This window comes from Podarcis pityusensis (assembly GCF_964106645.2).
Source record: "Podarcis pityusensis genome assembly, chromosome: 6".
In the NCBI taxonomy this organism is placed as follows: Eukaryota; Metazoa; Chordata; class Lepidosauria; order Squamata; family Lacertidae; genus Podarcis; species Podarcis pityusensis.
The window spans coordinates 828,492-930,232 of NC_138030.1; the positions used below are offsets into that span (position 1 = coordinate 828,492).

The 101,741-nt window shown below is 48.6% G+C and overlaps 5 protein-coding genes across 7 annotated transcripts in view; 2 read left to right on the top strand and 3 right to left on the bottom strand.

The window, feature by feature from the left end:
• The window catches only part of LOC308480204 (BPTI/Kunitz domain-containing protein-like), a 9,088-nt gene extending 8,878 nt beyond the window's left edge, over positions 1–210 (bottom strand). Inside the window, exon 1 of the mRNA XM_081011651.1 lies at positions 59–210. Coding sequence (XP_080867777.1) covers positions 59–143 — 85 coding nt within the window. The 5' untranslated portion in view covers positions 144–210. The remainder of the gene's footprint in view (positions 1–58) is intronic.
• Positions 211–23,322: 23,112 nt separating this feature from the next.
• On the top strand, positions 23,323–52,539 carry LOC308480213 (uncharacterized protein). Its single transcript, XM_081011662.1, has 5 exons — positions 23,323–23,632; positions 47,637–47,771; positions 49,740–49,874; positions 51,327–51,461; positions 52,380–52,539. The coding sequence occupies exons 1-5, from the start codon at positions 23,548–23,550 to the stop codon at positions 52,382–52,384; spliced, it is 495 nt and encodes a 164-aa protein (XP_080867788.1). The 5' UTR covers positions 23,323–23,547; the 3' UTR covers positions 52,385–52,539.
• Positions 52,540–54,756: 2,217 nt separating this feature from the next.
• Positions 54,757–67,213, bottom strand: LOC308480196 (whey acidic protein-like). Its single transcript, XM_081011640.1, has 5 exons — positions 67,086–67,213; positions 61,763–61,906; positions 59,999–60,151; positions 57,365–57,544; positions 54,757–55,868 (listed from the first exon to the last, which is right to left on the bottom strand). The coding sequence occupies exons 1-5, from the start codon at positions 67,186–67,188 to the stop codon at positions 55,843–55,845; spliced, it is 606 nt and encodes a 201-aa protein (XP_080867766.1). The 5' UTR covers positions 67,189–67,213; the 3' UTR covers positions 54,757–55,842.
• Positions 67,214–77,090: 9,877 nt separating this feature from the next.
• LOC308480187 (uncharacterized protein) lies at positions 77,091–85,651 on the top strand. Of its 2 annotated transcripts, none has more exons than XM_081011623.1 (5): positions 77,091–77,137; positions 79,779–80,011; positions 82,526–82,678; positions 83,212–83,379; positions 85,461–85,651. In XM_081011623.1, exons 1-5 carry the CDS (start codon positions 77,106–77,108, stop codon positions 85,469–85,471), a joined length of 597 nt encoding a protein of 198 aa, XP_080867749.1. In that variant the 5' UTR covers positions 77,091–77,105; the 3' UTR covers positions 85,472–85,651. The 2 variants fall into 2 exon arrangements, with proteins under 2 accessions (XP_080867749.1, XP_080867748.1); XM_081011622.1 differs by lacking the exon at positions 77,091–77,137 and adding an exon at positions 79,331–79,416.
• Positions 85,652–88,243: 2,592 nt separating this feature from the next.
• On the bottom strand, positions 88,244–93,019 carry LOC308480232 (kunitz-type serine protease inhibitor vestiginin-5-like). 2 transcript variants are annotated; one of them, XM_081011690.1, is made up of 4 exons: positions 92,269–93,019; positions 91,963–92,134; positions 90,424–90,591; positions 88,244–88,404 (listed from the first exon to the last, which is right to left on the bottom strand). In XM_081011690.1, the coding sequence occupies exons 2-4, from the start codon at positions 92,042–92,044 to the stop codon at positions 88,400–88,402; spliced, it is 255 nt and encodes an 84-aa protein (XP_080867816.1). In that variant the 5' UTR covers positions 92,045–92,134; positions 92,269–93,019; the 3' UTR covers positions 88,244–88,399. The 2 variants fall into 2 exon arrangements, with proteins under 2 accessions (XP_080867816.1, XP_080867817.1); XM_081011691.1 differs by having other exon boundaries at positions 91,963–93,019.
• Positions 93,020–101,741: the final 8,722 nt, after the last annotated feature.

Below are 101,741 nucleotides of genomic sequence, written 5' to 3' on the forward strand. Positions count from 1 at the left end.
CTCCCCAACTCCCCAACCTCCCCAATTCTTCACCCCTCCAAGTAATACCCAAACTCACATGGGGCGGGCACCGACGGCAGCTGAGCCCAGAGGATGAGGACGGGACCCATCACAGAGAAGAAGGAGAACCTGGTGGACGTCATGGTGCTCCTGCTGGGAGGCAGCTCTGAATGGTGCTCAGGGCTATGATCAGCAGCCAGATATAGTCTTCCCTCCCTCCTCCCTCCCCCCTCCCTCCCCTGGGTTGGGCTGGGACAGAAGCTGGGTGGATCACAGCCAGTCACTGCTGCTGGCTCCTGGTCCAGATGGTTTTTTTCCCAGTGACACTTACGGTAATTTCCAGGAACCAGTAAGCAAAATTTTGTTTGTTTGTGTGCTTCTATTTCGTAGGAAGCTGACGTGGGGCTCCGACATGGAGCAAGTTCCAGATGGATATTTTCTCTCTCTTCAAAATAAACATTGCAAGTCAAAGCATGCTTTCAAAGACGTGTGCTTCTAAAAAAAGTATAATTTCTCTCTGAAGTGGAACGATGGAATCCTGCCTGCTTGAAAAAGGCTTGAGCAGGAGCCCCCCCCTTGGATTCTCTGGAGGTTGGGTGGGGTGGGGCAGCTACTGTCCTGCCAGCAAGGTGTCCTCCTTGCCTTCTCTCCCTGACCCCCACCCCAAACACTCCCCATGGCCACTGTCTGTCTGGGGGAAGATCAGCCCCCAGCAGGGCACAAGGAGCAGGCTCCATCCTTCCTCGCTCACTTCTTCAGGCAGCACAGAGTTAAAGTATGGAACTCACTGCTACAGGGAACAGGGACCATCCCCAGACGGCTTTGAAAGACAAATTCATGGAAAAGATTACAGGTTCCTGGGTCACACACAGCCTCTCTTTCTTTTAGCTCATCAGCGCTCATAGAATCTTAGAGTTGTGGAGTTGGAGGAGACCCCAGGGGACATCTAGTCCACCCCCCAAAGGGCAGGAATCGCAGCTAAAGCATCCCTGGCAGATGGCCATCCAACCTGTCCTTGGAAACCTTCCGAGAAGGAGAGTTCGCCAGGGAGCCGTGTTCCACTCCTCTTGCCAGGAACTGTTTGGAAAATCACCTCTGGTGTCAAATGTTTCCTTCACCTGACAGAATCCCAACCACCTTTCCGCTTGCAGCAAACTTCCTCTTGCGCCAGAGTTGCTACCAGCCAGCTCTTTCCCCTGGGGGCCTCACAGGCCAAGAGTGGGTCATCCACAAGCGCTTGGGAGCTATTTCTCAGCAGCAACAACAGCATTTGGACCCAGGGTCCTGGGGCTGTAACCATGACGCAAGTTGTGTGGCATTCGCTGGAGTCAACGGGAAGGTCAGCCTTCAGGGCTGGGGGATGCACCCAGCACGGCTCTTCTGAACAGCACCCTTTGTCCCAGAGAGCAGGGACCCGCACTGAAGACACCACTTGTTTGCTAAAAGCACTTGAGTAACTTCAAGATCCCTGGAATAGCTCAGCCGGTAGAGCGTGAGGCTCTTAATCTCAGGGTTGTGGGTTTGAACCCCACGTTGGGCAAAAGATTCCTGCATTGGAAGAGGTTGGACTAGATGATCCTTGTGGTCCCTTCCAACAGTACATGATTCCATGACCCATCAGGGAGACACCAGTTTACCCAGTGAGGTTTTTTCTACCCACCCAACTATTTTGTCTGTTTCCAGAGGCTAGGCATCTGGCTTTTGACCGCAACCATTCCTGCCATAGTAACTATTGTCGTCTTTAGGGCGGCACAGGACTCTCCAGCTTTCCCTTCACAAAGGTCCTTGTGTAATCTGGAGAAATGTCTGCCTGGCTCTGAAATGAATAAATTAAGGTCTTACATATATAATAAAGGTTCATAAATGTACCAAGCAAACACGTACATAGATGTATAGGCCACATGTCTGAGGCTGCACAGGAGAGCAGCCATGGAGCCATTTTGACTCCCAGGCTGACCAGGTGTTTTCTCTGCAAGGTCAAATGGAGGAGCCTCCCCATTGTCTTTTCCTTCATAAGGGTATTCTTAAGGGTATGTCTGTGTATGAATAGGTGAGCCTGTGACTTGGCTCAGGAACAAAGTATTTATCATTACAAAAGACTGGCCAGGCTCCCCAGGGTATCCAATCAAGTAAGCATTAAGAGGTAACCTGCCAGACAGGAGGTAAACAACACACTCAGATTTCTGTTGTAGACCGACCTTTTTGTGATGTAGGTATGATGTGTCTGCGGGTGGTCTTTGACTCCAAGGTGGGCAATTTAAAATGTCTATATAAGGATGGGCACACCTTGGTTCTGGGTCCTCCTCCTTCTGCGTGTGAGGGGAGGACCCTGTTGCAACAGTTCAATAAAGATCAGGCTTACGAGCTGCTTTGCTTCTCAATATTCTCTGGTTGGCCTCTGTTTTTCCTCCGACCGATGGAGAACCTACAAAGGACTCTATAAGGGCTCTTGTGTCCCCCCAGAAAGGAATAAGGGCAGATTTTTCGTTTATTACAGCTATGTGGCTTTCCCCGAGCTGAGCGTTGGAGATGTGGCAAGGACAATGCCTCTCTTAAGCATATGTTTGTACAGCGCCCCATGCCTTGACCCCCAACCTTGCCCCCCCTCTACAGACCAGAAGTGGGCTTATCTGGGAGAGAAGCTGCAAAGGGGAGGTGTTTCAAAGGCCCCTCTAGATTCCTCCATTGCTCCTCCATCCCTTGTGGGACACAAGCCCTACAACCTCCACCCGTTGAAGGAGGACGCAGCCACCGTGGCCTGGCCTGGGCAAAGTCCCAGGGTCCAGCAACAGAGGCCTGTGGGGACTGCCTTCCCTGCTGCCTTCTTTCCTCACGGCCCAGAGCTCCTGCCTAGCGGCATAACGGAGGTGAAAGAGGGTCATAGAATAACAGAAGTGTAGAGTTGGAAGGGACCCTGGGGGTCATCAAGTCCAACCCCCCTTGCAATGCCGGAATATGCAACTGGCGACCCCCTCCCCCTTGAGCTCAGGACCAACAGCATCTGAATCCCTCCGCTGCTGACTTTGGGGAAGAAGCCTCCGCCTGCTTGCTCTGAGGTGGCTCTGGGGAAATCCCCCTTCCAGCTCCTCCACCGTCTGACGGAATCCCTTTCCTCCTAAGGAGCACCTTTGGGGCCAAGAAGGACTAGTGGGGTGTCTGTGGCTTCTGTGTCATCATCACTCTTGACAAAGGCCCTGATTCACTGAGCAAAGCCCCGCAGAGCGGAGGGCGGAGCCCTTGGCCCCTCGGGGCTCTGGAGGAGTGAGTTTCCCTTCTGCCCCGCTTTGCAGTGATCTGGGCTGTGGTTTAGAGGAGGCCCCTTGAACCCTGCAGGGCCCACTTTTCCAGAACTGGGTTTGGCAGCGCAAGGTCTCTCAGCTCTCTGGGAGAGCTATCATTTCTCAACTCATTTCTATGCTCTTTGGAGAGATTTCCTTTCTTACGTACCAAATTCAGATATGCAAAACTCCCAGCAAATCACGAAACTGGGTTTCCATTATGCGTTTTGCTGCTTTTATTTTTCTGCAATTTGTGCCTTCTATTTACTTTTAAAAGAAAATAACCTTCACAGATTTGGGGTTGATGATTATCCACAAAACTCAAGGCGAGGCGAGGCAAAGGTTGGCAGCGGGAGCAGAGGCAGGAGATGGGGGGTTTGGTTGCTGGCAGTGCCCCCCAGCTTAGCAGGAATTTCTTGGGTCCCTCTACAACTAACCATCAATTAACACCTTGAACTCTGTAGGGGAAGATGGAAGAAGGGTCAGTCTGTAAGCAGGATTGGGCCAGGGAGCCCTGACACCCCACGGTTCCCCTTTTCTTCTTGCCCCCTGTTTTCATTTAAAGTAAACAACTTCTTTTCCCAGGGAGGAAATTTCAGTTTGAAATGTTAGTTTTGCTTTCTAGAGAGCACTTTCATCAAAAAGAGATGAAAATTAACCCACTAATTCCTAACACATAGAACTCCCTTGTCCGTTTAAATCTTTCTTATCACAAACCATAAACCAAGCTTTTTGTTCCAAATCCAGCCCTTTAAACATCAACTTTCCTTCTTTTCTCCTTAAAACCAGAAAGCAGCTGACTATCCAAATGTGGATTTTTGCTGACAGGTGCAGAAACCCTTTTGGATTGTAAACTATTCTTCCCACAGACTAGAGGCTAGCTGTCATCAAATGCCACTTGCTATTTCATTTGGCAGACAGCCGACGAAAGAGGACCAGCCTGCCATCTTCCCTTGCCATCTTCAGGAGGCTGCAAGTCTCGTGGTCCCTGCTGAGTGGCACAGGGAGCCTGTGGGGCTAGAGGGGCTTGAGGGGCTGGCAGAAGGGGCACAGAGCTGTCCTGACATCCCCCCTCCAGCTCCCAAGAAGGTCAGGCGGGGCTGAGCCGCTCACCATCAAAGTCAATCAAACCATCAAGGTCTAGGTCACCATCCGCCATGAGCTCTGCAATCTCTTCTTCAGTGATAGTCCCAGAGAATGCTTGGATGAATGTGACCTGCTCCTCAGCATCCAGGACACCATCAAGATTCCTGCCATTGTTTGGGGGGAGGAAAGTGATGAGCTGGGAACCCCTGAGATCTTCCAGACCTAAAGCTTTCACTGCAGCCTGATCAGAGCTAGGTCACCCACTGGGAGCAGCTGTGCAGACGTGGTTTCCGTGACTAGGCGCTGGCTCCCCCTGCATGGGGAGTGACTGTGGCTTCCCTGATCTCCGAAGCCCCCCCCCTTGCCTACACCTGCTCCTCCTAGGATTGCGCCTTCCCAGAATTGGGAATGGTTTTTAAAAAGGTCTCTTTGGCTCTGTCTGAACAAGCAGACTCTGCATGGGGAACAAGGAGAAATGCTCTTGGGTTCTCTGAAGAGGAACTACTAGGGTCACCATATTTGTTGATTTCTTTTCTCTCTCTTTTGCCCGAAGTTGTTGAGTTTTTTTATTTTTTTTGGACCAAATGGTGTTTTTTGGGAAGAGCTCCAAAGAAAGAAAAGAGTTCTAAAGCGTTTTTGACATTTTTGGCACAACACGCCCCCCCCCCCCGCCATTGCCATACGTCCAGGTTTTCCCAGACATTTTGCCGATTGCTGAACATGACCCCTGGATGCCATTTTCCAGGGCTGAATCCCAGATATGTCTCTGAGTGGGACATGGGCTCTGAGTGGGAGTGCTGGCACTGAGAAGAGATGAAGGTCAAATGGGCGGGGGTGTGTGTCTTTGCTTTAGGGTGCCTATCAAGGCTTTTGGCAGAGAATGTGTGTGTGTGTGTGTGTGAGAGAGAGAGAGAGAGAGAGGGAGAGAGAGAGAGAGATTTAAACTTTCTTTCAGCTGTTCAGATGGCTAATAATAATAATAATAATAATACCTTTATTGTCAATGTACAACCTGTGTACAATGAAATTAACCAAGCCTCCCCCCCCAACACTCAATCTCATTGCACTGTGTGTGCTTGTCGCACAACACACCAATCCCAAAAGTCAGTTGCACTATACAGTGGTGCCTCGCAAGACGAAATTAATCCGTTCTGCGAGTCTCTTCGTCTTGCGGTCTTTTCGTCTTGCGAAGCACGGCTATTAGCGGCTTAGCGGCTTTAAGAAAAAGGAAACAAACTCGCAAGAACTCGCAAGATGTTTCGTCTTGCGAAGCAAGCCCATAGGGAAATTCGTCTTGTGGAACGACTCAAAAAACGGAAAACTCTTTCGTCTTGCGCGTTTTTCGTCTTGCGAGGCATTCGTCTTGCGAGGCACCACTGTATTACTTTCCATTCAGCAGCCTAACAGCCCACGGATAGAAACTGTTTTTTAGCCTGTTGGTACGACTGATTCTACTTCTATATCTCCTGCCCAAGGGTAGAAGATTAAAGAGGTGATAGCCAGGGTGTGAATCATCCCTGAGAATTTCCCTTGCTCTCCTAAGGCCACAATCCCTTGCGATGTCATCTGTTGGGCTCAGGGGACAGCCCATGATATCATGTGCTGTGTTCACCACCCTCTGTAGAGACTTTTTGTCTGTGGCTGTCAAGCCAACGTACCACACTGTGATACAATATGAAAGGACTGGTAAAAGGAGTTCATCAATTGTTGTTTAACATTGTTCTTTTGCAAGAGCCTGAGGAAAAGGAGTCTCTACCACCTGCGTTATATTGTTTTTCCAAGTGAGGTCTTCACTAAGGTAAACTCCCAGGAATTTAAAGGAAGAGACTCTCCCCACACAGCCCCCCTTGATATACAACGGGACTAGTTCCCCTCTCTTCCTCTGAAAGTCCAACACCATCTCCAAATTAATTCCACTCCGGATGGGAAGGGGTGCTGCCGCCCCCCCCCCCTTCTAGCTTCACCTGTCATATAGGCGAAATACTGTCTCCAAGTCCTCAGGTAGCTCCACTCCCAGACTGAAGGAGTAATCCTCAACCTGGAGTTTTTCCGGCTGCAAGGACTCTATAGGCAAGACATCAGACCAAGAGTTAGGGTTTTCCTCTCTAGCCTTGTAACTAGTCTTGGCCTCCCGCTCCTTCTCCCCTGCAGATTGTGGGGATTGTTCCCTTTGGGTGTGCATTTTTGGATGTTTCATTGATTGTTTATGGCTAATTTTGCTATGTTGCTGCCATGTAGTTTTTTCCATGTTGTAAGCTGCCTTGAGCATAGTTTGAACTGTGGAAAGGTGTCATAGAAATAAAATTATGTATGCATGCCTGTGAGAGGGAAGCTGGGATTCCTAGGATGTTGAACATAAGGAAAGCCTGCTGGATCAAGCTCATAGCTGTCAACGTTTCCCTTTTTTAAGGGAAATTCCCTTACTCTGAATAGGATTCCTCGCAAGAAAAGGGAAAAGCTGACAGCTATGTGCCTAAGCCTCCTCCCCACTGGGTCCTTCCCAAGCAATCTGAGACTCCATCAACGCATCTGTTTCTGCTTCGCCCTCTTTATAACGCTTCTGGTCAGGGAAGGGGATCGGGTCACAGTAGGAGGGAGAGACCCCTGGATGCTTCAGCAGCCTGCCTCATCTCTGCCTCTAGGCTCCCCACCTGTCAACCCTCCACTTCTGCCTCTAATTTTGGACTTCTCTCTGCCGTAAACTCTCCCCGCTCACTAAGACCTGTTGCTGCTTCAGCTTCTGTCACCTCCTCTAACTTGGCTTCTTGCAGGGAACCCCCAGAAGGCCCTCGGGAACTGCCAGAAGGCCCTCGGAGCTGGACCTCAGTGTCTGGGCAGAACGATGGGGGTGGAGACGCTCCTTCAGGTATACTGGACCGAGGCCGCTTAGGGCTTTCAAGGTCAGCACCAACGCTTTGAACTGTGCTCGGAAACGTACTGGGAGCCAATGAGGGTCTTTCAGGACCAGTGTTATGTGGTCTTGGTGGCCGCTCCCAGTCACCAGTCCAGCTGCCGCATTCTGGATTAGTTGCAGTTTCCGGGTCACCTTCAAAGGCAGTCCCACATAGAGCGCATTGCAGTAGTCCAAGCGGGAGATAACCAGAGCATGCACCACTCTGGCCAGACAGTCTGCGGGCAGGGAGGGTCTCAGCCTGCATATCGGATGGAGCTGATAAACAGCTGCCCTGGACACAGAATTGACCTGCACCTCCATGGACAGCTGTGTGCTCTGGTCCAGGGGGTCAGGAAGAGGCGGACACGACTAAACGACTAAACAACAACAACAAATTACTTCCCTTGATCTGGACACTCTACTTCTGTTGATGTAGCCTAGAATAGCATTGGCTTTTTTTGCTGCTGCTTCACACTGTGGACTCATGCTAAGCTTGTGGTCCACCAAGACCACTGCATCCTTTTCACATGTACTGCTTGCAAGCCAGGTATCCCCCATCTTATATTCGTGCACCTGTTTCTTCTTGCCTAAGTGCAGAACCTGGCATTGGTCCCTGTTGAGATTCATTTGGGCCCAGTTCTCTAATCTGATTGAATCATCTTGCAGCAGGGAGAAAGGGAATGCTACTCTAAGCTGCACCAACAGACATCTAGTGTCCTGATAACCGGAAGTCATTACAAAAGAGTGGCCAGGCTCCCCAGAGTATCCAATCAAGTGACCTTTAACAGGTAACCTGCCAGACAGGAGGTAAACAACGCACTCAGATTTCTGTTGTAGACCGACCTTTCTGTGATGTAGGTATGATGTATCTGGGGGTGGTCTTTGACTCCAAGGTGGGCAATTTAAAATGTCTATATAAGGATGGGCACACCTTGGTTCTGGGTCCTCCTCCTCCTGCGTGTGAGGGGAGGACCCTGTTGCAACAGTTCAATAAAGATCAGGCTTACGAGCTGCTTTGCTTCTCAATATTCTCTGGTTGGCCTCTGTTTTTCCTCCGACCGATGGAGAACCTACAAAGGACTCTATAAGGGCTCTTGTGTCCCCCCAGAAAGGAATAAGGGCAGATTTTTCGTTTATTACAGCTATGTGGCTTTCCCCGAGCTGAGCGTTGGAGATGTGGCAAGGACAATGCCTCTCTTAAGCATATGTTTGTACAGCGCCCCATGCCTTGACCCCCAACCTTGCCCCCCTTCTACAGACCAGAAGTGGGCTTATCTGGGAGAGAAGCTGCAAGGGGGAGGTGTTTCAAAGGCCCCCCTAGATTCCTCCATTGCTCCTCCATCCCTTGTGGGACACAAGCCCTACAACCTCCGCCCGTTGAAGGAGGACGCAGCCACCGTGGCCTGGCCTGGACAAAGTCCCAGGGTCCAGCAACAGAGGCCTGTGGGGGCTGCCTTCCCTGCTGCCTTAGAATCATAGAATCATAGAGTTGGAAGAGACCACAAGGGCCATCGAGTCCAACCCCCTGCCAAGCAGGAAACACCATCAGAGCACTCCTGACATATGGTTGTCAAGTCTCTGCTTAAAGACCTCCAAAGTAGGAGACTCCACCACACTCCTTGGCAGCAAATTCCACTGTCGAACAGCTCTTACTGTCAGGAAGTTCTTCCTAATGTTTAGGTGGAATCTCCTTTCTTGTAGTTTGGATCCATTGCTCCGTGTCCGCTTCTCTGGAGCAGCAGAAAACAACCTTTCTCCCTCCTCTATGTGACATCCTTTTATATATTTGAACATGGCTATCATATCACCCCTTAACCTCCTCTTCTCCAGGCTAAACATGCCCAGCTCCCTTAGCCGTTCCTCATAAGGCATCGTTTCCAGGCCTTTGGCCATTTTGGTTGCCCTCCTCTGGACACGTTCCAGTTTGTCAATGTCCTTCTTGAACTGTGGTGCCCAGAACTGGACACAGTACTCCAGGTGAGGTCTGACCAGAGCAGAATACAGTGGCACTATTACTTCCCTTGATCTAGATGCTATACTCCTATTGATGCAGCCCAGAATTGCATTGGCTTTTTTAGCTGCTGCGTCACACTGTTGGCTCATGTCCAGTTTGTGGTCAACCAAGACTCCTAGATCCTTTTCACATGTACTGCTCTCAAGCCAGGTGTCCCCCATCTTGTATTTGTGCCTCTCATTTTTTTTGCCCAAGTGCAATACTTTACATTTCTCCCTGTTAAAATTCATCTTGTTTGTTTTGGCCCAGTTCTCTAATCTGTCAAGGTCGTTTTGAAGTGTGATCCTGTCCTCTGGGGTGTTAGCCACCCCTTCCAGTTTGGTGTCATCTGCAAATTTGATCAGGATGCACTTGAGTCCATCATCCAAGTCGTTGAGAAAGATGTTGAATAAGACCGGGCCCAAGACAGAACCCTGTGGCACCCCACTAGTCACTCTTCTCCAGGATGAAGAGGAACCATTGATGAGCACCCTTTGGGTTCGGTCAGTCAGCCAGTTACAAATCCACTGAGTGGTAGCATTGTCAAGACCGCATTTTACCAGCTTCTTTACAAGAATATCATGGCGTACCTTGTCAAATGCCTTGCTGAAATCAAGGTAGGCTACATCCACTGCGTTCCCTTCATCTACCAGGCTTGTAATTCTGTCAAAAAACGAGATCAGGTTAGTCTGACATGACTTATTTTTCAGAAATCCATGCTGACTATTGGTGATCACAGCATTCCTTTCTAGGTGCTCACAGACTGTTTGCTTAATGATCTGCTCCAGAATCTTCCCTGGTATTGATGTCAGACTGACTGGGCGGTAATTATTTGGGTCCTCTCTTTTCCCCTTTTTGAAAATAGGGACAACATTTGCCCTCCTCCAGTCTGCCGGGACTTCGCCTGTTCTCCAGGAATTCTCAAAGATGACTGCCAGTGCTTCTGAGATCACATCTGCCAGTTCTTTTAATACTCTTGGATGCAGTTCATCTGGCCCTGGAGACTTGAATACATCTAAACTAGCCAAGTATTCTTGTACTATCTCCTTAGTTATTCTGGGCTGTGTTTCCTTTGCTGAATCATTTGCTCCAAATTCTTCAGGTCGGGCATTGTTTTCTTTATCGGAGAAGACTGAGGCAAAGAAGGCATTGAGGAGTTCAGCCCTTTCTGTGTCCCCTGTTTGCATTTCACCATCTTCTCCTCTGAGTGACCCCACTGTTTCTTTGTTCTTCCTTTTGCTATGAACATACCCATAAAAGCCTTTTTTGTTGCTTTTAACCTCTCTAGCAAGCCTGAGTTCATTCTGTGCTTTAGCTTTTCTGACTTTGTGTCTACACATGCTGGCTTTTAGTATTCCTTTTAGTATTACTGTCCATGGGATCTCACCCAGCACTTCCCTAAGTTTTAGGAAGTCGGCTTTCTTAAAGTCAAGAAATTGAGTCCTAGTATGCTTGGCTGCTCCTTTCCGCTGTATAGTAAACTTCAGAAGAGCATGATCACTCGCGCCTAATGATCCTTCCACTTCTACCCCACTAACCAGGTCATCAACATTGGTTAGGACCAGATCTAAAATGGTTGTTCCTCTTGTTGCTTCTCCCACTTTCTGGACAATGAAGTTGTTTGCAAGGCCAGTGAGGAATCTGTTTGACCTTATGCTCTTGGCTGAGTTTGACATCCAACAAATATCCAGGTAATTGAAGTCCCCCATTACTACTATCTCCCTTCCTTTTGCATGCTTGGCCATCTGTTGCAGGAAGACATCATCTATGTCCTCTGTTTGGCTTGGGGATCTATAGTAAACTCCCACAATGAGGTCACTGTTATTCTTCTCTCCCTTAATTTTGACCCAAATGCTCTCACTTTGGCTTTGAGGTTCTAAATCTTGGATCTCTTCACAGGTATACACATCCCTGACATATAACGCCACTCCTCCTCCTTTCTTGTCTGGTCTGTTTCTCTGAAATAGATTGTATCCCTCCATTATTACATTCCAATCGTGGGACTTACCCCACCAGGTTTCAGTGATGCCTATTATGTCATATTTAGTTTGCTGTACCAAGAGCTCAAGCTCATCTTGTTTATTTCCCATGCTTTGCGCATTAGTGTACAGACATTGAAGTCCATTAATCATTCCCCCGTGTCTCTTATTTAAGGATTTTTTCCTCCCACCACTAGGTCTGCGTGCTGTTTGCTCCATTTGGTCTATGACATTTGGATGATCATCTTCATCAATTGATAGACTCCTACCTTCAGGAGCACTGTCTCCCTCCCCCACATTAGTCAGTTTAAAGCCCTCCTGATGAGGTTTCTGAGATTCTTGGCAAAAACATTTCTCCCAACCGTTGTGAGGTGCAGCCCATCGCTTGCCAGAAGTCCATCTTCAAGAAACTGCAGTCCGTGATCTAAGAATCCAAACCGTTCCTGTTTACACCATTTGCGAAGCCAGCTGTTCACTTCCACTATTTTTCCCTCTCTCCCTGGGCCACGTCGTTCAACTGGGAGGACAGATGAGATGACAATTTGTGCATTTAATTGCTTCAATTTCCTGCCCAGAGCCTCGTAGTCTCTTTTGATCTTCTGGAGGCTATTGCTTGCAGTGTCATTGGTTCCCACATGAACCAAGAGGAAGGGGTATTTGTCAGTGGGTTTTATGATTCCTTGCAGTCATTCAGTTACATCTTGGATCTTAGCCCCGGGGAGACAGCACACTTCCCGAGACATCTTGTCAGGCCCACAGATCACTGCTTCTGTTCCCCTCAGTAGGGAATCCCCTATCACCACTACATGCCTCCTCTTAGGTTTGGTCGGGGTTCTTCCGTGAGCTGTCCGTTCCAAGGTCGCCTGCACATTCCCTGAGGACTGACTTTGCTGCTCGTCTTCATATATCTGATCGACTGTAATGAGGGAGAGATCCTCAAATGGAGTCTGCTCTTCGTCTTCCATGCTAGGGGAGAGGACCTCAAAGCGATTGTGTATTTCCTCACGGCCCAGAGCTCCTGCCTAGCGGCATAACGGAGGTGAAAGAGGGTCATAGAATAACAGAAGTGTAGAGTTGGAAGGGACCCTGGGGGTCATCAAGTCCAACCCCCCTTGCAATGCCGGAATATGCAACTGGCGACCCCCTCTCTCTTGAGCTCAGGACCAACAGCATCTGAATCCCTCCGCTGTTGACTGTTGGGAAAAAGCACCAAGGCAAAAGCCAGCTCCAGATGGCTGGAATGCAAAACAGTGCAGATGTACTGCTGGAGAAAAGGTGGAGCCTATTCTCTGTACTGAGCACCGGATGTTAGCTCAGTGTGTCATATGACCTGTGCTGGAAGTACAGGGGAGGAGTGTTGTGACTCTTCTGATGGAGACTGAAGGGTGCAGTCACATTTCTATGTACTGTTGAGTGACAGGAATAAAACATGTAGAAAGGACTCCTGTCTGTCTCATTTCTCCTCCCTGGGAGAATGCAGGGAGGGAGAGAGAAGCAGAGGGTGTGTTCTTCTCACGTTTGAGGAGGATCGCCGGGTTTGTTTACCTAGCCTGCCGGGGTCGCAGACGGACGGTAAACACACAGTATCTCGCTCAATTGCCTCGGGGGAGGCCAGGTACCTCTGCCTGTGGGCTGATGATACTGACATATGGTAGCAGAGGATGGTTTCGATCCATCGACCTCTGCATGAGAGGCTGGTGGATTGTCCTCCTCTGCTCCAAGGAAGAAGGCAAGCATCTGAAAGAAGCCAGAGGCTCAACAGACAGCTGGTGGAAAGAAGAAGTGTTTTCCAAGCAACGGAGTTCAAGGTATGCTGCATTTCGGGCTAAAAGTGTGAACGCAGTCCGATTAATTCACTGGTTCACACGGAGCTGCGTTTCAAAGAAAACAAAAGCTCCGGGAGAAGAGGCCTGCAGCTTCGAAGCTCAGCCTGCATTCCACAAATTCTTGTGGTTAAGATAAGAAGTCCTATTGAAATGCATTGTTGCTAAGTAACGGAAAGTTGGAAAGTTACTGGCAAAGGGGCTGGACTGTGATAGTGAGCCTGGGAAAGCGAAACAAAACCAGAGAATGTTTTGGCTACGAAGTTTACAATGCTCTTGGAGGGACTTTTCATCGCAGCCAGAGTTTAGCTGCCAGGTGCAAAAGGGCGTAAACAACTTGCAGTTTGCGTGAGAAAGAAAAAAACAACTGTTGGATTTTACAGTTTGTTTGACAAAGTGAGAGAGGCTTGGCTTCAAGATGGATGCCAAGAAAGGGGGAGACTTGCCTAACTCATCTCCCCTGACCAGAGACAGTTATTCATCAGGGTCTGGATGGATAACTACCCCAGAAGGGGTGAGCCAAGATGATGCTGGCCAAGTTCCTAAGAGCTCAACGAAAGCTGAGGAGAGCTTTGACCCCAGAGGGGAGAGTGCAGGAACTGTGGCTGTTGGAACTGTTGGTGTTCCTGAATAAGGTGCAATGGGTGTTGCTGACAGGGGGAGGGAAGAACAGAGTTCTAATTCCCCCACTGATGATGCTACTGGGAAGCATGGAGTAGCATTGAGTGCTGTCCGATGCTACAATTGTGGACAGACTGGGCATCTACAGCGAAACTGTAAGAAGCCGCGCCAGTCAAGAGGAGCAAAGAGCAGCTCTACGAAGCCTGAGGCGTCAGGCAAAAGCCGTACCAAGTGCCAGGTGAAACCTGCAAAGGCTATGATGGCGAAAGGAACCACGCCAGATGTTGGGAACTCGTTCATAATCGACACGGGCTGTACAAAACATATATGCCCGCACAGAGGGCTGTTTTCGACGTTGAAGAAGCAAAGCTTCACTGTGAAACAGGCCAACGGTCAAGAGTTGGAAGCAACAGGAATTGGAACTGTGTATCTTGAGAGTCTGAACTTGACTATAAGTGATGTTTACCTGGTTCCAGAACTGAGATTTAATCTGCTGAGCGTGTCGCAGATTGCAAAGAAAGGACTGAAACTGTCCTATGATGCTAAAAGCTGCAAGATCTACAAAGATGGAGAACTGTTTCTTACTGCCAAAGAGAAAGATGGACTGTATTTGTTGACTTTTGATCAAAGTGATTACATGAAATGTAATTCTTCTGATTCTAACGAAATCTCTCTCGCAGGTGTGACCAGTATGAGCACCAGGAAGGTGACGAAGGTCGACAGAGCATTTCAGCGGGTGTATGCTGATGTGATTGGTCCTCTAGAACCATCTAGAGGCAGTGCAAAGTATTACCTTTTGTGTGTGGATTGTTTCACTAATTATTCTTGGGTTTATATGATGGAGAAACCGCAAGAAACTTTAGAAAAGTTTCAGGAGTTTTGTGACAAGGTTAAAAATATGCATGATGCTAACATTGATTGTCTTTTCACAGATGACAAACAAGTTTTTCTGTTACAGAAGTTTCAGAAGTTCCTGGATGGAAAAGGGATAGACCACAAAGTTGCAGTTTCGCAAGAAGCGTGGAACAGGGGGGTCTGTGTAAGAGTGAACAAAGAATTGCAAAAGGGGATGAATGCGCAATTGCTGAGTTCAAATTTGCCACATGAATACTGGGCCGAATCGCTAGCGTCCTATCTTCATGTGTGGTTGAGAAAGGTCTCAACAGAGTTGGGATGTTCTCCTTTTGAGAAGCTGTTCAATAGAAAACCTTCTGTTGCCTATTTTAAGGTTTTCGGGTCTCATGTGAGAACAGAAGCTCCAGGTGGAGTAAAGAATGCCAGAGGCATTTTTGTGGGTTATGAAAAGGGTCTCTACAGAGTAATTTTGTCTGAATCTGGTCAGGTGATTCTCACAAAGTTCCTAGAGAGTGCTCCAAAGCAAGAGCGGATAGTACAGACATTTCCCACAGGAAACGATTCAGATGATGATGATGATTTTTCTGATGTCACAGATTACAGTGGTACTGACGATGACAGTGATAGCTCAGAGAGTTCAGTTGTAACAGTCATTGAGAGAAAATCTCACACAATGGATAGACCTTCACAGATGAAGGAAGAACCACTGTTTACTATTGCTACTGGTTCTCAACAGAGTCCAAAGGTTGAACCAGTGAGCACAGAGGATCAGAACCTCATACGCAGGTCTGAGAGAGTTACAAAGGGTGTACCACCAAAGAGGTACTCAAAAGAGTTTGCTAACTTAGCTGTTGCATGTGTTGCTATTGTTAACAACTCAAAGCAGGTTGAAGCAGTGTCTAAGTCAGAGACAAAGACACAACAGAGGGTAGCTAGCCAAGGGAATGCAGAAGCACTCATTCCTTGGAAGCCAGACAACCAGAGAGGTACACTGGTGAAACCAGTGGTGGGGAGTTCCAAGGGTGGAACTGGAACAACAGGGGACTGTTATATGTATAACAACTGTTTGTTCTCTTCTCTGGATAATGTTTTGCCAATTGATGCTTTTGGGGGAGGATGTCAGGAAAAAGCACCAAGGCAAAAGCCAGCTCCAGATGGCTGGAATGCAAAACAGTGCAGATGTACTGTTGGAGAAAAGGTGGAGCCTATTCTCTGTACTGAGCACCGGATGTTAGCTCAGTGTGTCATATGACCTGTGCTGGAAGTACAGGGGAGGAGTGTTGTGACTCTTCTGATGGAGACTGAAGGGTGCAGTCACATTTCTATGTACTGTTGAGTGACAGGAATAAAACATGTAGAAAGGACTCCTGTCTGTCTCATTTCTCCTCCCTGGGAGAATGCAGGGAGGGAGAGAGAAGCAGAGGGTGTGTTCTTCTCACGTTTGAGGAGGATCGCCGGGTTTGTTTACCTAGCCTGCCGGGGTCGCAGACGGACGGTAAACACACAGTATCTCGCTCAATTGCCTCGGGGGAGGCCAGGTACCTCTGCCTGTGGGCTGATGATACTTTGGGGAAGAAGCCTCCGCCTGCTTGCTCTGAGGTGGCTCTGGGGAAATCCCCCTTCCAGCTCCTCCCTTTCCTCCTAAGGAGCACCTTTGGGGCCAAGAAGGACTAGTGAGGTGTCTGTGGCTTCTGTGTCATCATCACTCTTGACAAAGGCCCTGATTCACTGAGCAAAGCCCCGCAGAGCGGAGGGCGGAGCCCTTGGCCCCTCGGGGCTCTGGAGGAGTGAGTTTCCCTTCTGCCCCGCTTTGCAGTGATCTGGGCTGTGGTTTAGAGGAGGCACCTTGAACCCTGCAGGGCCCACTTTTCCAGAACTGGGTTTGGCAGCGCAAGGTCTCTCAGCTCTCTAGGAGAGCTATCATTTCTCAACTCATTTCTATGCTCTTTGGAGAGATTTCCTTTCTTACGTACCAAATTCAGATATGCAAAACTCCCAGCAAATCACAGAACTGGGCTTCCATTATGCGTTTTGCTGCTTTTATTTTTCTGCAATTTGTGCCTTCTATTTACTTTTAAAAGAAAATAAAGCTTCACAGATTTGGGGTCGCTGATTATCCACAAAACTCAAGGCGAGGCGAGGCAAAGGTTGGCAGCGGGAGCAGAGGCAGGAGATGGGGGGGTTGGTTGCTGGCAATGGCCGCCCGAAGCTACTGTTCCGGATCGAATTCCTTAGAGGAGTCCTCATTGAAGGAGTCATCATCAACCTGGCGAGACAAGGTGAGGAGAAGGCAGGCAACGGTTGGCAGCGGGCGCACAGGCAGGAAACGGCTGATTTGGTTGCTAGGAAAGGCCCACAGCAACTGTTCCGGATCGAATTCCTTAGAGTAGTCCTCATCGAAGGAGTCATCCTCAACCTGGCGTTTTTCCGGCTGCAAGGACTCTATAGGCAAGACATCAGACCAAGAGTTAGGGTTTTCCTCTCTAGCCTCGTAACCAGTCTTGACCTCCCGCTCCTTCTCCCCTGCAGAATTGTGGGGATTGCTCCCTTTGGGTGTGCATTTTTGGATGTTTCATTGATTGTTTGTGAGTAATTTTGCTATGTTGCTGCCATGTAGTTTTTTCCATGTTGTAAGCTGCCTTGAGCATAGTTTGAACTGTGGAAAGGTGTCATAGAAATAAAATTATGCATGCATGCCTGTGAGAGGGAAGCTGGGATTCCTAGGATGTTGAACATCAGGAGAGCCTGCTGGATCAAGCTCATAGCTGTCAACGTTTCCCTTTTTTAAGGGAAATTCCCTTATTCCGAATAGGATTCCTCGCAAGAAAAGGGAAAAGCTGACAGCTATGATCAAGCTATCAACCTCTCTGCTCCAACTTCTTGCTCCCACGGTGGCCAACCAGCTGCTCCAAAGGGAAACCTGCAAGGCCCTGATCCGAGCATGAAAACAACTCTCCCCACCTCCTTTGGTTCATAGCAAATGGTATTGAGAAGCAGGGCTGCCTCCATTAGAACAGGCGGAGAACAGCCATTGCAGCTGCCTGCTGTTGATAGCCTTCTTTTCCTCCCTGATTTTATCATGTTCAAGCTGTCTTGGTTGGTGGCCACCTCTGCCTCTTGCTGGAGTGAGTTCCATAGTTTAACAGGGTTCAAGTTGCCAGGGAGCAGGGCTGGGAGGCAAAACTGCGCTCAGGGGCCAACTGAGAGTGAGGAGGCGACAAGTCTCGGGCTCCCCATTCAGTGCGCAGGGAGCCTGCTGGGCTTTGAGGGGCTGGTGGTGGGAGGGACACAGAGCTGCCTTCGCGTGCCCCCCTCCAGCTCCCAAGAAGGCGAGGCAGGGCTGAGCCACTCACCGTCAAAGTCCAAATGGCCAAAGTCGTTTTCGTCAGCACTTGGAGAATTAAGTACTCGTAAGAGGTCTGAAGCACACCAAGGCTGAATCCAGAAGCGCACGTAGGCATCATCATTCCTGTTTCGGAGTGGGGAGAGATTAAATCCTCGTAAGATCTCTAAAATATGCTCAGGCACATCCAGGTAGACATAGTCGAAATAAAAAAATTCCTTCCTGTAGCACCTTAAAGACCAACTAAGTTAGTTCTTGGTATAAGCTTTCGTGTGCATGCACACTTCTTCAGATACACTGAAACAGAAGTTACCAGATCCTTCTATATATTGAGAAGGTGGGGAGGGGTATTACTTAGAAGGGTGGTGGGAATCGGAGATTGGCAGATAGCTGAGATGAGCCTGTTGACGACTCTTAACGACTGTAATAGGTCTTACAGGAAAAGGCAAGGGGTGAGAAGGTGAGAAATGGCTTAGTCATGTATAATGAGATAAGAATCCGATGTCTCTGTTCAGACCAGGTTTCTCCATTGTTTTAAGTTTGGTAATGAGTTGTAATTCAGCAGCTTCTCTTTCCAGTCTATTTCTGAAATTTCTGAAACCTTCTCAGAACTAAAATACCCAGCAGATGAAGTTAGACAACAGATCAACAGAGCCAGACTGATACCCAGAGAGAACTTGCTGCAAGACAGACCCAAAAAAGAAAATAACAGAACACCACTAGTCATCACATACAGCTCCCAAGTTAAAACAGTTCAACGCATCATCAGAGATCTACAACCTCTCCTGGACAATGACAGTTCTCTTTCTCAAGCTCTGGGAGGAAGACCTTTCATTGCCTACAGACAGCCACCCAATCTTAAACAACTCCTAACCCACAATAATACTACAACCAGACTTAACACGGACACTGGCACCAGAGCCTGCAATAAACCCAGATGCCAACTTTGCTGCCACATACACCCGGACAACACCATTACTGGCCCCAACAACATCACACATACCATCTCGGGACTATTTAATTGCTCATCGTCTAACATTGTGTATGCCATCAAATGCCAACAGTGTCCTTCAGCTCTCTATATTGGACAAACAGGCCAAACCTTACGCCAAAGAATAAACGGACATAAATCTGACATCAAGAATCACAAAACAGAGAAACCAGTAGGAGAACACTTCAATCTCCCAGGACATTCTATACAAGATCTCAAAGTAGCTGTTTTACTACAAAGGAATTTCAGAAATAGACTGGAAAGAGAAGCTGCTGAATTACAACTCATTACCAAACTTAAAACAATGGAGAAACCTGGTCTGAACAGAGACATCGGATTCTTATCTCATTATACATGACTAAGCCATTTCTCACCTTCTCACCCCTTGCCTTTTCCTGTAAGACCTATTACAGTCGTTAAGAGTCGTCAACAGGCTCATCTCAGCTATCTGCCAATCTCCGATTCCCACCACCCTTCTAAGTAATACCCCTCCCCACCTTCTCAATATATAGAAGGATCTGGTAACTTCTGTTTCAGTGTATCTGAAGAAGTGTGCATGCACACGAAAGCTTATACCAAGAACTAACTTAGTTGGTCTTTAAGGTGCTACAGGAAGGAATTTTTTTATTTCGACTATGGCAGACCAACACGGCTACCCATCTGTAACTGGAACCATGGAAGGCACCACATTGAGCCGCATGAAATGGAAGTCCATCAGCCTCACCAAGAAACTTGCACAGGTACAGACTGATATCTTCTTTCTTACTAAATGCAAGAACCTGGACATTATACCCAAGGGTCTTAGAATTAAGAACCCTCTACAATCCACGTATCCCACTGAATATGCAAGAAAACTATGCAACACTTTCTCTAAGAAGCTGCTCAAACATCTGATCAGCGTTCTCTACTCTAAACAGAAGCTAATAAAGGAGGAACTCCTTGTATTAGACAACTCTATCAGGAACCACCAAGCTTGGCAAGAGTTCCAAAAGGAAAAACAAAACATTTACCACTCTCAACTGGAGCTACTGAAGAAACAGAAAAACAAGAAACTCTCTAACCTTTCCAACCTACAGGCTACTAATCAAAACAAGATCAAGAATATTGTCAATCTCTCACAGCAAGCACTCAGCCCAGCCGAGGAATCAGTCCTTTCACGTGGACTGTCATTCTGCCCTGCCAAATCCCCACACATGATCCAGTTCTACGGGGACTTGGAAGCATTTTTCCGCCGTTTACGCCTGAAGGAGTATTTTCAACACACACAACAACAAGACAAATCAGAACAAACAACAACTTCACAACACAACACCTCTCAACCCACTGGAGAACAACAACCACCCTCCCAACAGAACACTGACCACCAACTACCACTGAAAAAGTGTTACACAAAAAGGGACTCCACATGGACCCCTCCTGATGGACGCAATACCACACTGGACTTGTACATTGACTGCTTCCGCCACAGAATCCAAACAGATGTAACCAGAAAACACCATCGCTTACAACAAAATCTAAAACATGCTGAAAGGAGAGCCATAGATAATCTCAGAAACAACCCAAACATTATAATTAAAGAAGCAGACAAAGGGGGAGCTGTCGTCATCATGAACAAAACTGACTACATTCAGGAGGCTCACAGACAACTTTCCAATACCGCCTTTTACACAAAATTGGACTCAGACCCCACACAAGAATACAAGAAAGAACTGAACAAGATTGTTAAGGAGCTACCCCCACACATCCAAGAACAGATCCTCACCAACACACCAACAGAACCTCGACCAGGAACTTTCTATCTTCTACCTAAAATACACAAACCAGGAAATCCAGGACGCCCCATCATTTCAGGTATTGGCACTATTACAGTGGGTGTCTCCGGTTATATGGACTCTGTTCTGAAACCATATGCCATCAGTGCTCCCAGCTATGTACGTGACACCACAGATTTTCTGAGGAAAATACAATCTTTAAATAATCTTCCCAACAATACTATACTAGCTACTATGGACGTGGAATCTCTGTATACCAACATCCCACACAACGATGGTTTACAAGCTATAAGGAACACCATTTCAGATAAAACCACAGCGGACCTTGCCACCAAACTCTGCCAATTTGTCCTTACCCACAACAACTTCAAATTCGGTGATGACCTGTTCCTTCACATCAGCGGCACAGCAATGGGCACCCGCATGGCCCCACAGTATGCCAACATCTTCATGGCAGATTTAGAACAACGTTTCCTAAACTCCTACCCACTCAAACCTCTCTTGTACCTACGATACATTGACGATATTTTTATCATCTGGACACATGGTCAACAGACCCTGGACACCTTTCACCAGAAATTCAATGATTTTCACCCCACAATCAACCTTACAATGAATCAATCTATGCAAGAAATACATTTTTTGGACACTACTATAAAAATACAGGATGGACGCATAGACACCACCTTATACCGTAAACGAACTGACCGACAAACATATCTACATGCCTCTAGCTACCATCCCAAACATACCAAACAGCCCATTGTATATAGCCAGGCACTACGTTACAGCCGCATCTGTTCCAATTCTACAGACAGAGACTCTCACCTAAGAGATCTACAGCAAACCTTCTCAGAACTAAAATACCCAGCAGATGAAGTTAGACAACAGATCAACAGAGCCAGACTGATACCCAGAGAGAACTTGCTGCAAGACAGACCCAAAAAAGAAAATAACAGAACACCACTAGTCATCACATACAGCTCCCAAGTTAAAACAGTTCAACGCATCATCAGAGATCTACAACCTCTCCTGGACAATGACAGTTCTCTTTCTCAAGCTCTGGGAGGAAGACCTTTCATTGCCTACAGACAGCCACCCAATCTTAAACAACTCCTAACCCACAATAATACTACAACCAGACTTAACACGGACACTGGCACCAGAGCCTGCAATAAACCCAGATGCCAACTTTGCTGCCACATACACCCGGACAACACCATTACTGGCCCCAACAACATCACACATACCATCTCGGGATGGTATTTAATTGCTCATCGTCTAACATTGTGTATGCCATCAAATGCCAACAGTGTCCTTCAGCTCTCTATATTGGACAAACAGGCCAAACCTTACGCCAAAGAATAAACGGACATAAATCTGACATCAAGAATCACAAAACAGAGAAACCAGTAGGAGAACACTTCAATCTCCCAGGACATTCTATACAAGATCTCAAAGTAGCTGTTTTACCACAAAGGAATTTCAGAAATAGACTGGAAAGAGAAGCTGCTGAATTACAACTCATTACCAAACTTAAAACAATGGAGAAACCTGGTCTGAACAGAGACATCGGATTCTTATCTCATTATACATGACTAAGCCATTTCTCACCTTCTCACCCCTTGCCTTTTCCTGTAAGACCTATTACAGTCGTTAAGAGTCGTCAACAGGCTCATCTCAGCTATCTGCCAATCTCCGATTCCCACCACCCTTCTAAGTAATACCCCTCCCCACCTTCTCAATATATAGAAGGATCTGGTAACTTCTGTTTCAGTGTATCTGAAGAAGTGTGCATGCACACGAAAGCTTATACCAAGAACTAACTTAGTTGGTCTTTAAGGTGCTACAGGAAGGAATTTTTTTATTTCGACTATGGCAGACCAACACGGCTACCCATCTGTAACTGGAACCAGGTAGACATAATGAGCCCTGTTTCGGAGTGGGGGGAGGAAAGTGTTGAGGTGGGCAGCACTCAGCTCCTCCCAACTTAAACACATCACTGTCGCCTGATCAAAGCCAGGTCACCCCACTGGGAGCAGCTGTGGTTTTTTCCAAGAAAAATTAGGTGCCCGTAGGCACCATGTCCACCCCAGCTGCTTGCCCACCTTCCCACCCTCTCCGTCCCTCCCACCCCTCCCACTTTGCCACTGCCCCCACTGCTGCCGCTTCCCACGGCTGCAGGCACAGCCTCTTGAGAGTTGCATGGACTGCAAGAAGATCAAACCTCTCCATTCTGAAGGAAATCTGCCCTGAGTGCTCACTGGAAGGAGAGATCCTGAAGCTGAGGCTCCAAGACTTCATGAGAAGAGAAGATTCCATGGAAAAGACCCTGATGTTGGGAAAGATGGAGGGCACAAGGAGAAGGGGACGGCAGAGGACGAGATGGTGGGACAGTGTTCTCGAAGCTACTAGCATGAGTTGGACCAAACTGCGGGAGGCAGCGGAAGACAGGAGGGCCTGGCGTGCTCTGGTCCAGGGGGTCACGAAGAGCTGGACACGACTAAACGATAAACAACAGCAACAAAGTGCCTTCCTGGAAGTTGCCCGGTGACAGGCAGCCAAAGCGGTGCCTTCAGCGCGGCAGCGAAGGAAGCGGCAAAGGGGCGGGGATGCGGGGGGAGGGAGCGGGGGTCAGGCAAGAGAGGTGGCGATACGGCACACCGGCACGCACCGTCTCAGAGAAAGCACTGGCTGTGGGGACGTGGTTTCTGTGACAAGGCGCTGGCTTCCCCAACAAGGCGCGCTGTGCGTTTTCTGATCTCCACATTCAAGCTTGGGGATTTTCAACCCTCCCCCTTGCACTGTTCCTCCTGGGCCAGTTCCTCCCCATAATTGCCTGTTTGCTTATTGGAAGTGTTCCTGGTCTGCTCCTCAGGCAACAGCCTGAAAGGTAAAGAATAAAACGCAAGCATGGAGACAAACGCAGCTCCAAAGGAAACCTCCAGCAGCAGCAACAACAGAAAGCCAGGTGGAAGAGGGGATGGAGCGGAACCAGGTAAGTGCAGGAGAGGCGGCTTGCGGGGCAACAACAGATCATTCTCTGTTTGGGACTCTGGGTAGGAGGGCCGCCTCTGAGATGGGCTGATGTGTGGGGAGCGGATGGGAGGGGGAATCTCGGCTCTAAGGAAGGGGTCAGCAACCTGTGGTCCACGGGGGTCGTTTAACCGGCCCCCGAGCCACCCCCGAACTGAGCTGCTTGTTCGGCGAGTCCCCGCGCACTGCAATAAACCAGCGCAGCACGGTGTGGGGACTCGCTGCTGCGGTGCCGAAAATCGCGCCTATGCATGCGCAGACACAGGAAATCATGCATGCGTGCGCTCACACTCGCTGACAATCTGGCCCACAGAGAGATCTCCGCTGGAGTGAACCAGCCCAGGCGAGGCAAACCTTGCCGACCCCTTCTCTAAGGTGCCCCAGCCTGGATGCTTGGGGGAAGCCAAAGTTCTGCTTTGTATCATTGCAGGAAGGGACTGCAAAAGACGACCCCCGCTTTCTGGTTTGTGAACTCTCTAGGTCTAACGCACGCTCCTCGAGAGCGCCAGACAGAGCCCAGCTGTCCTAAGAAGCTTGCAAAGAGGGTCCTATCAAGGCTATCGGCATAGAACGTGGGTCGGCAAGCTAAGGCCCAGGGGCTGGATCTGGCCCAATTGCCTTCTGGATCCAGCCCGCGGACGGTCCGGGAATCGCTGTGGTGATCGGCGTGGGGATTCTGATCATTCAGGCTTTGTCATTTTCCCCCATCCACACTGCCACGGCGACGGCTCCTCCCTCCCTCCTCCTGGCTTCTCCCTGACCTGCCTAGAGGAGGAAGGGGGCTGGGCTTTGTTGAGCCGCGGATGGCTGAGTGCCATTTTACGCAGCCCTTCTCCGGAGCCAGCCCCTTTGCGCCACTCATCATCCCTCCACCGCCACTGCCGCCAGCCCCTGCCGCTCGCAAGGCACAGGTAAGCAGCCACCAGGCTCGTTCGATGCTGTGGAGAAGGGAGGGGAGAGTCGGTGGGGTGGTGGTGGTTTTTTCCAAAAGATAGTTCAGCCCCACAAGATAAAAATTGTTGGAAGTGTAAGGAGAAGGAGGGGAATTTCCTCCATATGTGGTGGACATGTCCTAGCCTCACCTGTCCTTTACAGAGCCAGCTTCCTCCACCTTCGCCTCCTCATTGGCTTGTCGAATCTGCCGTCGTATCCCCTGCTGCAAGCGTCCTGCAAAGCCGTTGGCTCCATTGCCTGCAAGGAGGAATCCAGTCCAGGGTGAGGGTCGCGCTCTCCAGCCCCCTGCCCACGCCTCCCTTCCTCCTCCACCAGGGCGTAGCCACAAATCAAGTAAATAAATAAAAATACTCAGCAAACTGACCAAACAAGTTGCAGGTAGCTCGGTTCTGCCCCCCTAACAAAAGTCCTGCCCCCCTGAAATCCTGGCCATGCCCATATGCTCCACCACCTGCCCCCCCAGTGATGCAGTTCCTCCTCACTCCTCTATGATGGCATCCCGCTCCTCTTTGATGGGCACCTAGCCCAGCACCCTCATGATGGTGTCCAACTGCTTGGTGCTGATGTCTTCACTACCATCAGCATCAAATCATAATCATTTATTACTTATACCCTGCCTATCTGGCTGGGCTTCCCCAGCCACTCTGGGTGCCTTCCAACAGGAGATTAAAAATACATTAAAACACCAGTCATTAAAAGCTTCCTTCAGAGGTCCTTCCACCACCAACTGCAGCACCCTCCACCTTCCTCTGCTCAGAGATGGGTTGAGATTTGCAGGGGCTAGTTTGGTTTTTGCCGGAGCCCTGAGGTCCACCAGCTGGAGCCAGCTGCACAGCAGCAGCTCAGGGCAGGGGTGTCTACTTAGAATCCCGTCCGTGAAGAAGGCAGGGCATAAATACCCTGACTCCCCGACTCCATGCCTTCCTGAGTCTTTGCCCCTCCAAGCAATCCCCAAACTTACATAGTATGGATGGCAGCAGAGCCCAGAGGATGAGCGAGGGACCCATTGCGAAGAAGAAGGAGAACCTGATGGACTTCATGCTGGGAGGCAGCTCTGAATGGTGCTCAGGGCTCAGATCGGCAGCCATATATCCTCCCCCCTCCTCCCTCCCCCTCCTCTCCTGGGTTGGGCTGGGACAGAAGCCAAGCGGATTTGAGTGTGTGGGTGCAGCTGGCTCCTGGTCCAGATAATTTCCCCGTGATAATCAATCAAAAATAACACAAGAGGCACCTGCTGGATCTAGCCAATGGTCCAGCATCCTCTTCTCAAAGTGGCCAACCAGGATATGGGCAGAAGAGCAATACCCTCCCCTGCTGTGCTTTCCAGCCCCTGGTTTCTGAAACATTGCTGCCTCTAACTGTGGAGACAAAGCATAAATGTTGTGCGTGGTAGCCATTGGTCCAGCAACAGGAACCAGTAAGCAGCCCTTATAGAATCACAGAACCATGGAATGGTAGAGTTGGATGTGGTCCAAGGGTCATCTAATCCATGCAAGAACCTCAGTTTAGGCATCCATGACAGATGACCATTTGGCCTCCACTTAAAAATTGCCAACAAAGGAGAGTCCACCACAGAGGGAGTCTGTTCCACTGTCAAACAGCCCTTACTGTCAGAAAGTTCTTCTGGAGAAAGTTTTATCCTGGAGCAGGAGAAAACAAGCTTCCTCCATCTTCCATGTGAACAGCCTTTAAGATATTTGAAGATGGTCATCATATTTCCTCTCCGTCTCCTCTTTTTCAAACTAAACATACCCAGCTCCTTCAACCGTTCCTCATCAGGCTTGGTTTCCAGACCAGTGATTGTCTTGGTTGGCCTCCTCTGTACCCATTCCAGCTTGTCAACATCCTTCTTAAATTGTGGTGCCCAGAATTAGGCACAGTATTCCAGGTGTGGTCTGACCAAGGCAGAAGAGAGCGGGACTATGACTTCTTCCCATGATCTGGACTCTAGACTTCTGTTGGTGCAGCCTAGAATAGCATTAGCTTTTTCTCCTGCTGCATCACACTGTGGACTCATGTTCAGCTTGTAGTCCACCGAGACCCCTGGATCCTTTTCACATGTACTGCTAGTAAGTCAGGGGTCCCCCATCCTATCTTTGTGCATCTGGTTCTTCCTGCCTAAGTGCAGAACCTGACATTTCTGCCTGTTGAAAAGCATTCTGTTAGCTTGCACCCAGTTCTCCAATCTGTTAAGGCAATATTGAATTCTGATTCTGTCTTCTGCAGCATTAGCTACCCCTCTCAGTTTGGTGTCATCTGCAAATTGGATGAGCATCTCCTCAATTCCTTCATCCAAGTCATTTATAAAGACGTTTAAACAACAACGGGCCCAGGACAGAACCCTGCAGCTTCTCACTTTTTCCAGGATGACGAGAAACCATTAATGAGTACTCTTTGGGTTCGGACACTTAAAAAATAAAATGTATTATGTACCTTGATGGGCCACCCTGGACTGGATGGATAGATTTAAGACTTCAGGACTTTACAAAGAAGCCCAATCCACGTTTTAGTTCTTGAATGGCCTTTCTGAACAAACTTCAATGTACTCAGGGAAAAGCTTTCTCCAGTTTCAAAGCAAGACAAACGGCTGGATTGTTGAATTGGTTTGTTTTTACTCATTTCTAGGCAATCTGCTGTTTTCGTTTTTATTTTAAAAAAGATCTGTTTGAAGTCGATGGATTTTTATTTTTTATAGCACCAGTTTGGTCTTGGTGTATGAATATTGGAATGCTTGTATCTTACCTTTTAGCAAGAACAGATGTAAAACTCTTCTGATTGATTTCTTAAATTCGTAAGAATGCATTATAGATGGATTGTTATTTGGGTTTAGAATGACTGTTAGGCTGACGTCTGACCATGTAGCCAGAAGGCATTTCAGTTGCAGTGAGTGCTTTATCCCTGTGGCATAATTGTGGTGTTGTGGTTGCAGAGTTTAAAACATGGAGCCATAAATCCATCCTTTTTCAAATTTGGTGATGGTATCTTTTGCTTGCTCTTCTTATATAGGTGCCTGAAGGAGTTGTAAATTCTCTTTGTGGCCAGCATGACTAAGACGCTTCTGGCGAACCAGAGCAGCGCACGGAAACGCCGTTTACCTTCCCGCTGGAGAAGTAACTTTTTATCTACTTGCACTATGACGTGCTTTCGAACTGCAAGGTGGGCAGGGAAGGCGGACTTCCTGTTTTGAACCTCCCCGTTACGATACCAAATTAAACTTTTAGAAATCCAATTCTTCCATTTCAGCTCTACTCACGGGTAATTACTTTAAAGTCAAATTGTCCACAGGAAAAGGTCAGTGCTCTCCGGCAACAGCTATGTGGCTTCGCTCCATGGAAGAAGCAGACGATTTGATGCACCGTGCCGCTCACCCCACGTCGCTCCGGAGCCCCAAAACCCGGGGTTCGCCGCGAGTGGGGGAGGCGCAAAAGGTGCCCGCCGAATCCCACGTTCACAGGCTTCTCCCGCCTGTGATTTTAACGGGTCTCCACCTTCGCCGTGGTGGCCAGACCCAGATTCCCACGGAGCAGATTCCTCCCGATCAGAGGAATTCTGCCATTACCGGAGGCGCCTCCCCCGGAAGTCTCTAATTCGTGAGAGTTTAAATACTAATAAGAAAGTTAGGAAAAGAGAAGTTTTGGGAAGACCCACCCAGTGCCCGTCTTCCCCTGGGGTGACACCGTTGGCGTGGCTCCCAGTTGGGCCTCTGCCCGCCTCCCTTGTGCCCATCGCCAGATGCGACAGTTAGATGTTGTGACGAGCAGAGATCTTGATAGCCAAGTGGAATTTGCCTTGCAGTTTCAGATGCGGATGTTGCTGTTTTATCTGATGAATCTGATGAATACCTTTCAACTAAGTTGGCAGCACTCTGGGTGCTTTGTTGCCAGAATCAGGCCATCATTGTCTAACTGAATTAGTGCATCGTTCCAACTTTTCTAGCTGAAGGCATTGGTGCGTGTGAGATGCAAGTCAAGGCCCGAATGCGGAGAGGGGGAAATGTCATGCGGGTGTCATGTTGTGGCCGAGGGTGGGGTGTGGCACCTCGGACATTCAAACCATGCCACCTACGTTGCGCCTGCAATCTTGGCTACATGCGGCAGGAGTGCAGGGAGTGGGAAAGGTGATGTGCTGGTCCAGGGGGGAGGTTACCGTGGGGCGAGGTCCAGGACCTGAGTCAAGGGTCGGCAGACAGTCCTCCACGGGCGAAGCGGGGTCCACAGCGAGGAGCTTGGCAAGGACAGGAACTCTGGGGGAACAGGACTGGGTGCTGGCCGAAACAGCTCTTCAACGACGTTGGTCCCGCAACCTGGGACCGGGCTGACTGGCCTTTATCTTCTCTGAGGCCAGGGGCGGCCCCGGCCCCCAGGTGACCTGCCTCTCCTGGCCTTAAGGTGAGCACTCCTCCTGGGAGAAACCAGTTCCCTCCGCCTCTCTGCCCTGAGCCTCTGCAGCTCAGGAAAGGCCGGTGGGTTACTGGACCCAGGGGGAGACTCACTTCCCCCTGACAGGGCTGGGAGAGGTGCACCTGTAGGCAATGTGTCCTCAATCGCCTCCGGAGCCAGAGTGGATTCACCTGGTGCCTGCTCCTGAGGATCCAGCACAGGTGCAGGTGCTTCAGAATCAAGGCCCTGCCCCAGCTCAGTTGGCCCTGGAGGTGGGGACTCCTGTGCAGGCTGGGATTCCTCCGGTTCAGCCTCTGAATTGGATTCCCAGGCCATCACACCATCCCCCCTCCCAGGCCCCCCCTCAACCAAGGGTCTGGACCGGCTTGCTGGGGTACACCGCATGGAAATCTCGGAGGCAGGCAGGTGCGTGGACGTTGGCTGCTGGTTCCCAGGAACGGTCCTCAGGTCCATTCCAGTCTATGAGATGCTGCAGCTTTCCCCTGCGGTATCGGGAGTCCAGAATGCGTTCCACCTCGTACTCAGGCTCCCCCTGATCCAAAACTGGCTACGGTCGGGGACGGTTTGGGTGGAACTCATCGGGCGGGGCCACCGGACTCAGAAGGGACCTGTGGAATACCGGGTGAACCTTCAGGGTTGTGGGCAACCGGAGACGGAATGCCACAGGTGAGACCTGGTCCACGATGGGAAACGGGCCGGTGAAACTGACGTCCAGCTTCCATGAAGGTCGAGAGGGGTGGAGGTGGCGAGTGGAGAGCCAGACCAGGTCACCGATGTGGAGTACCGGCCCCACCTGGTGGTGGCGGTCAGCCTGGGCCTTGTATGCCTCCTTGGCCTGGTGCAGCTGCTCCATCAATAGCTGTTGCTGCGACTGGAGCTCCTGAAGCCACTCCGTCACAGCAGGGACCGCGGATGCTGGCAGCACATCTGGGAACAGCCGTGGATGATAACCGTAACTGGCCTGGAACGGGGTCTGCTGGGTGGACGCGTTCACCGTGTTGTTGTAGGCAAGCTCCACCAATGCGAGGTGGTTGACCCAGTCATCCTGTTGGTAGCTGCAGTAACACTGGAGGTACTGCTCCAGCACCGCGTTCGCCCGTTCCGTCTGGCCATCGGTCTGTGGGTGGTAGCCTGATGATAGACAGACCTCTGTCCCGAGGGTCTGGTGCAATGCTAGCCAGAACCGGGATGTGAACGGAACACCCCGGTCGGACACCACACGGTCAGGTAGGCCATGCAGGCGGAAGACATGCTGAAGGTACAGCTGAGTGGTTTCCTTAGCTGTGGGTATGGATGGGCGGGGGGCACAGTGCACCATCTTAGTGAAATGGACGGAGAAAACTAGGAGGCAGGTACAGCCACGAGACGGGGGTGAGTCCACTACAAAGTCCAGCGAAACCGTGTGCCAAGGACGTGGTGGGACTGGCAACAGCTGAAGTAGGCCGGGGGGGTCACCCGGTAGGGCCCTTGGCCCACCAGCAGACGTCACAACCAGCGATGTAGCGAGCCACGTCAGCCTTCAGGCGGGGCCACCAAAACTCGCGGCTTACCAGATGGGTGGTCCGATACCGCCCAAAGTGTCCCGCTGCTGGGGCATCATGGGTCATCCGGAGAACCTCAGCCCGCAGTGGCCCTGGCGGGATGTACAGACGACCGTGGTACAGCAGAAGGCCCTGATGCAAGACCAGCCCCGGATACTGGGGGCATGACCCTTTGGCCAGTTCCTGAAGTCGTTCCTGGGCCCAAGCGTTGACCTGCTGCTGTTCCCGCACCCAGGCCTGCAGTGGCTCAGCCTCCTGAGTGGCCAGGAACGCAGCCGGTGGTAGGATCATGGTTGGTACTGCTTGCTGTACTGTGTCTGCGATGTCTTCAGGTTTCCGGGACAGGGCATCCGCCTTCTGGTTTTGGGAGCTAGGGATGTAGCGGATCCGGAACTGGAACCGGGAAAAGAACAACGCCCACTGGATCTGCCTTTGGTTCAGCTTGCGGGTGGTCTGGAGGTACTCCAGGTTCCGGTGGTCGGTTCTCACCTCCACTGGGTGTCATACCCCCTCAAGATGGTGGCGCCAGACCTCAAAGGCCACTTTGATGGCCAGTAGTTCCCACTCCCACACGGTATAGTTACGCTCCGCCGGAAGGAGCTGGCGGGAATAGAAGGCGCAGGGTAACAGTGGCGCATCAGGTCCACGCTGCTGGGACAAGACGGCACCGAGAGCTGTGCTGGAGGCGTCAGTCTCTACCACAAAAGGTCGAGAGGGATCAGGACGTTGCAAGATCGGTGCTCTCTGGAAACAGGCTTTCAACCCCTGAAATGCCTCCTCCGCCTCCTTGTCCCAGGAAAATGGCATCTTGGGGCGCAGTAGCCGGGTCAACGGGGTGGTACGATGAGCATAATCTGCAATGAAGGTCCGGTAATAGTTGGCGAACCCCAGGAATCGCTGTAGGTCCTTGAGGTTCCGAGGTGCCACCCACTCCTGAACCGCTGCCACCTTCCCAGGATCCATCTGCACCCCATCTGGAGAGAGTCGGTGACCCAGGAAGTCCACTGACTGCTGATGGAACTCACACTTGCTGAGCTTCACATACAGGCGGTGCTCCCGCAAACGCTGCAGCATGGTCCAGATATGACCCTTGTGGCGAGCCGGGTCACGGGAGAAAACCAGAATGTCATCCAAGTACACCACCACGTACTTGTCTAGCAAGTCCTGGAACACATGGTTGATGTACCGTTGGAACACCGCAGGCACGTTGCACAATCCAAAGGGCATAACCAGGTATTCGAACTGCCCATACCGGGTCCCAAATGCAGTCTTCCACTCATCCCCGGCTTGGATCCAAATTAAATTGTAGGCGCCCCCCCGGAGGTCTAGCTTGGTGAACACCTGCGCCCCTTGCACCCGCTCCAGCAACTCCGAAATAAGGGGCAAGGGGTACCGGTCTGGGATGGTAATTTTGTTCAGGGCCCGGTAATCATGGCAAAGGCGAAGCTCCCCACATTTCTTCTTAACGAAGAGCACTGGCGCAGCGGTAGGCAAGGTAGAAGTGAAACCACGCTCCAGGTTCTTGCGCAGGAAGTCCTGCAACGCTTCGCGCTCTGGCTCCGTAAGAGAGTATAAGCGACTCACCGGCAGGGGTGCTCTGGGCTGGAGGTCTATTCCGCAGTCAAAAGACCGATGCGGTGGCAGCTGGTCTGCCCCCGTTCCAAGTCTTGGTAGTCCCGGTACTCAGTGGGGAGCGTTGATGCTAGCATCTCGGACCGAGCATGGGAACATGGGTCTGGGAAATGCACAGTCCGATTGACCCAGTCAATCTGAACATTGTAAACCTCCAGCCAGTCCATCCCGAGCACCAGGGGGAACCGGGGCATGGAGGCAATGTCCAAAGTTCGCATCTCCCGGTGCTGCTGGAGACACAAGACCAAGGGCTGGGTCTCCCGAGTGACGCCACCCGAACGCAAGAGCCGTTCATCACTTGCCTCCACCTGTACCGGTTCTAGCTTGTTCTGAAGTGGCACCTGATGATGAGCAGCAAAGGCAGTGTCCATATAGGAGCGGGTTGCCCCCGAATCTACCAGAGCGTGGGTAAGAATCCAGAGCCCACCTGGAGGGTAAAGACACACTGGAACCATGAGATGTCGCAATTCCACTGGTGTGGGCCCCTCTTGCATGGTTTGGGACCCCAGGTTGCCAGGCCCTTTGGCTACCGAGGTTGGCGGTTTCCCTGCGGCTGGCATCTTCTCGGGACAGGACCGGGCGTAATGTCCACTCCCACCGCAGTACAGACACAGGTTCCCCTCCCGATGCTGCGTCTTCTCTGAGGGGGAGAGGCGAGGTCGCACAGCCCCAAGCTGAGTTAGCTCGTCCAGCAACTCAGCTGTGGCCGTGGACCTGCTGGGAACGACTGGAGCCAGGAGCCAGGAGTGCTGGCGGTCCCGGGCCTGGCGATGGTCCTCCAACCGCTCGTCTATCTGCAGGCTCCGCTGAATGAGGGCCTCCAGTGTGGTGGGATGATCCATTGTGGCCAACTGATCCAGTATCTCATCCGACAGTCCCTCAAGATACTGGTCCCGAAGTGCAGCGTCATTCCAAGACAAGTCCTGCGCCAACAGCCGGAATTCTGTGGTGTAGGCGGTGGCTGTGGACTTGTCCTGTCTCAACCGGCGAATCGCCCGATTGGCTTGGCTCTCCTTCAGAGGGTTGCCAAACGCAGTCTCTAAGTGGTTACAAAACCCCGCATAGTCTGTTAGCAAAGGAGAGTCTTGCTGAAGCAGTGGCAAAGCCCACTTGGCCGCCTGGTCCTTTAACAAACTGATCAAGAAGTGCACCTTGGTGCGGTCGTCAGGGAAGTTCCGGGCTCGCCCCTGAATATACAACTTGGCCTGGGCGAGGAACATCCAGGTCCCCATCAAATTTCTCTGGCAAGGCCACTGGATACTTGCCTGGAGCTGGGGCGTCGGCCCCAGGAGCTGGTAGGGTGTCCAACCGCTGCTGAAGCGCTGTAACCACATCGCTTAGCTGCTGAAGGGTGTGGGTCAAGGCCTGGTTCTCCTGGGCCAATGCCACCAGCGCAGCTGCCTGGTCAGCCATGGCCTCTGGCTCTTCCCAAATGCACCCCAACGAAGGGGGAGTGCGGGTGTGGCGGGAGCAAACTGTGCTGGTCCAGGGGGGAGGTTACCATGGGGCGAGGTCCAGGACCTGAGTCAAGGGTCGGCAGACAGTCCTCCACGGGCGAAGCGGGGTCCACAGCGAGGAGCTGGGCAAGGACAGGAACTCTGGGGGAACAGGACTGGGTGCTGGCTGAAACAGCTCTTCAACGACGTTGCTCCTGCAACCTGGGACCGGGCTGACTGGCCTTTATCTTCTCTGAGGCCAGGGGCGGTCCCGGCCCCCAGGTGACCCACCTCTCCTGGCCTTAAGGCGAGCACTCCTCCTGGGAGAAACCAGTTCCCTCCGCCTCTCTGCCCTGAGCCTCTGCAGCTCAGGAGAGGCTGGTGGGTTACTGGACCCAGGGGGAGACTCACTTTCCCCTGACAGGGCTGGGAGAGGCGCACCTGTAGGCAATGTGTCCTCAATTGCCTCCGGAGCCAGAGTGGATTCACCTGGTGCCTGCTCCTGAGGATCCGGCACAGGTGCAGGCGCTTCAGAATCAAGGCCCTGCCCCTGCTCAGCCGGCCCTGGAGGCAGGGACTCCTGTGCAGGCTGGGATTCCTCCGGTTCAGCCTCTGAATCGGATTCCCAGGCCATCACAGGTGATGTCGGGGTGGGTGCCTGGAGCAGGTCAGGAATAAGTCACAGTGTCCGTGAATTTAACTCTTTATTCAAAGAAGCAAACGACTCAGAAGGCCAGGCCTAGGGAGCACATCTTCCCAATACAGTCATACCTCGGGTTACAGCCGCTTCAGGTTGCGCTTTTTCAGGTTACGGACCGCCGAAACCCAGAAGTACTGGAATGGGTTAATTCTGGGTTTTGGCGGTCGCGCATGTGCAGAAGTCCTAAATTGTGCTTTGCGCATGCGCAGAAGAGCTGAATCGCAACCCGCGCATGCACAGACATGCAGACGAGGGTTGTGAACGCTGCGGGTTGTGAAGGTGCATCCCGTACGGATCACGTTCTCAACCTGAGCATCCACAGTAGGTCTTGCCCCAATGAGGAGGTTCTGAGGACTGAAGGTCCTCAACTTCCTATAGTTGCCTAAGCATAGCTGTCAACGTATTGTGGCCAAAGTATTGGAGCCTCAGCTTCAGGATCTGTCCTTCCAGTGAGCACTCAGGGCTGATTTCCTTCAGAATGGAGAGGTTTGATCTTCTTGCAGTCCATGGGACTCTCAAGAGTCTCCTCCAGCACCAGAATTCAAAAGCATCCATTCTTCGGCGATCAGTCTTCTTTATGGTCCAGCTCTCACTTCCATACATGACAGTCCTTCTGGATGCCTGCATTTCATGCTTTCTGTAAGGCTTCACATCAACTTGGTAGAATAGAGTGGTACTTTTACTTCCCTTGATCTGGACACTATACTTCTACTGATGTAGCCTAGAATAGCATTGGCTTTTTTTGCTGCTGCGTCACACTGTGGACTCATGCTAAGCTTGTGGTCCACCAAGACCACTGCATCCTTTTCACATGTACTGCTTGCAAGCCAGGTGTCCCCCTTCTTATATTCGTGCACCTGTTTCTTCTTGCCTAAGTGCAGAACCTGGCATTGGTCCCTGTTGAGATTCATTTGGGCCCAGTTCTCTAATCTGATTGAATCATCTTGCAGCAGGGAGAAAGGGAATGCTACTCTAAGCTGCACCAACAGACATCTAGTGTCCTGATAACGGGATGTCATAGTCTTGCTCTGTTCTGCCTTGGGGATTCCTTTCCCTTGCTCTCTACTTTTTAACCAAAAAGCACTTCTAACGTCTTTCAACCCCTATCAAGTTTAGAAGAGTCTCCCACTGCTTGTGGGCAGGGTTTTCAGTGAACTTTGCCTTATGAGTTTCGGATTCATGTCTCATCTTGAAAGTCAAATTGGGGGAATAGCTAAGCAAATTTCCACTATGATCAGCACAACAGCTCACCTTCTGATGATTTAGCTGGGTGATACTTTCTTTTCTTTTCAAAATCATGACATATCAGCAGAGAGATGGGGATAGCTCAGTCGGTAGAGCATGTGACCCATGTTAGGCAAAATATTCTTGGGCTGCAAGGGGTTGGACTCCATGATCCTTGTGGCCCCTTCCAACTCTACAGTTCTAGAATTTATCTCGGCTCCTTCTTCTGAGATTCATGGCCCAGCCCAAGCCGAGGAGCATCAAGGCTTTGCTGAACTGCTTAGCTGGTGGGTGGAAGAGACCTCCTGCCCCCCAGCTGAACAGCTCTGATGCCTCAGAAGGCATCCTGGCCCCCAGCAGAGGGAGCCTCGATGCTTATCTGGCTTGTACATGAGCAGGAAGAGCATCAGAGCACCATATAGCTGGGGGGCGGGGGCACTGTAACTGAGTCCGGGTTCAGTAAAACTGCTTAGCTGGGGCACAGGCAGCCGTGTGCTCCTCAGTGTGCCGGTGTCTGTTGGCATTGGTTGCTGTGATGTTCTGGCTGAAGAAAGCTAACGAAGCTCCTGAATGAAGGAGCAGGAGGGAGAGAACATGCCAATTGGGCATGTGTCTCTACCAGGGTCCTATTTGAGTGTAGGATGAGCTCCTGACAGTCCTAACTGTCCCAGTATCAATTGCATTTAACCTTTGGAGAGAATGCATCCATGAATGATTCCCTGCATTTTGTGACTCTCCTGCCTCCCTCCTAGGCTGTATTGCACATCTCCTGTCTGAGCTTGAAAGTGGTGCAAATGGTCAGCCAGAATGTTTTGCTATGTCTGCTTTGAGTTAGCACCGGGGTGTTAATCCAGCGCCTCTCCTGGAAGCTCTTGGACATGTTTTGCGAACAGGGAAGAAAAAATGGGATTGGAATGTCAATAGTTGAGACCAAATCAACCCCAACGGAGCTATGTATGTTGACATCCCATGACCTGCAACCTTTCTCGATGGATATAGAAGGATGTTTTCATGTTTCATGACTACTTGTGTGCTGTGTAGAAGTACGCTATATAAGCTTTGTTCTGATGTGCCTCATGGTAGACATTTCCTTGACTTGGCAGGGCGGGGCCTCGGCGCCTCATCTTCCTCCCCATGTTTGGTGCTGGAGGGGGAAATAAGGAACATTCCAGGATCAAATCCGAAGCTGGATGATTTTTGTAATTCTGGGCCTGTCCCCGGAAAAACAGGACACTTGGGTGGGGCTGGATCCGGGACAGGACCGGAAGGCAGGAGAAGACTTGAAGGTGGGGCATCACGTGACCAGGTGTCTGATTAGGTATGTTGTCAACAAAATCTGCCCTTTTCCCTTATGGGGTATCCAAGAGCCTGCATAGAGTCCTTTGTAGGTTCTCTATCGGTAGGAGAAAATAACAGAGGCCAACCAGAGAATATTGAGAAGCAAAGCAGCTCATAAGCCTGATCTTTATTGATCTGTTGCAACAGGGTGCTCACTCACCACACGCAGGAGGGAGGAGGAACCCAGAACAAAGGTGTGCCTGCCCTTATATAGACATTTTAAATTGCCCTCCTTGGAGTCCAAGACGACCCCCAGAAACATCATACATGCGTCACAGAAGGGGTGTAACCCAAGACCATCCCCCACAAACATCATACCTACATCACAGAAAAGGTGGTCTACAACAGAAATTTGAATGTTGTTGCTTTTCCTGTCTGTCAGGTTATCTGATAATGCCTTATCTGATTGCCTTTCCTGGTAGTCTGGCCATTTCTTTGAGATGGTGATTTTCCAATTCCTGAGACAACAGGAAGGCTCCCTGACCCCCTCCCTCCTTGCAGGGAAAACATTTGGTCAGTTTGGGAGTCAAAATGGTTTCAAGTCGGTCTTCCTCTGCTGATCTATGTCAGTGCTTAGTTGGTACATTTATGAACATTTTATATATATATATATGACCTTAAATTTTATTATCACAGGTAGAGAGAGAGCAGCTGATTTTTTTGAGCCCAGAGGAAGGGAAAGAGGGGAGACGGGCAAAGGCGAGAACAAAGAGAGGAGGAGGAATGAAAGGAAGAAAGATGCAGTTGTGAAGCAAAGGATAGGTGTGGTAAACCGATTACCCATTCCCACCCCCCTTCAGAGTAAGACCCCTCCCCACCCTCCCACTATATATAAGGGTCTGGTGACTTCTGTCTCAGTGTGTCTGAAGAAGTGGGCATGCAGACGAAAGCTCATACCAAGAACAAACTTAGTTGGTCTCTAAGGCGCTACTGGGAGGATTTTTTTTTATTTCGCTAAGAAAACATGCTGTTTAAAAATGGGTGTACCGTGCTATATTAGAAGCAAAAAAAAAAAGGTGTTTTGATGAATTGGAAGAGCTGCAAAAAGATTCCATGGAGCACATGGATTGATAATATGGACAGATTAGCTACATACGAACAAATTGCATGTCAACACAAATTAAGAATGGATAAATATGAGGAAATCTGGAAGGAATATTTAAGCGATAAGGCGGATAGTGGTGGGAAGTAGGGGGAAGAGAGAGAGAGGTGGGGAAATATTGTTAAAAAGCTATAGTCATAGGTATATCAGTGTATTCAAATCTGAATTGTCAAATTGCGTTATTAGTGTTATTATGGTTTTTGTTGTATGTGTCTTTTGCGGTTGTTGTTTTTATTGAAAAAATGATTAAATAAATTGACAAAGAAAGAAAAGAAAAGATGCTGTTTTACGAAAACAAAAGTAGCCCCCTCTTTTCTGCGCCCTCCCCCTTAGAGCTGATGAGGGGGCTGGGTGCCCTAGTACGGAAGCCCTCCCCCAACCTCTGGCCCAAATGTTTTCTAGGCACCATTGTGCTGCTGAAAGGACAGGCTCTGGGCATCAGTGAGCCATTGGTGTTTTTCTCTGAAGGGTCTGACATCAGCTGCTACGTCTTGCTTTCTCCTGATTTGGAAGATGCGATCTCACATTCTAACTACTCCCAAACCCAAACAATGCCACATTTAGCGTATCAATGGCTGTGTGATCCATTGCTTGGCATCCTGAACCTCCACTTCCCTCCACAAGACGTGACAAGGAAACACATAGAGGCAGACTTCTTTGGGAGCCAGAGGGTGCTGCAGTCAGCTTCTCCCTCTCAGCAGGCTGAACCACCTTAGGCACTTTCACCTTCCTCTGTGTTGCAAAAATCAGAAGTATTAATCATTTATGCCTATTAGAATTAATTCACCGCACTTAATTTGCTTTTGTACTCATTGCTTGTCCATTTCTCAAGGGCAGTCAGAGAGGGTCTGCAATCCAGGCTCCATGTAAGCCCCCAAAATCGAGGATGGAGCTCGCAGGACCGGCTAGCAGAACAGGGTTTGGCAGGCAGAGATGGCATTGCAGAAACGATAACGTGGCAAATTCTCCTTTGTTCAACACTGTATCTCTGGAATGAATGCACTCTGAGGTATAAAATACTGTGATTTTCTTCTGTACCTTCACAGACTACCGACTTGGAAGTCAGGAGTCTGTTTCTCTCTCTTTTATTCAGCTGAATAAACCTGAGTTCTCCCTCTCAGAAGTTCTGACTCCTTTTCCTTTGGTTGGGGGGTGGGATCTGGAAAACGTACCTAGGGGAAGAACAGCATAGATTTATGCAATATGTGCTCCGACATGGCCTAGATCTAGCATAAACAAACCTCAGGAAGGTGGCTGACTCCCCTTGCTTGGAGGTCTTTAAACAGGGGTGGGGGGCATATCTTGGAGATTCCTGCATTGCAGGGGGTGGGACTAGACCCTTGGGGGTGCCTCCAAGCCCTACAATTCTATGCTTCTAAGGTACTACTTAGTGAATACACATTCAGCTCAAGATTCTGCCCTCAACCCTCCTACACAAATACCTATTCCTGCTTCCCAACCCCTTTCCCCAAATTTCTCTTAGGGTGCACCCACACTTTGCCCCACACTTTATAGGCACAGGTCTGTATTATAAGAGTCAGTGTCTGAATGCTTCGCCCCTCTTGAGCTGCTTTCCTTGCTTAAAACCCGCTCTTTAATGCTGAATTGTAACAAACAGCAATTTGGGTTTCCCGTGGATTGCTGTTTGCTCTGATACAGTGGTAAAGAGCGGGTTTTTGAAAGAAAAGTTCCAGGGTAAGGTGGGTGGGTGGGGAAAGAAGGGCTTGGACCCAGCACTTTAAAACATGGTCCTGTGCCCAGAAACACAGCACAAAAGGTAGTCTGGATGAGCCCTTAGTTTAAGGAACCTTAGCAGAGGGGCTGGAAGCTTCTCTGATGTCCCCATCTGTGTTTTTTTTTTTTAAGGGGGTCCTCAGAAACCGTTGCCGTTGCCAGTCCAGTGAGCCAGATATCTTCCAGCAGGGCTTCCTCTCTCCCTGGACACCTTTCTCAATATCACCCACCCTAAACAGACTCCCCAATGCCAGGCATTCCCAGTTCTTAAAATTGTCGAATGGGAAGGGACCCCAAGGGTCACTCTAGCCCTTCACCCCTCCAAGCAACCCCCAAACATACATAGCAGACCTGCCCGCTCACACTGGGCAGGCACAATTGGCAGCAGAGCCCAGAGGATGAGCGAGGGACCCATCGCAAAGAAGAAGCAGAACCTGATGGATCTCACGCTGGGAGACAGCTCTGAATGGTGCTCAGGGCTCAGATCGGCAGCCATATATCCTCCTCCTTCCACCCTCTCCCCCTCCTCTCCTGGGTTGGGCTGGGACAGAAGCCAAGCGGATTTGAGTGTGTGGCTCCAGCTGGCTCCTGGTTCAGATAATTTCCCCATGACAGCCAATCAAAAAGAATTTAAGAAGCACCTGCTGGATCTAGCCAATGGCCGTCCAGTCCAGCGTCCTCTTCTCAAAATGGCCAAACGGGATCTGGGCAGAAGAGCAATACTCTCCATTCTGAAGGAAATCAGCCCTGAGTGCTCACTGGAAGGACAGATCCTGAAGCTGAGACTCCAAGACTTTGGCCACCTCATGAGAAGAGAAGACTCCCTGGAAAAGACCCTGATGTTGGGAAAGATGGAGGGCACAAGGAGAAGGGGACGACAGAGGACGAGATGGTGGGACAGTGTTCTCGAAGCTACCAGCATGAGTTTGACCAAACTGCGGGAGGCAGTGGAAGACAGGAGTGCCTGGCGTGCTCTGGTCCATGGGGTCACGAAGAGTCGGACACGACTAAACAACAACAACAAGTAGTAGAAACTTTTCTAATCGTAGGGTGCTGTAACTTGCAATTGGGTCAGTCTATGAATATGTAGTGCCTTAAGGGTAAAGGTATCCCTGACTGTTAGGTCCAGTTGCAGACAACTCTGGCGTTGTGGCATTCATCTCGCTCTATAGGCTGAGGGAGCTGGCATTTGACAGCTTCTGGGTCATGTGGCCAGCATGACTAAGCCGCTTCTGGCAAACCAGAGCAGCGCACGGAAACGCTGTTTACCTTCCCGCTGGTACCTATTTATCTACTTGCACTGATGTGCTTCTGAACTGCTAGGTGGGCAGGAGCTGGGACCGAGCAACAGGAGCTTCGAACCGCCGACCTTCCTATCAGCAAGCCCTAGGCTCTGTGGTGTAGACCACATCGCCACTCACGTTCTCCAATGTGGTGCCTTAAGAGATAACAATTATGTATATTCCTCTGTGCCTGTTTGGGTGGCTTGCAAAATAAAACCCTTTGTTTTCCTCATTTGCTGCATGAGTTTTCATTCAGCCCCAAATGTTGATTTTTGCAACACTACGCTCTGGAGCAGGAGAAAACAAGCTTGCTCCATTCTCTATCTGACAGCCCTTGAGATATTTGAAGATGGGTGTCATATCTCCTCTCAGTCTCCTCTTCTCCATACCCAACTGTCCAGAACTTGACACTGGACTCCAGGTGGTCTGACCAAAGCAGAGTAGAGTAGCACAATTACTTCTCTTCATCTGTTGATGCAGCCCAGAATATCATTGGTTTGTTTTGCTGCTGCATCACACTGTTGACCCAGGTTAGAACGTTATGTACTTTTCAAATGTCAAGCCGGATTATTAATATTATTTTTAGAAAAACCTGTTTAGTCTTAAAGTAAGCATCTTGGAATTGTTTTAACTTTTAGCATCCTGTTTGCATCTTGATTTAGTTATGCAATTCATCAGTCAGATTGTGTTTTATGTGGGTTATTATTTGGGCCTATAATTAGCGATACACTTGCCTCTAATTATGTATCCAGAAGGCGTTTCAGTTGCAGTGAATGGTTTATCATTGCGGTGTATTGTGATGTCATTGTTGCAGAGTAGAGTTTTAAAAAACGAACCATAAATCCATCCATATTGTTTTTCAGGTTAGTGATGGTATCTTTTGCTTCCTCTTTGTATCTTCCCTTTTATACGGGTGCCTTAAGGAGTTGCAAATTCACTTCAGTTAACCTTTGGCATGGATGTATTTGCAAATATTTGCTCTGTCTCAGTGACACCTGGATGTTGCAATTGTCTTGCAGTTTCAGATTCAGACGTTGCTGTTTTATCAGTATATTTGATGACTGTCTTTTAGCTAAGTTGGCAATAATCTGGGTGCTTCCTTGCCAGACTCAGGCCATCACTGTCTCTCCGCATTGCTGTATTTTTCCAGCTAGAGCCATTGGCACGTGTGAGATGTAAGTCGAGGTACGAGTTTGGAGAGGGGGCGGGAATGAAGAAGGGGCGACATATTGAGGTGTGTCGTATGCTGATTGGCTGAGGGTGACGTGTGGCACGTAGAACATCCACACCTCTTCACATACATATGTGAAGTTTTCAAGTCTTGGTTTACATATTTCAGTAGAGTCTATAAACTATTAGTGAGATATAAGGTAAGGTAAGGTTCATAACATAGCTCTTATGTTAGTTGTATTTTTCCTTAACTGTGTCAGGTTTCATAGGTAGTGTTTTGTGTGGGGCTACAGTTAGTTTAAGAAAGTTGAAGTTGTATTTTTCCTAGGAGTCAGAATGTTTTTCTGCTAGTGACAGAAGCATCTGGTAAGGACTGTGTTTCTTCTGCTGGTGAATTGCAGGTCTAGCGAGAAAAGGTTAGGATTTATTCTTGTAGAAGGAAGGTGTACATGCAATGTATTTACAGGTTTTTTACATATCAATACTTCCTGCACCTAATAAATGGGGGGGGGGGGAGTGTCAGTTGGCATTTCTTAGTACAGAAAGTATTGATCTGATGTGTAGAGTTCTTTCCTATTCAACTTGGTTCAAGAGTGTTCTGGAAAGTTTTCTTTCCACGTGAGAGAAACAAGCAGAAGGTTCTTGTTTGGGTTATGTCTTGGGAAGCTGAGGACAGCTGGTTTAAACCATTTCTGTTTAAACCGTCATGCTGACGATTATAGTCCAGAAGGAGCCTGGGCTTCACTTGCTTTCTCTTTCTGTCTCGCTGTTCTGGTGTGCTATAGTGTTCAGGTTTAGTCTTATTATAAATCATTGTAAGTTTTATTGTAAGTACTGCAACTGGATTTTTTTTATGGACTGTGCCAATCCTGAATGTATTGGATTTGTGACAATGAAGCTCATTTACCTTCAGTAGCAGTAAAGTAGTAGTAGTAGTAGTAGTAATAATAATAATAATAATAATAATAATAATAATAATTCATTTATACCCCGCCCATCTGGCTGGGTTTCCCCAGCAACTCTGGGCGGCTTCCAACAGATTATTAAAATACAATAGTACAATTGCCTCTGGTCTATTTCCTGGGAACTCTGCATCGTGTTTGAGTTTTCTCATCCTCCACGCATGTGCTTCAATATGTAGGTTGTTATTTGGGCTTAGAATTACCGATACGCTTGCCCCCAACTATGTATCCAGAAGACGTTTCAGTTGCAGTGAATGGTTTATCATTGCGAGGTTTTGACAATGTATTTGGATGGCATGCATATTTGTGGTATGATAAGGTCAAAGCACATAAAGCATTTAAAAATCATATTGTCAGGAAAGCATTGTTTAATGTCTGGATAAGATATAAAGACCTACTGGAAAATAAAACCCCAAGGTGGCTGTCACCGATGGAAGCGAAAGCTCTGAAAAAGCTCAATATGGAGGCCAAATGGCTGAAATATTGGGAAATTCTGGAACAAGACGGAGATAGACTGAAATTGCAGAGCTTTGAGAAACTAAAAAACAAAGTGCGAGACTGGCTTCATTATTATCAGATAATGGAGGCATACAATTTGGATAAGAAAATTGGCTTCCAGGTGGAAAAATCAAAACTAGAAACAGAACTGTTAGAACCCAAAACAAAGATTTTGTCAAAGATGTATAACTTGCTGTTGAAATGGAATACTCAGGATGAAACGGTGAAATCTGCTATGATTAAATGAGCACAAGATATTGGACATAACATAATGATGGCTGACTGGGAACAGTTATGGACCACAGGTATGAAGTTTACGGCATGCAATGCCTTAAGAGAGAATATTATGAAAATGATATACAGGTGGTACATGACACCAGTCAAGCTTGCAAAAATCTATCACTTGCCCGATAATAAATGTTGGAAATGTAAAGAGACTGAAGGTACATTTTTTCACCTTTGGTGGACTTGCCCAAGGATTAAGGCTTTCTGGGAGATGATCTATAATGAAATGAAAAAGGTATTTAAATATACCTTCCTGAAGAAACCAGAGGCTTTTCTCCTGGGCGTGGTCGGCCAATTGGTGCCAAAGAAGGACAGAATTTTCTTTATGTATGCCACAACAGCAGCAAGAATACTTATTGCAAAGTATTGGAAGACACTAGATTTACCCACTCTGGAAGAATGGCAGATGAAGGTGATGGACTATATGGAACTGGCGGAAATGACTGGCAGAATCCGAGACCAGGGAAGATTGGAAGAAATTTAAAGACTATTTACAGAAATATTGCAAAATTAATGAATGTTAGAATGATGTCAGAATGAAATTAAGTGGTCTTAGCAGCAATGTTATAAAGGTGTATGTACAAATGGATTGTTAACAGATGAGAATCTAAAGTTATAATATGTTAAATTAAAGGATTAAGACAAAAACAAAGAGGGAAAGGAATTGCTGAATTAACTAATAGAACTGGAATACAAAAAAGGGAGGTGTGAGGAAGTCAGGGAAGTAAGGAAATGAAATGTAAGTTATGGATAGATCGATGTGTTTTTCTTTTAAGTGTTTTCTATCTTTTTTCTGTATTTTGTATTTTGTATTTTTTTCTTTTTTATTTCTTTTTCTTTTTCTTTTCTTTTTACCTATGTAATTTTTTCTTTGAAACTTTAATAAATATCATTTAAAAAAATATATATCATTGCGGTGTATTGTGCTGTCATTGTTGCAGAGCAGAGTTTTAAAAAACGAACCATAAATCCATCCATATTGTTTTTCAGGTTGGTGATGGTATCTTTCGCTTCCTCTTCTTATCTTCCTCTTCTTATACGGGTGCCTTAAGGAGTTGCAAATTCTCTTCAGTTAACCTTTGGCATGGATGTATTTGCCAATTTTTGCTCTGTCTCAGTGACACCTGGATGTTGTGATGAACGTAGAAATTGTCTTGCTGTTTCAGATTCAGATGTTGCTGTTTTATCAATATATTTGACAAATGTCTTTTAGCTAAATTGGCAATAATCTGGATGGTTTGTTGGCAGAGTCAGACCATCATTGTCTAGCTGAATTAGTGCATCGTTCCAGCTTTTCCAGCTGCAGCCATTGGTATTTTCTTTTTGTATAAGAACTAGTATGAAAGAGGCCTCCCAGCATTCTCACAGGCCCATATTAGATCAGCATAAACAGTTGGGCCTGATGAACATTTACTGTTCCCAAGCCTAATCCTGCGGAAAGCCATCTAATTAGATTTTAATTTGACCCTGACCTGTTTTTAGGAGGTCATTTAATTATTGTTTGATTTTATACCAATGTTATATATTTGATGTTAGCCACCCTGAGCCCAGCTTTGGCCGGGGAGGACGAGATACAAATAAAAGATGATGATGAAATTATTGTTATTATTATTAATATTATTTAAGGCATGACTGCAGGGAGGGAGGGGTGACATCATGGGTTGTGTCGTGTGCTGATTGGCTGAGGGTGGGGTGTGGCACCCACAACATCCAATCCTCTTCACATACATTGTGCCTGTAATCTTGGCCATAGGGGTGGGACACCTGCAGCCCACCCAATGCTGCCCCTCCCTCGTGTTGACTGGGTCCTGCATGGCAGTTTTTCTAAGATAGAACCAGAGAGGAAGAGAGCAGCTGAAGAAATTTGCTCTTCTAACACAATACGCTGTGTGGGCTACTTATTTAGACATTCATCAAAGTGCCCTTACCGAAAAGTCTGTGTGTGTCAACTTTGCATTTAAAAATCTTGCTCAAGCATTCTCTTGTGTGCTAAGCTCAACTTCTGCTTATGTCGCTTTCGCCACGATTATGTATTCATCTTGCGGTTCTGTGTCCTCATAGTCTTGCGTTCCTCCTTGATATCCCCTGTATTTAATCAGAAAATGCTTTATTTTCTATGTGAATACGTGCATATTATTCTGGTCCTACAACAGGTGCCGCACATTGGGTCAATATCTTCATCAAAACAAGGTCTAGTTCCTGAAACACCACCACCAGTCCAGACCCCATGAATTCCTGTATGACTTCTGGACCTCTGAAGGTCAGGGAGAGGGGATTGGGGGCAGCATCTGCATGGGTGACAAGGCCCATCTAAGGGGCTGGGCTTGTTTTGCAGGCTCCCCTCTTTTCCCTACCCCAGTTAGGCATTTAAAAGGAACATGTTGATAACAACAACAACAACAACAACAATTTCTTTATACCCCACCCATCTGGCTGGGTTTCCCCAGCCACTCTGGGTGGCTTCCAACAAAATATTAAAATACAGTGGTCTGTTAAATATTAAAAACTTCCCTAAACAGGGCTGCCTTCAGATATCTTCTAAAAGTCTGGTAGTTGTTCTTCTCTTTAACATCTGTTGGGAGGGTGTTCCACAGGGCGGGTGCCACCACCGAGAAGGCCCTCTGCCTGGTTCCCTGTTACTTGGCTTCTCGCGGGGAGGGAACCTCCAGAAGGCCCTCGGAGCTGGACCTCAGTGTTTGGGCAGAACAATGGGGGTGGAGACGCTCCTTCAGGTATACTGGGTCTTTGAGGCTGTTTAGGGCTTTAAAGGTCAGCACCAACACTTTGAATTGTGCTCGGAAACATACTGGGAGCCAATGAAGGTCTTTCAGGACCAGTGTTATGTGCTCTTGGTGGCTGCTCCCAGTCACCAGTCTAGCTGCAGCATTCTGGATTAGTTGTAGTTTCCGGGTCACCTTCAAAGGTAGCCCCACGTAGAGCGCATTGCAGTAGTCCAAGCAGGAGATAACTAGAGCATGCACCACTCTGGCCAGATAGTCCACCGGCAGGTAGGGTCTCAGCCTGAGTACCAGATGGAGCTGGTGGACAGCTGCCCTGGACACAGAATTGACCTGCGCCTCCATGGACAGCTGTGAGTCCAAAATGACTCCCAGGCTGCGTACCTGATCCTTCAGGGGCACAGTTACCCCATTCAGGGCCAGGGAGTCCTCCACACCTGCCCGCCTCCTGTCCCCCCAAAACAGTACTTCTGTCTTGTCAGGATTCAACCTCAATCTGTTAGCTGCCATCCATCCTCCAACCACCTCCAGACACTCACAGGACCTTCGCCGCCTTCACTGGTTCTGATTTAAAAGAGAGGTAGAGCTGTTGCAACCTACTTTGGAGGCCACTCACCTACAAAGGGACAGAGTCCCTGCTCAGCAAGGAGCCTTTGGGTGCAATGAAGGAGAGGTTTATCCTTGCAGGTTTATTACCTTAACATCAGGTTTTAGGAAAAACTCTTTATCCTTGCAAGAGGAGATGCTCACTTGCTCCTACTCTGAGAATTGCATCCTCCACATCTCTGGGCAAATTTGGGGAGGGTGTGGGTTGCACACATAGGGGGAAGCAGTTCTGTTGCACAAGTGTAACTCTGATGCCATCCCGGTGATGAAAACCAACTATCACCGTTGTTGCTGAAGTTTCCTCTTGCCCAACCAAGGGCTGTGCTCACCTCTCTCTAACCGAGGGTTTAAATCTTGGCCCAGATCAGCCACAGCATCCAGACTCTTCTGCCAGTTGCATCAGGAACAGCACCATGAAAGCCAGGCTCTTCCTCGTCTTCTTCCTCATGGGCCTCCTCACCATCTGTGTTGAGCTGCCGTCTGCAGCTGGACAACAAGGTAAGGGCAGAATCCCAGGCCAGCCAGGCTTCCTCCTCCTCGGGCGGTGTTGACCATCTGCACAGCCTTCCTCTGAACCTGCTCCAACCTGACTCCACCCTTCTTAAAGTCCACCACTTTCTGGGGAAGTCTGTTCCATTGTTGAATACCTCTTACCATCAGAAAGCTCTTAATAATAATAATAATAATAATAATAATAATAATAATAATAGTTACAGATGGGTAGCCGTGTTGGTCTGCCATAGTCGAAGTAAAAAATTCTTTCCTGTAGCACCTTAAAGACCAACTAAGTTAGTTCTTGGTATAAGCTTTCGTGTGCATGCACACTTCTTCTTCTGAAGAAGTGTGCATGCACACGAAAGCTTATACCAAGAACTAACTTAGTTGGTCTTTAAGGTGCTACAGGAAAGAATTTTTTACTTCAATAATAATAATAATAATAATAAATTACCCGTATTTTTCGCACCATAGGGTGCACCGGACCATAGGGCGCACCTAGTTTTTAGACGGGGAAATCAATAAAAAAAAATCTCCCCCCCCAGCCCCAAAGAGCAGCGTACAGGCTGCGCACAACCTCTCCCTGCCGGAGGGGTTGCGCGCGGCTATGGAACAAGCCAAGGCAGCGAGCGGGATCCATCCCACTCACTGCCTTGGCTTCCTCTTTAGCCCCACGCAATCTCTCCCTCCCGGGAGAGGCTGCATGAAGCTAAAGAAGCCATAGCCCCGTATAGCCTCTCCCTGCCGGAGGGGTTGTGCGCGGCTATGGAACAAGCCTGCATTCGCTCCATGGGACGCACACACATTTCCCCTCAATTTTTGGAGGGGAAAAGCTGCGTCCAATGGAGCGAAAAATACGGTACTATTATTATTTATTATTTATATCCCACCCTGCCCAGCCGAAGCCGAAGCTGGGCTCTTGTCATTTGAACCTGGAGCAGCAGCAGCAAACCAGCTTCCTTCAACTTCCATGTGATGGCCCTCCAGATATTTGAGAATGGTCCACATGTCACCCCTCAGTCTTCTCTTCTCCAGGCGAAACCTACCCAGCTCCCTCAACTGTTTCTCACAAGGCTTGGTTTCCAGCCCCTGGGTATGTTTAGCCTGGGGAAGAGAAGCCCCACAGTTGACCTGATAGCCATCTTCTGATATCCAAAGGGCTGTCTCATAGAAGATGGAGCAAGTTTGTTTGATGCTGCTCCAGAGGTGGGGACCTGAAGCAATGGTTTTCAAATGGCCAGAAAGGAGATTCCGACTCAACATTAGGGGGAACTTTTTGGTGGTCAGAGCTCTTTGACATTTTAGGGGTGCCAGCACATCTCTTAGGCTGGCCACTGAGGACTGTGTTGGTGTCTTTGTGATAGATGGTTTCATCTTCCCATAGGAGCTGGTTGAGCAGAAGGTGGAAGGGCTCACAGCATTAGCCTTCCAGTAGATACTGAACCGGGGAATGCGGGTGGCTCTGTGGTCTAAACCACAGAGCCTAGGGCTTGCTTATCGAAAGGTCAGCGGTTTGAATCCCCGCGACGGGGTGAGCTCCCGTTGCTTGGTCCCTGCTCCTGCCAACCTAGCAGTTCGAAAGCACGTCAAAGTGCAAGTAGATAAATAGGTACCACTCCGGCGGGAAGGTAAACGGCGTTTCCAAGTGCTGCTCTGGTTTCGCCAGAAGCGGCTTAGTCATGCTGGCCGCATGACCTGGAAGCTGTATGCCGTCTCCCTTGGCCTATAGAGCGAGATAACTGCGACTGGACATCACTGTCCGGGGTCCTCTCTCTCTAGATACTGAACCCCCATGAGATCTTGGGATGGGGGGCTGAGTGGGGCTGTCCTGGATTCTCACATAGGCTTGTGCTTGTTCTGGCCTGAGATCTGTATTCCGGGGGATGGACGCTCAGCTCACGGGCAACAATGCTTGTGGAAAAGAAAACTTCCACAGCATTGTGGTGTGGGAGACATCTTTCTCTCCTGCAGTGCATCCTGGACAGTGTCCTCCGATTAAAGGCCCTGGCACATGTGCAATCTCCTGTCAGAGTGATGAGTCTTGTGGCCCTAGGAGCAAGTGTTGTAGTACTGGCTGTGGATTTGCATGCAAAAGAGTCGTTGAAGGTGAGAGAAGCCAGCAGGTGCCAAGCCCATCGCTCTCTCCAGGAGAGCAGTAGCAGGAAGACACTCAGACCCAGCAGCTTGGCGTGTTGGAAGGGAGCAGTGAGTCCTCTCATTGGCCATGGGTGATGGAAGGCGGGAGGTTTGTTTCTCACCAAATGATTGGCTGGTATAGCAGCGGCGTATTTGGCCTCCTATCACAGGTTCTCCATGGTCTAGAAAGTTCCTTTTCAAAAAAAGGTCAGAGAACCTTTTGGCCGCATGGGCCAGGTATTTCTCTCTCCATGATCCCAAGGGCCAACGGTGACTTGTGGGTGGAAGAAACCGCCTGCTCAATCATCCCACTGTCATAGTGACATCAGGCAGATTGGGGCCTCGTGTCAATCATGCAGCACGTCCACGGCAACCGGCTGGGAAAGGTCTGCTTCCACCTGCCCTGCACCTCCCATTAGATTTGGCATCAAGGGCAGGGCAGGTGGGCAGGAAAAATGGGGAGGCCGAGGTACCTGGAGGCCCCCCACTCCTGTTTTAAATGAGAGCCAGGGTTACAGGAGAACATAGGCCCCAGTGGGCATTGTTAGAATCAGGATAGAATCCAGCCCACCGGGGAACAGAGCCCCCTGAGCAAAATGCAGGCCAGGCTTCTATTTCTGTCCACAACCACTTGCGTCGAGGCCCCCACCCCCATACCACTCAATCTTCTTGCGGTTCCTGCATTGCTCATTTTTGGATTAGATGACCTTTAGAGTCCCTTCTAACTCTACAATTTTATCATACCTTATTACACCAATAAATTATAGAAACATTCCATTTCTCCACAAAGATTATCCCTTGTCTGCCCTCTTTAAAACATTTGTTAGCTCGATCATGCATACAGTATTCCATACCTTTATATTTTAATCTTCCAAAGTCCAAATTCTCATTCTCACCCCATGGATGATGGCCCAGGGGTTGTACCCCTGTTCACTTCACTTACCAACTTGCCCCCACCCAACCCCCCATCCTCTTATCCAACTGCCCTCCCCTGATATTTCACCAAACCTTACACCTACACCGTGACACCTCACCATTACCTGTCTAGAGCTCACTAGACCACCCATACTTCCCTTAGGCCCCACTGCCCTATCCTTAGAAGCATTCCGGCAGGTCCTGCTTGCGCTGTTGGCCCAGCTGCATCTATTTCCTCCAGCCCCCCCCCCCATCTCGTTTGCCAGCACTGCTGTCATGGCCCAGCAGCTCTCAGAAGTTATCACACTGTAGTTCACAGCATGACCTGTTGGCAGCCAAGCAAAGTGCTGCCTGATGACAACCTTGCCTTTTTATTCTATATCAAGATACAGCATTCTTTCAAAGTGCTGTGTGGAGTTTCCATTTTCATTCCACTGCTTGCTACCCGTTGAAAACCAAATCCCCAGTAGAGCATCCCAGTATGGGAGTCACCTTTTTCTCTTCCAGTGCATCCTGGACGGTGTCCCCGGCCCACTGGACCTGGGGTCTGCGCGGAACTCTGTAAGGGTGATGCCTCTTGCTCACCTCAGGAGAAGTGTTGCAGCAATGGCTGTGGCCACCAATGCATGAGAGCCATTAAAGGTAAGAGAAGCCAGCGGGTGCCAAGCCAGTCACTCACAGCAAGGCCCCCAGAAGAACTGCGGCGGGAGGAGTTAGGCCAGGAGCTTGATGTGTTAGAAGGGAGAGGCAACTCCTCTCGTTGGGTAAGGAGGATGGAAAGTGGAAATGATTTTTCTCCACCAAATGATTAGATCAGCGATTCCCAAAGGTTTTGAGTCGTGGAGCACTTCTCAGGAGAGAAATTTTTTATGGAGCACAGTTGCCTCCCTGATGCCATAGGCACATATTTATTTATTTTTATTTCCTGTCTCTTTGCGGAGCCCTTGGAGATGCTTCACGGGGCACCAAGTGCTCCGTGGAGCCCAGTTTAGGAACCGCTGAGTTAGATGGTATAGCAGCTGCACACCTTGCCACCTCTCTTGGCTTCCGCAAGGGCCAGCGGCTTGTTGTTTTATTTAAATTCTTTAAATGACAGCTGGGGAGACGAGCTAACGGTGATGATGAGCACCAGGTGGCCTGGGAAGAACGGCTAATTAGAGTGCTGATAAAGCTCGTGCCTGTGTCCACAATCGCTTGGTTATAATCCGCCGCACAATACAGCACAATGATTTTGTGTTGATAGTTTCCATGGCTGATTAGCAACCAACAGGCATCTGGGATGAGTGACCTGCATTGTTAAACTATGGCATTCGTTCCCCGAATAAGTAATGATGGCCACTAACTTGGATGGCTTTGGAAGAGGGTTAGACAATGGATGCTTTACTAAATGTGCCACTGGCCTGATCTAGGGGCTCTTAGGTTCTTCTGGGGCCTCCAGAGGCAGCCTATCCAGAGGTTCTTGGGGACATCTGACTGCTTTGAGAGCAGCATGCTGGGCCAGATGGGTCACTGGTCTGATCCTGCTGCCAGGCTCTTCTGACGCTTTCTCTTCTGTCCTAGGGTAACTTGGACTGCAGAGTGGATGAGCCCCTCCGTGAGACTCCTCACCTTGAACAGGCACCGCAGCCGACTTCTCTCTGGCTTCCTTGGGAGTAGAAGACTGTACAGTGGCCTGAAACCCTAGGCTCACCCAATAAAAATGATATGAGTTTCCCATGAACCTTGGTCTCCGCCATCAAGTTACTGGGGAGACAAAGGAGAGGTTACTGGTCTGCTGTGAATGTATAGCAGTGTGTAAATGGGATGGCCTGCTGGTCTCCGGGGAAACTGGTTCATCTGGAAGGACTTACCTTTGGAGAAGCCATGCTGGTTCTGCTCCACCAAGCTTGTTCTTCTATAGGCTTGCTCATTCTATCTTTAATAATGCTCTGAAACACATGTTAAGGTAATCAATCCGTAATTTCCCAGATTCCCCCCTGGTTCTTTTTTTAAAAAAAATAAATAGCATGACATGTCCAATTAAAGTCCAGGGGCTGATCTTAGGGACAAGTTACATATATATATATATTTATGACTTCACATTTGCATTCTTTAAGTACTCCAGTGCCGTGATTTGACAGGGGAAGAACCAGGTATTGTTTCCCAGGCAGTAAAGGAAGCCTCTGGGCTGAGCTTGCTGCCCAGGTAATTGGTCCTGCCCACTCATCTAATCAGCGAATTGTGAGTAGGCAAGTGCCCCCAGGGGCGGGATCACCCTACCCTTCTGGTATATAATGAAAGCCTGTGGCTTGCACTACAGCCATGTTTCCTTGGCTCTCCCACCCTCCCTCCCTTGATATTTTAATGTATTTTTGATCTTTGTTGGAAGCCGCCCAGAGTGGCTGGGGAAGCCCAGCCGGATGGGCAGGGTACAAATAAATTAATAATAATAATAATAATAATAATATATTGTTGTCACTTGTTGCTCTGCTAGACCTTGCTATGGCATAATCGGTTGCTGTATTCGGGTCCAGGTTGGATTTTCCCACTTGGAAAATGGGCTCTAGCCCTCTGGTTTTTGCCATTCTCATAGCAGCTTTGGCGGTTTGGGCATTTCATAGCCGTTTGAACTCAGGGTGGGTAGGGGGTTGTTTCTGCAAGACAAGCTGCTGATCACCTGGTTCCCCCTGATGCCTCCAATGGACATTCCCCACAATTCCCAGAGCTGCTTTACACTTAAAATAAAAAAACTGTGTGTGCGATGGGGAACCTGCCATGATACGGGCAAGGGTCATGTCTGACCAGGCATTCGATTTGTGAATTTTTCAGTTTGTGAAGGCAGGAGGAAGTTGGGAGTTGGGGCCAAGGTCTTGTGAGTTTCTGTTTGCCACTGTGCAGTGCTTTGGAGTCACAAGACTCTGTTTTGCATTCCACACATTCCAGACTGTTGGAAGTCGCACAGAAGACAGATGTGATGTTTACTGGTTTCCTGTTCCTTTGTTGTTCAGTTGCTCTCTGCTCTCACAGAGAGAGGACGTATTTCTTTTCTGTCTGCGTAGCTTAGCAATAAAACTCTTTAGCCACGTAGCTCATAAATCTCATCACTTCTGCTGCTTTGATTCTCTGCATAATGGGAATGTGCTTGGAGCCTTATCAGAGGCTCAGGTCGTTAATTATCGTCGGAGGCGATTCCGAAGGACTCAACCGGAGAAGGAGTAGCTCAGTCGTAGCGGAGGCTCTGACAGGTCTATTGCCTCCTACCCCCCACCCCATCTCCCTTTTAATCTTTGAAGCTGGTTAGGAAAGAAGTGTGAGTCAGATAGCTCCTCGGGCCACGTGAAATCCAGCCAAGGGCTGTGCATTTTTGAACATTCCAGGCATGTCACTTATGTTATCTGGGGAATCCTCCGCACTGTTCGACTTTGGAGGAATTGCTGAGATAATGCAGGGTGTGGGGTGTGAGTCTTGTCCAAACAGGCCTGTCTAGGGCAGTTTGAAAGGGAGCAAGGGACCCCATCCTGGGGCAGGGCTCCTTAGCCTCTTGGCCACTATGCTACACAATTTCAGTTTGCTCACAAGGAACCAGGGTGCTATAGGGGGGATGCAACACTCATGCCAGGCTTTGGAGAAATGGCAGGGAGATTCAGTGGATGGAGGGTGAAATATACTCTGCCGGGGGAGCATCCTGCAGGTCTCACAAGAGAGGAGATTCTGGCTACACTTTAGGAAGAACTTTCTGACAGTAAGAGCGGTCGGACGGGGGAACGGACGACCTCAGAAGATTGTAGACTCTCCTTCCTTGGAGGTTTCTAAGCAGAGGCCGAATGGCCATTTGTCAGGGGTCCTTTAGCTGTGATTCCTGCATTGCAGGGGTTGGACTAGATGACTCATGGGATCCTTCCCGACTCAATGGTTCTGTATGCAAATGGTGGTTCACAAACAGCAACAATAGCAACCCTACAATGGCACAGGCGGGTTCTTTTTATTAATGCCCAACACACATACAGAGCCAAACATGCATACAGATTCTCATATGCCCAAGAGGCAGCTGGTTTCAGGGGGTCGCTGGCCAAAGGGAGCCAGAAGCATTTTAGGATTGTTTACCGGCTCTTCCTTTGCACGCCTGGAGAGGGGGGCTTGCTCGGAGCTGTGCTTTGGGCTCCGGATTCCGCCCTCCTCCCCGCTAATGGACTGTGGATGCCTCCATCTCTGTGGACAGGATGAACTCCACCTCCCCCCTCCAGTGTGAGATTCAGTCTTTGCCTGTGGAAAGGAGGTGTGAGCCATCCCCCTCTGGCTGAGATCCTGCAACTTTGCAGCCGCACTGAGCTCTTGCTTAAAGTGGGGGACGGGGGGGGTGGTCTAGCTGGGTATTTTGACCCAGGTGAAGCCTCCAGAGCATGAGTAGGGAAACTAAGGCCTGGGGGCCGGATCTGGCCCAATCGCCTTCTGAATCTGGCCCGCGGACTGTCCGGGAATCAGCTTGTTTTTACATGAGTAGAATGTGCCTTTTTATTTAAAATGCATCTCTGGGTTATTTGTGGGGCATAGGAATTCGTTCATTTCCCCCCCAAAAATATAGTCCGCCCCCCCACAAGGTCTGAGGGACAGTGGAATGGCCCCCTGCTGAAAAGGTTTGCTGACTCCTGTTCCAGAGGGACACCAATGAGACTCCCAGCCTGTGTGTGTGTGTGTTGTGTGTGTGTGTGTGTGTGTGTGTGTGTACAATTGCACATGGGAGTGTGTCCCAAACTGGGTCTTTGACTCAGGTGAAACAAAGTCTGGTTTTGCCCTGGTTAAAGCAAGCCTAACTGGGACAGTCTGGGAAGGGAAAGGGCATTCCAGAAGCAGTACCACAGGAGGCCAGAGGGAGGCAGGAGAGGGCAGCTCCCCATCTGGAAGACAATGTACCCCAAATGGCTGCACTGGATTTTTGGGGACCCTTCTGGGACTCTTTCCTGCAGAAGCCCCCCCCCCCATGCTGTGTTCCGAACGGAAAGTCTTCAAGTCCACGGCCAGACCCAACAGTCCTTGGCGTCTTCCTTTAGGAGGTGCTGGATGTAGGGGACCCTAGAAGAGAAAGCTGAGTGGTCACGGGGGTGCTGTCCTTAACCCACCAGGCCTCCCCACAAAAAGCACAAAGGCTGACCCCCCCACGGGCCTTTGGAGCTGTGCCCCTTCCTCTCATTTGTTTGTTTGTTTATTGCATTTCTGTCCCACCTTCTCCTCCAAAGAGCTCAGGGTGGTCTGCATGGTTCTCGCCTTCTCCTTCAATCCGCACCACAACCTTGCGAGGTAGGTTAGGCCGAGAGGCAATGAAGATCACACCCTGTGAGCTTCATCCTAGCTGAGTGGGGGATTCGAACCCTGCCCTTTACCAGGTCCTGGTCGGACACTGTAAACCCCTGCACCCCGTGTCTTCCCCCAGGGGTGCCTCAGTTAAAAGGAAGCAGTCAGCTCCACCACCAGCATCAGCCCTGGTCAAGGAGCTGCTGGTCTCCCCTCCCCGTCTTTTCACTCTTGTCAGGGAAGAGTCCTGAGCACCCATTGGGGACCCTTCCTCTCTTATCAAACCCGCCAGACTGTCTGAGGGAGGGATGTCCCGGCTGCTGGAGAAGAGTGCCGAGACCCCTGCCCCAAAGCCCACCCGTTGCACTCTTCCAAGGCCAATGGGGGCCTTGCGTGATGGATCCCCAGGGCAGCCGAGTCAAGTCCCTCAGCCCAAACAGGCAGCTGGAGCAAGAGAGGAAAAGCAGTGGTTTTAGCTGCAATTCCTGCATTGCAGAGGGCTGAGCTAGATGACCCCTGGGATCCCTTGTGACTGTATGAGCCTCCTGAGATTCACCTGCCAGGGGTGCTGTTATAAGAATTTTTAGGTCATATATATATATATTCCTAAACGTACCAAGCAAACACATATATACCAGTAAATATATAAACCACATGTCCAAAACCCACAGGAAAAGTCCTAAAGCCAGTTTGACTCTTTCAGTCACCTCAAATATTTCTCTGCAAGTTCGAAGGAAATGCAGAAACCTCCCCATTGTCTCTGTCCTCACAAATCCTGCCTTAAGGGCACATTTAAGGTGTGAGTAGGGTGAGCCTGTGACTTGGCTCAGGAATTAAGTATTATCATTACAAAAGACTGGCCAGGCTCCCCAGGGTATCCAGTCAAGTGAACATTAACAGGTAACCTGGCATACAAGGTAAAAACAATGCACTCAGATTTCTGTTGTAGACCGCCTTTTCTGTGATGTAGGTATGATGTTTCTGGGGGTGTTGGACTCCAGGGATGGCAATTTAAAATGTCTATATAAGGGCAGACACACCTGCATTCTGGGTCCTCCTCCTTTCCTGCATGTGAAGGGAGCACCCTGTTGCAACAGCTTTAATAAAGATCAGGCTTACTAGCTATTTTGCTTCTCAATATTCTCTGGTTGGTCTCTGTTATTTTCTCCTACCGATAGAGAACCCACAAAAGCCCATAAGGGGAAAAGGGGCAGATTTTGTTTACAATGGTGCCCATCCTCCCATGGTGCCACCCCGGCCTCTGGCAGCTTCCTCAGCTGGCCTGCCCCCTCCTGCCTTGGCACCTTGGGGGACGTTGGTGCATTCCATGGAGAAGCCGGAGAAACAGCACTTCTGGTCCCCCTTGCACTGCCAGTCGTGGGCGCAGGTGTCGCTGCACGGCTCTCCTCCTCCTGAGGGCGTCTTCCGTTGCACCAGGGGGCATTTCCCAGGCTTCTCTAAGAGACACAGAGAGGCAGAGAATGAGAGAGGGCGCGAGTCTTCTTGGCACAGGGCAGATGGAGTTTCAGGAAGGAACGGATTGTGCATGAGCCCAAAGTGTTTCCCAGGACTGTGGCTGGACGAGAGACTTTGAGCTGGGGTGGCAGAAGGGGATAGGCGGAAGAATAAGCAGCCAAGATGGCATGTTTCTTTCCTGTGAAGGGCGTGTGCTAATGGAAATTCTCTCGCAGACACTAATGGATTCCATCTGGTAATGCATTACTGAATCACGTCTGGCTAGTTGGGGATTTGGGGTGAGCCTCTGTACTTGAACCCCCCAAAAGGGAATTTTCTCCCACAGGTTTCCTTCCACCCAGGGCCGTCTTAACCATAGGCGCCAGGGGTGGGGGGCACCCGGGTGCCAGGCTCTCAGGGGTGCCAGGCTGAGAGTCCGGGGCCTAAGAGTTGAAGTCCAGGGAAGAGCTCGCCCGTCGGTTGGAGCACTGCAGCGGGCGGGTCTGCGCCATGAGTTCGGGGGCGAGTGAGCTAGCGAGGTGCTGAGGCGGCCAGCCGGAGCTAATGTAGGTCTTTTAGGACCCGTGTTATGTGGTCTCAGCGGCCAAATGCCTTAAAGAACCTAGGAATTGAGACAGACTGCCCCTGGACCTGAAGGTTCCACCAGAACATCAGAAGAGCCCGGCTGCTGGATCAGGCCAAAGGGAGCCCACCTAGTCCAGCATCCTGTTCTCCCAGTGGCCAGCCAGATGTGCCACAGTGGCACAGAGTCCTGTGGGGGCCTTCAGCCTGGCACATGCACATCAATTGATCACCCCCCCAACTGATAGAAGCAGCCGAGTCTGGAGCTGATGCAGCTTTCAGGAGAGAGACCTGATGCCCTGGCAATGGGCACCCATTGCATCTCTTTCCCCGGGGCACAACAGGGGAAGGGCCTGTGTTTTAGAGACTGGCCAGTTTTCAGCTTTGCTGCCTCCCACCATGTATGGTTTTCCCAGCTATGGTTTTCCCAGTAGTGATGTATGGAAGTGAGAGCTGGACCATAAAGAAGGCTGATCGCTGAAGAATGGATGCTTTTGAATTGTGGTGCTGGAGGAGACTCTTGAGAGTCCCATGGACTGCAAGAAGATCAAACCTCTCCATTTTGAAGGAAATCAGCCCTGAGTGCTCACTGGAAGGACAGATCCTGAAGCTGAGGCTCCAAGGCTTTGGCCACCTCATGAGAAGAGAAGACTCCCTGGAAAAGACCCTGATGTTGGGAAAGATGGAGGGCACAAGGAGAAGGGGACAACAGAGGACGAGATGGTTGGACAGTGTTCTCGGAGCTACCAGCATGAGTTTGATCAAACTGCGGGAGGCAGTGGAAGACAGAAGTGCCTGGTGTGCTCTGGTCCAGGGGGTCACAAAGAGGCGGACACGATGAAACGACTCAACAACAACAACCCTGTAGGCAGAGCTGAGCCATCCTAGATAGCCAATGATAGCCTTCATGAAACAACTGCCAGAGACATTGAGTCAACAGGGTGCAAGCAAAACAAAGCAGGGTGCTGGATCAGGCCAGTGGCCCATTTGGTCCAACATCCTGTGGCCAACCAGATGCCTATCTAATCCTCTTGTAAAGACATCCAGGTTGAAGGTCCTTGCCGCTTCCTGTGGGAGAGAGTTCCTCAGTTTAACTGCACTGCATGAATAAAACTGGTCCTGCCCCAAATAAGAGCATAAGAAAAGCCTACTGGATCAGGCCTATGGTCCACATAGTCCAAAAATCCTCTCTCTTCTTGTAGCTTCCAGCAACTGGTACTCAGATGTATTGATTCCTCTGACTGTGGAGGCAAAGCAAAGCCATCCTGGCTCATAGCTATTGATACCCCTCTCCTCCATTACCGTATTTTTTGCTCCATAAGACACACTTTTCCCCCCTAAAAAGGAGGGGGAAATATCTGTGCGAATGTGTGGATATGGATATATCTGTGCGAATGTGTGGATATGGAGCGAATGTGTGGTCCCTGGAGCCAAATTCACCATCTGATCACATAGCATGTCCATGGCTATAGCCTACACCAAAAAAATCACGCATCCACTTTTTTTGTGGCGCAAAAACATGGTTACAAAGCACGGATCCACATGGATTCTTAGGATTTTTGCATTGGGCTACCCCAAACTCATCGTCAAATCACATATCATGTCTGTGGCTACAGCATGAACCACAGAAATCATACACCCACTGTTTTGTTCAGAATATTTAATTTCTTGTTTTCCTCCTCTAAAAACTAGGTGAGGCTTATGGTCAGGTGCGTCTTACGGAGCGAAAAATACAGTAATTTGTTGAAGCCATTCAGGTTGGTGGTCCTCACTGCCTCTGGTGGGAGGGAGTTCCATAGTTTAACTATGCACTGGGCGAAAAAGGACTTTCTTTTCTCCGTCCTGCCCCAGGTCAGGGCCAGTTTCCTCGTTACCTTCAATGGGTATCCTGCACACTTGGCTTCCGCAGCCTGAGTCACAGCACTTCTGCCTACTGGGACAGCTGGCGTCGTCCGTGCAGGAAGAGTCGCACACCAAAGGCGCCTGGAGCTTCTTCAGCAGTGGTGGCGGGCAGCTGCCGGGCTTCTCTGAGAGCAGACGAGAAAGCAGAGAATGAGCAAGGGCGGACATCTTGAGGAGGCCAGACAGCCGGGACTCTGTGGCCAAGGAAGGTCTGCTGGGGAGGTGGATCTGAGAAGGCTTTGAAGACAGGCAGCTGCTGCCTTTGAATCACAGAACTGCAGAGTGGAGGGGACCCCAACAGTCATCTACGTTTCCCAGCACAATTCAAAGTGTTGGTACTGACCTTGAAAGCCCTAAACAGCCTCCGTCCAGTATACTTGAAGGACCATCTCCACCCCCATCGTTCTGTCCGGACACTGAGGTCCAGCGCCGAGGGACTTCTGGCAGTTCCCTCACTGCGAGTAGCCAAGTTACAGGGAACCAGGCAGAGGGCCTTCTCGGTGGTGGCACCTGCCCTGTAGAACGCCCTCCCACCAGATGTCAAAGAGAAGAACAACCACCAGACTTTTAGAAGACATCTGAAGGCAGCCCTGTGTAGGGAGGCTTTTAATGTTTAACACACTACTGTATTTTAATACTTTGCTGGAAGCTGCCCAGAGTGACTGGGGAAACCCAGCCACATGGGTGGGGTATAAGTAATAAATTATTATTATTATTATTATTATTATTATTATTATTATTTAGTCCAACCCCATGCAATGTGGGAATCACAGCACCTCGGCTGCAGTGGAGCACTGTAGTATCGCCGGTCGCCCACAGCCTGCACAGCCCTGCCTTGTCTCTCTGTACCACCCAGTGCCCCTTCTGGAGGTTGGCAAGGTCTCACGGTCCGATGGGGTGACTGGACAGCCCGTCTCTCTGTTCTTAATGGGACAGTGACTGAGCCACAGGCCTGCTGCAATCTCTTCCCCAAGCCCAGAAGTCGCGATCTGACTATGGCTGTTCAGCAGGGAAGGGAAGGCACTCTGCTCATGCCCAGAGGCACACAGAACTTCTTGGCACTTGGTCATGTTCCAAGGGAGGGCACTTTGCTCCAGAACTGTTTCTGGGGCTCAGGAACCAACTTAAATTCAACCCCATTTCTCTCCCTGGCCCAGGAACAAAAGGTCTCCCGAAAACATGGGTAGATTTGCTCATGTCATCCGGGGTGCATTTGCACCCACCAACTTCGAGCTGAAGACCCTCCCCATGAGATTTTATTTATTTGTTATTTCATAAAATCTATACACCTCTTGATTGTAAACAAACCAACCAACTTCCAAGTGGTTTACAGCAACAATGAAACTATTAGCTATTGGAAAGAATCTGGAAGGAAACCATTAGAAGAATCAGCAGCAATAATTTAAGACATTCACAAAGTTAAAATGACGTTAGACTAGAAACAGATTAAAACTTGCATGAACTTTGTCAACATCTGCTTCCCTAACAAAAATGCTTTTAGTGGCTTCCAGAAAGGGTATACTAAATGCATCTGCTTGATATCAACAGGCGGGGAGTCTCAAAGTTTGGCGCTGCCACACTAAAATACCAAGTTCTTACAAGTGCAGAACGGGTACAATGTGGCATTCATAATAGTGCCAGTTCCACCAATCCAAGCATCCCAAGGTGTGCATCTGGGCAAGGCGATCTTGCAGGTAAATGAAACGCTTCACCAGTGGCTGGCAAAGCACAGGTACCTTGGCTGGCAGGCAGGCAGACGTGTTTGCAGGCAAATTCACAGCACTTCTCCCCCCCGGGGCACTCGCTGTCTGCTTCGCAGTCCACCTTGCAGGGGGGGTCATACAGCCCATTGGGGGAGGCGGGGCAGAATCCCTCCTTCCCTGCAAGCAAGAGAGATGGGGAGAAAGACGATTGAGCACCCAAGAAGCTGGGTGTGAGCACGATCCAGGCCGTCTCCCTGCCAGTCCTGGGCTCTGCATTTGAAGGGTGGGCACCCCCCCCCCCGGGAAGGTGTAAGGGGGCAGAAGGCCGTTTGTCCATTAATCCAGCCCAAGATATTTTGCCGCCCGAGGCGAAGGAGAAGATGGCTGCCTCTCCCAGTTCCACATTCAGAAGCCTTTTTGGGATCCTTTGGCTGTGTTTCCTGCACTGCAGGGGATTGGACAAGATCAGAGCTTCCCAAACTTTTCATGTTCGTGACACACTTTTTAGACACGAATCATTTCATGATGCAGTAATTCAGTTTTACCAGCAAACCGGAGGTTAAACTAACCCCTTTCCGGACCCAGGAGAAGCGCCGGGAGCATTTGTGTGACACACCTACGCACAGCAGCTGACACACTAATGTGTCGTGATGCACAGTTTGGGAAGCTCTGGACTAGATAGACATAGCCTGCAGGATCAGGCCAATGCCCCCCTCTAGTCCAGCATCTTGTTCTCGCATGAGCTAACCGGACCTCCCGAGGGGACCTGAGTTCAAGAACCCTCTCCCCTCCTGCGGTTTCCAGCAGTACCCCCAAACACTTTGGGGTACAAAGAGTTCAGGTTACAAACTCCACTAACCCGGAAGTAGTACCTGGGTTGAGAACTTTGCCCCAGGATAAGAACGGAAATCGAGTGCCCGCGGTGCGGCGGCAACAGGAGGCCCCATTAGCGAAGACGCGCCTCAGGTTAAGAACGGACCTCTGGACTTCCGGGGTGGCGCCATCGGCAATGGCGGACTCCCTCTGAACTGGAGGGACTAGCTCCGTGCGAAACGGGTCTTTTCCGCTACGGCGAAGCGGGGACCCTTTTAAAAATCGCAGGCGGATGAAGCCTGTGACCATGGGACTCGGCGGGCACCCTTAGCGCCCCCCCAACCCGCAAAGGAACCCACTAACGGACTCCGAAGCGAAGAGGGGGAAGCGGCGCGGTGCTGTGAGTCAACTGCTATTTCCGTGGAGCGAAGCCGCACAGCCGTTGCCGGAGAGCGCTGCCTTTCTCCTGGGACAATTTGGCTTCTAAAATAAGCACCCGTGAGTACTTAAACTTTGAACAATTGGACTTTAAATAAGGACTTGTGAGCAGAAAGGAATTGGACTTAAAATTTTTACTTCAATTTGGTACTGAAACGGGAAGGTCTAAACAGGAAGTCAGCCTTCCGTTTCTTTGTAGACAGAATAAAGCAAAGACAACGTAAACTAGAGCTCAGAAAATTGCTTCTAAAGGATTGGCTTTCATCATTTAAAATTGTTGAACCCCCCTTCGGCAGCAGGAGAAGAAGGGGGATCTTTTTTGGACTGTTTAAACCTCCAGAAGTGAGTTTAAAGTAAAGTAACTTTCCACCGTCCTGATCCTGGAGCGGGGTGTCAGGACTGACGTTTGAAGCTCATTGACCAGAGATAAACGCTTTTGACAGATAGCTAAAAGAAGAGAAACATAGTGATTCCATTGTTTCCTTTCGCACCTTAAAGGAACAAATATTGACAAAATATCTGAAAAAAGGAAACTCTGTTGCTAGACCTGTCTTTAAAAGAAAGATCAAATAGAAGTTCTCCCCCTAGAGGGAGGCTGTGAAACTGTAACCAACTCTTGGGAGCTGGCAGCTGTTACAGATTACAATCGTGGGAATAGACATCTGACCTTGCAGGACAATGTATTCAGAAGCTCTGTTGTGTGCTTTCTATAAAACAAATGCCCTACTGGAACAGCTACATGAGAAGACAAATTTGATGGCTGATTCGATTAGAAATTTTGAACAGGCAGTGGGAAATTTTGAACAGGCAGTGGGAAAATATGTGGAGCCCACCCAGGAATTAAATCAGGAGTGTGCCCTGACAGAACAGGCCCAACAGGAATATGAGCTTTCGGATTTGACAAATGAACTTGGAAAAAGCCAGATTTGGAAAGAAAAAGTTTGGTTTGGTTTGGAAATGGGGGGTTGGATAGACCCCCCTATGCAGGGATGTTTGGACTTTTCAAGTCTGGCAATGGGCCGTGAGATGTTTGGGATTGTGGGGGCTCTCAATTTTGGAGGGTTTTTGAAACATGCTTTTAAATACCACATGGAATTTAGTGTCGATTATGGAAAAGGGGCTGATCTGTCGAGAAGGGTCAAAAATATTGCTAAGCTGGAGTTCCCACGAGTGAAACGAGCAGGAGACAAGGGAAAATACAGTTACAAATATGAAGAAGAGCTGCGGAAGGGACATGGAAGAGACTTAAGGGCCTCGGATATAAGGTTACCAGGTTAATGCGCCAGATTGATGGGATAATAAGGACTGACAAAACCCGGGACCAGGAGGAAGGGACGCTGGATGAAGATTGGATTTGTTTTTATTTCTTTTTTTTCATTACTAGGACTGTTTTATAAAATTGATGAATGTTAGAAAAATGTTGGAATGAAATTATTTGGCTTTAGTAAAAATGTTTAAAGAATTATGTAAGAATATTATGGTTATGAGAAGTTGGTAAAAATAAGATTTAAGTTTTAAGTTCCAAGGTTTTTTATAGTAAGATAAGATTAAAATAGTTTAAGGTAATGTAACGACAGAATATTATGAAATATGGAAAGGACTTTGTAATATTTTGAAAACCTTAATAAATATCTTATGAAATATGGAAAGGAATTGCTGTGACAATTAACAACTAGGACACAAGGAAGGGGAGGAGGAGGAGGTCAAGGAAAGAGGGTAATGACAGTTGAGGAGTTGAGAATAATGGATTTGTTTTTAAATGTTTTTAAATTTTTGTGGTGTATTTTTGTTTTTTTCTCTCTTATTTTGAATTTGTATTTGTATGGTTGGAAGTGGCTTGTTTTTCTCTTTTTCTACTTTGTTTTCTTTTGTAAATTAAAAAAAAAATCTTTCAATAAATATCATTAAAAAAAAAAGAAAAAGAACGGACCTCTGGAACGAATTAAGTTCGTGACCCCAGGTACCACTGTATTGCTGTGGGTGGCATGTGCCAGCCCTGCCCTTCAGCGCCTTCTTGCCACCACTCCCTGACCTTCCCCACCAGCACCTGCCGCCTGAGGCAGCCTCCTCACTCTGCCTAATAGCAGGGCTGCCCCCATCCATACAAGAGGGGATGTTCTCTCCAAGCTTTGCACAGATGCCATCGTATCCCCCCACAAAAAAAGATGTCTCATATCACATGTCAGTCCACACCAGATTCTTAGCTGGACTTGAGGGCTCGAAGGGACGTTACTCCATCTGTAGTGGGAATGCCCTCAGGTTTCGTTATTCTAGTCTCAAGTATATCAAAATAAGTAAACCTCCTTTTCTGACCTCCCTGCAACTGAGTATGTGGGCTGATAACACGAACGCTTGTCCCTCTAAAGAGCTTTTGACATAGATGTCAGCTGTAGCTATAACAAGATTCCCTGGTGGTCCACTGGAATGTGGAGTTAACCAGGGCTATTGACTGTTTGGCTCCAAAGCGCCCTCTCCGACCGCATGAAGCCCAGATAGCCCCATGGTTTTCCATGCATCTGAGGGCAATGAAACAATCGCTGAGACAGCTAGAGTGCCGGTGGTGGATAACTCATTCTGAAGCCAACCAGACACGGGTTAGAGCTCAATGTTGAGCCCACCAAGTGGTGATAGCAATGGTGAAGAAGACTTTCTTCACTGCCTCTATTGCATCTGCAGAAAACAGCAGCAGGAGACTCTTTCAGGTGGTTCGCAATTTAGCGGAACCACCTGCAACATCGGGGCCCAGTACGGGCCACATGATCTCCTGCAATGATTTTGCAAAGTTTTTTGCAGATAAAGTCGCTCAGATTTGGGAAGAGGTAGACGCCACCGTGGGAGCAGGGACGGGGCGGGAGAGTGCTAGAGTCCTGTCTAGTCAAGTTGCATGGGATCAATTCCAATCTGTTACCGCCGAGGATGTGGACAGGCTGCTTGGACGAGTGAAGCCAACCACCTGTCTCCTGGATCCTTCCCCATCCTGGCTCATAAAAGCTAGCTGGGAAGGGCTGGGCGATGGGCTTAATTATTAAGGTGCGTCCTGAAGAATATCCCTCTCAACCACTCCCCCCTCTCCCCCCACCTTGCTTTCCTGATCTTGGAGGGGCCTCTCTGGCTCAGCCACCCCATGGCGGCCTGGAGCAGGGGACCCAGCTAGCATTGCAGGCCCAGCTGGTGGGGAGCCAAGGAGCACATTCCTGCCCCAAGGGGGAAAACAGGCTGGTTCTGCTCTGCTCCATGGGCTGCACAGCTGCTGCAACTCCAGCCCCCTCCCCACCCCAAACCCCCACCTTAAGAACACAAGGAGAGCCTGCTGGATCAGGCCAAAGGGGGCTCATCTAGTCCAGCCTTGTGTTCTCACGGTGGCTGACCAGGTGCCCCAAAGGGAAACATGCAAGCAGGATTCGAACACAGGAGCCCCCCCCCGGCAGTTTTGCAGGAACTGGGATGCAGAAGCTTTGCTGTCTCCAGAGCCCACCCATCTCCCTCTCCTCCTCCATGATTTGTCTGACCCTCTTCTGAAGCCATCTCTGTTGGTGGCTGCTTCCTTCCTGCAGAAGGGAGTTCCAAAGTTTAACTCTGCACTGTGCAAACAATTCCTTTCTTTCACTCGTCCCGAAACTTCCAACATGCAGCTTCATTGGACGTCCACGAATCCGATTTTTATTTTATTCTAATTTTTTTATTAAATATTTTCTTGATTTACAAAAGTGTTTGCAATGTCTCTCTCGTATTTTTCCCCCCATGTAACATTTTTACAAATCAGTTTCATTTGTTGAGACATTAGGAAGAAAAGGGGGAAATTGGTGTGTGGGGGGGGGGAAGATGCATATAGTAAGTAAAATGGAAACATCGTCCACGAATTCTAGGAGAGAGGGAGAAAGACCTCTCTCCACTTCCTCCGTGGCAGGAGGAATCTTATAAACGTCTATCGTGTTGCTTCTTGTTCTCCTATGCCTCCTGCTCACCTTTTCTCTAAATGAAAACATCTCCCTCTGGTGCTGGACCTACTCTATGGGGAAGGAAGCTTCTCCTCAGCACCCAAGAGAGGATGGTCCAGCTTCCCCCCCCCCCCCGGGGCACCCAGCTCCTTAAGTCAAGCTCTCACCTGTCCTCTCCTCTCCATAATCTGGGGACTGGACGGCAGCAGCAGCAGCGCAACCCTGGAGCAAGAGGAGTCCTGTTAGGAGCCAGAGGACTCCTGCCTCCATGGTGCTCTGGGGAATATCCAGCCTGGAATATCCGGATCTGAGCCACGCAGAGGAGCATTAAATGCTTTCCAGGGCGGGGCTGGCTCCCAGTGACCTACCTGGCCAGCTGTGCCGGTTCTGCTGAGGGAGCAGCCAGGACTGGCCCAAAATAGCCCTCCTGCTCTGGGTTCTGGAAGAAGCATCGTCTGGGCTGCCTGGTGGGGAAGCACAAGAGCTCATCCTTTCCTTGGTCTGTAGTGCCCTTTCCCTTCCCCTCTGGGCTGCCCTCCTCTGGGCCCACCTGCCTCCCTTGCTCACCCCAGGGACCGAAGCCAGCGCCCCCCACAAAATGACCCATTCCACACTCAGGTGGATCAGACAGCTTGGCCAGGCCAAGGTGGGAGAAGAATTAGGAGCAGGGATGAAAACCAGGAGCGGAACGGAGGGCTCTCTCTTGTGCTCATATCTTGCTTGCTGATTTCCATTTGGAGCATTTGATTGGCCACTGTGAGAAAAGGATGCTGGACTGGCCTTTGGCCTTTGATCTAGCACGCTCTTGTTATTTCCTTGCTGTACTCATTTTTTTTTTTTTTAAAAATTGATTTGGAGTGTAGAATCATAGAACAGTAGAGTTCGAAGCGACCCATAGGATCCCTTCCAACCTAGCAGTTCGAAAGCACGTCAAAGTCCCTTCCCCTCTTTCCTTTTTCCTTTCTCCTTCTGTGATGGAACTCCTATTTGGGGACTTCCCTGGCTTTTTTCTGGCCCATGTAGGACCAGTCTGGATAGTTAGCTTTGGTGAAGACTTGACGTTTTCACCCCCCAAAAAACGTTTTTGATTTGAGTTTCCATTGAAATGAGGCTGCATTTTAATGTTTTAATGCTGTATTTTAATCTTGTTTTTAAGTTGTATTTCAATCAATTTGTTTTATATTGGTTGTTAGCCGCCCTGAGCCCAGTCTTGGCTGGGGAGGGTGGGGTATAAATACAATTTATTATTATTATTATTATTATTATTATTATTATTATTATTATTATTATCACAGTGGTACCTCGGGTTACATATGCTTCAGGTTACAGACTCCGCTAACCCAGAAATATTACCTTGGGTTAAGAACTTTGCTTCAGGGTGAGAACAGAAATCGTGCAGCAGCGGCACAGCAGCAGCAGGAGGCCCCATTAGCTAAAGTGGTACCTCAGGTTAAGAACAGTTTCAGGTTAAGAACGGACCTCTGGAACGAATTAAGTTCTTAACCCAAGGTACCACTGTATTATTATTATTATAAATAGGTACTGCTCTGGCGGGAAGGTAAATGGCGTTTCCATGCGCTGCTCTGGTTCACCAGAAGTGGCTTAGTCCTGCTGGCCACATGGCCTGGAAGCTGTCTGTGGACAAATGCCGGCTCTCTCGGCCTATAGAGCGAGATGAGCGCCACAACCCCAGAGTCATCCACGACTGGATTTAACTGTCAGGGGTCCTTTAGAGTTGGAAGGGACCCATAGGGCCATCTAGTCCACCCCGGATGATGCTCAGACAGAGGGGTAGGCACAGCAGGTCAGGAGCATCAACTGGCAAAGAGACCAAGGCATTGTGTGGGGCATGAGGTGGGGGAGGGGGGCAGAAGTCTGGGAAGGGAGGCAAGGAGCATCTTCATGTATCTGAAGGGATTCCCCATGGTAGGGGGTGCAAGCTTGCTTTCTGCTGCTCCGGAGGACTCCGGAGCAAATTGGGTAGAGCAGGCAAGGTTGCAGGTTCGATCCCTGTTATAGTACAGCTGCATATTCCTGCCTTGCAGTGGGCTGGACTAGATGATGCTCAGGGTCCCTTCCTGCTCTACCACTCTATGATTCCAAATGATGGAACAGGAGATTTTGACTCGACGGTAGGAAGAACTTTCTGATGGGAAGAAGAGCCCTGGAGGTTTTGAAGCAGAGGTTGGGTGGCCGTCTTCCAAGGAGGATTCAGCTGAGATTTCTGCAGGGGGCTGGACCAGACAATCTCATGGGGTACCTTATAACTCTCTGCTTCTTTGAACAAGGAAGGAGGAGGCGGCAAATGGCAGCTGGGTCAGGGGGACTGAGAGAGTCAGGAAACTGATGCAAGCCGAAAGTCAGAGGTGAAAAGGGAAGTGGTGAATCTTGTGATAGATTTCAGTAAAAAGAGAAGCCGTGTGGACAGGTGAGTTGGCTGGTAAGAAAAGCCTCATTTTGCCTGGAGAGCCAGGAATTCTCTGGGGAAGGTGAAACCTTTCTCGCTCTTTGTCTGGGAAATTCCCCCTCAGCCCAGCTAAGTTTTGCAAGAAGCTGCGACATGAAGGAATGTCATCCTTCTCTAAGCCATACCTAATGAATGGCCTGAATTATGTCAAAATCCAGGGGGAGAGTGGGCAAAGGGAGCCCAGGCAGTTGAGAGGTGAGGAAATCCAAAGGCTGGTGAGGACTCCTTCCCTCTTGGTGACAGTTAAGCACCTGGCATGAACACCTGGTCTGGGCCAGGGTCCTCCAGTCAAGAGGGAGCGGCTGTGTCCTGTTTAGGCTCAGCTGGGCAACCAGTCTGACTTCTCCTTTCCCCCTCCCTTCCAAGTGCTTTCTTGTGAATAAGTGTTGAACAGCTATAATTTGGAAAGGTGACGTGTCGCCACAGCAGGCGAGGAAGGAAGCCTTTTAGCCTGAAGAAGAGAAGACTGGGAGGTAACGTAATGGCCTTCGTCAAGTATCACACAGAACACAGAGCAAGCTTGTTTTCTGCTGCTCCAGAGGGTAGGACTCAAACCAATGGGTTCAAGTCGCAGGGGACTGCATAGATGACCTTTGTTGGTCCCTTTCAGCTCTATGGGCCTATGATTCTGAGATGTATGTGTCTGGCCTGCTCTCACCCCTGCCTGTCCAGATGTCCAATGCTGGGAATTGTGGGCTGAAGAAGCAGAGCAGATGTGTGCATGGCACTAAGAGCAGCTTGCACATAAGAGGTCTGCAAAAGAAAACGTCCATCTCTCCATTTGAAGTTCCTTCCCTTTCCAAATTAATGCTGCATAATGGAACAAGGGGGACGCGGGTGGCGCTGTGGGTTAAACCACAGAGCCTAGGACTTGACGATCAGAAGGTCGGCGGTTCGAATCCCCGCTACGGGGTGAGCTCCCATTGCTCGGTCCCTGCTCCTGCCAACCTAGCAGTTCGAAAGAACGTCAAAAGTGCAAGTAGATAAATAGGTACCACTGTGGCGGGAAGGTAAACAGTGTTTCCATGGGCTGCTCTGGTTTGCCAAAAGCGGCTTAGTCATGCCGGCCACATGACCCGGAAGCTGAACGCCGGCTCCCTCGGCCAGTAAAGCGAGATGAGCGCCGCAACCCCAGAGTTGGCCACAACTGGACCTAATGGTCAGGGGTCCCTTTACCTTTACCTTTTTAATGGAACAAGGTGTCCCTTCAGAATGGCCTTAAGTGAGCTGATGTCTCTGAGTGCCACAATCAGACATGGCAACCCTTCCAGCCTGAATCAGTGAAACTGGAGTATTTGGTTTCCTAATGACCTCATAGCATTATTTCCATCGGGACAAGGCGACTTGCTGCCTCACCCCAGCCAGGACCCACAATGCCTGTCACAGTTTCCTAGCAAAGGGGTTTTGGGAGGCTCAGACCTGATGTTTGCATCCCACTGACTCAACCTTTCCCTGCTGTTGTTGTAGCTGTCACGGCATGTGACTCAGGAACGCTCCCCCCCCCCTGCGCTTTCTATGGGACACTTTCCCTATGATAGGAATCCTTTTGCTATCACTTCCTCTTGCTGGCGACACCTGGATCCCAGCAAGCCAGTTGTGCAATCTCTCCCCCTTGCCTGCCCGAGCAGCCCCCCCCTCTTGGGATTGCTCAGTTTCAGGGAACTGCTCCTCTTGCCAAGCACTGACTCAGCCACTGACTCAACATTCCTGGTGCGAGGAAGTGGAAGGAGATAATTGCTCCCTGTGCCCTGTGGCACTTGCGCCCTTCCCAGACAAACAACCAAGGGAGGGGGCAGGCTGGCACATGCAGCCCCCACTCCTCTCTGCTTGGGTGAGTCATGCATTTGGCAAGCAGGAACCTTCTATTTTTATTTTGTAAAGTTTGTTGACAATTTTGGGAACCATTTCCAAGCGTGCGGTGTTGTCTTCCAAGACAAATGCACCTACAGATGTTGAGTCCTCTATGCAGCCATCCACACAGCATCAAAACAAATGTGGGGCTCTGTTTGGTCCATGACTTCTAGGCATGGGTCCAAGAAGTGGGGTTTTTTGTTTTGTCCCACTGCTTCCCCCAGGAAAAGCTGAGGTTTGCTGATGAATCAGAGCAAACATCCATGGGGTTTTCCCCTGGGAAAGCAGTGACATAAAACTAAAGCCTCTTGGATACATGGCTAGAAGTCATGGACCAAATGGAGGAAATTGTGGGACAAAGGGAAGTGTGGATTCGGCTCACACCCACAGGATATGCTTCAATCTCAAGTGTTAAGCTAATTTCTCCACAGTGGCTGCTGTGACTGAGATAGATGGGGGAGCACTGTTCGGTTGTTAAAAAATGACATAATCATACGGTGTCAAACTCATCTTTCTTTGTCATTCCTCTTATCACCCTCCCACAGTGTGTTAAGCATTCCATAAGTGCTATATTCCACCCATACTGGGTCCAAGTTTTGGGGGAGGGGAGGGTTTGGTAGAGACATCACCTTGCCAACAAAGGTCTGTATTTAAAGTTAAAGCTCTGGTTTTCCCAGTAGTGATGTATAGAAGTGAGAGCTGGACCATAAAGAAGGCTGATCGCCGAAGAATTGATGCTTTTGAATTATGGTGCTGGAGGAGACTCTTGAGAGTCCCATGGACTGCAAGAAGATCAAACCTCTCCATTCTGAAGGAAATCAGCCCTGAGTGCTCACTGGAAGGACAGATCCTGAAGCTGAGGCTCCAATACTTTGGCCACCTCATGAGAAGAGAAGACTTCCTGGAAAAGGGAAAGATGGAGGGCGCAAGGAGAAGGGGATGACAGAGGACGAGATGGTGGGACAGTGTTCTCGGAGCTGCAAACATGAGTTTAACCAAACTGTGGGAGGCAGTGGAAGACAGGAGGGCCTGGCGTGCTCTGGTCCAGGGGGTCACGAAGAGTCGGACACGACTAAACGACTAAACAACAACAACAACAACAACAACAACAACAACAAGGGTTTGGTAACACCCCCACCCCATTGGAATCAACTATTTGTCTCGCTGCTATCATAAGAAAGGTTGATGAAGATGTCGACCCAGTGTGCAGTGACTGTGAAAAAGGCAATTCCGGTTTCCGGCTGATGTCACGATTGATGGCAGTAGCTCTCCATTGCCCTCTGGGGCAGTGGGGAGGCTCAGGTGGGAGAAAGCCAGGATTTAAGAGGTAGAATTCCTGGCAATGCTCCCCAGTGGGTTCTGGGGAGTTCACTGCGTCCCGCTGTGCCGCTTAAGCCTGTGTCTTCCAACTTGAAAGGCAGAGCGGGTGCGACCTGGGAGTGTGTCCCTGTCATGGATGAACCTCCATCTCCAGCATGATTTGTGATCGGTTCCTCATTAATTTGGAATATTGGCATTAATCATGAGGTGCTCCTGAAGCTTTAAATTGTTTTTAATTTTTATCTGTGTTGTTTTAAACGAGACCACCTTGGCTGTGAGCCCTGGAAGACCTGACCCTGCCTGGCTGGCCCTTTCTCATCTGGCCTGAGAGAGTGGAGTGCGGACTGACTCCAGCTACAAAAACTGAGGCTGTTGAACAGATTCTTGGGCTGGAGTATTGTTTATGGGGGATTGAGAGTGCTGTCGCTGTTATTGATATTATTGTTGCATCCTTAGTCTTAGATCTTATGATTGATGTGGAATTTTTTTCCATTTGGTTGTGTACGTTTTGATGTGTTTTATTTATTGTTTTTGACTTCTGCTATGTTTGTAATTATGTAAATCTTGTTGTAAGCCGCCTTGAGCATTGTTTCAACTATGGAAAGACGGCATACAAATAAAACGATGATGATGAAGTGACGTATGATAACGGGCAGCAGACAGTCAGCTGCTGAAAGGACTGGGTTTGGCGCTTTGAAGAAATTTGAATGATTTTTCTGAAGCTTGAAAAGCCTTACAATAGCCGGGAAGGAACGATGGGGGTGGAGACGCTCCTTCAGGTATACAGGACCAAGGCCATTTAGGGCACCAACATCTTGAATTGTGCTCAGAAACGTACTGGGAGCCAATGAAGGTCTTTCAGGACCAGTGTTATGTGGTCTCGGCGGCCGCTCCCAGTCACCAGTCTAGCTGCTGCATTCTGGATCAATTGCAGTTTCCGGGTCACCTTCAAAGGTAGCCCCACGTAGAGCGCGTTGCAGTAGTCCAAGCGGGAGATAACCAGAGCATGCACCACTCTGGCAGACAGTTTTGTGGACAGGGAGGGTCTCATCCTGCGTACCAGATGGAGCTGGTAGACAGCTGCCCTGGACACAGAATGGACCTGCACCTCCATGGACAGCTGTGAGTCCAGAATGACTCCCAGGCTGCACACCTGGTCCTTCAGGGGCACAGTTGCCCCATTCAGGACCAGGGAGTCCTCCACACCTGCCCGCCTCCTGTCCCCCAAAAACAGTACTTCTGTCTTGTCAGGATTCAACCTCAATCTGTTAGCCGCCAAAAGAGGAGGGATGCTTTTGATTCAATAGTGAATTTAACAATCTTTCATTATGCCCTCCCCCCTCGACTGAAGTTGAATGGACTTTATTTATTCTTTGGACTGGACCAGGAGTGAGAGGGAGCAATGCAGCGTCAGAAGCTGAAAGGCTGCGAATTAAATCTGGCAAGAGGTTGCATTTGTGGAAAGGCTTTGTTTTTAGCTGTGTGCTGAGGAAGAACCCCAGAGTGGAATTTTAATGGAGGATTTTGGACATGTTATCTGGGAGTTATTTATAGCCGCAGCCTGTATGCCAGGAATGGAATGTGACTTGACCTTGTAAACACGGCAGTGAACAGAACAAAGGAAGATAGCAATTACCTCTCCCAACACACCAGACAACGTCTCTGAAGGACTACACAGGTGAAATGGATTTCATATTTATGAGAAATAACAGAGGTGCTGTTTGTAAAGAAAGAATAATGGTCAGCTGCAAGAATGGACTAACATCAAGAGAAGGATAAAGTGACTATTTAAGAAGAGATGAAGTGATGGGCATATGTTTGCAACAGGAGCGGGAAACCTGGTTTTTACTAAGAAATTGTATTAAATTAGAGTAATTTGGTCTGATCTGTAATAATTTGGAAAACCAATAAAAATAATACAAAAAAAGAAAAAGTCAATTCCATGCCAGGGGGTCACTGAAAACAACAACAAGAAGAGTTTGGATTTGATATCCCACTTTATCACTACCTGAAGGAGTCTCAAAGCGGCTCACATTCTCCTTTCCCTTCCTCCCCCACAACAAACACTGTGAGGTGAGTGGGGCTGAGAGACTTCAGAGAAGTGTGACTGGCCCAAGGTCACCCAGCAGCTGCATGTGGAGGAGCGGGGAATCGAACCTGGTTCCCCAGATTACGAGTCCACCGCTCTTAACCACTACACCACACAAAGCTGCCAATATCATAATGCCAATTATACAAATCTATGGTGCGACCGCATTTGGAGAGCTGTGTACAGTTCTGGTTGCCTCACCTCAAACAGGATACTGTAGGACTGGAAAAGATTCAGAAAAAGGGCACCAAAATGATCAGTGGGGGTGGGGGGTGGGGAGTGACTCCCCAATGATAGGGTTGCCATACGTCCGAGCGAAAATTGCTTAAATGTCTGGGGAAATCTGGACGTATGGCAGCCCACGTCGGAAGTGTAGATTTTGGCAAATTTCATAAGAATTTCCTTAGCCCCCCTCCCTTTTTTTTGAGATTTTGCAAAAAAAAAAAAAAAAAAAAAAAAAAAAAGTTTTCCAACTTTGGCCAAACAACAAGAAGAAGAAGCTGTAGATTTTCACTTTTTGAAATATAACACCCCTACCCTATGAAGAGTGGTTGCAGCGTTTGGGGACTTTTTAGTCTAGAGAAAAGGTGAGGGAGAGAAGGCAACATGATAGAAGATAAGACTATGCCTGGAATGGAGAAAGTGGATAAAGAAAAGTTTCCCTTCTTCTCTCACAACAATATTGGAAGATTCACAACAGATAAAAGAAAGTCCTTCTCCAAGCAGCTCACACAGTTATCCTATGGAACTCCCTCCCACAAGAGGGAGTGAGGGCCACCAGCCTAGATGGCTTTAAAAGAGGATGGGACAAATTCATGGAGGAGGAGAGGACAATTGATGGCTCCTAGCCAGAATGGCTCTGCTCTGCCAGATTTACTTATAAGCTCAACAAGCTCTAGCTTAGGGCCCCACTCTCTTGGGGGCCCCCAAAAAATTAAAGAAAAAAACGCCTGGATGTACATTTCTAAAATATAAGATAAAAAACAAATAAAATGAAACCTACACACAGTAACCGTGTTTTGTGTTGTGTAGGCTCCTATGATGTAAATCATGGGCCCCGCCTGCTCGCCTGCTCCCTAAAATATCACTGGTTTGCTCCTTTCTATATATAGGGTATTGGGACGCGGGTGGCGCTGTGGGTTAAACCACAGAGCCTAGGACTTGCTGATCAGAAGGTCGGCGGTTCGAATCCCCGTGACGGGGTGAGCTCCCGTTGCTTGGTCCCTGCTCCTGCCACCCTAGCAGTTCGAAAGCACGTCAAAAGTGCAAGTAGATAAATAGGTACTGCTCCAGCGGGAAGGTAAATGGCGTTTCTGTGCACTGCTCTGGTTCACTTAGTCATGCTGGCCACATGACCCGGAAGCTGTATGCCGGCTCCCTTGGCCAGTAAAGCGAGATGAGCGCCACAACCCCAGAGTCGTCCATGAGTGGACCTAATGGTCAGGGGTCTCTTTACCTTTACCTTTACATTCTGAATGGACTGGTTGCGTGGCAACATGTGCAAATGGCCTGAGATACCTATGAGATCCATAAATTACCATTTAGCATATATTCAACACCAAAAAACAGCAACAATTTGTTGTTGACAAAGGATAACTGGACATATAAAGGGCCCCATTACCTTCAGGAGCTGAGGGCCTCATCAAACCTAAATTTGGCCCTGCTTCCACATACCCGTTGCTGGAAACTGGGGGAAGCAAGAATCCTGCTTGCTGGTTTCCCACAGGTTTCCTGCTGTGAGAAGGGGGTGCCGGATTAGGTGAGCCACTGGCCTGATCTAACAGGCTCTTCTTGTGTTAAGGAAGATCATCTCCTTATGCTCAGCACTTGGATTGATATTGTTTTTGAAATGCTTTCCCAGAAGAGCATTAGGTGCAGCCCAACCCAGTCCCCTGCCTGAGGGGATGGTGATTGTTCCACTAGGAAGGCAGAAGTTCCTCTGTCTGCTTCATGTGAGGCCTAGTTGCCAAGTCTGCGTCTCCTCCTCCTTGTTCCTCATTGCTGCAGGGTGACTGGGGCTGCTCCCGTCAGACTCTTCCCTTGGACCAGGCCCTGACGATGACAAGCGCTTGGATGCTCTCTGCAGAATGAGGCATCTAATGCATCTCGTTTACACCTGAGACATCCCTGGGACAGGATGTTTGTCTGCAGAGCAAATGACACACTTAGTGTGTGAACCACGGGTGCAGAGCTCAGAAACTGGGCTCCTCCTCTTTCTCCTGCTGCAGCAGAAACGAATTTAGGGCACATCTGTCCCTTGGCTTGTTGTGGGTTGTGATCCCTTCTAGCACCTCCTTTATCTGTGCGATGTTCTTCTTCAGCTGCTTCGCTTCCCTCAATCCAAAGATTCCCTATACTTTGAAAAACCAAAGAGGAGAGCTGCGTCAATTGCACGGTGGATCCCTGGATTTAATAGAATCACAAAAACCTTCCAATATCTGAAGGGCTGTTACACAGAAGATGGAGCAAGCTTGTTTCCAGATGCTCCAGAGGTGAGGACCCAGACCAAGAAAGCACCGTATTTTTCGCTCTATAAGACACACCAGACCACAAGACGCACCTAGTTTTTGGAGGAGGAAAACAAGAAAAAATAATATTCTGAATCTCAGAAGCCAGAACAGCAAGAGGGATCGCTGCGCAGTGAAAGCAGCAACCCCTCTCACTGTTCTGGCTTCTGGGATAGCTGCGCAGCCTGCATTCGCTCCATAAGACACACATACATTTCCCCTTACTTTCTAGGAGGGAAAAAGTGAGTCTTATAGAGCAAAAAATACGGTAAATGACCTCTCCTCTTATTCCTCGACTGCTAAGCTTACTCAAAAGTCTTGGGTGAGGTAGTTTTTCAAAAAAAGAAAAAAAAGAAAGGGGGAAAAAAAGAAAATGAACCTCTAGGTGTTCACTGTCAACCAGATCATCACTATCTATCTGCTTGTTGATACTCTCAGAGAACTCCAATATGTTCGTAAGACATGATTTGTCTTTGCAGAAGCCATGCTGGCTCTGCTTCAGCAAGGCTTGTCCTTCTGTACGCTTGGTTATCTTGTTTTTAAGAACACTTTCCACTTTCAAGAACAGTTGTTCAGCTAGCCAGCCTATAATTCCCAGAATGCCCTCTGGATCCCATTTTTAAAAAATTGTTGTTACACTGGCTACTTTCTTGTCCTTTTTGTTCTGCTATTCCTGTGCTAGTGGCAGCGATTGTGGCCCAGTTAGGAGGCCATGATGAGCAGCAGCCCTCATGGACGAGGCATCTGGAAAGTATGAAAAGATGTTGCTAAACTTCCCCTCTGGGTCTGCATGCCTGTGTGACCTACATACTTCAGGTTCTTTCCTGCTTGCACTCACAAGAGGGGACAATTTGCTATGACAGAACAAGGAAGGGGGAGATCAGATATGCTTGTCCAGGTCACCAGATCACTGCAAGCTCTGCTGGAGCCAAAGGTCTTGTTTTTGGAGCAGATCCCCAGCAGAAACCCCCTCCAAGGCTGCACTCACATCTCTTTTTGCTTCCCACTAGCCCCTGCTTTTCATTTTTTTATATAAGATATTTATTAAGATTTTCAAAATATTACAAAATAAAAATAAAAAAAGAAGAAAATACAAAATAAAAATGGTTAAAAACAACTCAATCTTTCCATTACTTATTTTTCATTAGCTTGTTTCCCGGACCTCCTCACGCCTCCCTTTTTTGTATTCCAGTTCAGTTTGTTGGTTCAGCAAATCCTTCCCCTCTTTGCCCCTGCTTTTCAAATCCTGAGCTGCTCTCTCTGTCCATTTCCCTTCGCAGCCAGGTCCCCACAACCCCTGTTTTGCCATCCATGCCCTGTGCATGTTCCTGCCCCAGCCCTTTCTGGAATCTGGACCTATAATCTGTAACTGTGGCTCATAGGAATAATAGAATATTGAATCATAGAACTGTAGAGTTGGAAGGGACCCTGAGGATCATCTAGTCTAAGACCCTGCAATGCAGGAATCTCAGCTAAAGCATCCATGACAGATGCCCACCCAACCTCTGCTTAAAAACCTCCAAGGAAGGGGAGTCCACTACTGACCGTTCCATGGTTGAACATCTCCTAATGCCAGAAAGTTCTTCCCGATGTTTAATCAGAATCTCCTTTCTTGTAACTTGAAGCCATGGGTTCAAGTCCTACCCTCTAGAGTAGGAAAAGGCCCCCCCTTTCACAGCAGGTAAGACTGGGGAGGGAAGACTCTGGTTTCCTTCTCGATGGGGGCCGTTGGGGAGCCTGAAATGCCTCTCACTGGGGGGAGTGCTGTCTCCACTTCTGGGCACTACGGGGTTTGTTTGTTTTTGCTGTGAACCACCCTGATATCTTCAGGTGAAGAGCAGTATGCAAATTTAATCAACAATAAAGAATCATTAGGGCCCTGCAGGACTTGACATCTTTCCACAGGGCCTGGCCTTTGGTCTGGACTCAGTCTGACCCTTATGTTTCCTTCCCCTTATGGTTTTGATCTATGGGCTACTTTTAAAATGAGGCTGCATTTTAAATTCCATTTAAACCTGTATTTTAAATTGGTTTTTCTTCTTCTTTCCCCTATTATGTTTTTACTGTAATTTTACTGGTGTTAGCTGCCCTAAGCCCGGCTCTGGCCAGGGAGGGTGGGGTATAAATAAAAATTATTATTATTATTATTATTATTATTATTATTATTATTATTATTAGGATATGGAGAAGTTAGAAGGTGTGCAGAGGAGGGCGACCAAGAGGACCTTGAAACTTAGCCTTGTGAGGAACAATGGATGGAGTTGGTATGTTTAGCCTGGAGAAGAGAACACTAAGAGGTGACATGATGATAGCCATCTTCAAATATCTGACGGAGCAAACTTGTTTTCTGCTGCACAGGAGGAACCTGAACAGCAGATTCAAAAGACAACAAAGGAGAGTGGAGGTTTTTCAACAGAGGTTGCATGACCACCTGTCAGGCCTTCTTTTGCTGCAATTCCTGAGATTCTGTGAAGAGGGATCCCAGCATGTCCAGCACTCCAGGAGTTCCTGATGGTGCCTCAGAGGCTCAGGTTCCTCCTGCCTGACTACTTACCTGTGTGTCCAGGCATCCCAGCCTGGCTTACCGTAGAGGGGAAGCAAGCTGACTTGCACTTTCTGCTCACAGCTCCTCCCTGGCTGGCACGGATGCCCTTGCGCAAGAGAAAGGGGCTGGCAGACAGTTAGACGTGGCGTCTTTCCCACCGCCCCTCCCCTGCTTGGGACGGAGACATCTCCAAGATGACTTGACTCAGCGCTGGGCACTCTCACTTCGCACCACGATGGCCTCAGGAGGTGGCGTTGCCCTTCTTCTGGGGCTGCTGGTCCTTGCAGCTGACCTGCCACGTATCGTATCGCAAGGTAAGTCCTGTGAGCTACCAGGTGGGCGGTTGGGAAGAGAGGTCCCTCTGGCCTCCTGGTCCAAGACCACCAAACCCAGCTCCCTCCCATCTCTGTTTGGCTTGCTACCTGACCATTCCTTGTCCTCCCAGTGGGGCATGAATTTGAAATGCTAGGCTTCCCCAATACCCTCCAACTAGGGCTCCAGGCTGCTTTATTTAGGCCTACTGGGGTGGCTTTTTAAGTCAGACTCACAACTCTTGCTTTCCTTCACACACACATGGAGCTAAACTATCCATCCACCACTCAAAATACAGTCATTTCTTCTTCTTCTTCTTCTTCTTCTTCTTCTTCTTCTTCTTCTTCGTCTTCTTCTTCGTCTTCTTCATCTTCTTCGTCGTCTTCTTCGTCTTCTTCTTCCTCTTCTAAAAAATATGGAAACATCTAGCCACTAGAAATCACTATATCATTTAAAGATTTGTCTGATTTTCAAAAAGAGAGGAAGATACATTTGAAGGGCTAGTTCCTTTTTTCTTTTTCTCTTTTTTTAATGAAACGGTAATTTATTTGAACAGTTTGCAGAGAACACACACACATATATATCTCACACTATACATATGCAAACTGTCTCATCTAACTTTGCCTTGTGTTGAACACAGCAAAGCACTATGATTAAGAAAAAGCAAGTGGTTTGAAAAAAATAAATATATGGTTTTAACAGAAATTATAATATCTGGTCAAAAACAATTCTGCTGTTCTGTTTTTTATTTTATTTTGTTTTGTTTTGTTTTTATTAAAGATTTCTTGGTTTACAAAAGTATGTGCAATGCCTCTTTTTTTCAAGTTACATTTTCTACAGACCAGTCTCATTTGTTAGACATTAGTGTTACATTAGGAAGGAGGGGGGGGGATGGTGAGTGGGACTGGGGTTGGGTGGTGATGTTTCTTTTGCCTTTTGACGGCTAGTTTCTGTGGGGCAGGTGGCTGGCAGGGAGCATCTCCTGACTTCATGCCCTTCTTGGGAGCTTCTTGGCAGCTGATCGCCATTGGAAGCAGGAGGCTGGGCTAAGTGAACCCACCTGGATCTCAAACTGCACGGTTGCTCTTGCAAGACCCTCTCTGATCCTTTCTTGGAGCTCCCAACCAACTGCATGGTTCATCAGGAAACCCCTGATGTTTTGCCAACCGAAGATAAGCTATGAACCCCCCTCCCCAATCCCCCAGGAACCTTTGCATCAAAGGTTCAGAGAAGGGCAACCAAAATGATCGAGGGGATGGAGAGATTCTTTATGGGGAAAGAATACAGCATTTAGGACTTTTTTGATTAGAGAAAAGGCCAAGAGGCAGCATGGTGCAAATTTATAAAATTATGCACGGCATGGAGAACGAGGTTAGAGAAAAGTTTTTCTCCCAAGCATCATAGAAGAGTTGGAAGGGACCCTGGAAGTAATCTAGTCAAACCTTCTGAAATTCAGGAATTTCAATTAAAGCTTCCGGGACAGATGGCCATCCAGCCTCTGCTTAAAAACCTACAACTTGTGGACAGTTGGAAGACTGAGGACAGATAAAAGAAAGCCCGTCTTCCACAGTTAAACTATGGAACTCCCTGCCACAGGAGGCAGGCATGGCCACTAACCTAGATGGCTGCTGAAACAAAATTTAAAAATTCCTTCCAGTAGCATCTTAGAGACCAACGACCGTATTTTTCGCTCCATAAGATGCACCTAGTTTTTAGAGGAGGAAAACACACAAAAATAATATTCTGAACAAAACAGTGGATGTATCATTTTTGTGGTTCATGCTGTGGCCACAGACATGATATGTGATTTGACGGTGAATTTGGGGTGACCCAATGCAAAAATCCTGAGGATCCATGTGGATCCGTGCTTTGTAACCACGTTTTTGCGCCATTGCGGCCCCACGCAACAGTGGGTGTGTGGTTTTTTGTGTGCAGGCTGTAGCCATGGACATACTATGTGATCTGATGGTGAATTTGGGGTGACCCAGTGCAAAAATCCTGAGGATCCATGTGCTTTTACCTCCCCCCTCCCAAGCAGCCTCCTTTATCGTTAGCGTCCCTTATTTCCCTCCAATAGCTTGCTGATCAGCTGTTCAGCGGCTTCGTTTCAACACCCCCTTCCCTCTTTCTAAAAAAAAAAAAAAAGCACGATCTGCTTTTTGCCCCTGGACAATTCGGCTCCAGGGACCATGCATTCACTCCATAAGACGCACAGACACTTCCCCTTACTTTTTAGGGGGAAAAGTGTGTCTTATGGAGCGAAAAATACAGTTATTGGTATGAGCTTTCGTGTGCATGCACGCTTCTTCAGATGGCTGTGTTCTGTCTCCAGGGCCGGAGGCAGCAACATTTCTGAACACCAGTTGCTGGAAACCACAGGAGGGGAGAGGGCTGTTTTGCTGGAATTCTGCTTGTGAGCTTCCCTTTGGGGCAGCTGGTCGGCTATGCCTTCCTTTCAATGTCTTCCTTCTCCCCAGTGGCTAAACTGGTCCCCACTTGTCTTTCTTTCCTTCCAGACCGACCTGGCTATTGCCTGGAACTCCCTGTCCAGTCTACTGACCCCTCTGGTGGGGGCTCCTGCAACCAGTGCAGTTCGGATGCCAACTGCCCACCAGGCAAGAAGTGCTGTGGTTCGCCCTGTGGCAACACCTGCCAGGCACCTCAGCCGAGTAAGAATGCCCTCCCTTCCAGGTTCTGTGCTTCTTTCCTTTTTGGCCTGTTTACTACGCACATCTTTTTTTTCTTTTTCTTTTGGAAAAGCAGGGAGGGTTATTGCCACCTTGCAACCTGTCATTATCTCCTAGGAACGTTCACGTCTCCAGACTCCCTCCAGGCAAGACTGTGGCCTGCAACTGGAAAAGCCAGATTGCGTAAAGGCAAACGATGAAAATGTCTCGGAAGGCCTGCAAATGGGAGTCAAAATTGTCAGCATTTGATTAATTGCTCTTTGCTTTCAGGAATGAGCTTGCATGTGTCTGTCCGCTTCGGAGCTTTGAAACACATTTTAAGCTGTTTTAAATTTTCTGTTTTTAATTGCTGTAAGCTACCCTGGGACCTTAGGGGGAAGTGGCACCCCAGGCATGTGCTGTGAGTGGGCAGCTGCGCAGAACGAGACTCTGTGTGGAAAGCAGTGTTGCTGTTCGTGTGCCACAAATATTCCCCCCCCCCAGCACTTCTCTTCCTCCTGTTCTTCCTCCTCCAGATCTTTGCAGACTTCCTCCTGTCACAGGTCCCTGCAAGGCTTTAATACGGAAACTGTATTACAACTGGGGGAAGAAGAGGTGTGAGGAATTCATTTATGGGGGCTGCCAGGGCAACCTGAACCGGTTCGACACCCTGGAGATGTGTCAGGAAGCCTGTGGGGGTCAAGGTAAGCACAGCTCCAGCTCTGGGCTTTGTGGGGACCCTGGGGGAGAAAGTCCCCTTGAGAGGGGGTTCAGTAAAGAGGGTCAGATGCATCCCCAATTATAGAATCCTAGACTAGTAGAGTGGGAAGGGACCCTGGAGAATCATTTGGTCCGCCAGCAATGCAAGAATCACAACCGAAGCATCCTTGATGGATGGCCATCCGGTTGCAGGGCAAATCTGCTGTCTCACTAGTACTATTAACTACTCGTGAGTCGGGTTGAAGAAAGAGTCCAAAATTTATTTACTGCAGTAAATAGGTTCAGCGTGGTCACTTCCACAAAGGCTGAACGTACGTGTGTGTGTGTGTGTGTGTGTGTGAACCTTTTATAGGGTTTACAGACAAAGAATTAATATAAAATCCAACCAGAGCGCTGCAGACATTTGCAGAGGGTAGTTGGCAGAACACTCACTGGATACAACTTTCTAGATGTCCAGCCTGCAACTTGACGTGTGTCCAGCCCTTCTAGGGCCCCTCACTTCTAACATTTTGAAGCCTACATAGATACAAGCATAAAGGTAAAGGTACCTCTGACCGTTAGGTCCAGTCGTGGCCGACTCTGGTGTTGCGGCGCTCATCTTGCTTTACTGGCCGAGGGAGCCGACGTACAGCTTCCGGGTCATGTGGCCAGCATGACTAAGCTGCTTCTGGCAAACCAGAGCAGTGCACGGTGTTACGGTAAAATCTGGGTGTGGGGCTACTCTGCCACCCAGCGGGTCCCTGCGGAAGAAAATGAGCTCAGCCGGAGACAGGAGCAAACTGCAAAGATCCAAGTTTATTGCGCAACAGGTTCAAGACGAGATTGAACAGCGAGAAAGGGGTGACATGAACTTTTGAAACTTCCCTCCATGTCCCAGAATACAGTGCAAAATACATCCTAGTTACATCATGAATACATTAAGAAGAGGTTGGGTTACACAGATTACATTATGAATACATTAAGAAGAGGTTGGGTTACACAGGATTAACATATGGAGGAGGGAGGGGGAATATGCAGAGCTGGAGATAAGCGCTTCCTGAGTACCGGTGATGAGAAGACAATAGTCCAAGTATGTAAAGTCTGCCACCTGGCATTGCCCGGAGGAAAGGTTGGGCAGAGTGATTTGACTGGATTAGGGTCTTCCTGAGTACGTGACTCCTCGCTCGAGGGATTATGGAGGCAGAGGAGGTGTCATGGAGTCCTGAAGAAACTGAGTCGATCGACACCAAAACCAAGGAAATCGGAGCTGCGGTTGATTTTATACGAATTTTAGAAGTTTTAGTCCGTTTCAGTCCATTCTTATATTGATAATTGAAGTCAGAAACAAAATAGATACATTGTTGCAAGATTTGACACTTTTATGGGTTCACGAGTTTCGATTCCATTGTTCTCCCAGCGGGGAGCCGTCAACAGCTTGTCAAGAGGTTAAATGAGGCGTGCAGGAGCTCGTTGAGCTAGCTCTGCAAAGCAAATGCATGGTTCTGATTGGGTAGAACGCAGCCATTGAAACGAATGGGGGATACAGTTTGATACGGTCTACCCACGATAAAGATGGAGCGCGAGAGAGGCTTAAGAGAAAGAGGCTTAAGAGTTTGGGCTTATTTCGCCCGTGTGGAAAAAGGGAAAGGCACTTTAATTTTGGGTCTTGGGTAGGGTGTGGTGCTTGTGCAACGGTGTGGGGGCTGAGGGGTGAATGTAGGGCTGGGTGCCCTTGAGGTCATCGCCTCGGATACTCTGGTGACTGGCGGAAGGGTGAAGGAAGGCACCCCCCCTTCCGTATCAACGGAAACGCCGTTTCCCTTCCCACCGGAGCGGTGCCTATTGATCTACTTGCACTTTGACGTGCTTTGGAACTGCTAGGTGCGCAGGAGCTGGGACCGAACAACCGGTGCTCACCCTGTTGTGGGGATTTGAACTGCCAACCTTCCGATCGGCAAGCCCTAGGCTCTGTGGTTTAACCCATAGCGCCACCCGCTTCCCTTAGATACAAACCTACATACCAAAGAAAAGAGAATTGTAGTCTCAAGGAGCTGCCTCTCCTGATCTGCTTGTCTTCCTGTTTCAGGTGCGCCCTAGAGCAATGGAGGGAGCAGGTGAGGGTTTGCCCTGTGGGGAAGAAGATGGAGCAGCACCCACGGAGCCATCCTGCTGGGCTCCTTCCTCCCTCCTTCCTGACCCCCATTTTCCCACCCCTGGGGGGCTGACGGGCTCCTGGAACATGCTGGGTAATACAAAACAATAAATTTATGCAATTGACTGGCTGGCTCACTGTCTCTTCCCTCCCATGGTATCCTGTTCTTCTCCCAAACCCAGGACCCTTCTTGGCCATCAGCTGTGCGAAGAAAGGATGTGATCCCAAATACCTTTACTAGGGAGTGGCTCCCATTGTACTCAGTGGGGCTTACTTTGGAGTAAACACGCTCAGCCCTGCCTTCTTGCCTGCCTCCTGTGCTGATGGGTGCGAGCTGAGGGGCTGGTTTTGGTGCCCAGCCTGGGATAGAAAGATGGGGGGCACAGTTGGTTAGTCTGGGTGGGGAAGCAAATGCAACCCTCCCAACCTCCCCAAAATTTCTTATTATTTTGTAAAATGTATACACTGCTTGATTGTTAACAAACTTCAAAGCGGTTTTTGGAGGGGAAAGTAACAAAAATAATAATAAACTAAAAAGAGATTAAAACTCACATCAAGATTAAAACTCACATCTGGGTGGGCTTGCCTAAACAAAAATGCTCTTAGCAGGCACTGAAAGGAAGACCTTGAATGCAGGTAGGTGCCGCTATGCTAAAAGGTATTATGTGGCAGGTGTAACTGTGCCGGTTCTGCAGATGGAAGCGATTGAGTGGGCACATCTCAGGTATGGCAACCTTGCAGATAAACTAGCCCTCAGGAGGAATCCACTCCAGAGGCCACACGCACTCTGCCATGGCTCCACCCCTTCCTCGACTGCCTTCCTCTGGCTGGGATTTGTCTGAGGATGCCCTTTGCTTGCCCAGATAGAGAGGTGGAGAGGGGGTGAACAGAGGAACTGTAGCGTTCCCAAAACAAGGAAGGATTGGACTCTGATTTGTAGAATACACACGAGGCTTGACCAGCAAGACTCTGGGAGGAGGTGCCAATAAATAATAATTCCTGTCCACCCCTCGGCCCAGGTCGTTTTATTCACAAAAGAACTTTTTACACAGTGTTCGTAAGAACCAATCAAATTTCCTCTGAGCATTTCAAAAACCCCCACGTGGGACAAAGTTAAAGATTAAAACTACAAAGAGCTAAATTCCTACTTGAGCAAGCATACGTAATTCAGAGTAAATAAAAGAGGAAGCAAGGAGGAATGCTTTTAGGAAACTCCAGAGGTCATAAACAGCAATAAACAGGAGAGGAAGGATAGGTAGTATTTACCACCTCCTTGTGAACGATTAACAAGCTACGTCAAAGTTACCTTCTAGCTTTATGACCCAGGATGCCTGATGAACAACTGGGCTGTGTATTTAGAATGCTGATACGTGACTGTCGGGTGTACAGAAAACAGAGATGCAGGGGCTTGTGGGATTCGATCAGAAATTATTGTCAATGAATTAAACCCAGTCAACGCAATGCGTTCATCGCGGACACAATGGCTTGCTCCATATTTCATAATTCCTCATAGCAATCCCACCTGACCCCCACACTCTGGATCTTTGCACCCCTACAAGGAACCACTTTTGCATGGCCGGAGACTGACCCACAGTACAAAGATGCAGTGGCTCTGTCCACCTTTTGCCGCTGACCTCGTCCGGCAATGGCATGTGTCTCCAGGAATATCGCCCAAGATTGCCTTGAGCAGAAATAAATCCCCTGTGGTGGGCCAAACCCAAACCCTGGAGGATCACTGTGAGCGCTCTGTGATCCCCCCACATTCCCAGACTGGGTGGCTACAGCGCCTTCTTCCCTGCAGACCCTCTGGGGAGCTGAGAGCAGCAAAGGGGGCCCTCTGCCCTCAGAGGCTGAGGGTGGTGGCCCCAGGAGAGAGGGCCTTCTCAGTGGTGGCCCCTGAGCTGTGGCACTCCTTCCCCACAGAGGGGCGCCTGCCTCTGCCCCTGAGGTCCATGTCTTTGGCTGCACCAAACCCAAAACTCACCCCTGCTAGGTGCTCTGCCACGCACCCTGCAGCTTTTGGAAATTTCGGTGGTCATATTATCCTGTCTACACAAAGGGGGAAAAAGGTCTCTTTCGCATCAAGATGAGATACGTAGGAGTCTGGCAGGACATTTTGCCTTCATTTCTCTCTCCCGACACATCATGATCTTGTTTTGATCATTAGATAAAATAAAAATGCATGCAGATTTCCAGCTATAGGCACCCACGAGCCAAACTGCTCTTCTGATAAAGGCTTTGACGTGCAGGAGTCTTTAGGAGCTGGTCCAGGTCAGATCTCCAGCATGGCTGGGGAAAACCTCAATGTCAGCCACCTTCTGCCCTCCATATGTGCTGGACTGCAGCTCATAAGAGCACAAGAAGAGGTTGCAGGATCAGGCCAACAGCCCATTTAGCGCAGCATCCTGTTCTCTCATAAAGCCCAAATTGCATTCCAGTATATACCATTTTTCACTTGGTTTCAAACTGATTAATATTAAGCTTCTTGCTTCATTTGTTTAGCCGGTTATGTTTCCCGTTAACAACACAATGAACAATCATTTCCCCATACCATTTCAACTGAAAGATCATTAACGGAGGTATAACACGTACCAAATTGGAGCGTTTCAATTAAACAGATTTGATTCCTCTTGTCTGCAAACTTCCCTCCAGGGAAATTTGCCTGGAAGATACGTTCCCTTGCACTCACGCTGATAAGAACACCATTTCACCCGGAATCAGGTACTCATACTAGTCAGGTTCCATTTATTTGGAGAGGAGAAACACAAAGCGAACCCCCAGCAGGAGATGCTGCCTGGCGCAGAATCTTGCCCCTCTTCTCAACTGCTTCTCAGCTGGTGCTCAGAGGAATCTAGTCTTCTCCAGCATCCTTGTTAGGCTGTGGGGAGAAGAGGCGGCAAGCGTCAGCCTCACGGGACTCATCCTGACTAAAGGCTTTCCTTCTCTCAGCCAGAGTCAGGAGAGGATTTGGTGGAGGAGATCCTTGGCGATAAATTGATTTATTAATTTTCATTTCATAAAGAAACAACCCTTGAAAGCAGTTTAGGTTAGTAAGACAGAACTAAACTTCGCAGAAGCCGTGCTGGTTTGTCTTCAGCAAGACTGATAATTTTAGTCTTCACCCAGAATGGACAACAAGCCAAGAAACCTACCCAGGGCTCTCCTCCAGAGAGGGCAAATACAAACCCGCCAAGCGTCCCTATTTTCCAAGGACAGTCCTGGATTTACAGAAACCATCCTAGTTTCTGATTTGATCCTGGAATATCCCTCTTTTCCTTAAGAAATCCCTATTTTCACCAGAGGAATGTTGGAGGGTAGGGAGTTCTGTGACCCCAGAGCCAAGCAGATAAGTAACTATGCAACCTTTAGAAGACATCTGAAGGCAGCCCTGTATAGGGATTTTATGTTTTTATATACTGTATTGGCCTGAATATAAGCCTCACTCCCCCCGCAAAAAAATCTGACCGTGAAAAGTTAAAGCACAGCTTCAATTTGCAACCTTACAAAATTTGGCTTTTATGATATCGCTGCTGAAACAGACATACGGTAAAACGGAACGGGTGTGAGTGCCTGCAGAATTTTAAGGGAGTCGCTTATATTCGGGTATTGTCTTTCTCCCCCCCCCCCCCATGAATTTTAAAGGTGCGGCTTATATTTGGGTGCGGCTTATATTTGGGCCAATACGGTATGTTGGAAGCCACCTGGGGCAACCCTGTCAGGTGGGAGGGGTATTCTTCTTATTCTTATTCTTATTCTTATTCTTGAATAGGACGTCCCTATTGTCACTGGAGAAATGTTAGAGGGCATACATATAGTTATATATATACATACATATATATATATATATATATATATATATACACACACACACACACACGCACACGCACACGCACACACACACACCACACACACACACACACACATTTTTATTGGTTTTTTTAACATATCAGTTCCAACAGTCATACAACATATCTTCTCATCTTATACAATGTTTTACACTTCCGTCAACACCTCTGATGATTTCCGTTCTTTATCACTTATTCTGCATTTCTTAATTTCCCTATTACTCTTAATTATCATTAACTAATAGTTCATCTCATAGTCTTTCTTGCAATATTTCCAATATTCCACCTTACAAAACTTCTTGCAAACCTACTAGTGTGATCTGTTCATCACAATTGCTTTTCAATTGGTTCATATATTTACTCCAGTCTTCTAAGAATCTCTGGATATATGCATATAGTTAGACTGTGGAACTCACTGTGACAGTGGTCTCTAATACACAGAGGAGGAAGAGAACTCCGCCAGTGGCTTCTAGTCGCAACGGCCATATGCCCCCTCCAGGATCTCAGGCTGCAAGCCATAAAAGAGCTTGAGTGACCATGTTGGGAATCAGAAAAGCCCTGGAGCCTTCCCTCCAGCTTCCCTCAGATGAAAACAGGGACATTTCTCACTCCCCCAGCAACGGATGATTCTTGGCCCCCCATTTTTGTCCTCCCCCCACAGAACATGTCCGATCAGAAGGGCGAGTCTCACCACCACTTCACCACATGCCCTCCACTGTCCTGGGTTCGAAACCCCACCCAGCCAAGAAGCTCCCTGGGTGGCCTTGGGAGCCAGTCGCGACCTCTCAGCATAACCTACCTCGCAGGTTTGTTGTGCGGATTAAATGAGGAGGAGAACCACTTGGGCCACCTTGAGGTGGGCTATAAGGTGGGCTATAAATTCCTGGGGTTGGACTGGATGACCCTTGGGTTCCCTTCCAGCTCCACGATTCTGTGAAATGTGATGACCAAATAGCCCAATAACTAAACCTCTGGGATTAAACATTTTAAAATGGGCTTCTGGAGCTGAGCAACCCTCTCTGCGGGATGGGGGCTTCTCTGGGGGGGCTTACCATATCTGCTGCAGGCAGCTTCACACAATTTCCGACTCTCAAAGTTGTTCTCGTTCCCTTGGCATCCCCCCCAGTTGAAGGGCAGGCATTCCTTTTTCTCATAGCTGTAGTACCAGCGCTCTTGCAGGATAAAGCAGAGTCCTTCGTCCGGAGGGATGATGCAGATACCTGGTGGGGGCAGTGAGAACAGGAATGGGGCGCCGAGAAGTCTGGAAAGCAGAGAGTTCAAAGAGAGACAGAGACCACCTGGGTCAAGAATAGGCAACCTCGGCCCTCCAGATGTTTTCGGCCTACAACTCCCATGATCCCTAGCTAACAGGACCAGAGGTCAGGGATGATGGGAATTGTAGTCCCAAAACATCTGGAGGGCCGAGGTTGCCTATGCCTGGCCTAGGTGATAAAGGCTCTGGAAAGGGCTCAGTGAGTTGGATCTGCTTAGCCTGGAGAAGAGGAGGAGGAGAGGTGAACCTAGAACCATCTAGGTTCTAGGATCCAGGGAGGATGGAGCAAGCTTGCTTTCTGCTGCTCCAGAGGAGAAGACCCAAACCAACGGATTCAAATTCCAAGAAAAGAAATTCACATCCATCCTTAGGAAGAACTTTCTGTTGCTGAGAGGTTAATAATAATAATAATAATAATAATAATAATAATAATTTATTATTTATACCCCACCCTTCTAGCTGGGTTTCCCCAGATACTCTGGGCGGCTTCCAACAAAGATTAAAAATACATTAAAACACCAGTCATTAAAAACTTTCCTAGACAATGCTGCCTTCAGATGTCTTCTAAAAGTCAGATAGTTCTTTATTCCTTTGACATCTGGTGGGAGGGTGTTCCACAGGGCGGGCACCTCCAAAAGGCCCTCAGCGCTGGACCTTGGTGTCCGGTCAGAACGATGGGGGTGGAGACGCTCCTTCAGGTCTACTGGGCCAAGGCTGCTTAGTGGACTCCCTCCAAAGGTGATGGCTTTTAAGCAGAGGTTGGATGGCCACCTGCCATGAATTCTTTAGCTTCAAGTCATGCATGGCAGGGGGTTGGACTAGATGACCCCAACGGGTCCCTTCCAAATTGACAGTTCTACAAGGAAGGAAAGGGGTGGAGGCAAGAGGCAGCAGGTTCAGAGAGAGAGAGACAGGAAAGTGATGCAAGCGGAAACTCAGCGGTGAAAGGGGAAGTCACAGATCATTTAATGGATTTCATCAAGAAAGGGGAAAGTGTGGTTGGATGAGAGATGGTGGGGCAATGGGATGGCAGAAGGTGGTTGGGGAGAGGACGAAACAGCCAAGATGACCTATAGTGGCTAAAGTTTGGGACTCTGTCATGTAAGGTGTCGCTGAATAAAAGCGTGTCTCTCCTTCAATGGGTACTTTAAAGCGGATGGTCATCTGTCAAGGATGCTTTAGCTGAGATTCCTGCATTGCAGGGGGTTGGACTAGAGGACCCCAATAGGTCCCGTCCAACTCTACATTTCTATGATTTAGGCAGGGAATCAAAGAACAATCCCCACTGGACCACAAGGGTTTCAAGCCGTGTACTCACCAAGGTCTGCAGACACCATAGGCAACTTGGCCCAGAGGGCAACGAATGCTGGAAGAAGGAAGAAGATGTCCTTGGACCTCATCGTGGTGCTTGGAGAAGGCTCTGAATCCCCAGGACTACTGATCCAGGCTGTGACCCGAGTTGCTTTGCAGCGGACCTGCCCCCGTGCGTTCTGTTTGAGGGAAATCAAGCACCCACACAGCTGAAACCATTACTTGCAAACCAAGTTTTTGCCACTGAAGAAGACCCTTGTGGCTCCCTTCCAATGCTACAAGTCTGCAAGGCTTCTTCCACAATGATTCTTACCTGCAGGTACAGAGGCCAGGTTGGCCCAGAGAAGAAGGAGGAGCTGCAGAAGGAGAAGAATTATGAGGAGCTCAAATCTCCTTGTGCTCTTTGGAGATAAATTGGATGCCCCAAAGATGAGCTGGGCAGATCAATCCTTGCCCCCCTCTTCTCTTCCAGCTACAGCTGATGATGCCCAGACCAGCTCTGAAGCTGGGAGGCAAGACTTGGGCTGGAAAAGAGTCATCTGATGATGAGCTTGGTCGGTTAAGGACATGAAGCACTGAGGAAGCCTTAATTTGAGCTCCAGTGATCAAGGAGTCCAAGAGAGAACACCAAGTGTACAAGGACATCCCACCAGGCAGTATTTTAATTGGAGGACCAACAGCTCCAAGGTTCGAAGCAGGTGGGAGATGAAAAGGTCCCACATACATAAGGAACAGGGTCTGTTTATCACCTATCAACAGGTTACAAGAGTTCAAACGGACCTAAAACAAGCCTTGCGTTCTTCTTCTTATGAAATGGCTATAGAAACAGCCAGTTTACTTCTCATCTAAAATGGCGAAAGAGGACGGAAGGGGTCTAGCTAGCCATAAAAATACAGATGCATGAAAAGAATGAGGAAATGGGGCTCAGGAAACAAGCTGTTAGAGGGTGGGCAGGAAACCCTTTCAAGAAATCACCAGTTAAGGAGCCTGTTCACCACGTTTGCATGGGCTGTATGCATGGAGTAAGAAGCAATGATGCAATGAAGATATAGAACTTTCTCTCATCTATCATCTATCTATCACCTATTTGCATTTTCAAAAATAGGAACAGAGAGCATATTTAACCCCCTGCCCCACTTACAACTTCTTGTCAAATACAGCAAGTTTTCATATACCATATGACTTCCTTTCCAGTCTTTTCCTGATTCCTTTTGCTTTTCTACTACTCTGAGTAATCCACATCTTTTTAATCATCCAGTTTGTTATATCTTAAATATTCTATCTATTTCAACTCTGCTGGATTTACACAAGACCTGCTAAGTATGTATTTGTCTATTCTGGTTCCTGAAATAGTCAATAAACATTCTCCATTCCTCCTTATATTTCTTATCTTCGTTTTCTCTTCTCCTGTTCATCAGACCAGCCAGTTCAACATATCCAAACATTTTACACTGCCATTCTTCCTGAGTGGCTACTAGACGTGTTCTCCATTTTTGTGCCAGTAGGGTTCTAGTTGTGGCGTATAGTACTAAACTCTTTTGTTTTTGGGGACCTCAGTTGTTACCATCCCCAAGAGGAAAATCCAGGTGTTTTGGGGGAAGTTTTTTAAACTATCTTTTTAAATTCATTCTACAGTATATATTCCCAATATTCCTTAATTATTTTACAGGACCATCACATGTGGATAAAAGATCCCCCAATTTCATTACACTTCTGACATATACCTTTTTCTTTTTTAGATATTTTCACCAATTTGGTGGGTGTTAAATACCATCCGTGGGCCATTTTCAGCATATTTTCTTCTATTCCATAACATGCAGTGAAATTCATATTTATTTTCCACAACTTTCCCCGTAATCATAATCAATATTGTGCCCCACATCTTGTGCCTACTTAATCACGCTCAGTTTCACAAATACAGAACTTTCTGAGACATGGCAGCGGAGCCACAGTTAAAGTTTTGATTTCAGCTCATCTCGGAAGAGCATGGAGTTTCCTCTGCAGCAGCAAGCATTTCCCTACCCAATTTTTTAGAGTCCCAGAGTCAGGAGGCTCAGAGAAGTAATGTGCTGACCTCAACCCAATATTCCACCCAGGAAATTAACCCATAGCATTTCCAGATGGTTTCTGATGCAAGAAGCAGAGTTTCTTTCTCCTTCACGGCAAAGTATCTCAGGTCCAGGAGCCATTGCTGTTGGAGTGCTGTGAGGTGTCTAATGGCAGAAGTCTTGATGGCCTTTCCAACACTACAATCCTATTATTCTATGACTCGCAACCGCAGAGTATATGGATTTTGGCCATCCCATCTCCTTCTTCTTCCCACGCAGCTCAGCCGGAGCTTCATTGTTCAGTCCGGCCTGCAGTTTTGTCTCTGGGCAGCAGGGGGCATGAGAAGACCTAGAATCATTGAACTGAAGAGTTGGAAGGGATCCAAAGGGTCATCTAGTCCAACCCCCTGCTAAGCATGAATTTCGTGTCTCAATAAAGGTGCCTTCAGTTCAATCCAGACGTCTCGGGAGGGTGCTGTGTTGGCTCTTCTGAGTAGAATCCAGAAATGCAAGAAGGGCTTTCACTCTTGCTAGAAGCTCAGCCTTGCCCTCACCGGTTCTGGAAAGCTCCTATAGAAGAGTCCTGTACGCACAGAGAAATAGGAAGCCCCAAACATATATTTTTTAGATGTCCTTTTGATGTTGAGATTTGTAGAGACACCACTGATCATTTGCTGAAGAGGCTCGCCGATCTTTCAGACAAGTCTAAACTTAATTCTCTCCTCTTAGGCAAAGATCACAAGACGACCTGGCTGGTAGCCAGATTCTGCGCCCAGATTTGTAGGCACAGAATAAAATAGCTTACCAGGGAAATGCTGAAGTTGCACTTTGGGGTGCCTCAGGGTCAATTTTTATGGTAGCCCAAATCTCAGTTGTACGGGTGTATGTATATATCTCAATTTTAGCACATGAGCTATTGCTGCAATCTGCTCTGATTGTATATTTTATCTTTATGGACGCTGTTTTTACTGTGTTATGTGAGCTGGTCTTTGAACCTAAGAAATTATCTGTCTATCTAATTAGCACTTACATGGGACTACATTTGCCTCCTCCCTTTGATTCTGTTGTTCTTCTTGTTGACATTTTCAAAATTTAGTTTGGATAGGTGTATAGCATCTGGAGCAATGACTAGTGAAACAAAGAAATAAAGCAAAACTAATTAGAAGTCCCATAAACACCAGGGCACAGTAAAGAATGATCACAAATGCTATGCTTAATTGTTCATGATTTCAGCAAGTCCCTCCAAGGGTCATAGAAGAATAGAATTGCAGAGTTGGAAGGAGCCCCCAAAGGTCATCTAGTTCAACCCCTGTAATGCAGGAATCACAGCCATGGTGTGCCCGAGGTGGCTGTTTCAGCTGGACATTCCTCTTTGGCTTGGGGTTTTCCCCACAGGCCCTGATAGCTGTAGGTTATGAGAAAGCTAGAGCAATAATCCGCCAACGAATTTGGGATGTGGAACTGCAATGCCACATGAACGAGATGAATAAACACCCAGCAATAAAAGATAACGGGAGAGGATTCACCCCAGCAAATTATTGGTCAAAATTACAAATACCTAAATACAGATGGTCATTCACCCTTGCTAGATTCAACGTGCTGCCACCTCCCTTATTGCAAGGCAGATTCGAGGGTAAATCATACGCTGAATGAGTCTGCCCCTGCGGCTGGATGGAGGTGGAAACTGTCTCTCGTGCCTTATTATGCTGCCATTTCTACAGAGATATACACTCAGCATTTATTACCCCTGCTATGCAAAAATCTCCAAATGAATCCGAACTGCAATGTCTAAAATCCCTGGTAGAGGCTGAACCAACAAACTGAACTGGAATACAAAAAAGGGAGGTATGAGGAGGTCCGGGAAACAAGCTAAAGAAAAATAAGCAATGGAAAATCTGAGTGTTTTTAATCATTTTTATTTTGTATTTTTTTTTCTTTTTCATTTTTTATTGTAATATTTAAAAAAATCCTAATAAATATCTTATATATATATAAAAAAATCCCTGGTAGAGGCAAGGATCCTGAGATCACGGTAAGGGTAGTCAAATTCTGTGTGCTTGCCATAAAACTTAGGAAACAAGCTGTGCTATCATAATGATTAAGGTTTTAAATGATAATTTTAGATTATATGTTAGTGACTAAGTTTTAATTCACATATTTTTTAACTGTTGCTATATCTATATTGCCCTGTTATACCTAATTGCAAATTCAAATGTATCCCTATCATGTTTTATGATTTCCTTGATATTGTATGTGGGCTGGAACTGGTCTGTGACTGAAATAATAAAATTCATTTATTCATTCCTCTTTAGATGCAGCAGGAGGGTTGTCATGTGACAGGTGATATATCAGCGTCAGGGCAACCTTGAGCCGCCTTTATCTGACAGTCAACTGTTCACCCCTGAACATGTGAAGGGTCAGTTGACTATATTTCCATACAGAAAGTTCCAAGCTCAGAAACCTGGAGGGGTTGGGATTATGGGACATTTCTGCATATGTGATGGATTAGCCCAGTTGCAGAAACAGCAGAAAACCATAAATGGTCACAGCTTAGATTCCATCTCAGGGAGGCCCTGATGGCAGGCTGTTCTGTAGGAACAGTGGGGAAACCACTGAAAACACATCTCTTTGGTGTTCCTGTGTGGGACAGTTGGAGGGCAGGCAGGAGATGTTCCTTCAGAGGTGCAAGAACCACCGTTTGTGGGCAAACCGACTGCTGAATTTTGCCCACAGGGAAGAAGCTGTTGCAACACTGTCCCAGTGACCCTGGAAGCAGCAGACACATCCGGTGCTCTTAGCTGAGGCCTCCAAAGAGTCTTCAAGGGCCGTCCCAAACAAAGCACATTGTAGTAGTCTATACTTGGGGCTCCTAAGATAGGAGCAATAGCCCAGTTGAATAGTGGCTGCCTTGGGAGGTTGCAGACTCTCCTTCCTTGGAGGTTTTTAAGCAGAGGTTGGGTGGCCATCTGTCATGGGTGCTTTAGCTGAGATTCCTGCATTGCAAAGGGTTGGACTAGATGACTTGCAGGGTCCCTTCCAACTCTTCAATTCTATGATTCTATGAAGGAGGGCCTAAACATGGTTTGTAGCACCCTTTGACCTGACACACCTCCCTCGCTCCATGCCAGAGAGAGCGAGAGAGAGAGCGCACCCTTTTCGTCTGCTCCCTCCCACACTGAGCCAGAATCTGCACCTGCATCTTCCAGCAATTAAGGAGACAACAATCCCACTGGAATGGCTGCCTCTCCCTCCCGCCTACAGCTCTGCTGATCCCTCTCCATCTCATTTGCCATGAAATTCCCTGCCACACCCAGCACTAGGGCAGGCGTCCGGGCAGCGAGAGAGGTCAGCTAGGGCACTGGGAAGAGAAACTTGGCTGTGATTTCTGCATCCCAGGGGGCTGGACTAGACGATTCTATCGTTCTAACTCTGGTAACATAGAAGAACTGAAGTCCACCCCTGAAATAAGCCAGGAAGGGAAGGGAGTTTCTCTAGCAATGAGGCACTTTGGGAACAAAGGTGGAGTGGTACCTCTTTCTTGTTCCCTCTCATAACTACAGAGTTCACATCTCTGGCCTGGTGCAACTTTCCCCATGTGAAAAAATCGCAGCATCTGGGACTTTTTAGTTTAAATTAAAAGGGGGGCAAAGATGGTATGAGTGTGTGAAATGATGAATGGTGTTTTGTGAGAAAGCTTCTCTCTCTCTCTGTCTCCTAGCACTAGAACTCAAGGGCATTCTTGATGTGCTGGGCCCAGGGGTAACCTGTGAAACGCGGTCCAGGACCAGTCCAGAATCCAGTGGTTCTGCTAGGAGTCAGTCCAACAGGGCCAAGGCAGGACACGAGGCAGGAAACCAGGCAAGGACAGGCACAGGATCTCAGGCAGGATCTGGCATACAGCAATGTTGCTCCTGCAACCTGGGGCGGGGTCCAGCAGCCTTTTATCTCTGTCGGGGTAACGGCCGGTCCTGATCCCCCGGCGACTCACCCCCGTGTCTCGCCCGAAGACGAGCACTCCTCCTGCAAGTACTCAGGTCTCTCCTTCTCTCAGACCTCAGACTCTGCAGCTCGGGAGACGTCGGTGGGTTACTAGACCCAGAGGCCGTCTCAGCCTCCCCTGACCCAATAGTGGAGCAGCTGTAAGTGATGGCCCAGCTGAAGGCAACAAGGTCATCCCCGCATCTGGAGCCAGGGCAGGCTCAGGCCCCTGACTCGGCCCAGCTGGTGCTTGTTGCGGGGGAACCTGTGCAGACTGGGACTCTCCAGGATGAGGCCCCAAACTAGGTTCAGATGATGCCTGAGGCAAAGGATCCGGTGCGGACTGAGACTCCTCCGGTTCTGAGTCTGAGCCTGAGTCCCAGGCCATCACACCTGATTCAGGATGGATAAAAGGAAGTCTTTCTTCACACAGGGCATAAGCTGTGGAACTCCCTCCCACAGGAGGCAGGGGATGGTGGCCAACTTGGTTGGCTTCAAAAGAGGATGAGACAAAGAGGACGAGTGGGCTTTCGAGGGCTGAAAGCTACGATGGCTAGGCTGTGCCTCCACAGATGGGTGGGTATAAATAATAAAATTATTATTATTATTATTATTATATGCTTCTGAATTCCTGTTGCTGGAAAGCACAGGAGCGGAGAGAGCTTCTGTGCTCGGATCCTGCTTGTGGGTTTTGCATTGGGGCATCGGGTTGGCCCCTGTGAGAACAGGATGCTGGGCGAGATGGGCCTTTGGCCTGATCCTGCAGGCTCATTTTATGCCCGTATGGTGATGCCAGTGTGACTGGCACTGATATGAATATGGAACACCTGCGTGTGGCAGGAAGTGGAGCACCTTATGGCCTCCATAAATGACTTGCTAACCCACTGATCCAGCATCCCTGCAGGGAAGGGCGTGAAGAAGATCCCGTCTGGTGTGGGGATCCTGAGCCCCATGACTGGGCACCTCCTAGCTGGCTCCAGCCTCCCACTCCAGGTGAGACATTGCTAAGTGCTCCTCAGCAGCCAGAAGATCCAGGGCTGCATTCCTTCTGGAGGAGAGGTCACTGGAGGCTGACTCACGGAATTTTCCTAATATGTGATTGATGTCGGAGGGACGGGTAGAATGTAAGGCAGAGGCCCAAAGAAGCACAGGAGTCAGGAAATCTCAGAGCAGCCATCAGTGGAAAGACCTGTCTCCTTCAGGCTTTCGTCCATGCAGTAGCTGGCTATGGACCAGAGGGACCTTTGCTGAAGCTGCGGGGACGCTGAGGTCTCAGCTTCTGGACCACTAGGAAGATGAGAATTGATTTTTTCATAGAGTTGGAAGGGGTCCTGAGGGTCATCAGTGTTGGTGCTGAGCTTTAAAGCCCTAAACGGCCTCGGTCCAGTATCCTTGAGGGAGCATCTCCACCCCCATCGTTCTGCCCGGACGCTGAGGTCCAGCGCCGAGGGCCTTCTGGCAGTTCCCTCCCTCCGAGAAGCCAAGTTACAGGGAACCAGACAGAGAGCCTTCTCGGTGGTGGCACCCGCCCTGTGGAACTCCCTCCCATCAGATGTCAAAGAGAAAAACAACTACCAGACTTTTAGAAGACATCTGAAGGCGGCTCTGTTTAGGGAAGCTTTTAATGTCTGATGCATTACTGTATTTTAATATTTTGTTGGAAGCCGCCCAGATGGGCGGGGTATAAATAAATAAATAAATAAATAAATAAATAAATAAATAAAATTATTATCTTCTCCAACCCCCTAAATGGAACCCCAGCCAGTAATCTGGATGCTGCATTTTGGGCCAACTTAACTTTCCAACTTCAAGGGCTGCCCCATGCACAGGGCCCTGCAGTAATCTAATTTGGAGCTCCAGCAATTGAATTTATGGTATTTCAGTGCATGCTTAAAACACACCTCTGCCCTTGAGTCTTTTCTAGTGCTTAATCTCAGGAAGGAATTCATGGCGCCTTTGCACTGCCATCTATGTTTTGTTTACATTATTGCGATTTTACTGTTTGATGGCTTTGCCAGGAGACAGGTTGTTTTAGATGCTACATCAACATTTTTATAAATAGAAGGAATGAATGATTGAATGAATGAATGAATGTCTGGCTGGAAAATTAACATCATTGACTTTAACCACACACCCAGGTTGTGAACCTCACCCTTTGTGTGTATTGCATCTCTGTGCCGAAGAGGCTGAACTCTGCCTCCTTGCTTGCCAGGTGAATGACTTGATCATCAAAGCTCTGCCTTGCCAGGATTAGGCCTCTGAGTATTGGGCCCCATGATCCGCTTTTTCCAAGAAGAGCCTGGGTGTCATCAGGAGCAGAAGATGAGAACGTAAGAAGAGTCAATGGCCCTCCCAGTCCAGACTCCTGTTCTCACAGTGGCCAACCTGGTGCCCATTATGGGAAAGCCGCAAGCAGGATCCCACCAACCATGGGGGCAGCAGTGCATCTGAAACCAGCTCTTGTGCTTGCATCCTCCTTGCTGGTTTCCCATAATAGGCAACTGTGAGAATAGGATGGGCCATTGGTCTGATCCAGAAGGCTCTTCTTATAATAAAATAATAAATAATTTTTTATTTATACCCCACCCTTCCCAGTTCAGAAAACCGGGCTCAGGGCAGCTAACAACAAATTTAAAACACTTAATTGATGCAATAAAAACAGCATAAAATACAGTATAAAACGTGAATAACGATAAATTCATAATTGAAAAATCAATTTAGGGGGGAAAGCAATCCAATAAACATTAGATGATCCCCAGGGCTAGCTGGCTAAATTAGTCCTATTTGGGCCAGTGAGGAGACCAGGGGAGAATTAGCCGTGAGCAGGTGATCTTCAGAAAAAGGGGAGGGGGAGCGAAGGAAGGGGAATAAAAGATCAGGCTAAGTTCAAATTGAAAGCCAGGCGGAATAGCTCTGTCTTACAGGCCCTGCGGAAGGAGGTTAAATCGTGCAGGGCCCTTGTCTCCTGGGACAGAGCATTCCACCAGGTCGGAGCCACCACTAAAAAGGCCCTGGCCCTGGTGGAGGATAATCTGACTTCCTTAGGGCCCGGGACCTCTAAACTAGGATTATTCATGGACCTTAAGGTCCTCTGCAGGGCAGACCAGGAGAGGCGGTCCCGTAAATATGAGGGCCCTAAGCCACATCAGTATGTTCTTACTGATCTGGGGGTCACACCAGCTGTCGTCCTTTTTGGCCAGTGAAGCCACTCTGACCCAGCCGTGCTCACCTGCCCTTCACCTGACATAATACAGGATGACATCAGCCTCTTCAGTCGGCTGCCATAACATTGGCCTCCCAAATCCAGTCTGGTGTATTTGTTTTGGGCACATGTTTGCCACGCCCGTCAAGTGTTGCTGGGGTGGCTGTTTCGCTGGCCAGACTGACAGATCCTCCATCGCTGGGGAGTCTCCAGGGAGCGAGAGATCAGCCGCCGAGAGCTCCTCTCCCTGCATCTGGGGTGGGGCTGTGTCTCGATCTCCTGTCTTGAGGCTCAGCTCCTGGGGGTGAGGGTGGCAGGTTACGCAGCAAGCGGCAGGAACAGGACAACGGAAGTCGTATCTTCCCAACCTGGTCATTTCATATTTTTTAAAAATCAAAATTTACATTTTTATCATGTTGACAATACATCAAATTATTGAAATAAAAACACAAAGAATACATTCCTCAAAATCCCCCTCCCCAACTTCCCTCAACTTCTGGTTTTTTACATATTAACTTCCACTGCTTGCTTTGTTACATCTTCAAATAAGTTATTTAT

Coding starts and splice junctions, on each gene's coding strand:
- LOC308480213 (XM_081011662.1), top strand. CDS start 23,548: ATGGAGACAAACGCAGCTCCAAAGGAAACCTCCAGCAGCAGCAACAAC. Junction 47,772..49,739: donor GTCTGCAGCTGGACAACAAG/GTAAGGGCAGAA, acceptor TCTCTCCTGCAG/TGCATCCTGGACAGTGTCCT. Junction 49,875..51,326: donor ATGCAAAAGAGTCGTTGAAG/GTGAGAGAAGCC, acceptor TTTCTCTTCCAG/TGCATCCTGGACGGTGTCCC.
- LOC308480196 (XM_081011640.1), bottom strand. CDS start 67,188: ATGGAGGCAGGAGTCCTCTGGCTCCTAACAGGACTCCTCTTGCTCCAG. Junction 61,907..67,085: donor TTATGGAGAGGAGAGGACAG/GTGAGAGCTTGA, acceptor TCTTGCTTGCAG/GGAAGGAGGGATTCTGCCCC. Junction 55,869..57,364: donor GGCAGGAGGGGGCAGGCCAG/CTGAGGAAGCTG, acceptor TTTCTCTTCTAG/GGTCCCCTACATCCAGCACC.
- LOC308480187 (XM_081011622.1), top strand. CDS start 79,334: ATGGAGAAGTTAGAAGGTGTGCAGAGGAGGGCGACCAAGAGGACCTTG. Junction 79,417..79,778: donor AGGAACAATGGATGGAGTTG/GTATGTTTAGCC, acceptor TTCTGCTCACAG/CTCCTCCCTGGCTGGCACGG. Junction 80,012..82,525: donor GCCACGTATCGTATCGCAAG/GTAAGTCCTGTG, acceptor CTTTCCTTCCAG/ACCGACCTGGCTATTGCCTG.
- LOC308480232 (XM_081011690.1), bottom strand. CDS start 92,044: ATGAGGTCCAAGGACATCTTCTTCCTTCTTCCAGCATTCGTTGCCCTC. Junction 90,592..91,962: donor TATGGTGTCTGCAGACCTTG/GTGAGTACACGG, acceptor TGCCCCCACCAG/GTATCTGCATCATCCCTCCG.